At 41.2% G+C, this 144,179-nt stretch overlaps 5 protein-coding genes across 10 annotated transcripts in view; 1 reads left to right on the top strand and 4 right to left on the bottom strand.

The window, feature by feature from the left end:
* The window catches only part of LOC133633534 (high affinity choline transporter 1-like), a 16,285-nt gene extending 4,494 nt beyond the window's left edge, over positions 1-11,791 (bottom strand). The window contains exons 1-6 of one of the 2 annotated variants that reach the window (XM_062026084.1): positions 11,708-11,791; positions 9,282-9,458; positions 9,096-9,209; positions 7,655-7,810; positions 1,216-1,364; positions 552-695 (exon numbers count right to left, since the gene is read on the bottom strand). In XM_062026084.1, the coding sequence (XP_061882068.1) occupies positions 552-695; positions 1,216-1,364; positions 7,655-7,810; positions 9,096-9,209; positions 9,282-9,444 (726 nt within the window). In that variant the 5' untranslated portion in view covers positions 9,445-9,458; positions 11,708-11,791. Of the gene's footprint in view, positions 1-551; positions 696-1,215; positions 1,365-7,654; positions 7,811-9,095; positions 9,210-9,281; positions 9,459-11,707 lie in introns of those variants that run through there. The other variant, XM_062026085.1, reaches the window with a different exon arrangement.
* Positions 11,792-35,274: 23,483 nt separating this feature from the next.
* Positions 35,275-71,570, bottom strand: LOC133633533 (high affinity choline transporter 1-like). 3 transcript variants are annotated; one of them, XM_062026082.1, is made up of 11 exons: positions 71,394-71,570; positions 67,793-67,910; positions 63,850-64,002; positions 59,425-59,625; positions 59,215-59,328; positions 58,948-59,103; positions 44,393-44,541; positions 38,523-38,666; positions 36,611-36,764; positions 36,302-36,519; positions 35,275-36,126 (listed from the first exon to the last, which is right to left on the bottom strand). In XM_062026082.1, exons 4-11 carry the CDS (start codon positions 59,606-59,608, stop codon positions 35,587-35,589), a joined length of 1,659 nt encoding a protein of 552 aa, XP_061882066.1. In that variant the 5' UTR covers positions 59,609-59,625; positions 63,850-64,002; positions 67,793-67,910; positions 71,394-71,570; the 3' UTR covers positions 35,275-35,586. The 3 variants fall into 3 exon arrangements, with proteins under 3 accessions (XP_061882066.1, XP_061882065.1, XP_061882067.1); XM_062026081.1 differs by lacking the exon at positions 63,850-64,002; XM_062026083.1 differs by lacking the exons at positions 63,850-64,002; positions 67,793-67,910.
* A 2,496-nt stretch (positions 71,571-74,066) lies between these two features.
* exosc9 (exosome component 9) lies at positions 74,067-103,058 on the bottom strand. Of its 2 annotated transcripts, XM_062026742.1 has the most exons (13): positions 102,864-103,058; positions 102,704-102,798; positions 90,878-90,997; positions 90,064-90,166; positions 89,031-89,168; positions 88,401-88,483; positions 87,280-87,412; positions 80,711-80,799; positions 80,497-80,640; positions 75,725-75,879; positions 75,574-75,652; positions 75,362-75,441; positions 74,067-75,274 (listed from the first exon to the last, which is right to left on the bottom strand). In XM_062026742.1, the coding sequence occupies exons 1-12, from the start codon at positions 102,927-102,929 to the stop codon at positions 75,378-75,380; spliced, it is 1,269 nt and encodes a 422-aa protein (XP_061882726.1). In that variant the 5' UTR covers positions 102,930-103,058; the 3' UTR covers positions 74,067-75,274; positions 75,362-75,377. The 2 variants fall into 2 exon arrangements, with proteins under 2 accessions (XP_061882726.1, XP_061882725.1); XM_062026741.1 differs by having other exon boundaries at positions 74,271-75,441.
* A 10,153-nt stretch (positions 103,059-113,211) lies between these two features.
* On the bottom strand, positions 113,212-118,024 carry LOC133633924 (uncharacterized protein K02A2.6-like). Its single transcript, XM_062026738.1, has 2 exons — positions 114,983-118,024; positions 113,212-114,904 (listed from the first exon to the last, which is right to left on the bottom strand). Exons 1-2 carry the CDS (start codon positions 117,480-117,482, stop codon positions 113,496-113,498), a joined length of 3,909 nt encoding a protein of 1,302 aa, XP_061882722.1. The 5' UTR covers positions 117,483-118,024; the 3' UTR covers positions 113,212-113,495.
* A 14,534-nt stretch (positions 118,025-132,558) lies between these two features.
* The window catches only part of clgn (calmegin), a 23,120-nt gene continuing 11,499 nt past the window's right edge, over positions 132,559-144,179 (top strand). Inside the window, exons 1-10 of one of the 2 annotated variants that reach the window (XM_062026739.1) lie at positions 132,559-132,701; positions 135,363-135,596; positions 135,686-135,759; positions 137,695-137,753; positions 137,843-137,984; positions 140,567-140,648; positions 140,805-140,997; positions 142,867-143,056; positions 143,148-143,261; positions 143,593-143,749. In XM_062026739.1, the coding sequence (XP_061882723.1) occupies positions 135,363-135,596; positions 135,686-135,759; positions 137,695-137,753; positions 137,843-137,984; positions 140,567-140,648; positions 140,805-140,997; positions 142,867-143,056; positions 143,148-143,261; positions 143,593-143,749 (1,245 nt within the window). In that variant the 5' untranslated portion in view covers positions 132,559-132,701. Of the gene's footprint in view, positions 132,702-133,259; positions 133,409-135,362; positions 135,597-135,685; positions 135,760-137,694; positions 137,754-137,842; positions 137,985-140,566; positions 140,649-140,804; positions 140,998-142,866; positions 143,057-143,147; positions 143,262-143,592; positions 143,750-144,179 lie in introns of those variants that run through there. The other variant, XM_062026740.1, reaches the window with a different exon arrangement.

Raw genomic sequence — 144,179 nt, 5'->3', positions numbered from 1 at the left:
TCGGGCGGAAGGCGGGGTACATCCTGGACAAGTCGCCACCTCATCGCAGGGCCAACACAGATAGACAGACAACATTCACACTCACATACCGGTGTAATTATTATTCACCTAAGGAACTTTGGTTATTAGAGAGTTCCAGTCGGACGGTTTTTCACGGGACACATTTCCGGTGTTGTTGTTTCCGGATGAGGAGATGCTGCTCCGTTATTGATTTAAGTGAAGTCTAAATGTCATTAAATGTCCATCTTCTGACACTTCTTCCACTCCCATCCGGAAGCGACTGTCAGAAAGCGGCTTGAAGATTATCTGTAAAATATAATCTATGCAACATTTTGACCAAAGAACCACCATTACATGCTATGTAGACAACAAGGAAGTGTTTTCAATTTAGAAAAAAATTATAATAATATGACTTCTTTAATGCACCCTATAATCCTGTGCGCCTTATGTATGCAAAAAGATCAAAAATAGACCATTCATCGGCAGTGCGCCTTATAATCCGGTGCCCCCTATGGTCCGGAAAATACGGTACTTAAACACTTTGGACTCACCAGCACCATGAAGTTGTCAAACCACTTTCCGGCTTCATGAGGCTCAACCGTGCCAACCCAGGGAGCCTGAAAGATCTGGTTGTAGGCCGTCAGTGAGATGTCCAAAGAGTGAGGGTTGGTCAAGGCGAAAGGGACACACAGCCACTGTGTATACAAACACAAAAACACTTCATATGATTGAATACAAACACTTGAAATGATTGAATATGAGGGAAACCTGTATAACTAAAACAAGCTGCATATTTATACTCCATACTGACTGCACTTTGAGAAGCCGTAAAGCATGTCTGATTCGGTGGCTTTAATATATTTTTGGGTAAGTAACAATTTCAAGTTGACTTTTGTGATTATCAGCCTTCCAACATTACAATGACGTCAATTAATTAAACTAAAAGTGAAACATGAAATCCTCCAGATCGTTTTTGGTTTACCCAAACCTTTGATAGAACTACAGTAGGAATCTCCAGTAGTAGATGACCACGCGGAATCCCTCCCGGCACCATACATATAATGACTGGCTACAACTTCAAGACCACCTGCACAATCGTATCTTCTGTTGGGGCCGTATTTGATATCTCATAGACACTCATCAGAATGTTGACACAAGAAATTTTCAAGGTTCACCGACTGGATTTCTATGCGAGTTGGTGAATAGATGCTTTACCAGGCTGATAAATATGAGGATCAGCTGGATGACTTCTGTGTAAGCCACAGAGTAAAATCCTCCCAGGATCGTGTAGACAATGGCTACCACCGAAGCGATGATGATGGAGTAGACGTAAGAAATGTCCAGGATCACACTCATAGTCGCACCTGGAACAACACAGCATTGTAGTGAAAAGGATGGGACAAATGTTTTAACAGTAACTGGTAGGGAATGTCCCTATCAACATTTTTGGCCTCTGATCCCAATCCGATTTTGAGTCCCGATCAGATACTTTGACAATAAATTATAGAAGTGAATATGTTTCATAGCAAGCAACTAAAGTACACAAAATAACACATTTTTATTGAGCTCATCTAATTAAATTTAGAATGTTTTAGCATTCTTGTAAATTAGATGACATATAATGTTGTGGTATTAATACAAAATGTTATCAAAAGAAAGTGGCAAGTGGATAAAAACTAAACAAAGGTAAAAACTACTATTGGCTCCCATTTAATCATTTGGGTTTTGTCTTTAAAGCCTCCCTGTGTCTAAAGACTTACTCTCTGAGTTTGTAAACAAGAACAAAAAAGACCACAAGAATTATCAACATAAAGAAAACGATAAATATCTGTCTAATTACTTAAGTATAATTTATGCATTAATAACATATTAGGTATCAATAGTAGCGACATCTGGATCGGTCACTCCTACTTTATACACAGTATAACCGCTAAGTTTGGTTTCTTGTGTCATCCTGCTCCATGTGTGTGTAGCATGTTTAGTGAACAATTTTCCTTTGGTCCTCTAGTAAATAATGGTACATGGAAAAAACGTAGTTTATTATCACATTGGTGGCAAGGATTAGTATCATAGAAACGGCTTCTAGATGACGCGCGCTCAAATTAGAGCGGTGCTCTGGTAAGACAAACATGCACCTTCCTTAAATCCATGTACACACCTGCATTTGCACAACAAGGTATCTGGGAAATGTAACTGTGTCTCCTTTCGAAGGAAATCTTTCACCTGATTTATATTTTTAACCATGAAAATTATTTTTGTGGTTAAAACTATCACATTATTACGGTAATAATGATAACCTCATAAAGCACTAAGACTCACAGAGAAATTTTTTAACCAAGCTTTTTTTTATTAATTATGACTAAAAAGACACACACACACAATTTTTTTTATATATATATATATATATATATATATATATATATATATATATATATATATATATATATATATATATATATATATATATATATATATTAGGGCTGTTAACATTAATTCATTACGCATAAAAAAAATATCACACACACACACACACTATTTTTATAAATATATATATATATATATATATATATATATATATATATATATATATATATTAAGGCTGTTAACATTAATTCATTACGTATAAAAAAAATATCACCTTAGCATAAATAAATGAAGATTATTTACAGGCAGTAATCAAGTCATACACACACACACACACACACACGCATATGCGTGTATATTGTATAAACAAGGTGTATACAATATACTGTACTTATTTAACCAAGCTTTATTTTATTCATTATGACTAAAAAGACACACACACACACACACACACACACACACGCACGCACGCACACACACACTATTATATATATATATATATATATATATATATATATATATATATATATATATATATATATATATATATATATATATATATATATATATATATATATATATATATATATATATATATGCCCACCTCAACCAACGCACGGAGGGGGGGAGGTTTGGTGGTAGCGGGGGTGTATATTGCAGCCCGGAAGAGTTAGGGCTGCATAGGAGTCTGGGTATTTGTTTTGTTGTGTTTATGTTGTGTTACGGTGCGGATGTTCTCCCGAAATGTGTTTGTCATTCTTGTTTGGTGTGGATTCACAGTGTGGCGCATATTTCTAACAGTGTTAAAGTTATTTATACGAGCACCGTCAGTGTAACCTGTATCGCTGTTGGCCAAGTATGCTTTGCATTCATGTGTGTGTGCGTGCTGGAGCCGTACATTTATGTGACTGGGCCAGCATTCGCTGGACTGGGTGAAAAGCGGAGACGATTTTTGGGAGGGGTAGTGAATTTTGAGAGTCTCCCGGGAGGGTTGGCAAGTATGAGAATTAGCGGTGAATGCGGTGTTACCGCGGCCAGCTCTATTGTTAATTTGATATCGCCTCAAGGGCCAAGTGAAATTACACGGCGGGCCAAATTTGGCCCGCGGGCCAGAGTTTGACACCGACGCTTGTGGGAATCACAAAGGAATATCTTAAGAGAAAGCGATTGCAGCCATTTCGGATACAACACTTCTCAGACGGCAAGAGAACTTTCGAATGTCTGGCCGGGTCAGCTGTGATTCTACATAGCGAAAAACTTTGTTCATTTGTCAAAGGAGAGACAACGAGAATGCGAGCTCCCGTGGATGTGATAAAAATGGTAGCGTGTGCTTTGTATTACCTGGCCGTCAAGGAAAACGGTGAATGCATTTGGACTGGCAAAGCAGACTATCAGTTATTGTCAGCCATGTATGTCGCCGACTCAACGACTAGGTCCAGAGTATATAAAGTCACCAAAAATGAATGGACAATGAAGGTGAAGGCAAAAGAGTGAGGAGTGTCCTGACTAGATATCTAGATCCCTAGATTGATTAATGTTAAATGTTCTTTATCACATTGTTTACGTGTCTAATAAATATTTGATTAATTTATGATGGCTCAGGTGTGATTCACTACAATAGGGCCCCAAAGCACACTGGATTCCAGTTAATTGAAATACCACAACACTGGATATTGTTCAGATAAGTTACATTTAAGAACAAAGCATCACTGGAGATGACTATGACGTGTGCATTTTCCGCGCATGCGTACTAGGTGGCTTTGTGCCGGCGGACGGCAGGGAGCGGGGGTCTTAAACAGTGGCATTGTTGTGTGTGGACACTGATAAGGTTAGGTGGGATTTAGTGTAAACGGGTCCTCAGTGAGAGGCCACAAGTAGTACGTGTTGGGAACAACACCTCCAGCACCATCACCCTGAGTACGGGGGCCCCACAAGTCTGCGTGCTCAGGCTTCTGCTCTTCACCCTGCTGACACACGACTGCACACCAACTTACAGCACCAATCACCTCATAAAGTTTGCGGACGACACAACAACGATGGGTCTCATCCCCAAGAGCGACGAGACACACTACCAGAAAGAGGTGGACTTTCCGACCATGTGGTGCAGGAATAACAACCTCCTGCTAAATGTCAGCAAGACAAAGGAGATTGTTGTTGACTTTCAGAGAGGCCACACCGATCACCCACCATTAACCATTGATGGTTCTGCTGTTGAGAGAGTGAGCAACACCAAATTCCTACATCAGTGAGGACCTGTCATGGATCACAAACACTACATCACTGGCAAGGAAGGCACAGCAGTGCCTCGTCTTCCTGTGGAAACTCAAGAGAGCAAGTTATAAGTTACCGTATTTTACAGACTATAAGGCGCACTTAAAATCCTTTCATTTTCTCAAAACTCGACAGTGCGCCTAATGTAATGAATAATTTTGGTTGTGCTTACCGACCTCAAAGCTATTTTATTTGGTACATGGTGAAGTGATAAGTGTGACCAATAGATGGCAGTCACACATAAGATATACGTGTAGACTGCAATATGACTCAAGTAAACAACACCAACATTGTATATGTTCCATTGAAAATATAGAACATTACACGCAGCGCTCAAAAATCTATCAAAATGTTTTAGTACGACTTTGGTACGCTATGAAGCCGCACCGCTTGATGGATTGTACTGTGCTTCAACATACAAGTATTATTATGGTGTGTGTATAAGGTACATATTATGTGGCGTTTTGTTTGTCAATATTATGCAAAAGAGACTTTTCTTACCTTCTGGTACTTGCTGATCTGTATTTGGGATCTGCATAAGTCCTGAAAATGTGTGCGCGTCCTTTGTAGTCCGTGGTAACGCCGTAGTCGATAAGCTTCTTCTTTTTCTCTATCTTCTTGTTATTGGACATGCATCCTCCGCTGTTGCCATTTCTAATATAAAGTGTAAAGTTCTTACTTATATCTGTCAGTGAACTCACCATGAAAGCGCTAAAACATACCGGTGTAGTGAGTTCCGGTCGGACAGTTTTTCACAGGACACATTTCCGGCATTGTTATTACACTAGTGAGCCACGGATGAGTAGATGCTGCTCCGTTATTGATTTAAGTAAAGTCTGAATGTGATTAAAACAGTTAGCTCCATCTTTTGACACTTCTTCCACTCCCGTCTTTGCACGCTACACCGCTACAACAAAGATGACGGAGAAAAGACGCTGCCGAAGGTGAGCCACATAAATAAGACCGCCCACAAAACATAATTTATGCAACATGTTGACCAAAGAACCACCATTACATGTTATGTAGACCATTACATTTTTCCATTTCGAAAAAATAAAATAAAAATATGACCCCTTTTAAAGGCCTACTGAAATGAAATTGTTTTATTTAAACGGGGATAGCAGATCCATTCTATGTGTCATACTTGATTATTTCGCGATATTGCCATATTTTTGCTGAAAGGATTTAGTAGAGAACAACGACGATAAAGTTCGCAACTTTCGGTCGCTGATAAAAAAAAGCCTTGCCCCTACCGGAAGTAGCGTGACGTCACAAGAGGAACTTGAGAGGCTGCTCACATTTTCCTATTGTTTACAATGATGGCCGCCAGAAGCGAGAGCGATTCGGACCGAGAAAGCGACGATTTCCCCATTAATTTGAGCGAGGGTGAAAGATTTGTGGATGAGGAAAGTGCAAGTGAAGGACTAGTGGGGAGTGGAAGCGATTCAGATAGGGAAGAAGCTGTGAGAGGCGGGTGGGACCTGATATTCAGCTGGGAATGACTACAACAGTAAATAAACACAAGACATATATATACTCTATTAGCCACAACACAACCAGGCTTATATTTAATATGCCACAAATTAATCCCGCTAGCTAGCTCCTAGCTCCTAGCTCCTGTCCATATAACCCGCCAACACGATTCAAACACCTGCACAACACACACAATCACTCAGCCCAAAGGACCGTTCACCTAGCCCAAGGTTCATAAAGCTTATATATTTACCCAAAGTTACGTACGTGACACGCACGTACGGGCAAGCGATCAAATGTTTGGAAGCGCAGCTGCATACTCACGGTACCACGTCTACGTCTGTGTATCCAAATCAAAGTAATCCTGGTAAGAGTCTGTGTTGTCCCAGTCCTCTACAGGCGTCTGTGTATCAAAGTCAAAGTCCTCCTGGTAAGAGTCTCTGTTGTCCGAGTTCTTCGATCTTGACTGCATCTTTCGGGAATGTAAACAATGAAACACCGGCTGCGTTGTGTTGCTGACTTCCCTCGCAAAATACTCCGCTTTGCACCGACAACTTTCTAGTTTGCTTGCTCAGCTTCTTTCTCCATAATGCAATGAACAAATTGCAACAGATTCGCCAACACAGATGTCCAGAATCATGTGGAATTTTGCGATGAAAACTGACGACTTTAAGCTGGCCGCGGTGCTGGACTAAAATGTCCTCTCTAACTCGTGACGTCACATCCGCAGCGTCATCATACCAAGACGTTTTCAGCAGATATTTCGCGGGAAATTTAAAATTGCACTTTAGTAAACTAACCCGGCCGTATTGGCATGTGTTGCAATGTTAAGATTTCATCATTGATATATAAACTATCAGACTGCGTGGTCGGTAGTAGTGGGTTTCAGTAGGCCTTTAATGTGCCTTTTGTATGAAAATAGACCTGACTAGACCCGCTCAACGGCAGTGCGCCTTATAATCTTGTGCGCCCTATGGTCTGGAAAATACGATAATTTGCTACATGGTCTCCTGAAACAGCTCAGCCTTGAAAGGAGTGATCCATACGGTGGCTTGTTAAACCTTATTCATAGAACCACTGTTACCTTTGGTAAACATCCGTTTTTTGTTGTTGTTGTTGAAGGCACGTCTGTGTATGGAACTAAATAATTATCACTGTAGGTTCATTGTGTACAATTGAATTGCTTTGTTGTTCAAAATGAAATGTGTTTATATAAGTTTAGATTGGTTATGTTTTCTATCAGGGGGAAATATTTTCATGTGTATTTATATTAGTATTTAAGCATGCTAGTGTTTACTAGCACAAGCTGCCAAATAACGATTGGCGCACTAGCTGTTAGCTACCAATCAGCTGTTTCTCCAGGAAATAAGCAGTATCTCAGTGCCATGAAGCTATAGAAATGTGGGAATCGTTTCAAATTAACATTTGAAACGGTATTACTAACTTTTACTGGGGTTAACACTGGTAATTATTACATCCCTAGTAACTGGATTTGTTTATGCCTGCAAGATAGTACCAAATAGTTCTACAGTGTTAAGGAACTCACCCACGCTGACAAGTGTGCGTGCCACCCACAGCACATCAGCGATGAGTGCTGGAAAGATCAGAGCACTGGCCAGTAAGTTCCCGTACTTCTGCTGGAAAGGATCCAACATTGTCACATACTTGTTCTCTCTCATGGGCTTTGCAAAGAAAAAGCCACCTAGTAAAGGGAACAAATTGGTCTACAATAAATGCTGTTAGTTATGTAAGCATGCTTAACTTTTTTAAAGCCTATCAATGGAAAACACAAATCATTACTGTCATATTGAGTAAAAAACAAATGTTTGTGTTTGCAAACCTTACAAAAGCACATGTCTCTAGTAAAACTCAGAAAGATACATTAATACAGGCATTATTAGAAATGTTGCATGTTTGGCTTAGGAGTTATGCTTGAATACCTTTTTTATTGCTTTTTTCGCATTATCTCAGGATTCTAAGAACATTACTGTCATATTGAGTAAAAAACTATGTTTTGTGTTTGCAAACCTTACAAAAGCACATGTTTCTAGAAAAATTCACAAAGATACATTAATACAGGAAGTGGTAGACATATTGCATGTATGGTAAACACAGGCATTATTAGCCAAATATTGCATGTTTGGTTTAGGAGTTATGATTGAATACATTTGTTATTGTTTTTTTCACATTATTTCAGGATTCTAAGAACATTACTGTCATATTGACTAAAAAACTTCTTTTTTTTTGTTTGCATACCTTACAAAAGCACATGTTTCTAGTAAAACTCTCAAAGATACATTAATACAGGCATTATTAGACATATTACATGTATGGTAAACTCACAAAGATACATTAATACAGGCATTATTAAACATATTGCATGTTTGGTTTAGGAGTTATGCTTGTTTGCATTTTTTATTGCTTTTTTGCATTATCTCAGGATTCTAAGAACATTACTGTCATATTGAGTAAAAAACAAATGTTTGTGTTTGCAAAGCACATGTTTCTAGTAAAACTCACAAAGATACATTAATACAGGCATTATTAGACATATTGCATGTTTGGTTTAGGAGCTGTGCTTGATTAATTTTGTTATTGCTTTTTTTGCATTATCTCAGGATTCTAAGAACATTACTGTCATATTGAATAAAAACCTAATTTTTGTGTTTGCAAACCTTACAAAATCACATGTTTCTAGTAAAACTCACAAAGATACATTAATACAGGCATTATTAGACATATTGCATGTTTATTTTAGGAGTTATGCTTGAATAATTTGTGTATGCCTTTTTTCGCATTATCTCAGGATTCTAAGAACGTTATTGTCATATTGAGTAAAAAACAAATGTTTGTGTTTGCAAACCCTACAAAAGCACATGTTTCTAGTAAAACTCACAGAGATACATTAATTCAGGCATTATTACACATATTGCATGTTTGATTTAGGAGTTATGCTTGAATAAATGTTGTTCTTGGGTAGAACTTACCTGAGAAGAATGTAAGGGCATATGGCAAAGGCACGAGAGCCCACACTGCCCCTAATGTTGGGTTGTATGTTGCTTCAGCGATACCAAGTATGAACCCTCCTCCTACCCATGTCGCTGCAAAAAACAAAAACAATTTTTAATATTTCAGTTATCATTTGATTCCTTCTGAAAAAAGCAACTTTTTACCTGTGAGAGTGCAGATACCCACAAGCAAGTTGATGTTACGTCCAGCAAGTAGGATTCCATCTCCCACACGCTTCTTGGAGAGCCTGGACGCCCAGATGCTTGTTCCCAGGATGATCAGATAGAACGCTGCCACCACCGCCAGACCCGCCACGTTCAATGTCATAATTGATTGTTTCTCTGCAAAGGAAAAAGACAGATATATTAAAAAATAAATCGCAAGAGCAAACCATCAGTGACCTCTGACCGAGAAAAGATTGAGTAGTAACTGCATATGAAAATGTTATTTGCTGATATAGCCATAAGTTATTTAAAGCACAACTCCCTTTAATTTCCATATGAAATCTTTCGTCAGTAACTTAGTAATCAAATCAAATCAAATCAAATCAACTTTATTTATAAAGCACATTTAAAATTTACCACAGGGGTAGCCAAAGTGCTGTACAATGGGCAGGTTAAAAATAATACGAGAACCGAGCAAACACAACACAACACAAACAGAACACGATAAAAAATAAATAAATAAAATATAAAAAACATAAAAAACATAAAAACATAAAAACAGGTTCACAGCAGGTGTATTATGGGGCGCCATTGCAGGATGGGTATCACTCAGTGTTAAAAGCCATGGAATAAAAGTATGTTTTTAAGAGAGATTTAAAAACAGGAAGAGAGGAGGCTTGTCTAACACTCAGAGGTAGGTCGTTCCAGTAAGTTGTATCAGAAACAAAACAACATTCAGGGTTTTTGATTTTAAGTAACGAGTTGAGATACAAACTGTGAGCAAGGAACTTTGAAGATAACAGAATAACTGCTAGGAAGAAAAAAAACACATTCCTGTGATAAAATGAAACAAAGATTAGTACAAACACCACCAGTCACTAACACAGTTTAAAATACATTTAACGGTCTGACATATATTTTTATTTGTATTATTATTAGCTATGTTGAATTCTACGTATTGACAGTTATATTATATTGAGGAAAAAAACACACCAAACTGAACATAAAGGGAGAGTCACTAGAACAGGGGTCACCAACCTTTTTGAAACCAAGAGCTACTTCTTGGGTACTGATTAATGCGAAGGGCTACCAGTTTGATACACACTTAAATAAATTGCCAGAAATAGCCAATTTGCTCAATTTACCTTTAACTCTATGTTATTATTAATAATTAATTATATTTATCTTTGTGGAAACACTGATCATCTTAATGATTTCTCACAATAAATATATATAGAAACAGATAAATATCAATATGCAACACTTTATTTTTATATTTTCTCTAAGTGCACATTTTTCAAATTGAACATTTTCAAATGATCACTTCTAAGACAGTCTTGTGAAATCACAATATCCCATTTTAAATAGCTATTTTATATTAAACACAAAAAACACTTTACATTTTAAGTGTTTATATATATATTGTCATTTGTAAGTTACATGTAAGTGTGATTTAAACAAGAATAGCTAAATAAATAAATCTATATATATTAAAAAAATGGGTATTTCTGTCCGTCATTCCGTTGTACATTTTTTTTCCTTTTACGGAAGGTTTTTTGTAGGGAATAAATGATGAAAAAAACAATTAATTGAACGGTTTAAAAGAAGAGAAAACACGAAAAAAATGAAAATTAAATTTTGAAACATAGTTTATCTTCAATTTCGACTCTTTAAGATTAAAAATTCAACCGCAAAAAAAAGAGAACAAACTAGCTAATTTGAATCTTTTTGAAAAAATTAAAAAAAGAATTTATGGAACATCATTAGTAATTTTTCCTGATTAAGATTAATTTTAAAATTTTGATGACATGTTTTAAATAGGTTAAAATCCAATCTGCACTTTGTTAGAATATATAAAAAATTGGACCAAGCTATATTTCTAACAAAGACAAATCATTATTTCTTGTAGATTTTCCAGAACAAAAATTTTAAAAGAAATTCAAAAGACTTTGAAATAAGATTTAAATTTGATTCTACAGATTTTGTAGATTTGCCAGAATATTTTTTTTGAATTTTAATCATAATAAGTTTGAAGAAATATTTCACAAATATTCTTCGTCGAAAAAACAGAAGCTAAAATGAAGAATTAAATTAAAATTTATTTATTATTCTTTACAATAAAAAAAAAAAATTACTTGAACATTGATTTAAATTGTCAGGAAAGAAGAGGAAGGAATTTAAAAGGTAAAAAGGTATGTGTTTAAAAATCTTTAAATAATTTTTAAGGTTGTATTTTTTCTCTAAAATTGTCTTTCTGAAAGTTATAAGAAGCAAAGTAAAAAAATTAATGAATTTATTAAAAAAAAAGACTTGTAAACACATACATGCGTGTGTATAAAAGCCATTTGTACTCAGTAAAACCATCCATTATATCAGCACATTGTCAATAAATTAGGTTATTACAAAGAACACAACACACAACTTACCTAAAATGTGGAAACTTCTCACTTACTGGAAAAGTGTCACACAATGGCAGAGAGGAAGTGGCTCCCGTGTAAAAGTGTCCAAGGCTGTCCAAGTGAAGTAAAAAAGCCCAGGCAGGATACAAAGTATCAAGCTCATTTACACACCTGACGCCACTCTGTCGGACTCCACGTTACTACAAATTATGTGTTTCTTTTATTCAAAATGATCATCAGATTTGAGGATTTTTTTTTAAACATCCATATTTCAAGCCCCAAATCAAAGGATACAGGGACCACTTTGACATTGTGCATTTTGTAAATTAAGGACTCAATTAAATTAATTGCCATCCATGGCCAGGACAGAGAGCTATGCAATTGTTGCATCCTGATTGGTTGAACAAGTGCTAAACCTCCACCTTTTTCCCAAACCTTCACACACAAGTCCCCTTGGGAATTGATGCCGGTACTTAAAGGTGTTAATAAAAGTTTAATAATAAAATACCAGTGTGCTGATAATTATAACTGTGCTGTCCAGTTATGTTTTGTTTTATTACACTTAAGATTGTTATTTGCAAGGATGCATTCATTTCAGTTTGTCCTAGGTGTAGTGGCCAAGTCAGGAAGTAGTCTTTGCCATAAAGTTGAATGTGTCAGTACTCTTTTGTTGAGTACTACAAAGTGTTTGTACTGAAAGTAGTGTGCTCATTACACATCAGCTGTTTGCTTGTAACGTGCACTTTATTTATAGTTTTTATTATTACATTTGGAGGTGCTGAAATCGCCATGTAAAGTTGTGAATACAAGTCAGTAGCATGTATATGGCATATACAAACTAGCATTGAACTAGCACATTTTGAACAGTGGGGCCTTTGGAGCGCTTTCTATCAGGCATGCTTGCCTTGATGGCATGGAAAATTGGGACAGTCTACTACAAACTGTTTGCCAAGTGCTTGAGCCGGTATCAAGTATGCCACCTGGCGTGACGTCAAGCGGAACAAAGGTATCAAATTATGGTACTATTTGATTTCAGATTAATCGTTGCCCAGTAGAACCAATGGATTTCTTAATGAGGTGTGTTTTTTTCGGGGTGCAACAATTCGTCTGCATTGTCGACAAAAAAATGTGTCGCCGACAAATTAATTTGTCGACAATAGTTGTGACGTCATCGCTCATGTTTTTCTGGAAGGAAGCGAATCCGTGCGGCCGCTAGCAACAACTCAGCAGCTGAAAACATGAAAAGTTTGGGAACATTTCACCCTAATCCTGCTGAAGATGTAAATACCTTGCTCATTTTGCAAAGCGGACCTTTTTTATGGCATCTGTGATATGAGAACATTTAAAGCTGAGGCATGATGTTGGACATCTGGAGGATGCGATCTCAACTCGGTAAGATAGTTAGCTTGAAGATAACTTTTTCCTTTCTTCTCTAAAAAGCTCAGCGAGTCATTGTTAATTTTCAGATTCGCCGTCTTAGATCTATTTTACAGTATGATTGACTGAAGAAAAATATTCTTCTTCTTCTCCTTCTCCAGATTTTGGCGCGCTCTACCGTCCACATTTTTCATCAGATTCAAATCGCTCCAACTTCAAATTCTACAGCCTGTTCGGGAATCGCGGGCTTTCCATCGAAAATTCCCCGATTTCCCAGAATTCTCCGTTTTCCCGGACATTATTCCCATTCAAAATGACCAATGACAAAACGATTCAACCATTTTCAATTTTTTTTTAAATTCCAACCTTTTTTTAGTGCAATGACTCCTTTCACATTTTTCAACCCATTTCAACGGTTCCACAGTCAAAACATTCCTCTTCGTCAGGACGAAAAACCAAGTTGGTTTAAGAACTTGAAAAATTCCCGGTTTTCCTGAAATTCCGTAATACTATTTTTCAATTACTCCTCTCTGAGCTGCCACCTTATCGTGGTAGAGGTGTTTGTGTGTCCCAATGATCCTAGGAGCTATGTTGTCCGGGGGCTTTCATGCCCCCTGGTAGGGTCTCCCAAGACAAACAGGTCCTAGGTGAGGGATCAGACAAAGAGCAGCTCGAAGACTTCTATGGAAATGCAAAAACCGAGATTCCGATTTCCCTTCCCCGGACGCGGGTCACCGGGGCCCCTCTCTGGAGCCTGGAGTTGGGGCACGATGGCGAGCGCCTGGTGGCCTGTCCCAATGGGGCCCGGCCGGGCACAGCCCGAAGAGGCAACATGGGTCCCCCCTCCAATGGGCTCACAACTCATGAAAGGGGCCATAGAGGTCGGGTGCGTTGTGAGGCGGGCGGAAGCCGAAGGCAGGCCACTTGGCAGTCCGATCCTCGGCTACATAAGGTAGCTCTTGGGACGTGGAATGTCACCTCACTGGGGGGGAAAGGAGCCTGAGCTAGTGCGCGAGGTGGAGAAGTTCCGGCTGGATATAGTCGGACTCACTTCGACGCACAGCAAGGGCTCTGGAACCAGTTCTCTCGAGAGGGGCTGGACTCTCTTAGACACTGGCGTTGCACGCAGTGAGAGGCGACGGGCTGGTGTAGCAATTCTTGTTGCCCCCCGGCTCAAAGCCTGCACGTTGGAGTTCAACCCAGTGGACAAGAGGGTAGCTTCCCTCCACCTTCGGGTGGGGAACGGGTCCTGACTGTTGTTTGTGCTTACGTACAAAACAGCAGTTCAGAGTACCCACCCTTTTTGGATACACTCGAGGGAGTACTGGAAAGTGCTCCCCCGGGTGATTCCCATGTCCTACTGGGGGACTTCAACGCTCATGTTGGCAACGACAGTGAAACCTGGAGAGGCGTAATTGGGAAGAATGGCCGCCCGGATCTGAACCCGTGTGGTGTTTTGTTATTGGACTTTTGTGCTCGTCACAGATTGTCCATAACAAACACTATGTTCAAACATCAGGGTGTCCATATGTGCACTTGGCACCAGGACATCCTAGGCCACAGTTCCATGATCGACTTTGTAGTTGTGTCATCGGATTTGCGGCCTCATGTTTTGGACACTCGGGTGAAGAGAGGGGCGGAGCTTTCTACCGATCACCACCTGGTGGTGAGTTGGCTGCGATGGTGGAGGAGGATGCCGGACAGACCTGGCAGGCCCAAACTCAGTGTGAGGGTCTGCTGGGAACGTCTAGCAGAGGCTCCTGTCAGAGAGAGTTTCAATTCCTACCTCCGGAAGAACTTTGAACATGTCATGAGGGAGGTGCTGGACATTGAGTCCGAGCGGACCTTGTTCCGCACCTCTATTGTCGAGGCGGCTGCTTGGAGCTGTGACCGCAAGGTAGTTGGTGCCTGTCGTGGCGGTAATCCTAGAACCCATTGGTGGACACCGGCGGTGAGGGATGCCGTCAAGCTGAAGAAAGAGTCCTATCGGGTTCTTTTAGCTCATAGGACTCCGGAGGCAGCAGACAGGTACCGACAGGCCAAGCGGTGTGCGGATTCAGCGGTCGCGGAGGCAAAAACTCGGACATGGGAGGAGTTCGGGGAAGCCATGGAAAACGACTGCCGGACGGCTTCGAAGTGATTCTGGACCACCATCCGCCGCCTCAGGAAGGGGAAGCAGTGCACTGTCAACACAGTGTATGGTGAGGATGGTGTTCTGCTGACCTCGACTGCGGATGTTGTGGATCGGTGGAGGGAATACTTCGAAGACCTCCTCAATCTCACCAACACGTCTTCCTATGAGAAAGCAGTACCTGGGGTATCTGTGGTGGGCGCTCCTATTTCTGGGGCTGAGGTTGCTGAGGTAGTTAAAAAGCTCCCCTGTGCCAAGGCCCTGGCGGTGGATGAGATCCGCCCGGAGTTCCTTAAGGCTCTGGATGCTGTGGGGCTGTCTTGGTTGCCAAGACTCTGCAGCATCGCGTGGACATCGGGGGCTATACCTCTGGATTGGCAGACCAGGGTGGTGGTTCCTCTCTTTAAGAAGGGGAACCGGAGGGTGTGTTCCAACTATTGTGGGATCACACTCCTCAGCCTTCCCGGTAAGGTCTATTCAGGTGTACTGGAGAGGAGGCTACGCCGGATATTTGAACATCGGATTCAGGAGGAACAGTGTGGTTTTCGTCCTGGTCGTGGAACTGTGGACCAGCTCTATACTCTCGGCAGGGTCCTTGAGGGTGCATGGGAGTTTGCCCAACCAGTCTACATGTGCTTTGTGGACTTGAAGAAGGCATTCGACCATGTCCCTCGGGAAGTCCTGTGGGGAGTGCTCAGAGAGTATGGGGTATCTGACTGTCTGATTGTGGCGGTCTGCTCCCTGTACGATCAGTGTCAGAGGTTGGTCCGCATTGCCGGCAGTAAGTCGGACACATTTCCAGTGAGGGTTGGACACCGCCAAGGCTGCCCTTGGTCACCGATTCTGTTCATAACTTTTATGGACAGAGTTTCTAGGCGCAGTCAAGGCGTTGAGGGGATCCAGGTTGGTGGCTGCAGGATTAGGTCTGTGCTTTTTGCAGATGATGTGGTCCTGATGGCTTCATCTGGCCAGGATCTTCAGTTCTCACTGGATCGGTTCATAGCCGAGTTTGAAGTGACTGGAATGAGAATCAGCACCTCCAAGTCCGAGTCCATGGTTCTTGCCCGGAAAAGGGTGGAGTGCCATCTCCTGGTTGGGGAGGAGACCCTGCCCCAAGTGGAGGAGTTCAAGTACCTCGGAGTCTTCTTCACGAGTGAGGGAAGAGTGGATTGGGAGATCGACAGGCGGATCGGTGCGGCGTCTTCAGTAATGCGGACGCTGTATCGATCCGTTGTGGTGAAGAAGGAGCTGAGCCGGAAGGCAACGCTCTCAATTTACCGGTCGATCTACGTTCCCATCCTCACCTATGGTCATGAGCTTTGGGTTATGACTGAAAGGACAAGATCACGGGAGGAGCTCAAAGTAAAGCCGTTGCTCCTCCACATCAAGAGGAGCCAGATGAGGTGGTTCAGGCATCTGGTCAGGATTCCACCCGAACGCCTCCCTAGGGAGGTGTTTAGGGCACGTCCGACCGGTAGGAGGCCACGGGGAAGACCCAGGACACGTTGGGAAGACTATGTCTCCCGGCTGGCCTGGGAACGCCTCGGGATCCCCCTGGAAGAGCTGGACGAAGTGGCTGGGGAGAGGAAAGTCTGGGCTTCCCTGCTTAGGCTGCTGCCCCCGCGACCTGACCTCGGATAAGTGGAAGAAGATGGATAGATGGCATTTTTCAATTAAAAAACTGTTACTACTTCAACATTTCTTGACCGATTTAAACAATTCCAACACCAACCAATTCAGCTCATTCAACACATTCATGCTTTTATCATTTTCAAAAAAATTCCCGCTTTTCCTTAAATCCCCAAATTTCCATGGGGAAATTTGGAAAAATGTCCCATTAAGATGAATGGGACATTTTTTCAAGTTGTACAATTCCCACATTTTTTTACATATTCAAACCATTCCAACATCAACACATTCCATTCATCCTGGACATTCAAACTAACACTTTACCAAGTTCCAAACCAAAATGTTTTTTCCTGGAAATTCACGAATTCCTGAAATTCTGTAATACTATTATTCAATTATAAATTGTCACTACTAACAGATTTCGTCACCGATTCAAACCATTTCAACACCAACCAATTCAGCTCATTTAGGACATTCATGCTATTTATCGCCTTCAAGAAATTTACGCTTTTCCTGAAATTCCCAAATTACCAGGAAAATCCCACTGAAATGAGTAGGACATTTTTTAAAGATCCACAGCTCCCACATTTCTCAACCAATTTAATTAGCTCTAACACCAACGTGTTGAGCTCATGAATTTAAATAACATGGCACCATCTTAAAAGTATGCTAGCCTTTCACCTGTTAGCACGCTTACGTTTAATGCTAGTGAAGTGTATTTCTCGTCTTGTCATCCTTGTCCGGACAGAAGGATGACACAGCAGTGTGGCTGGATCAAAAGAGACGTTGGAGACGTTTACTGAACCAAAAGTTGCTTTATTACAAGCATTTCATCACACATGACTGCAGTTCCTGGGAGGATGTGAGGTCAAATATGGAGGACTCCTGAACTGGAGGTCAAACCACCAGTTATATATTCCTTCTTTCTCTGTCTGGGTGTGTTCTAAGTCAGGACAGCACAACCTGACCATGTGTCTGTAGTGATTGGAAAACAACTGCTTTTAGTCATAACTCAACTGTTGGCGTTGAGCTAGACAGGTAGTCTTTTCTCAAGGATATGGTTGTCACTTTTGCATTCCGAAGTCCCAATTAGGGCCTCTTTCCTACGAGAAGTGATCCAATCCACCAGCGAATGTCAAACTAAGGGGCCTTATCTAGGCTGACCATACGTCCTCTTTTCCCTGGACATGTCCTCTTTTGCGGGCGGGGTTTCTTAAATGCCTCAAATGTCCGGCATTTTGAGTTAGGGTTGCGTGTACCGGGTATTTTCAATGTACGTCCAGAGTTAAGAAGGGGTTAAACAAAACAAAGTGTGGAGGCGTGCGTGTAACACGGTTGGGAAATAAGCCATATTTCCTCTCATGGCATCCCCTCATATTACCTGCGCCGTTTCGACGTTTAATCTCACGAGTTTAACACACGCGCTCACGTGACCCGCTGCAGCCTATCACGTGACCCGCTGCAGCCTATCGCGGTCTATATGATCCACCGTCCCAAGATGGCTGCCAGGTGCGGTGGCTAAGCCTGGGCACATCTGAAGCCAGTATGTTTTAAAGTTGTCGTTTGCCTGCATATCGTAAAAACAACCGTCCAACATTTTACAACTAATTGTAAACTTATAGGTGCCGACCATCAGGGCCGAGTTGCGACGAGAGAGTGTTATTAAGCCGAGTTGGTAAGTGAATCTGTTTGCTAATTGCTAGCCGTACCCATGTATTGTCTATGAGCGGTTAGCATCGGCTTTTAATCCCGTTTCCTCCAATGTTTCTAATCCCATTGAATTTATATTTATTTCGAGTCTTTATTTTGGGTACTTACATATGGTGACTGAGTGTTGTGGCGTTTTAAGGCCATGTGCACTTTTTATGCTACGGTAAAGACAATGAATGAACACTGTTACACCCGTCATAGTGACGTCACTGTTATTGTTAATGTTACACCCGTCATAGTGACGTCACTGTTATTTTCTATTGTTTAATATTGTTAATGTTACACCCGTCATAGTGACGTCACTGTTATTTTCTATTGTTTAATATTGTTCCTGTTGCACCCGTCATAGTGACAACACTGTGTACTGTCGTGTTTGCTATGTTGTACATACATGGGATGGTTTAATATTGTTAATGTTAGCAGTATTATTGCTAATAATGATAATAAGTGTAACTTATTTATTGAAGGTCGAACAATACATGACTTAATGTTGATGTTTATGTGCGCACATTGATTGAACTCTGGGTCCTGTGTTTACGTAGGCCAGGTCCCTAAGTCTTGGATGGCGAGCTGTAGATAGGCCTTGAGCCTGAGCCCAAGGATCTCCACCTCTCAACCCCTGAACTTCACCTGCTCTGGTCGGGCCGGTAGGCGGCTTATAGCCGAACCCCTTGCCTCGCATTTCATTACTCTGCAGCCCTTTGCACTACCTCATACACACCCTGCCCATAAACTGAACTGTCAATACAAACTGCCATATCCACAACTCCAACCCTGGGACCCCATTTTGAAAATTCCTAGCGCCAACACTGCTGTCAACAGAGGAGAAAAATGCTTTATTTAAATAAATATATTATTTATAAAGCAAGTTTGAGTATCATTGGCAAATTTTCACCTAGTCCCCGCCTTGGCACGCATATATGTCCTCTTTTTGGGTTTTCAGAATATGGTCAGCCTACCTTATCTTATTATGTGCTCAAACTGAAATACCACTATTTACTTAAACTTGGTGGTTTGCTTTCTCCAAGATGAATATGAAAATTCACCATATGTAGAACATAATATAAGTTAATTAATTCACCTCAATAGCTACTATACATGCTTCTGTACTCACATGTGAAGTTTGATCTGCTTCCATTTATAATGAAATGTTTTCTATAAGGTTTACAATCCAGGTATTATTTAGCCACCCACAAGGAGAAAAAGCATTTTTAAAAAGTATGCATGAAAGTGCCATAGTTAACATACCTGTATGCTTTTGAAGTGGTGACATTTGTTTAACTGTTATCAAGAGAGTTCATTGATTGGTTTTCTAAATCATACAGTAGTCTTCAGGTATTGTAACAAGACAGCTGCTATAAAAGGAATGACCTCTTCATTCCCAGCTGTAAAGGCGCACCAAACATAAAAACTGAGGGGACCCTTTCATGTAATTCAAGTTCCTATGCAGTCAAAATGTGTACATGCTGCGGTCTCATGCTCCAGCACTTTTTTCTGTGCTTATACAGTCATAACTGCACCGGTCCATCCTGGTCATGTCCTGTTATTCTTTTTAGTGTAATGTAGATTTCTGTTGCCAGCACTCCTAGTCCTTCTCTGTTTACGCCCTTGTTAGTAGTAGCGCTTGGGCTCACGCATCTGTTTCTATTTGTTAGTGTCTCCGCCTGCTACCGCCTTTAATGCCCCCCCCCCCCTTACATGTCCATCTCACCTTGCCAGAATTTGTGGGATTTTTGTTAGCCACGCGCGACAGTTGCATTTTCGCTTTGTGCCACTCTGGAGACCGTCTAGCTGTTCGATTTACGCTACTGTTCGCGGTTCATGTTAGCTTTACGCCATTGGCGTTGTTAGGCCTATTTTAGGGGGGGCTCAAGCCCCCCTAAAATATTCTTAAGCCCCCCTAAATAATTTGGGGAATTTTTTTTTTTTTTTTTTTTTTTTTTTTTTTACAAATACGTGCCGAAATATTCATTATAAAGTGGCCCGAATATGAGTTTAAATAAATAATCATATAACCTGTCATTATTCACTCAGTTTCTCCTCACTTCATAGCGTAAGGTAGAGAGCCCCTTTAGTGCGTCGGTATCCAATACATTCCACTTGTTCAAATAGAAAATGCCCACATCACTCAAAATCCAGTCCCCATTTTCTTTGCGACCTTGCTTGCGGTCCTTGGACTTGTTCATATAGAAAATGCCCACATCACTCAAAATCCAGTCCGCATTTTCTCTGTGACCTTGCTTGCGGTCCTGCAGGTGTACGAAGCACATTAGCACACAGTACTGCAGAACAAGAACGTGAACGGATGCAAAATGGACATGAGAAACGTTTTCAAGAAAGTAAGTATTAATCCCTGCTTGTAGTAAAATGTATTAGCTCCACTTTACACCAGGTCTGTGTTTGACAAAAAGTTACATTCCCGCTCTAAAACAATGCTGCTACTTAGTTAGCTAGTTAGCCTGAAATGCATCATGAAGGTCCTGATTATTTATAAAGTTAAATGTGCACTCTTTTTTACCATTTGCTATCTTTGGGGTTACTTCCTTCTGGAGCATCAGCTGTGTTTCTCACTTTACATATGGAGGAGAACAGGAGCTGAGTTCATTCACGTATGACTATCATCAGTAGATAATAATAATAATCACTCCACAACCCCTATTGATCTGTAGGACCCGGGCTTGTGCTTGTTGCTTTTATTTGTTTTTTAAGTGTGTTTTTAAGTGTTCGTACCATCATGTTCGTTTTGTTTATTCGTTTTTAAAAACATGCTTTGGTGCTTGTGACTTTACGTGAAGCTGATCACGACATAAATTGACATTCGACATACAAAGAACTCGGCCGTCTGAACTACCAATTGTTTGTAGCCCGAGCCCTAACAATGGAAGCAAGTTTTTATATCGCACTGCTGATCCTCTTTTTTTATCAGCGAACGCGTAATTTTTTGTCTTGCAACGAACGTGCAGTGGGAACATGGATGTCGCGTCTACTCCAGAGATGCCTTACTGTCCCTCCGACCCACACCATGCCAATCCACACCACGGGAACATCTACCGGCAGTCATCCGAGCGACGCACACCGGCACACGGCCACAACGCAAGCGAGGCAGACGGGGAGGTGTCCGAGAACGCCTCCGCCGGCGAATCAACAGACCACCGCTGCCGTCAATAATACTCAGCAACGTGCGATCGCTGACACCAAAGCTGGATGAGCTTCGGGTCAACCTAAAGAGCTGCTTTGAATACCGGGAAACCAACATCATGGTGTTCACCGAGACGTGGTTTCACCAAGGCGTCCCGGATTCTCTGCTTGACCTGGATGGATTCTCACTCGTACGAGCTGACCGCTCTGACGCTTCCGGGAAGAGAAAAGGGGGTGGAGTCGGCGTGTACGTGAGTGACAAGTGGTGTAAACAGCTCACTGTGAAAAAAAACATATGCAGGGGCGACGGGACTATGTTAATCTCAAGCCCTGGAAGTTACATTTTATTGTTTGCATTATTTGTTTCAGCATTGCACTTTGAAGATGGTCCCTCAGCTCTTTGACAGCTCTGGCTCTTTTTCAGATCAGCAGACTAAGACTTCCTTATTTACAGTATATATAAATGTTTCTCATTTCTATTCAGACTTCCATATATATTTAATTTCCTTAACAGCTTGCCATAATATATATATATATATATATATATATATATATATATATATATATATATATATATATATATATATATATATATATATATATATATATATATATATATATATTATTTATTTATTTTATTAAAATAAAATAAATACTTGAATTTCAGTGTTCCGGAGGCTATCCAGTAGATGGCAGTATTGTCCTGTTTAAGAGTGTCACAACATTGCTGTTTACGGCAGACGAACTGCTTTACGGTAGACGAAAACGTGACTGCTGTCGTTGTGTGTTGTTACCGCGCTGGGAGGACGTTAATGAAACTGCCTAACAATAAACCCACATAAGAAACCAAGAACTCGCCCTCGATCATTCTACAGTTATAACCTGAGTGGGCAGGCACGCTGTTTATATTGTGGGAAAGCGGACGTGAAAACAGACTGTCGCCGCTGTCCCCACTCAGGTCCGCATGGAGCTGGAGGGGGCGTGGCCTCCAGCTCCGGCTGAATTCCGGGAGATTTTCGGGAGAAAATTTCTTCCGGGAGGTTTTCGGGAGAGGCGCTGAATTCCGGGAGTCTCCCGGAAAATCCGGGAGGGTTGGCAAGTATGGTTTGGAGTGTTTTCTTTAGCTCGCTTTTCATGTTTATGTACTCACTGTCCACTGTGTCCAGGAGCTTGGAAAATGTTTTTGTGCCATTTGCTATATTTATGGGCTTGCCTCTTTGTGATGTTAAATTCCTGTTATAAGCTGTTATATGGTACAGTATATGCCTTGAGCTCTTATTTTGAAGGCGCTAAGAGCGGAAGTGGTGACATGTAGTGGAGCGGAGGTTTTAAAAAGAAAGGATATAAAGTGGTCCTCGTGTAAAACTGGAGCCTCCGTGTTTGTTATTTTTTAGTTTTATACAGTATAGGCCAGGGATCGGCAACCTTTACCACTCAAAGAGCCATTTTGACAAGTTTCACAAATTAAAGAAAACAATGGGAGCCACAAAACTCTTTTGAAATTTTAAAATGAAATAACACTGCATACAAAGCTTTTTTTGCTTTGTGCTATGTTTTAACCAGGGGTCTCAGACACACGCCCCGGCCCGCACCTTAATATGAAAATGTAATAGTAGTGCGGCCCGCGAGTTGTAAATGAATGCCGCTTGATAGCGTCATACTTGCCAACCCTCCCAATTTTTCCGGGAAACTCCCGAATTTCAGGGCGTGGTGGCACTGTTTTTAGCGCCCTCTACAGCCTGCTCAAACAGCATTCCTGCTCGGCCACATGTTGAATGCAGCTTCACACGTAAGTGACAGCAAGGCATACTTGGTCAACAGCCACACAGTTTACACTGACGGTGGCCGTATAAAACAACTTTAACACTGTTACGTTACAAATATGCGCCACACTGTGAACCCACACCAAAAAAGAATGACAAACACATTTCTGGAGAACATCCGCACTGTAACACAACATAAACACAACAAAACAAATACCTAGAATCCCATGCAGCCCTAACTCTTCCGGTCTACATTATACACCCCCTACCACCAAACCCCGCCCACCTCAACCGACGCACGGAGGGGGGTTTATGTGATCTTCTGTTTCTAGCCGATACTACAAATAAAAAATAACGTAAAACAACGCAGTAACGCATCATGTAGCGCGTTAGATTACTAGTTACCGCCGAAACTAACGGCGTTACACTAACGCGTTACTTTGTAACGCGTTTGTCCCAACACTGATTACAAGTAATAAGAAAACATAAATGCCTTAATTACCTATCAAGGAAGAAATTAGCAAGTTTGGCGTCAGATGAAAAAAATCTTCTCCACCTTCAATCATCTCCATCTTTCAAAGGCATCCCTGATGCAAATCCTCATTTTGTTCCTGGCTTTGTCATGAATAGGATGAAAATCGTGACGAGGCCTTTTAAATTTACTAAGGTCTGACATGTTTAGTAACTTTACCAGTGGCAGTAGCCAGACGAAGAAGGCGGACTTTCTAACTGATCAAACGGTGCAGGGCGGGGCATCGAAATGAAAACAATAACAACATTTTGGGGCTGTAAATCTAATTTTGAAATGAGCATATCCCGGCTGAACAACTGTTATCAGTTATAGAGGCATTGGAAAAGAACATGATTTATTAATGCCTTTTGACATATCAGGGACATTTAATGATGACTTGACATGAAATGATTACATACGGCTCCCTTAATGCACCTACCTTAGATTAGTGGTCGGGAATCTCACCTGGTCCTGATCACTAATCAGAGAGCTATTTATACCTCAGCCTGGCAGTCTTGTGTTGCCCCCTTATGTTTGTTCCTAGTCTTGCTATCGATTGAAGATTGTTTGTCCGAATAAAGCGGAAGTCAAAGTCAATTAAATACTAAGAGTCGAAGCAAACAGCCGTTGCCCCTTTGATTGGCTACTCAAAATCAGGTGATTAGCTGCTGGCAGCAAGAAACTACCTGTTGGAGACCCTTGCTCTATATATTCAAATGCAAAGAATGCAGGAGCAATGTTGTCAACTATCAGGTGTGCTTACTGGAAAAAAGGACGGTGTGCTGAAACATTGTCACAGGTTCAAATGTATTTCACTGACAGATCTGTTGGTTTGTTTTACTCCCTAAAACATGAATTGCTACAAAAGAGCATGTCCTGTGCCAAAGCAAGTTTTTGAAGTCTGTAATCCACCAGGACAAAGGGAATGTAACTTTATGACATTTACAACAACCCATGTACATTTAAATACATTTTTTAGACCAGTATGTGTATTTATTGTCAATGTGCTGTCAGATCCTGTTTTGTTTTGTTTTGTGTTTTGTTGTACGTAGTTCTCCTATCTCTAAGGTCTATTTTTGTTTCAGTGCTCATTTCTTTGTTTACTTTGAGCACTGATTATTCTCACCTGCCATTGATGAGTGACCAGGAGGTTCACCTGCTTCTGATCGCTAATCAGAGAGTCTTATATATCTGCAAGCAACCTTGTTCTTCACGCTATGCCGGGGGTGTCCAAATGTCCAAACTACAACCTGTCTAAGGTCTTGTCTTCAGTCTGGCCCGCATCACAAGTTTAATAAGAAGTTCTGCTAAGAAGTGTGCTGCATTGATAGTATCATAGCACAGCACACACAAAGATGTGTTGTCTTTGTGTGGGGTCAAAAATATATATTAAAGATTAATAAAATGCACTATATTGCCAAAAGTATTTGACCACCAGCTTTGACTCACATATGAACTTGAAGTGCCATCCCATTCCTAACCCATAGGCTTCAATATGATGTTGGTCCACCTTTTGCAGCTATTACAGCTTCAACTCTTCTGGGAAGGCTGGCCACAAGGTTGCTGAGTGTGTTTATAGGAATTTTCCACCATTCTTCCAAAAGTGCATTGGTGAGGTCACACACTGATGTTGGTCGAGAAGGCCTGGCTCTCAGTCTCCGTTCTAATTCATCCTAAAGGTGTTCTATCGGGTTCAGGTCAGGACTCTGTGCAGGCTAGTCAAGTTCATCCACACCAGACTCTGTCATCCATGTCTTTATGGACCTTGCATTGTGCACGGATGCACGGTCATGTTGGAAGAGGAAGGGGCCCGCTCCAAACTGTTCCCACAAGGTTGGGAGCATGGAATGGTCCAAAATGTTTTGGTATCCTCGAGCATTCAAAGTTCCTTTCACTGGCACTAAAGGGCCAAGCCCAGCTCCTGAAAAACATCCCCACACCATAATTCCTCCTCCACCAAATGTCACACTCGGCACAATGCAGTCCGAAATGTACCGTGGCCTACCACTTTGTGGCTGAGTTGCTGTTGTTCCCAAACTCTTCCATTTTCTTATAATAAAACCGACAGTTGACTTTGGAATGTTTAGGAGCGAGGAAATTTCACGACTAGATTTGTTGCACAGCTGGATCCTATGACAGTTCCACGCTGGAAATCACTGAGAGCGGCCCATTCTTTCACAAATGTTTGTAGAAACAGTCTCAATGCCTAAGTGCTTGATTTTATACACCTGTGGCCTGGCCAAGTGCTTAGGACACCTGATTCTCATCATTTGGATGGGTGGCCAAATACTTTTGGCAATATAGTGTACATATTACACACATATATGTACACTTTGGCTATCATAACACTTTATACTTTTATAAATTGTTCTTAATTTTTTGCTCCTTCTTTCTATATAATCTAATTTTTAATCTAGTAAGTGTATTTCTCCATATAAATTGGTAGTAATGATGATAATAAAGGTAAAATATTATTCTTTATCATAATGGTAGAACACCACGGGGAAGACCCAGGACACGGTGGATAGACTATGTCTCCCAGCTGAACTGGTAACACCTTGGGAAGAGCAGGAAGAAGTAGCTGGGGAGAGGGAAGTCTCGGCTTCTCTGCTTGGGCTGCTGCCCCCGCGACCCGACTTGGGAAAAGCGGCGGAAGATGGATGGATGGTATTGTTATTAATACATTTGAGATGATAGTAATGGAGATAATAGACATACATATGATTCTTAGTTGTTAACTTTGTTATTACTAGTATTATTGTTATAATAATACCATATATATTGTATAATAATATTAATTAATTATGGTGTAATAATGACCAATGTCAGTACTGTATTATTACTGTTTACTTCACTAATTAGTTTTTTGAAATATTTAATATACAGTATTTACAAAAATATGAATATTTTCATTTTTTTCACATGTCTTTTTTCTTCTTAACATGTATTCATGTTAAACAAATAATGCGGTCCTGGACGGCAGGTACCTTGGCGTGATGACGTCAGGGTGAAGGTGCGAATACGTGACACCACCGTGGCGCCGATCGACATCATCACGCTGGTGGCGGGCCGCAGGAGGAGGAGCCTGCAAGGGTGTGACCTCCATTGCCCGAGTGGCCTCAGAGTCATTCAGAGGACCTGGAAGAAGACGACAGATTCATTTTGCTTTTGTAAAAGAGTCTAATATCTTTTAAAGTTGCACCGACATCATGAATTTCTTGTTTTTCGTCCTTCTGGCCGTGCAAATGCAGAGCGTGTCTCCCGGTGAGTTGTTTTTATTTACAGCTTGGTCAACTTCTTTGTAACATCTTAAGTAGACTGAAGTTGTTCCGTATTCTTGTCTTGAATTGTATTATTTTTATTCTTTATTCTTCTGTTGTTGTAGTCTTACTTTATCTCATTATTATTTTTGTCAACACTTTTTTCTTGTCTATACTTCGTCATTAAATAAGTTATCTAGCTACACAATGTCTGTGACTTCCACTCCCTGTTATAAAATGTTATTTCAACACACTTTTTAATGCCAACATAATATAAATGAGCGTGTATTCATATTAACCACATAAATAAAGTATATTATATAGATAGATAGATAGATAGATAGTACTTTATTGATTCCTTCAGGAGAGTTCCCTCAGAGAAATAAAAATTCCAGCAGCAGTGTACAGAATTGATATCGAATTTAAAAAGTAAAAAGTAAATAATGCAGGTATAAATAGAAATAAAATAAAAAATCTAACAATAAAAATAAAAAGCAACAATAAGAATAAATATATAACAGTAAAAATAAGTATATAACAGGAGAAACTAGGCAGTAGTGACCATGTTATGAAAATGTATTGCACTGTTTTTAATTGCTTTTTAGTATATGTTGATGATATGAAACAGAGCTCAAAAACACTCTTTGTTGCTGTCGGTGTTTCATCCACCAAAGCGGTTGTCTGGTATCTTATCATAAATTTGCTCTTCACTGTCTTTTGACATGTGAATTCAAAAAGTATGGTAGATGGAGTCATAGAAGGGTGGCGAACGAAGTTAAGGGAGGTGCTCCAGCTTGGCTGTATTAAGATGCTGGTTATTGTATTAGCCATGGCCCTCACCAGACCCCTTTAACCGGGGTACGTGCCCCAGGATAAATGAGCTGCAGGCCAGTATTGGGGGCTGACTGAACACCGCCCGCAGAAAACAAAAATTCTAAACCAAATGAAACATTACTGCATGAATTGATACCATGAATTGATTTACTTGGCCCCCGACTTAAACAAGTTGAAAAACGTATTCGGGTGTTACCATTTAGAGGTCAGTTGTATGGAATATGTACTGTACTGTGCAATCCACGAATAAAAGTTTCAATCAAAATCAATCAATCAATCAAAAAAGACTGCTGTTGAAGTCACGTAATAATGAAACAGCGACAGGGTGGCAGGAGCAGGAGATAAGAAAGAGGGAGTTAAGGTCTGTAGCCTTTTAAGCTTACTAACAAGTTGTTATCAAGTCTGTTAAAAAATGCTCTTATGAATTTACATTTGTGTTTTGTTTTTTTTGCTGCTGCAGAGAAGGCAAGTCAGGGTGCTGGAGGATGGAGAGTGGGGGGGGGCGGGGTGTTGATGAGAAAAGTGGGAGTACGGAAACTGAAACAAGTCAGGAGAGACGACACCCACACTGTAAAAAAATGACCATCGGCAAGCAATTGTTAAATAGCAACAGTGAAACACCTTAAAATCTAAAATAGCTTATCACAGCAGTGGATTCCTGCAAAGAAAGAGCAACCAAATGACACTGAAAAAAAAGACTCTGCAGTTTACGCTATTGCTTTTGTTTCACATTTTACATGTTTGGACATTTCTAGTTTTGCTTTGGGCTTCACGTGTTTAAACGGCACTTTCTTTTTGTATTTTGCCTCGTGGAATAAAAGCTCATTTTACCTGCATGCCGCTTCCTTGTCCTTCCGCATCGTGAGAACACAACCATCCCAACCATGCAACCCTGAAGTGAATTAATTAACTCATATTATGTTTTGCATATGGTGAATGTTTATATTCATCTGGGAGAAAGCAAACCACCAGTTTAAATAGTAGGTATTTCAGGTTGGGAAAATAATAACATAGGGCCCTTTAGATTGGCATGAAATTGGCGGCGCATGGTATGCTGCGGCTATGCTAACGCTCTTGGGAGTGTAGAGCGATTTGGCAAAAAACACCCGTCATTTCTGTCAATTTCATGGCTGGCTCAAAGCGTGAACACTCTGTGATCACATACGACCGACAGACAATTCTGGATGTGGATGGATCGGGTCGTTATAGACTGAAAGATGCATGTACGGTGGACCTCCTCGCTAGTATGGGAATACTTTGTGGGCTACATCGAGCGGCCTTTGTAGCAGCGGAGTCAAGTGCTAGCGGTGACCGCCAATGGAGACGACATAAGCGGTGCGAGCGGAAGCAGAAGCGGGGATGCCGAGCTGGGCTAACAACAAAGAGAAAAGCTAACCAAAGAAGCGTGGAGTCTCCGGGTAAGAAGCCATTTAAACTAGAACTAGCCGGCGTCAGGCTGGATAATCCCTGCACACATAGCAATTCTCTTAGAATAAAACACAACTCACATAATGTTTTTTCTTTTGTGACCGTGTCAGAGGCAGACATACATTGTACTGAGGTAGCTAACTATGATGCGTTCAGTTTATCGCAACATCAAGCAAACAATCTGAATATCCCCGTCGTATCAATTCCTAGATATGGTCGAAACTATTTAAAGTGCAATACGCATAATAAACGCAACATTATTAATATTGCTACTTCGGATAATTTCAACAAACAATCCTCAAAACAGCCCACTACCTATAATATGGGCTTTTTAAACATAAGATCATTATCTTCCCAAACGTTATTAGTTAATGAAGTCATTAGAGACAACAAACTTGACGTCGTTGGTCTCGCCGAGACCTGGCTCAAACCAGACGATTTTTTTGCGCTAAATGAGGCATCTCCTCCTAACTATACCAATACACATGTTGCCCGACCTCTTAAAAGGGGAGGGGGTGTCGCACTAATATACAATGAAAACTATAATCTTACACCTAATCTAAATAATAAATATAACTCGTTTGAGGTGCTCACTTTGAGGTTTGTCACACCGCTGCCTCTCCACCTGGCTATTATCTACCGCCCCCCTGGGTCCTATTCGGACTTCATCAGTGAATTCTCAGAGTTTGTTGCTGATCTAGTGACGCACGCCGACAATATAATCATAATGGGGGACTTTAATATCCATATGAATACCCTATCGGACCCTCCATGCGTGGCGCTCCAGACTATAATTTATAGCTGTGGTCTTACACAAATAATAAATGAACCCACGCATCGCAACGGTAATACGATAGATCTAGTGCTTGTCAGGGGTGTCACCACCTCTAAAGTTACGATACTCCCGTACACTAAAGTAATGTCCGATCATTACCTTATAAAATTCGAAGTTCTGACTCATTGTCAACAAACTAATAATAATAATAATAACTACTATAGCAGCCGCAACATTAATGCTGCCACAACGACGACTCTTACTGACCTACTGCCTTCGGTAATGGCACCATTCCCAAATTATGTGGGCTCTATTGATAACCTCACTAACAACTTTAATGACGCCCTGCACGACACCATTGATATTGTAGCACCGCTAAAGCTAAAAAGGGCCCCTGAAAGGCGTACCCCATGGTTTACAGAAGAAACTAAAGCCCAGAAATTATCATGTAGAAAGCTGGAACGCAAGTGGCGTGCGACTAAACTTGAGGTTTTCCATCAAGCATGGTGTGATAGTTTAATAACTTATAAACGCATGCTTACCTCAGCTAAAGCTAAATATTACTCAAATCTCATCCACCTCAACAAAAATGATCCTAAATTTCTGTTTAGTACAGTAGCATCGCTAACCCAACAAGGGACTCCTCCCAGTAGCTCCACCCACTCAGCAGATGACTTTATGAATTTCTTTAATAAGAAAATTGAAGTCATTAGAAAAGAGATTAAAGACAATGCATCTCAGCTACAACTGGGTTTTATTAACACAGATACGACTGTATATACGACGGATACCGCCCTCCAAAATAGTTTCTCTCTCTTTGATGAAATAACATTGGAGGAATTGTCAAAATGTGTAAATGGGACAAAACAAACAACATGTTTACTTGACCCAATTCCTGGGAAACTTATCAAGGAGCTTTTTGTATTACTAGGTCCATCAGTGTTAAATATTATAAACTTATCACTTTCCTCTGGCACTGTTCCCCTAGCATTCAAAAAAGCGGTTATTCATCCTCTACTCAAAAGACCTAACCTCGATCCTGATCTCCTGGTAAACTACCGGCCGGTGTCCCACCTTCCGTTTATCTCGAAAATCCTCGAAAAAATTGTAGCACTGCAGCTAAATGAACACTTAGCGTCTAACAATCTCTGTGAACCTTTTCAATCCGGTTTTAGGGCAAATCACTCTACGGAGACAGCCCTCGCAAAAATGACTAATGATATATTGCTAACGATGGATTCTGATGCTTCATCTATGTTGCTGCTTCTTGATCTTAGCGCCGCTTTCGATACTGTTGATCATAATATTTTATTAGAGCGTATCAAAACGCGTATTGGTATGTCAGACTTAGCCTTGTCTTGGTTTAACTCTTATCTTACTGACAGGATGCAGTGTGTCTTCCATAACAATGTGACCTCGGACTATGTTAAGGTAACGTGCGGAGTTCCCCAGGGTTCGGTTCTTGGCCCTGCACTCTTTAGTATTTACATGCTGCCGCTAGGTGACATCATACGCAAATACGGTGTTAGCTTTCACTGTTATGCTGATGACACCCAACTCTACATGCCCCTAAAGCTGACCAACACGCCGGATTGTAGTCAGCTGGAGGCGTGTCTTAATGAAATTAAACAATGGATGTCCGCTAACTTTTTGCCACTCAACGCTAAGAAAACGGAAATGCTGATTATCGATCCTGCTCAACACTGACATCTATTTAATAATACCACCTTAACATTTGACAACCAAACAATTAAACAAGGCGACTCGGTAAAGAATCTGGGTATTATCTTCGACCCAACTCTCTCGTTTGAGTCGCACATTAAGAGTGTTACTAAAACGGCCTTCTTTCATCTCCGTAATATCGCTAAAATTCGTCCCATTTTGTCTACAAGCGATGCTGAGATCATTATCCATGCGTTCGTTACATCTCGTCTCGATTACTGTAACGTTTTATTTTCGGGCCTCCCTATGTCTAGCATTAAAAGATTACAGATGGTACAAAATGCGGCTGCTAGACTTTTGACAAAAACAAGAAAGTTTGATCATATTACGCCTATACTGGCTCACTTGCACTGGCTTCCTGTGCACCTAAGATGCGACTTTAAGGTTTTACTACTTACGTATAAAATACTACACGGTCAAGCTCCTGCCTATCTTGCCGATTGTATTGTACCATATGTCCCGGCAAGAAATCTGCGTTCAAAGAACTCCGGCTTATTAGTGATTCCCAGAGCCCAAAAAAAGTCTGCAGGCTATAGAGCGTTTTCTATTCGGGCTCCAATACTATGGAATGCCCTCCCGGTAAAAGTTAGAGATGCTACCTCAGTAGAAGCATTTAAGTCTCATCTTAAAACTCATTTGTATACTCTAGCCTTTAAATAGACTCCCTTTTTAGACCAGTTGATCTGCCGTTTCTTTTCTTTTCTTTTTCTACTCTGCTCCCAACCCGGGGTGGACCGCTAGCCTGTCCATCAGATGGGGACATCTCTACGCTGCTGACCCGTCTCCACTCGGGATGGTTCCTGCTGGCCCCACTATGGACTGGACTTTCGCTGATGTGTTGGACTTTCACAATATCATGTCAGACCCACTCGACATCCATTGCTTTCGGTCTCCCCTAGAGGGGGGGGGTTACCCACATATGCGGTCCTCTCCAAGGTTTCTCATAGTCATTCACATTGACGTCCCACTGGGGTAGGTTTTCCTTGCCCGTATGTGGGCTCTGTACCGAGGATGTCGTTGTGGCTTGTACAGCCCTTTGAGACACTTGTGATTTAGGGCTATATAAATAAACATTGATTGATTGATTGATTGATTTATTTAGTGCTGACATTTGTGTGTGGATTGGATTAGTTCTCGCGGAAGAAAAGGCAGTACAATTGGACCTTGGTATACAAAGGTGATGGCCCTATCCGTGAGAAGAGACTACATGTTTGGATTGATGTCAACATCTAAGATCCAACTGCACTCCAACTCTTTTGCCTGTCCGCCCAGGAGAGGGCGACAAGACCAAAAATACACATCAACCCAAAAGTTAAGTTAAAGGCCTACTGAAATGAATTGTTTTATTTAAACAGGGATAGCAGATCCATTCTATGTGTCATACTTGATCATTTCGCGATATTGCCATATTTTTGCTGAAAGGATTTAGTAGAGAACATCGACGATAAAGTTTTGGTCGCTGATAAAAAAGCCTTGCCTGTACCGGAAGTAGCGTGACGTCACAGGTTGAAGGGCTCCTCACATTTCCCCATTGTTTACACCAGCAGCGAGAGCGATTCGGACCGAGAAACCGACGATTACCCCATTAATTTGAGCGAGGATGAAAGATTTGTGGATGAGGAACGTGAGAGTGAAGGACTAGAGTGCAGTGCAGGACGTATCTTTTTTCGCTCTGACCGTAACTTAGGTACAAGGTTTCATTGGATTCCTCACTTTCTCCTTTTTCTATTGTGTATCACGGATTTGTATTTTAAACCACCTCGGATACTATATCCTCTTGAAAATGAGTCGAGAACGCGAAATGGACATTCAGTTACTTTTATCTCCACGACAATACATCGGCGAAGCTCTTTAGCTACGGAGCTAAAGTGATAGCATCGGGCTTAAATACAGATAGAAACAAAATAAATAAACCCCTGACTGGAAGGATAGACAGAAAATCAATACTATTAAACCATGGACCTGTACCTACACGGTTAATGCTTTCCAGCCTGGCGAAGCTTAACAATGCTGTTGCTAATGACGCCATTGAAGCTAACTTAGCTACGGGACCTCAGAGCTATGCTAAAAACATTAGCTATCCATCTACGCCAGCCAGCCCTCATCTGCTCATCAACACCCATGCTCACCTGCGTTCCAGCGATCGACGAAGGACTTCACCCGATCATAGATGCGGTCGGCGGCTAGCGTCGGATAGCGCGTCTGCTATCCATCTCAAAGTCCTCCTGGTTGTGTTGCTGTAGTCCGCCGCTAATACACCGATCCCACCTACAGCTTTCTTCTTTGCAGTCTTCATTGTTCATTAACAAATTGCAAAAGATTCACCAACACAGATGTTCAGAATACTGTGGAATTTTGCGAGTAAAACAAAGCTTTTTGTACTGGATACAATGGGTCCGAATACTTCCGTTTCAACCATTGACGTCACGCGCATACGTCATCATACATAGACGTTTTCAACCGGAAGTTTCGCAGGAAATTTAAAATTGCACTTTATAAGTTAACCCGGCCGTATTGGCATGTGTTGCAATGTTAAGATTTCATCATTGATGTATAAACTATCAGACTGCGTGGTCGGTAGTAGTGGGTTTCAACCTGTAGAAGTAGATTGCACACTGTCCGGCCTCTACCTTCAGACCTGCACAACTTGGGTGTCCCGCCTGAAGAATTCAACCAACACCACATTTATTTTAACAGGATGGCCTAATTCTTAACTGAAATTTAACCTGAAGTAGGACTTCACACACTAGTCAATATTTACAAAACTGAAAAGTACAGTAGTCTAAAATTATTCTCAAACTGGTTAATCAAAACACAAAAAAATATACAGCTGAATTCTCTTTTTTTCTTTTATCAGCAACTTTAAAAACTTAAAAATCTCCTTTGTCCACCCTCTCATTTCTCTTATTCCTGTATTTTTACAAATTGGTGCATATCTCCATTAACAAACTCCTTTAATTTCATGGATCAATACTTACGCAAAATGGAGACTCAAAGGCTGGATCCTCATGTGGCAAAACACAAGTCCCTCTTAACAAGTGGGAGTCCAGGAGCAAAAAAAAAAAGCTAGATAGGACAGCACCAAATTGACAGGAAGGACAGCTGAAGAATACAATACTTGGAAAACGACTTGATGAGAGTTGTGATGTCGTCAATGAACGGAATTAAGTTTTGTCCTCTTCCTGCAGCAGCTGTGTTAAAATATGCTTAGTAATGAGCTACAGGCTTTTTTACCTAGATTAACTGGACTATCGCTGTGACTTTTAGTGCTGTTTTACACAAGATACCAGGGTGTCTAACTTGAGAAATACACCAATATTTATTCACGCAAGGAAAACTGGAACATGACCAAAGCAGGAACATGAAACAAGAAGATAACACTTTCGTTCCCAAATGGAAAGGAATTTAAATGGCTGAGCCAAGTCTGTGTGATACGGATTATAACAAGGCTCATCATTTTTTCAGTGTTCTAAATCAGTCACATAACATTTTGTGTTCATGGATAGTTCAAATACAAAGACATTGACGACTTTGATCATTATTTTTTCTAGGAGTTAACTGATGTTAGGGTGCTCTTGTTGGGCAGATGAGCATGTCTGCCTCCTGTCCGGACCCATTTATTTACTTCTTAGGCCCGTCTGCCGCTGGTGGTGTCCAGTAGCTGCTTGAACATGGATACCTTTACTTTGTTTCCACGGGTCCTCTTGTCTTCGGAGATGTTCTGCTGGCTTTTGATCTTATAAAAATCCCACTTCTCAGACAACAGGCCTTTGTCAAAAATGACACTCATCAGCCAGGAGATCAGCAGGATGGACAGCAGCGAGGTGACCATGATAGTAGTGCGGAAGGGGAAGTATTGGGTAAGTGTGCCCTCTGCATTTTTCCGGATGCCGGGGTAGAAGATGACAGGTGGCAAGCCGATGAGTGGCTCTCCACTTAGACCTCTCATAATGATTCCCACTAAGAAGCCCAAACTAGCACCGTAGCCATTGGACACCTTGAAGAAAAGGATGCAAACCAGCTGAGGGAACATGATGGTGAAGGACATGTCCACACCCACAAGCCAGAAGACCAGAACACTGCTGTCCAGGAAGGTGAGGCCAGTACCAGCCAGACCCACAGCCACCACCGAGATACGAATAACCCACTGCATCTCACGGTCTGATGCCTGACACAAGAGTGAGAGAGAACTTTAAAATGTGGTTTATATAGTCTTGGGATCATAAGAAAACACAATGACCAAAAGCTATTTGTCATAAAGTCCCTAATGTTTGTACATTTAGGGACTTTATGAAACATTTAAAAATGTTAGTGTGAAAGTGCATTCTAGCTCAAGTTTTCACCTGCTTTCTGAGAATGTTCTTGTAGATGTTGGAGGAGAACAACGACGCAGCGGACAGCAGGGCAGAGTCCATGGAGGACATGACAGCAGCAGCTACAGCTCCAATACCAATGATGGACACATAGTTGGGAGTGAGGTACTGCAGGGCAATGGGGAGGATGGAACCTGCCTCGCCACGCTGATATGGAGTTGGTAGTCCATAGCTTGTTGCGTTCCAGTCTATGGAATTATTTTATAGAGAACCAAAAATAAGAACACGTTTAAGTCAAACCTTGCTTCCAGAACTGAAGTTAAAACATTTAATGTATACCAGTAGACGCGGCAACCGCTCCGAACAATATAGAGGGGACACCCAGCACCAGGCAAAAGGCAGCTGAAATAAAGCAGGTCATTTGAGCCTGGGTGTAAGATGAGGCGGCCAGTATCCTTTGGTAGAACGCTTGGTAAGCCAAACCACCACAAGCCTGGTAGAAACAAATTTAGCGTTAAGATGACAGGAGGCAGCACAAGACGGAACAATCCTAACTTAATTTGCTGGTGACTTGACCACTGGGATCATGGTACTTTTTCAGACCAAATAACTAAAGTTCTGTTTCAATTCAAAGGGTCATATTATGATTTTTTTTCTACATTTAAAACATTTTCTTGTGGTCTACATAACGTGATGATGGGTCTTTTGGTCGAAATGTGACATAGATTGTCTTACAGACAATCTTCAAGCTCCTTTCTGACTGGCTCTTCAGGATGCGCCGTTTTGTGGACGTTCTTATTTACATGTTCGACTGCGTCTTCTCCCCATCAGCCAAGGCAGATATAAGTTAAAACTGTATTTCTGTTGGCAGACTTTCATAGAATGCCTCTACCTATCTCCTGTTCAAGTGGTCAACATTTTTTACATGCGATCTATCCTGGTCAGCCAGTTCCCTCTAGCGGTGTCTCTGTCTCCTCTCCCCCTGATGCATGGTCAGCCAGTTCTCACTGTGAGGACCATTTTCACATTGAAGACCATTTTGGACTCCAAATGGAAAAGGTAAGGGTGTTTTAAAAGTTGTTCGACAAAGAAAGAGTTTTTTTGGGTCTCCCGTTACTGTATCCTGGACCTGTCACTCATTCGCAACTTCCATTTGCTTAATCTAGGTGAACCAGAGGAACCAGGTGCACCATGTCCTTCAAGAGGGGGGGGGGGGGGGGGCGGCTATCCTTCTTCCACACTTGTCATACCTTCCCTTTGTGCCACGTCTGTGTTGCAGTTGCCATGTTTGGGTTCTGTGCACAGCTGTTACCAGTCTCCATTTACCCTGTCTTGTTGTTTTTTGCTACGGTTTCTATAACTCCTCGTTACCTGCATGTTTCCAAAGCCAGCTAGTCCTTGTTACTTATTCATCTTCTGTGTTTTTGCGTATTTGTGGGTACCTATATTTTGTGCCTCAAACTACCTGGATAACATTGTCTTAACCAGCTTGCTCAGTTATTTTGTTTGTTGTGGCTTCGCTCTGTTCAGTTGTTGTTTTTAAAGATTTTCTTTGCCACTTTCACAGGGGCAGCAGTCTCAACAATAAACCCAGACATCCTTATCCCCGGCTACTTCGTCCAGCTCCTCCCAAGGGATGCCAAGGCGTTCCCAGGCTTGCTGAAAGACTTAAGTCTCTCCAACATGTCCTGGGTCTTCCCCATTGCCTCCTACCTTGTACCCGTGATCTTGTCCTTTTGGTCACAACCCAAAACTCAAGTCCATAGGTGAAGCAAAGAATGTTGATTGACCGGCAAATTGAGGGATTTGCCATTTGGCTCAGCTCCTTCACCACGCCAGACCCATGAAGAATCCTCATTACTGCAGATGCTGATCTGCCGGTTTATTTTACAATCCATTCTTCCCTCACTTGTGAACAATACCCCAAGGTACTTCAACTCCTCCACTTGGGGGAGGATCATGTCCTCAACCCAGAGATGGCACATCCTTTTCCAGGCAAGCTAACACCGGACTTGCACGATAGCACTTCCACTAGGACTTTCCGAGGGAGACGGTCGAAAATCTTCTCCAATTCCACAAAACACATGTAGACTGGTTAGGCAAACTCCCATGCACCCTTGAGGACCCTGCTGAGAGTATAGAGCTGGTCCACAGTTCCACGACCAGGTCGAAAACTACTCTGCTCCTAATAAATCCAAGGTTTGAATGTTCGGCAAGACAACAAATATAATTAGAAACACTTTCGACTCACCAGCACCATGAAGTCGTCAAACCACTTGCCGGCTTCATTATACTCCACCTTGCCAATCCAAGGAGCCTGGAAGCCCTGATTGTAGGCGGTCAGTGAAATGTCCAAAGAGTGCGGGGTGGCCAATAGGAAAGGGACACACACCCACTGTGTACACAAACACAAAAACACTTAGCTGATTTGATTTTATCTATTAAACAGAAATAGAAAAACACAAAACAGGCCTCTCAGTAGACGCCAATTTCCCATCAGGTTCCTGCCCTGCATCCATAAAGAAAAATAAACGTACCTACAAAACCCAAAACCACTGAAATTGGCACGTTGTGTAAATCGTAAATAAAAACAGAATACAATCATTTGCAAATCCTTTACAACTTATATTCAATTGAATAGACTGCAAAGACAAGATATTTAATGTTCGAATTGGTAAACTTTGTTATTTTTTGCAAATATTAGCTCATTTGGAATTTGGAATGCTCATCAAACACTTATTTGGAGCCCACAGGTGAACAGGCTAATTGGGAACAGGTGGGTGCCATGATTGGGTATAAAAGCAGCTTCCATGAAATGCTCAGTCATTCACAAAAAAGGATGGGGTGAGGGTCACCACTTTGCGAACAAATGCGTGAGCAAATTGTCTTAACAGTTTAAGAACAACATTTCTCAACGAGCCCATGTGGTGTATCGTTTACACACTGATGTCGTTTTTTGATGCAGTACCGCATGAGGGATCGAAGGTCACGGGCATTCAATGGTGGTTTTCAGCCTTGCCGCTTATGTGCATTGATTTCTCTAGATTCTCTGAACCTTTTGATGATATTATGGATCGTAGATGGTGAAATCCCTAATTTCCTTGCAATAGCTCGTTGAGAAATGTGGTTCGTAAACTGTTCGACAATTTGCTCACGCATTTGTTCACATAGTGGTGACCCTCGCCCCATCCTTGTTTGTGAATGACAAAGTATTTTATTGAAGCTGCTTATAAGTAGAGTGTTATGTCATTTTTAAAGGGGCGCTGTTATGCAAAACCAACTTTTCTTACCTGTTGGCACTTGTTTTTGTGTATTAAGTATCCTCATAGGTCATTGCGGAGATATTTATAAAACAATCTTGCCTTGCCTTGTACGGTAGCGTAATCGTTGCTCGTGCCTCACAGCGAGAAAGTCCTGCGTTCGATGTGCAGTTTGCAAATTCTGTCCGGGTACTCAGACTTCCTCCCAGGCTGATTGGCAACACCAAATAAGCCGTAGTGTGTGAATGTGTGAATGCTTGTCTGTCTATCTGTGTTGGCCCTACAATGAGGTGATGGTATAGGATATGGTATAGGTATAGGTCCCCGCCCCTCCGACCCCTTCATACTTGCTCCAAACGAGCAATTTGGAAATCGAAGAGTTGGTGACGTATTTGTCGCTAATTAAGTTAGAGGATATCTCTAAGAGCTTTGTGCGAATCCGCCATTGTCCAGTCTAAGATTTAAGTCACTAAGTTGGGACGACATTCATGTCTCTCGTTTTTGTGTTAGCATTTAAGCTAGTCATTAGCATACTAGCTATTTTTTTTTAAGTAAATGAGCAGTATCACCACCCTTGAGTTTACTGAATTGGAGTTAGCTTTACAACAACTTTATTTTAAAATGGTGATACTGAGTTGTACAGCAGTTTGTCAATAATACTGTTTATCTTTACATCCCTAATGACACCTATCACAGAATTTCCTGAACTGTGAAATTCAATTCAGACACATACATTTCCAGAAAAAAATACTCATACGTTCAAGTCAATTTCACACCGTCAGCTGATAATGATCAATAGATGTCATAATAAAGTCATTAACAAACGACAAAACTACAAAAAAATATTTCAATAATAGCAATAACTGCTTTTACTACATGTACAAACAATACAGCAACAACATAACATTTTATAATAATTCATTAATTATACACCACAGTAGTAAAAACTAGGGTTGTATCGGTACTAGTAAAGTACTGCGATACCAATTAATCATAATCGGTACTATACCGCCTCTAAAAAGTATAGTTTCTCTTTTTTTTTTAACGGGCATGAAGGTGCACCGTCGTCACTTCGTGACTTTGCTGGTTCTACGAGCAGAGGAGCAATGTTCGGCAACACTGAACGCCCTCAGCAAGAGGTGCCTTAAGACATGGCTAGCTAGCTAGCGGCTAACGTCCATCCGCAGTGTTTTCTACTTCTAAATCACTAATCCTTGCCTCCATGGCGACAAATAAAGTAAGTTTCTTGCGTATCATCCCTGCAGGACGAGGAATAGCTAAACATGCTTCACTACACACTGAAGGTGGGTACAACAGCTCACTGGTGCCACCGCTAACAACCTGGCGCACTTGAATGTAAACAAATGGATGGCTCTACACCTGACATCCACTTTAATGATACCAAGTACAAGAGTCTAGTCGATACTATAATGATGACATCGATATTTTACTTTTCTTTTAAAAAAAATTCATATTATGTTTATAAACTCAGGAAATATGACCCTGGACACACGAGAACTTAAATTATGACCAATGTATGATCCTGTAACTACTTGGTATCGGATCGATAACCACATTTGTGGTATCATCCAAAACTAATGTAAAGTATCCAAACAACAGAAGAATATGTCTTTATTACATTTTAACACAAGCATAGATAGAAAATGTTAATACAGAAAATAACCAGATATTAACAGTAAATGAACAAATAGATTAATAATTCATTTTCTACAGCTTGTCCTTCATAATGTTGGCAAAATAATAGAATGAGAAATGACACAATATGTTATTGCATATGTCAGCAGACAATTTAGGAGCCTTTGTTTGCTTAGACAAGTTGTCTAGTATGTTCACTGTTTGATTCAAGGACACAAATTGTTCTTGGATTGTAATAAGAAACATGTTTAATGTACTTGTAAGATTTTTTGTTAAAGTAAAGCCAATAATGCGATTTTTTTGTGGTCCACTTTTTTTTAGAAAATTATCGAAAAGTATCTAAATACATTTTGGTACCGGTATCAAAATATTGGTATTGGGACAACCCTAATAAAAACATTCACGATATCAGCACGTTTAACTGCATGTACTAGAGATGGTCTGATCTAGTATTATAATCGGCATCAGTTTTGATACTGGCCAAATCTACTGGATCGAATATGGTAACAAAAATATATACCTGCTCAAACCTAATCCAAAAGCCCAAACTATCATGTGATCAGACAACAAATTCACTAAGTTGCACCAACCTCGACAGCATTCCAAAACTTACATTTCTCTGTGCACTTTTAAAGGAGAACTGCACTTTTTGGGTAATGTTGCGTATCATTCACAAACATTAAGAAAAGACGGCGGATGTATTTTTATTTATGCATTCAAAATATTAAATAAATGCGATCAAAACTCCTCTTACAACAGAGCCTATGGGAACTGCTCTATTCTGCTTATAAAGTGCTTAAAAAAACATCCAAACACCTCCATTAAGGGTTCATATACATGATGTAAGTATATATGTAATGTAGTAACAGGACATTAAATCTTTACGTATTTTGCTAATTTTAAGCATACAGTGTCAGTAACTACAGTTTGTCACTACATCTGTAAGTGCAAGTTAAAACTCTACTAAGCAAAGTGAAAGCCATTTATCAACAACACCCAGAAACGCCTTTAAAAACGCATCACAACGTTCGCTTTTTATTACTACTGATTACTACTCACTGCAGACTTTGGGATAGCCAACAAACATAATAAAACATTACTTACTGTGCAAGGTCTGCTGGCATTAGGATGCCTATTGCTAGGATGTTCATATATTCTCATTTAGATGAAGAATGACTTCACGAACAAAAAATGTGGGTGGAACCAAGCGTCTTTACGTGTTGTTCTCGCCATTTCTGGTTCTAATCTAATTACTGTTTCCATCGTTGACATGCTGTTGCCGTTATTGGAATGTGAAATGGCTTGTTACTACAGTTTGGTTGAATTAAGCACACAGTTTCTGTTTTTGGCCACACATCAGCTGCCTGGAGAGAGATGATGATGTCATTGTAAATACGCTGATGATGATTGACTGGGTGGGCGGATCATGCCCTACTCACGCTGTCTCACTGCACGCTCTGACTGACACACAACAAGACCCCCGATAATTGTGACAAGCCACAGCCAGGGAAATTTAAAGGTAGCGTTCTCAAACTGCAAGTACTGGCACTACTTTTCGCTCATTGAAATTAAAGGCAAGAATGTTTATGCAATGCGCACGCAATGTCCAGGAATAAAGCGTTTATCCACGTCTGCCTCAAGCAACTCGAATTACACCTCACATCAACACGTCAACACGACAATTATTGCTGCTGCTAACCCAACCCCAAGCTCAAATGCAGCCATTTTTTAAAATCAGATTCATCACATTTTGGAATTCAGATTAATCATGTTTAATCACAGGTGATTACTCGCTTGCATTATTAAAATTAGCTTAAGAAAATACCCTATTTTTGTCCACAAATGCATTTATTGTCAGACTGTCATTCAGGAACGTTATGAAATGTTTTACTTGAATGCATGTAATTTATTTGCCCAAAACTTTCGAACAGTTTTACCTTAAGTTCTTTCAGGCTGTATTTTGGTTTACAGGTGCAAAGGATTGCACTATTTAAAGGATAAATGTTCCTTTGTGTCGTTTTAACCTTGATTCACATTTTTGGTACTGTATTGAGTTTTGTCATTTCAATGTTTATTGTTGTTATTTTACATCAGACCTGGTGAAAAGGCCCGGGGGCCGCATGCGGCCCGTTAAGTTTTTCAATCTGGCCCGCCGGACATTCCCAAATAATTTGTTTAGGTCTTTAAAATCAAAACTGTAGCCGCCATTATGATGTGCAGTGATGTTTTCAAATGATCGTAAGTCTTGAACTATATAAAGTATTTCAATGGTTGGAATCTGCGCTTTTACATGATATACTAGTTACTATGGTAATCTAATTAGTTACTGTGCTAATGTAAGTCACAGCAGCTCAGACGAGGCATCAAGCAGTGTGGGTGGGGTGCGTTTCCACAGAGTGTCTGCCTGAAATGCGGGTCAGGGACAGACGTGGAAGGAGATTACAACAAAGTTCTAAAACTTAGTGATATGTCAGATATATCAGATGGTGGGTTTTTTTTTTACCCTTCGCGTTCATATTTCGCTGTGTTTGTTGCATTTTTGTTGCGTTTCGCTTGATTGTAAAATATGTCGCCCGAGGGGGGGTGTGACGTGTCAATATTCAGTGTTTTATCATTCATAGTTAATATTGTAAATCCCACATTCTGTATTTTCATGTACATTCTGGGTGTTTTATTCAGTAAAAAAGTTTCAAATTCCATTCCGTTTTTTAAGGCGGTCTGTCATAACGTTATTAGCATTCAAACATTATTGTGAGGTTTTGTATTAGTGTTCCTAAAAATAGATGTACCAGCCCTCTGACCCATTTTGATGATCCATATCATATGGCACACTGCAATCTATTGAGTTCAGATAAATGCCAAATGTTCTAAAATACTGTAGTTTTCATTCTTCGTTCAGATAATATAAACATATTTGATGTTAAAGATGTTATTGAGCGTAATAGCGTATTAAATAACAAAATTTAAAATAATGTCAGTTACTTTGCTGAGTACTAAATACTCTGACAATGAGGAAACTGTGTTACTAACTCAGATGATGCACATTTACTAACTCGGTTACTTTTTGGCAGAAGAATTTTTTAACTACAACTAATCACTCTAAGGTAAGATGACCAACACTGGTAGTGAGTGATTTTTCTGTACATTAACTCATAATCATCAGAATGTTGAGAAAATTAACTGTGTGTGAATAGATGCTACATACCAGGCTGACAAATATGAGGGTGAGCTGGATGACATCCGTGTAAGCCACAGAGTAGAGCCCCCCCAGGAGCGTGTAGACAATGGCCACCAATGAGGAGATGATGATGGAGTAGATGTAAGAAAGGTCCAGGATCACACTCATAGTTCCACCTGCAACAACATTGCATAGCTGAGCACCGGTAAGTTGTCCAATGCATAGAGATAATTATTGCATGCAACATTTTACTATCACAGGTTTAGGTGATTATTATTAGGTTCTCAATCTCTAATTTGCTTTTAAATCTATTTTTCTCACACACACACATATACATGCATCCACTTTTAAAGGCCTACTGAAACCCACTACTACCGACCATGCAGTCTGATAGTTTATATATCAATGATGAAATCTTAACATTGCAACACATGCCAATACGGCCGGGTTAGATTAGTAAAGTGCAACTTTAAATTTCCCGCGGAATATTCTGCTGAAAACGTCTTGGTATGATGACGTTTGCGCGTGACGTCACGGATTGTAGCAGACATATTGGTACACCATTGTGGCCAGCTATTAAGTCGTCTGTTTTCATCGCAAAATTCCAAAGTATTCTGGACATCTGTGTTGGTGAATCTTTTGCAATTTGTTTAATGAACAATGAAGACAGCAAAGAAGAAAGCTGTAGGTGGGATCGGTGTATTAGCGGCTGGCTGCAGCAACACAACCAGGAGGACTTTGTGTTGGATAGCAGACGCGCTACCGTGAGTACAGCTTTGGCTTCCAAACATTTGATCGCTTGCCCGTACGTGCGTGCCGCTATGTGCATGTCACGTACGTAACTTTGGGGAAATATATGTGCTGTATGAACTTTACGGAGGTGAACGGTAATTTGGGCTGTGGGATTGAGTGTGTTGTGCAGGTGTTTGAGTTGTATTGGTGGGTTGTATGGATGGGAGGGGGGAGGTGTTTGTTATGTGGATTAATTTGTGGCATATTAAATATAAGCCTGGTTGTGTTGTGGCTAATAGAGTATATATATGTCTTGTGTTTATTTACTGTTTTAGTCATTCCCAGCTGAATATCAGGTCCCACCCGCCTCTCACAGCATCTTCCCTATCTGAATCGCTTCCACTGCCCTCTAATCCTTCACTCTCACTTTCCTCACCCACAAATCTTTCATCCTCGCTCAAATTAATGGGGTAATCGTCGCTTTCTCGATCCAAATCCCTCTCGCTGCTGGTGGCCATGATTGTAAACAATGTGCAGATGTGAGGCGCTCCACAACCTGTGACGTCACGCTACTTCCGATACAGGCAAGACTTTTTTTATCAGCGACCAAAAGTTGCGAACTTTATCGTTGATGTTCTCTACTAAATCCTTTCAGCAAAAATATGGCAATATCGCGAAATGATCAAGTATGACACATAGAATGGACCTGCTATCCCCGTTTAAATAAGAAAATGTATTTTCAGTAGGCCTTTAGGAGCCGCGAAAAAAGCTAAGTATTATCTTTCTTACAAACAACAAACACAGCTTTCTTTATTCCTTCCCAAGCTTATTAAGTAGTCTTATCAAACTTGCAAACTACCCACTCTCTGTCTCACCGGACTTCTCTAAGTTGCGGCCCCTTCTCCGAACACAGCAAGAACTCAACTCGGTGAAAGAAACAAAGTGAGTATAGCTCCCTGCTCTTCGTGCCCCGTTCTCATGGATAGGTTGGCCCTACTAGAGGACCAACTAGAGCAGAATAATCTCGTAACTTTAGATGTTTTAGAAATGATGTCCATAAAAGTGTATAAACAGAAGCGGTGACAAAAGGCAGCCCTGGTGGAGTCCAACTCTCACTAGAAATGGCTCCGACTTACTGCCGGCAATGCGGACCAAGCTCTGACACCGATCATACAGGGATACATACTCTCTCAGTACTCCCCACGGTCGCAGGCCTTCTCAAAGTCCATAGAGCACACGTAGATTGGTTGGCCAAACTCCCATGCACCCTCAAACCCTGCCGAGTATAGAGCTAGTCCACAGTTCCACGACCAGGACGAAAACTGCACTGCTTCTCCCGAATTCGAGGTTCGACTATCCGGCGTAGCCTCCTTTCCAGTACCCCTGAATAGACTTTACCGGGAAAGCTGAGGAGTTCCTGTTTCCCTTTTTACAGTGAGGAACCCCCACCCGTCTGCCAATCCAGAGGCACCGCCCCCGATGTACACACAATACTGCAGAGTCCTGTCGACCACAACAACCCCACAGCATCCAGAGCCTTAAGGAACTCCGGGCGGATCTCATCCACCCCCGGGGCCCTACAACCAAGGAGCTTTTTAACTACCTGTGCAACCTCAGCTTCAGAAATAGGAGAGCCCACCACAGATTACCCAGACACTGCTTCCTCATAGGAAGACCTATAGATGAAATTGAGGTGGTCTTCGAAGTATTCCCTCTACCGTTCCACAACGCCCTGGGTCGAGGTCAGCAGCACACCATCTCCACCTAACACGGTGTTGACTGTGCACTGCTTCCTCCTCCTAAGGGCAGCAGATGGTGGTCCAAAATCGCCTCGAAGCCATTTAGAAGTTGTTTTTATGGCTTCGCCGAACTCCTCCCATGTCCGAATTTGTGCCTCTGCGACCCCCAAAGCTGTGCCCCACTTGGCCTGTCGGTACCTGTTCGCTGCCTCTGTGGTCCCATGAGCCAAAAGGACCCGATAGAATTCCTTCAGCTTGACGGCATCATTATAACTTGACGGGTTCTGGGATTACCGCCATGACAGACACCTCACATTGCGGCCACAACTCCGATCGGCCGCCTCGACAATATAGGTACGAAGCATGGCCCACTCGGACTCATGGCCCACTCGGACTCATGTCCTGCGCCTTATTCGTGACATGTTCAAGGGTCTTCCGGAGGTGGGAATTGAAACTTTTTCTGATAGGAGACCCTGCTAGACGTTCCCAGGAGACCCTCACAATGTGTTTGGGCCAACCAGGTCTGAGCGGCATCTTCCCCCACCCTCTGAGTCAATTCACCACCGGGTGGTGATCGGTAGAAAGCGCCGCCCTTCACTTCACCCAAGTGATTTTAGCAAGAGACTGATTATAGTGGAGTTCATATTTGGAGGAAGATGAGTTTCCTTTAATCTCTAAATCTATTTTTGTAAATATTGGAGTCAGCAGTGACCAGAATGTTTTGTAGAACTCCACAGGGAACCCATGTGGCCTTGGTGCTGTTGAGGAGCATCATGAATTTCAGTTACTGAAATAGCGAGATCTAAATTTGATACCTGCTTTGTATTTAATTTTGGTAAGTCTATATTATTAAGAAATGTCTCAATATCTGTAAGAGATGGGTCAATCTGGGGTGTATATAAGTTTCTGTAAAAGTCTATACAGATGGAATTCATTTCCTCAGGAATGTGCGTAATGTTCCCAGCTGAATCCTTAATCAATGGTATACAGCTTTTTTCTTTATTTAGTTTAATTGGGTCAGCCAAATATTTTCTTGGTTCATTGTCATGCTCAAACTCCCCCAAGCGTAACCTCTGCAGCATCGAGTTTTCTTATCAATTTTTTCTCTTAAGTCTAATATGGGTTTTGTCTAATTGTTCAAAATGTATTTGTTTTGTGATTTAGCATATGCTTTTAGCATATGCTATTTCTAATGGTTTGATTTCATTTTCAATTTCCTGCTCTAATAAACATTCCTTTTTTTGCTTGTATGATGAATAAGAAATAATTTTCCCTCATATAACTACTTTCGCGGTCTCCCAGAGAATGCACTCTGCGGTTTCTGGTTGGTCCTTAAAATCTAAACAAATCTGTCCATTCTTTCTCAAAATAGTTGAGAAAGTCTGGGTCCTTTAGTAATGATGTATTAAGTCTCCATTGTTTTGTAGGGACAGTGACAGTTGTGTTAGTGAGGGAGAGTGAGATAGGTGCATTGTCACTGATGATGATAGGGTGGATGTGAATTTTTGTGAGGTCAGATAAAATTGAGCTACTTGTTAAAAAGTAGTCAATGCGAGAGAACGAGTGGTGAATTGGAGAAAAATAAGTGTATTCCCCAAGAGTGCGGTGATAAGAACCCCAGGCATCGCAAAGACCGTAATCGTTCATATATTGCTTAAGTATTCCCACTGATTGAGACTCACGGTGACTCCAAGTCACGCTGGACCAATCTATATTTGGAGTAAATTCTAAGTTAAGGTCCTCTCCTAGAATCAAGGACAAGTTTGAGTGAGTGGAGAGTGAAGAGAAGAACGTGTGGAAAAAGGAGGGGTCGTCAACATTTGGACCATAAATGTTGGCAATACAAAGGTTTATCCCGTCAACAGAAATATTAAGAATTATGTATCTGCCCTCTATGTCAGTAATGGAGTTATGGAGTGTAAAATTAACCTTTCTAATAATGAGAACGGCTACGCCTCTCTGTTTGGAGTTGTGGGTATGCGTGTGGGTATTGTGGTGATTGCAGTTTTGAGGTATCGGACTTGGAGAGGTGAGTCTCTTGTAATAAAGCAATGTCTGCTTGCATGTTCTTCAAATTATTAAGAATTCAAAAATGTTTGTCCCTGGACCGACTCCATGCACATTCAATGTGACACGCTGTATAGTGGACATAATAAACTAGATTGTGGCTAAGTGTATGGGTATATGTGTATACTTTATGTGTAAGTATATGTATATATATATATATATATATATATATATATATATATATATATATATATATATATATATATATATATATATATATATATATATATATATTTATATATATGTATCTAAATGTAAGCCTATCATGCATATACAGTATTTATGTGTGCAAAGGTAGTAAATGTTTATAGTTGTGCATGTATTAGTAGATAATTGTGAGTGTGTGTAAATTAATTATGGTAAATGCTGATGACGACAAGGGGAAGGTGGAGAAATAGAAAGGGAAAAACAAAAAACATTAAATAAACAGGAAATGAAATAAGTGAGATAAAAGGAAAACAAGAAAGAAAAACAATAAACAGTTAATGCTTCTCCGAAAGAGAGAGCGGTTGGTGTTTACGTTGGTGTATTAGAGAAAGCAATTTAAAAAGAAAGAGGGAATGAAGCATAATGACATTTTTTTTACAGCATTTACTGTGCTTCAGATGTTAATACAGCCACGGCGTGGCTTCCGGATAGCGGTAAAGTTGACCGTTGATAAAAAGTTTATCCACCATGATGATAGCGCGGCATCCTTCGGCAATATACTTCTTACGAAGCGGAAACAGATGGTGCCGTCTGTTGAGGATCTCTTTGGGGATGCTCGTTAATGCTTTTCAATGACATCTATTTTTATGCTAGTAAAATATATGTATGCGGCTTTGAAGAAGATTTGTTTTGTAGTTTAAAACTTTAAAGTGTAAAAATGAAGATATCCCTACCTCGCCGGTTATGCTTTTAAAGGGAGCTCTGATTAAGTTTAGATAAGTAATGGTAGGACAACATACACAAAAGTGTTTCAAGATAGCTAAATATACTGCTAGTTTAATAAACCATTAAAATTATATTTTAGTCTAAAAAATAACATAGCTTGGTTACAATGCACATTAATTTTGTAAATGAATATTCAAATAACATCTAGTTGTTTAAATAATTATAGTGTGACCTTTTTTTTTTAATATATGAAGTAGCGAAAAAACTAATTAGGAAATAAAGACTATAAAAATGGGACCCATAACCTCCCTGCTTGGCACTCAGCAACACGGGTTGGAGTTGGGGGTTAAGTCACCAAAATGATTCCCGGGCACGGCGCCGCTGCTGCCCACTGCTCCCCAAGGGGATGGGTCAAATGCAGAGGACAAATTTCACCACATCTAGTGTGTGTGTGATAATCATTGGTATCTTTAATCTTTAATCATATTTGTGTTATATGTAGTATTATTTGCAGTATTTATAAAAATACTGTTTGTTAAAACTAGTGTTGAAAAAATATTACATATACTATTGTTGGTAAAATGAATGTGTGTAGTGTTTAATAACAGGACAATGTTTACAAGAAAAGAAAAGCTTACTTCTACAGTAACTTTTTTCCTTCTTTATTACACTTTTAAAGTCCTTTCTGATGTAAATTCATACACGTTGGTAGATACTGAAGATAGTTTGTAGTAGTTAAAATAGGAACAGAGAGGAACGTTTACTGTCATTAATAGGTGTAATTATTCATTCATTCAATGATACAATGTACAAAACAGACTTATAGCATATTGATACCAAAGAATAAGAATAACTTGAAATTGTAAAATAAATTTGCATAGTCTGAAATAAGAAACATCTTAAACTGTCCAAGTGTATTTAAGTACAAATAAAGTTTGTAATATTGTTGTTTTAGGTAAACATTAAAACCATGAACATACTGAAAATAGTGAGTGAATGAATGACAAAGTACATAAAGCACATATTGTTTGTAGAAGTAAAAAGTACTCATTAATCAAATTACTTTCTGAAAGTAAGTGTGGCAACACTCCCTGGGGTTGATAACGAAGGCTCTCAATTTGGAATAAGCCTCGTCATCTGATTGAACCGGTTCATACACAACTCGCATTGAGCAATTCAGACACGTGGGCCTTGTTGTGACGTCTTTCTTATCATTCGCTCTCTGCTTTGTCATCCACAAGTTGCAGTCGTTCCGCGTATTTTACGGTTGTCGATCAGAAACTTTTGTTTATGTTCCAACACATTGTACGTAGTTTATGCCCGCTTTGGTTAAAAACCTTGTGGAACTGTTGAGTTAGATCAGGGGTCGGAAACCCAAAACATTGAAAAAGCCATATTGGACCAAAAATACAAAAACTAATCTGCCTGGAGCCGCAAAAAAAGAAAAGCCGTATATAACATTCTTATAATGAAGGCAACACATGACGTAAGTGTCTGTATTAGCTATAATAGCCTACTATCAAAATGACTGTGTCACAGGCTGAAGCAAATCTTCGTTGACAGAAATGTTGAAAATTAATATTTATTCTACACATTTTCACAACATTAGAAACCATTAGTAAATCAGAGGCTACTCAGAAGGTGAGATAACTCCTGTAAATTACTGGCTTTTAATGGCCAAAGGTATAGATGTGTGTGTCCAAGTTAGAGGAAACGGCAGGGTGTCTTCTTCTAATAGATTTACTACAATCTTTGGCAAGCTAGGTAATGTTTGCTATGGTCTGGAACAACATGGTACACAAACAACTATCTTGAAATGCAGCCAATATTACATACAGATAATGTGTCATGAGACATGCAAAACTAAATTACATACAAAGAGGATACAAGTAAAGGATACTAAATGAGCTCAAATATACCTACAAATGAGGCATAATGATGCAATGTGTACATACAGCTAGCCTAAATAGCATGTTAGCATTGATTAGCTTGCAGTGATGCACTGACCAAATATGTCTGATTAGCACTCCAACAAGTCAATAACATCCACTAACATCACCTTTGTGCATTCACACACAGCATAAAACTTTTGATGGACAAAATGAGACAAAAGAAGGAGTGGAGGATTTTACATTTAAACAAACTGTTGCATCACAGTCCACACTATGGTGAGTTCAAGAACCACCAAAATTAGTCGGACAAAACGATGTTCACCAAATACTCTCGTCAGTGAAGCATACACAAAATCATATTAAACAGTGGGCTTTCTAACAATTGTGAAGGTTTGTGTCATGTTTGTTCTCAAACAAAAAACTAAAACAAAAAAAAATGTTCCCCTATCTTTTTCCATTTTGAATCCTCTTTTAAAAAAGGCTCCAGGGAGCCACTAGGGCCACTGAAGAGTCACATGCAGCTCGAGAGCCATGAGTTGTTGACCCCCGAGTTAGATCTATAGCTTTTTGTTGGTCAATGAAAGCTGATGAAAGATGACATCACATGTCCACCCTGGAATTGATGTGTGTTTGAGCGCTGCCCTGGAACAACCTGATAAAAATTATGATACAAACCCCGTTTCCACATTAGTTGGGAAATTGTGTTAGATGTAAATATAAACAGAATACAATGATTTGCAAATCATTTTCAACCCATATTCAGTCGAATATGCTACAAAGACAACATATTTGATGTTCAAACTGATAAACATTTTTTTTTTTGCAAATAATCAGTAACTTTAGAATTTGATGCCAGCAACACGTGACAAAGAAGTTGGGAAAGGTGGCAATAAATACTGATAAAGTTGAGGAATGCTCATCAAACACTTATTTGGAACATCCCACAGGTGTGCAGGCTAATTGGGAACAGGTGGGTGCCATGATTGGGTATAAAAACAGCTTCCCAAAAAATGCTCAGTCTTTCACAAGAAAGGATGGGGCGAGGTACACCCCTTTGTCCACAACTGTGTGAGCAAATAGTCACAGTTTAAGAACGTTTCTCAAAGTGCAATTGCAAGAAATTTAGGGATTTCAACATCTACGGTCCATAATATCGTCAAAAGGTTCAGAGAATCTGGAGAAATCACTCCACGTAAGCGGCATGGCCGGAAACCAACATTGAATGACCGTGACCTTCAATCCCTCAGACGGCACTGTATCAAAAACTGACATCAATCTCTAAAGGATATCACCACATGGGCTCAGGAACACTTCAGAAAACCACTGTCACTAAATACAGTTGGTCGCTACATCTGTAAGTGCAAGTTAAAGCTCTACTATGCAAAGCGAAAGCCATTTATCAACAACATCCAGAAACGCCGCCGGCTTCTCTGGCCCCGAGATCATCTAAGATGTACTGATGCAAAGTGGAAAAGTGTTCTGTGGTCTTGACGAGTCCACATTTCAAATTGTTTTTGGAAATATTCGACATTGTGTCATCCGGACCAAAGGGGAAGCGAACCATCCGGACTGTTATCGACGCAAAGTTCAAAAGCCAGCATCTGTGATGGTATGGGGGTGCATTAGTGCCCAAGGCATGGGTAGCTTACACATCTGTGAAGGCACCATTAATGCTGAAAGGTACATACAGGTTTTGGAACAACATATGCTGCCATCTAAGCACCGTCTTTTTCATGGACGCCCCTGCTTATTTCAGCAAGACAATGCCAAGCCACATTCAGCACGTGTTACAACAGCGTGGCTTCGTAAAAAAAGAGTGCGGGTACTTTCCTGGCCCGCCTGCAGTCAAGACCTGTCTCCCATCGAAAATGTGTGGCGCATTATGAAGCGTAAAATACGACAGCGGAGACCCCGGACTGTTGAACGACTGAAGCTCTACATAAAACAAGAATTGGAAAGAATTCCACTTTCAAAGCTTTAACAATTAGTTTCCTCAGTTCCCAATCGTTTATTGAGTGTTGTTAAAAGAAAAAGTGATGTAACACAGTGGTGAACATGCCCTTTCCCAACTACTTTGGCACATGTTGCAGCCATGAAATTCTAAGTTAATTATCCATCTCAGTGGCCTAGTGGTTAGAGTGTCCCTGAGATCGGTAGGTTGGAGTTCAAATCCCAGCCGAGTCATACCAAAGACTATAAAAATGGGACCCATAACCTCCCTGCTTGGCACTCAGCAACAAAGAGTTGGAGTTGGGGGTTAAATCACCAAAATGATTCCCGGGCGCGGCGCCGCTGCTGCCCACTGCTCCCCAAGGGGATGGGACAAATGCAGAGGACAAATTTCACCACATCTAGTGTGTGTGTGACAATCATTGGTACTTTAATATTTAATTTTAATCTTAATTATTTGCAAAAAAAAAATAGAGTTTATGAGTTTGAACATCAAATATCTTGTCTTTGTAGTGCATTCAACTGAATATGGGTTGAAAAAGATTTGCAAATCATTGTATTCCGTTTATTTACATCTAACACAATTTCCCAAGTCATATGGAAACAGGGTTTGTATAAGGCACAATAGAAACTCACTGCACTGGAGGTGACGCTAGCATAGCGACATGGCATAGAAATTACAAAACTTGGGTAGAAAGAAGCCAAAAGTAACTTGTTGCGCAGCACGAACAGGACTGCCAGACAGGAATAAATAGCTCTCTGATTCGTGATCAGGAGCATGTGATCATTTTGGCTACTAATCAAAGCGAGGTGCAGGAAATCAGCATCCCTGGCAACTAGGAGGTGCTAAAACAGAAAATTAATTATAAACTAACAATAATCACAAAACATGACATGACCTGGCGTGACAGGTCATAACATATACCGTCTTTTTCAGACTATAATAGGAGGTGATAAAACAGAAAATTAATTATAAACTAACAATAATCACAAAACATGACATGACCTGCCGTGACAGGTCATAACATATACCGTATTTTTCAGACTATAAGGCGCACTTAAAATCCTTTCATTTTCTCAAAAATCGACAGTGCGCCTTATAACCCGGTGCGCCTAATGTACGGAATAGTTCTGGTTGTGCTTACCGACGTCGAAGCAATTTTATTTGGTACCAGTAGATGGTAGTCACACATAACAGATATGTAGACTGCAATATGACGCCAGCAAACACCAAAGCTTTAAATGTTCCATTGAAAATAAAGAACATTACACACGGCACTCAAAAATCTGTCAAAAAGTTTTAGTACGACTTTGAATCCGCACCGCTTGATGGATTGTCGGCCCATTACGGCTACCGTAGTCATAGATTCAAGTATTACTATGGTGTGTGTATAAGGACCGCAAAATGGCACCCATTAGCAGACTTATTATCTGGCGTTGTTTCACACTATTATGCAAAACCAACTTTTCTTACCTTCTGGTACTTGCTGATGTGTATTTGAGATCTACATAAGTCCTGAAAATTTGCGCACGTCCGCCACTGTAGTCCGTGCCGACACCGTAGTCGATAAGCTTCTTCTTTTTCACTATCTTCTTGTTATGGGGCATTCATCCTCCGCTGTTGCCATTTCTAATATAAAATAGTTCTAATATAAAGTAGTGTAAAGTTCTAACTAATATCTCACTATGGAAGTACTAAAAACTACCGGTGTTGTGAGTTTACATTATTCACTCACAGAACTTTAGGTATTAGAGAGTTCCGGTCGGATGGTTTTTCACAGGACACATTTCCGGCGTTGTTGTTGCACTAGTGAGACGCGGATGATTTAAGTAAAGTCTGAATGTCATTAAAACAGTTAGCTCCATCTTTTGACACGTCTTCCACTCGCGCCCTTGCACGCTACACCGCTACAACAAAGATGACAGGGAAAAGACGCTGTCGAAGGTGAGCAACGTCAGTAAGACCACCCACAAAATGGCGCATCATGAAGCGACTGTCAGAAAGCGGCTTGAAGATGGTCTGTAAAACATAATCTATGCAACATTTTGACCAAAGAACCACCATTACATGTTATGTAGACCACAAGGAAGTGTTTTCAATTCAGAAAAAAATCGATAATATGACCCCTTTAATGTGCCCTATAATCTGGTGCGCCTTTTATATGAAAAAAGACCTGAATAGACCCCAAATAAGTGTTTGATGAGCATTCCTCAACTTTTTTGCCACTTGTGCCAGCATTTTTTAAACATGTTGCAGGCATCAAATTACAAATGAGCTAATATTTGCAAAAAATAACAAAGTTGACCAGTTCGAACATTAAGTATATTGTCTTTGCAGTCTATTCAATTGAATATAGGTTGAAAAAGACTTGCAAATCATTGTATTCTGCTTTTATTTCCGATTCACACAACGTGCCAACTTCACTGGTTTTGGGTTTTGTACTTCGTGTTCAAGGCGGATAGTATTTTACACCTTTTACATCCTAATGGGGAGGGGACGGACCTGAAGTTAACTGAAGTTACCCTGTTGACACGATGGATGGGGACATGCTGTGTCAGGCTAACTAAATCTGATGCTGGGCCGTGGGAAGCATGGGAGTGGTTAGTAGGAGTTGAATGAGAAGTGTGTGTACAAAGGGATGTACACACACTTCTCATCAGTAACAACATGTACCCGCTGGTGAGTATAGACGGAGGGCAAAGCTTAGAGACGTACTGCAGTGTTGCCGTTTAGCAGCCTTGAGAGAATCTGGGGTCGTGGCCCATGTCTGTGTCGTCTTATTGACAAACACTGGAGCCTACAGGAGATTCTCTCAAAAATGAGGCAGAATCGCTGGTTGTACTTCAATAATAGTTATTGTTTGTTCAACTTTCTCCATCATTTTGGTATAAAATATATGTGCATGACTTAAATCAGCTATCACGTGGGGTCCAAAAAAGTGCCACCCGTGAATACAACCCAAGCGGGATGATAACAACACTGGGATGAAACCTATTTTAGGCATGTCCAATGTTTGCAACCTCATACGTGTGTGTGTGCGTGTGCGTGTGCGTGTGCGTGTGCGTGTGCGTGTGTGTGTGTGTGTGTGTGTGTGTGTGTGTGTGTGTTTGTGTGTGTGTATGTGTTTATACCCTTCTTAAGACATCAAGGAAAAGTACCTTAAAGTTAGGACCGAAATCATGGTCCAGTTCAGAAAACCGTTGCATCTAATAGAGAATGTCTCATTTGCACCCCTGGTGGTGAAATCTATCAAAATTAGGATGGTCCCAAAAAGGAGGGATGTTTCAAATTGACGGTGTGTCGGTTATAAAAGTTCTCCCCCTCTGGTCAACATATGAAAGGACAAGTGTGTGTGTAAACCGGCTCAGTGGCCTTGTTGTTAGAGTGTCCGCCCTGAGATCAGTAGGTTATGAGTTCAAACCCCGGCTGAGTCATACCAAAGACTACAAAAAATGGGACCCATTGCCTCCCTGCTTGGCACTCAGCATAAGGGTTGGAATTGGGGTTAAATCGCCAAATGATTCCCGAGTGCGGCCCACGCTGCTGCTCACTGCTCCCCTCACCTCCCAGGGGGTGACCAAGGGGATGGGTCAAATGCAGAGGACAAATTTCACACAGGTGTGTGTGTGACAATCATTGGGACTTTAACTTTTGACTTTAACATTTGAAGTGCTCCCCCTCTGGCCAACATATGTAATAACACGTGTGTGTAAGAAATTGAAATGTGCCACCTTTGGCACATTAAAAAAACTAAATAAATAGGTATATAGAGACATACTGTAATAACTTGAAGTAAATAATGAAGATTACAAACAAATTACAAACAAAAAAATAAAACAATTTAATTTACTAAAAGCTTACCTTTTTCATATTTGCATAGTATGTATATATTATTAATGTTGTAAATACAAATGTTTATATATCGAGAAAGGGTGGTCCTAAAGAGGTAGGCATTTTTCGGAATGTGTGTGTGTGTGTGTGTGTGTGTGTGTGTGTGTGTGTGTGTGTGTGTGTGTGTGTGTGTGTGTGTGTGTGTGTGTGTGTGTGTGTGTGTGTGTGTGTGTGTGTGTGTGTGTGTGTGTGTGTGTGTGTGTGTGTGTGTGTGTGTGTGCGTGTATGTGCGCGCATCTTATATTGATCTCTACGTGAGTGCTACATTAACTGGCCAAGTACGTATGTTATTTCCGTATACAAGCGTCGACATTGAGCTCAGATAAATAGGAGAGATACAGAAGTTTGCATTGTCCCTTACAGCTTTTGTTTGTGTATTTCCAATTTCCAATCACTTCTTTGAATCTTTTTATAAGCTAGATTTGTTTTAACATAACCAGTTTTAATATTAGTATTTCTCAGCTGTTTGTCTATTCCAGAATATATGTATTTTTTTAAATACTAAAAGAGTATTGTCTGAGAATTTGGAATCAGTTTGAATCGAGAATCGATTCTGAATTGAATTGTCTCCCCAAGAATTGGAATGGTATTGTTGTTTGTTGAACGATTCACATCCTCAGTCTAGCTTTTTTTGTCTATTCTGGAATATATGTATTTTGTTAAATACCAAAAGAGTAATTGTCTGAGAATTTGGTATAAGTTTGAATCGAGAATCGATTCTGAGTGGAATAGTCTCCCCAAGAAGGCGGATAGTATTTTACACCTTAAAATACTATCACAGTAACCGTAGGCACGGTTGGGAGAGTGGCCGTGCCAGCAATCTGAGGGTTCCTGGTTTGATCCCCAGCTTCTACCAAGCTCGTCACGTCCGTCACGTCCGTCACGTCCGTCGTGTCCTTGAGCAAGACACTTCACCCTTGCTCCTGATGGGTCGTGGTTAGGGCCTTGCATGGCAGCTTGTGCCATCAGTGTGTGAATGTGTGTGTGAATGGGTGAATGTGGAAATAGTGTCAAAGTGCTATGAGTACCTTGAAAGTAGAAAAGCGCTATGCAAGTATAACCCATTTACCATTTTGTTGAACGATTCACATCCTCAGTCTAGCTTTGTTCAAGCTCACGTTCCTTTGTAAACAAAGCCCCACTCTACTTTGTATCAAAGCCTAGTCTACCCAGAGCTGTGTTGACAAAAGTCTCTTGGATTACAGTAATGACCCACAAATCACTGAAAAATGCATATCCTCCAGTTTCTGAAACTGTCAACAGCGGGAAAAGTATTGAAAATGCTGCCACCGGAGACAGCGGCGGTGTTGAACGGTTTTAATAAAATACATTTAGAGACTTAATAACTTAACTTAACTTAACTTAACTTAACTTAACTTAATAGGCCGTTTTTGCCCATGCCTGTTATCAACAGTTCTACAGAGTAAATAAACTCACCCAGGCTGACGAGTGTGCGTGCCACCCATAGCACATCAGCGATTAGTGCCGGAAAAATCAGAGCAGTGGCCAGCACGTTCCCGTACTTCTGCTGAAAAGGATCCATCATTGTCACATACTTGTTTTTTCTCATGGGCTTTGCAAAGAAAAAGCCACCTGGGAAGAGGGAGTGTAGGTATGAAAAAAAAATGGTTTTGGAAAATAGTCATGCAGCTATCAATGAAAAGCACAAACAAAAGACAGGAAAGAGCTACAGGTTTCAAGTACCTAAGAAGAACGTAAGGACATACGGCACTGGCATGAGAGCCCACACGGCTCCTAATGTCGGGTTGTATGTTGCTTCAGCGATACCAAGGATAAAGCCTCCTCCTACCCACGTGGCTGCAAAAACATAACAACCAAGTTGTTTTTCGTAATACAAATCAATTATTACATGTTATTTTTCTGATGGCTTGCTGTCAAAAGAAAGCTTTATACCTGTAAGAGTGAAGACGCCCACTAGCAAGTTGAGTTTACGTCCAGCCAGTAGCGTGATCTCTATTCCGTCTCCCGACCACTTTTTTTCCTCCTTCCTGGAGCGCACGGATGCGTAGATGCCCGTTCCCAAGATTAGCAGATAGAACGCCGCCATCACCACCAGACCGAGCACGTTCAATGTCATTGTTATTTATTGTGTCTCTGTTGAACAGAAAAGGTGTATGAATACACAAAACAGGAACAAGTTGCAGAAGACAACAGCTAGATAACATGCAGTCTTGGTTAAAAAAAAATTGTGGGGTTTACTTTGAGAAAATACTAAGACCATGCTAAAAAACAATTATGATGTTGAAGAAGCCGGTGGGTATGAATAAATAAACATTGAAGAAGCCGGTGGGTAGAAACAAATAAACAGAGTTGGAGATGAGCGAGGTAGAAAAAAAACTCTAAAGGTCTTCTTATAAAGTGGAAAGACAAATGGGAGAAAATTGGGTTAGCAGCAGCATGATCCAGTTTTATTTTAATGGCAGACTGCAGTTTTGGTTGAGGAGAAGTTGAAAGTAGGGGATGGAAAAAAAAACAAGGTCAAACGTGTAGGTGACGAACGGACAAGGGTAAAGACTGAGATAATAATAATAATAATAATAATGGATTATAATTATATAGCGCTTTTCTAGACACTCAAAGCGCTTCACAGAGAAGTGAGAACCCATCATTCATTTTTACAACTCATTCATTCATCATTCATTCTCCGTTGTGAGCGGCACCGGGGGCAAGGGTGAAGTGTCCTGCCTAAGGACACAAGGGCAGCGATTTTGGATGGTAAGAGGCGGGGAGCGAACCTGCAACCCTCAGGTTTCTGGCACGGCCGCTCTACCCACTACGCCATTCCATTTTTTAAGGCGGTCTGCCATAACGTTTTTAGCATTCAGACATTATTGTGAGGTTTTGTATGAGTGTTCCTAATACAAACCCTGTTTCCATATGAGTTGGGAAATTGTGTTAGATGTAAATATAAACGGAACACAATGATTTGCAAATCATTTTCAACCCATATTCAGTCGAATATGCTACAAAGACAACTTTTTTTTATGTTCAAACTGATAAACATTTTTTTTTGTGCAAATAATCAGTAACTTTAGAATTTGATGCCAGCAACACGTGACAAAGAAGTTGGGAAAGGTGGCAATAAATACTGATAAAGTTGAGGAATGCTCATCAAACACTTATTTGGAACATCCCACAGGTGTGCAGGCTAATTGGGAACAGGTGGGTGCCATGATTGGGTATAAAAACAGCTACCCAAAAAATGCTCAGTCTTTCACAAGAAATGCTGGGGCGAGGTACACCCCTTTGTCCACAACTGCGTGAGCAAATAGACAGTTTAAGAACAACGTTTCTCAAAGTGCAATTGCAAGAAATTTAGGGATTTCAACATCTACGGTCCATAATATCATCAAAAGGTTTAGAGAATCTGGAGAAATCCCTCCAGGTAAGCGGCATGGCCGGAAACCAACATTGAATGACCGTGACCTTCGATCCCTCAGATGGCACTGTATCAAAAACCGACATCAATCTCTAAAGGATATCACCACATGGGCTCAGGAACACTTCAGAAAACCACTGTCACTAAATACAGTTTGTCGCTACATCTGTATGTGCAAGCTAAAGCTCTACTATGCAAAGCGAAAGCCATTTATCAACAACATCCAGAAATGCCGCCGGCTTCTCTGGGCCCGAGAGCATCTAAGATGTACTGATGCAAAGTGGAAAAGTGTTCTGTGGTCTGACGAGTCCACATTTCAAATTGTTTTTGGAACTATTCGATATTGTGTCATCCGGACCAAAGGGGAAGCGAACCATCCAGACTGTTATCGACGCAAAGTTCAAAAGCCAACATCTGTGATGGTATGGGGGTGCATTAGTGCCCAAGGCATGGGTAACTTACACATCTGTGAAGGCACCATTAATGCTGAAAGGTACATACAGGTTTTGGAACAACATATGCTGCCATCTAAGCACCGTCTTTTTCATGGACGCCCCTGCTTATTTCAGCAAGACAATGCCAAGCCAAGGGGCGGCATGGCGTAGTGGGTAGAGCAACCGTGCCAGAAACCTGAGGGTTGCAGGTTCGCTCCCTGCCTCTTACCATCCAAAAATCGCTGCCGTTGAGTCCTTGGGCGGGACACTTCACCCTTGCCCCCGGTGCCACTCACACCGGTGAATTGAATGATGAATGATAGGTGGTGGTCGGAGGGGCCGTTGGCGCAAATTGCAGCCACGCTTCCGTCAGTCTACCCCAGGGCAGCTGTGGCTATGAAAGTAGCTTACCACCACCAGGTGTGAATGAATGATGGGTTCTACATGTAAAGCGACTTTGGGTACTTAGAAAAGCGCTATATAAATCCCAGGTATTATTATTAGGTATTAAGCCACATTCAGCATGTGTTACAACATCGTGGCTTCGTAAAAAAAGAGTGCGGGTACTTTCCTGGCCCGCCTGCATTTCAGACCTGTCTCCCATCGAAAATGTGTGGCGCACTATGAAGCGTAAAATACGACAGCGGAGACCCCGGACTGTTGAACGACTGAAGCTCTACATAAAACAAGAATGGGAAAGAATTCCACTTTCAAAGCTTCAACAATTAGTTTCTTCAGTTCCCAATCGTTTATTGAGTGTTGTTAAAAGAAAAGGTGATGTAACACAGTGGTGAACATGCCCTTTCCCAACTACTTTGGCACGTGTTGCAGCCATGAAATTCTAAGTTAATTATTATTTGCAAAAAAAAAAAAAGTTTATGAGTTTGAACATCAAATATCTTGTCTTTGTAGTGCATTCAATTGAATATGGGTTGAAAATTATTTGCAAATCATTGTATTCCTTTTATATTTACATCTAACACAATTTCCCAACTCATATGAAACGGGGTTTGTAGATATACAGGCCCCAGACACATTTTTTTCTCTAAATTTGTCCCCCCGAGGCAAAATAATTGCCCAGGCCTGTATTAATGTGTAATGAGTGGGAACTAGTTATAGGTCTACCAAAGAATTTACCCATTTAAGAGCTTGCATTTTTAATGTTCTTGATTATTCTAATATGTGATTGGTTAAATCCTTATCATGGTGGCTTTGATTGAGTACCCGAGTGATCCTAGGACAGGGGTCGGCAACCTTTACCACTCAAAGAGCCATTTTGGCAAGTTTCACAAATTAAAGAAAGTGATGGGAGCCGCAAAAAAATTTACAATTTAAAATGAAAAACACTGCATACAGAGCTTAAATGCTTTGTGCTATATTAACCAGGGGTCTCCGACACACGCACCGGCACGCACTTTAGTGTGGACATTTAATGTTAGTGCAGCCCGCGAGGTTTGAATGAATGGCGCTTGATAGCGTCATACTTGCCAATCCTCTCATTTTTCCCCGGGAGACTCCCGAATATCAGAGCGTGATGACACCGCCCTCTACAGTCTGCCCTAACAGTGTACCTGCTTGACCACACGTAAGTGACAGCAAGGCGTACTACCTCAGCAACCACACATCTTACACTGACGGTGCCAATACCCAGAATCCCATGCAGCACTAACTCTTCCGTACTAGTTCAGCAACCACACATCTTACACTGACGGTACCAATACACATCTGACACTGACGGTACCAATACACATCTTACACTGACGGTACCAATACCCAGAATCCCACGCAGCACTAACTCTTCCGCTCAACCAACGCAAGGAGAGGGGGGGGGGGGGTTGATGTGTGGGGGGGTTGTGGTAGCGGGGTGTATAATCTGGACCGGAAGAGTTAGGACTGCATGGGATTCTGGGTAATGGTTGTGTTGTGTTTATGTTGTGTTACAGTGCAGATGTTCTCCAGAAATGTGTTTTTCATTCTTTTTTGGTGTGGGTTCACAGTGTGGCGCATATTTGTAACGTAACAATGTTAAAGTTGTTTGATACGGCTACCGTCAGTGTAAGATGTGTGGCTGATGAGTAAGTATGCTTTGCTGTCACTTGTGTGTGCGATTAATAACAACATGCAACATGCGGCTGGACTGGCACGCTGTATGTAAATGCTATAGAGGACAATTACTGCAGTGCAATCAGGGCACGCCCTTTATCTAGTATTTATAGTCTAAATAGGATTATTTTTTCCCTGGGAGTTATTTATGAGAGACACTGAGATCCATAAATCTCCTGGGAAAATCGGGGGGTCGGCAAGTATGTAGCTGAGCCGCATCAGAGTGGTCAAAGAGCCGCATGCGGCTCCGGAGCCGCGGGTTGCCGACCCCTGTCCTAGGAGTTATGTTTCCCAGGGCTAATGCCCCTGGTTGGGTGTCCGAAGGCAAACAGGTCCTAGGTGATGGACCAGACAAAGAGCGATTCAGAAAAGTCTATGGAAATGAACTTAAGGAGACCGCACCTCACCAGAATGTGGCAACGTGGCCTCACGCTGTAGCCAACCCCAGGTAAATGGGCTCTCAGGCAAGCACCTGGTGGCTGGGCTGTCACCTGTGGGGACTGGTCGGGCCCATAGCAAAAATGCCACGTGGATATTCCCTCGTAGACCCACCACCTGCAGGTAAACATGGCCGTCAAGCTAAATAAGGAGTCGTACCGAGCCTGGATGGCTTGTGGGACTCCAGAAGCAGCTGACAGGTGCCAGCAGGCCAACCGGCTTGCAACTTTGGTCGGCTGGTAAGAGGTTACCCCAAACTACTGGACTACTGGTGGATATATTGGTCTGAAAGCGAGGCATTAACTCTGACAACTTGGTAGAAATTCTATTGACTTTGATGGCTGAGTTTGGCAGCAAAAATAAATTCATGAAGGGCTGAAATATCTGTTCATGAAATAATTAGATAAATCACGAAAAAAAATATTCAATCATGTAATAATTAAATCAATGATTTTTAAAATCCATCCATCCATCCATCCATCCATTTCTACCGCTTATTCCCTTCGGGGTCGCAGGGGGCGCTGAAGCCTATCTCAGCTACAATCTATTATATTAAATTAATAAATACCCTTTGAATAGGCTCACCACTCATAGGAGGGGGCATAGAATTCGGGAGCATTTTGAGCAGGGCAGCAGCCGAAGGCAGGGCCATTGACGGTCCAATTCATGGACGTGAAACATCACCTCGCTGGTGGGAAAGGAGCTGGTGCGCGAGGTGGGGCAGTTCCGGTTGGACACACAGCAAGGGCTCTGGAACTAGGGGCTGGACTCTTTCACTCTGGCGAGAGAGAGGTATTGGCTATTTGTCTGACACCAGTGCCCTGACCACACCGTTTACAGTTGGGACAGAGGCCTGCTGACCTCAATTAAGGATATTCTTGCGCGGGTAAAAAGAATAGTTTGAGGCCTTTCTCAATCACACTGATGGATCTTTCATCAAGGAAGTCTGGCCATCACCGTGACTAGTTGTCAGAAAAACTCAGTGGCAAAGCTCATCCTACGTCATAGATTGAGGAGCTCGGTCATCCAAGAGGAGCCAGTTGAAGTGGTTCACGCATCAAGTCTGCATGCCTTCCGGATGTATCGCATCCGATGTATCGCAGCTGGCCTGAGAACCGGTGGAACTGAAGAGGTGGCAGCAAACTAGCAAGTTTGGGCTTCCTTACCAAAACTGGTACCCCTGCAACTCCAAAATGCGTATACAAATAGACGGATGGCTTAGTTGAGTTTTTAGCTGATGTTCATCTCATTACACAGATGCATATTGTGTATATAGTGCTAGAAGTGTGGCAGTTACCATAGCAATACAAATGCAACCAGACTGCCTTGTGTACTGGCATTCTGCGGTTTTTAAGTTACCAGTACAATAGTACCTCAGTTTTTGTTAATACGTTCCCAAATATCTGATGATGACCGAATGGTACAACCCCCAAAACCAGTGAAGTTGGCACGTTGTGTGGTAAATAAATACAGAATACAATGATTTGCAAATTCTTTTCAACTTATATTCAATTGAATAGACTGCAAAGACAAGATACTTAATGTTCAAACTGAGAAACGTGTTGTTGTTTTTTCGCAAATAATCATTAACTTGGAATTTATTGGCAGCAACACATTGCAAAAAAGTTGGCACAGGGGCATTTTTACCACTGTGTTACATGGCCTTTCCTTTTAACAACAGCCAGTAAACGTTAGGGACCTGAGGAGACACATTTTTGAATGTTTTCAGGTGGAATTCCTTCCCATTTTGGGAAGGAATTTTGGTAACACCCAAATAAGTTGTTCAACTTGTTTAAGTCGGGGTCCATGGTAAGTTGTTCAACTTAGAATACTCCGTTGTGGTATTTTAGGCTTCATAATACGCCACACATTTTCAATGGGAGACAAGTCTGAACTACAGGCAGGCCAGTCTGGTACCCGCACTCTTTTACTACGAAGCCACGCTGTTATAACACGTGGCTTGGCATTGTCTTGCTGAAATAAGCAGGGACTTATTCCCAATTAGCCTGTTCACCTGTGGGATGTTCCAAATAAGTGTTTGATGAGCATTCCTCAACTTTCTCAGTCTTTTTTGCCACTTGTGCCAGCTTTTTTTAAACATGTTGCAGTCATTAAATTACAAATGAGCTCATCCATCCATCCATTTTCTACCGCTTATCCCTTACACTTGCAAAAAATAAGTTTTCCAGTTTGAATGTTAAGTATCTTGTCTTTTCAGTGTATTTAATTGAATATGGGTTGAAAAGGATTAGCAAATCATTGTATTCTGTTTTTATTTACGATTTACACAATGTGTCAACTTCACTGGTTTTGGGTTTTGTACAAAAATGTCTCATAAGAGACATGTATTACATTACATCAAAACATAATTCATAGAAATAGTTAGTTTTAAATGCAGTAATCAATGTGAAATAAATATAAATGAAAAATTAAATGTATAAATGAACCCTTAACATCACTTTTACTTTTATTAAAGACGCTTATTGTAAACACGCCGATGAGAGAGGAGTAGAGAGCCACCTGGATGCCACCTTCGTACTTTGATAGCATTCTTTCTTGAATTCAATCGTGTTTCTCCCCTTATTCATCAAAATGCTCGGCCCAAAGTAAAAGCTGCAAGTACAATTAAAGTCCCAACGATAGTCACACTCACACACACACTAGGTGTGGTGAAATGATCCTCTGCATTTGACCCATCCCCATGTTCACACCCTGGGAGGTGAGGGGAGCAGTGAGCAGCAGCGGTGGCCGCACTCGGGATGTGATCTGAAGTCCACATACACCCATTACGGGTGCTTATTTTCTTTGGATTATTTTGCAGCCGTATCCGAAAAGACAGACTTGTAATGTAACTTGGTAAGTAATCAAAAAACTACAGAATCTATCAGTGATGATGTCACAGATGGGCAACAGAGCTGAACCCAAGGTACCACTGTATATGCAAATGTATGCAAATGATATGCTAAAATCACCTTAAATCACGCCTAATGGTTTTTATGGTCAAGGCTCTTTCTAATGCACCCTGTGTTTTAGTTTAGGGTATTCTAAATTATGATTTTTTTTTTTTACAGTGGAAAATGAATTAGGAGTGCCAAAACACTAACTGTGCACTATTAAGACTCACTAGAACCAACGTGGCTTTGACACACCACTCAAGGATTTGGAGCATTTATTGTGCCCTGTCTATGGTTGGGCATTGAGGATCGATGGGAACTGGAATCAACATTCCAATTATCCCTGAACCGTTAAAATGTTTATTTTCGATGCCTGCCTAAAGAGAGTCTGACCGGCGCCGGCCTTTTTCCTCCAACCAGTCAGCATCAGGTAAATAATAAAATTACATCTTTTATGCCAACATTGAGGCGGTAAACAAATGATACTGGTGCGACTGCCATTAAACACATAAACATCAGAATGTGCAAATGTTTTTTATAATTTTTATAAATTTTATAATTGCAATAAGTACACAAAACACTTTAAAAAAAAGAAAAGGTAAACATATCAATGAATGAAAGAAGATTGTTTAATCTCTTTCTAATTTTAGTTTCAGATATTTTTATAAATCAGACAAGTCTGTGAATATTAAATAATTCATATATTTATATTTGGTGTATTATTTCTAATGGGGACATTTGTGTCTGGTTAATAAAGGGGACACTTTTGTTAGCGCCCACATTTAGACCATACAAACTTTTGATGACCCGGCCTATTTAAGAATCAAGAATCGATAGGAACCGGAATCGAAACGAGGAACAAGAATTCTTGAAGTTCAGTCGATGCCCAACACTACTCCTGTGCCAACTTGAAAATAAATGTAAAGCACACATGCATGCATAGTGTTGCAATATGTACTCATTAAAATCATCTCATAATTTAGCACACAAATCAACACATTTAAGATACTTACCTAAAACGTGCAATAACGTCTTAGTGATGATGTGCAGATGGAAGAGATACACTAGATGATTTACTCCGTCAAGGCGGTGAAAAAAAACTATGCAGAACTTCACTAAGAGTGTCACACACTGCAAAAATAAGCAAATACATAATAGTTATTAAATGAATTTAAATGTGTTTAGTTTATTATTAAACTAACTATTTTAATGTATAATTATTTCAATAATTGTTGAAAGCTATTCAATGTTCAGTATGAGCGCAGGCCTGCGGGAGTTTGGAGACAGACGGGCGACTCGCGACCAAATCGAGCCTGCTAGAATGTGACCCCATCCTTCTGCTCAGTATGGGAAAAACATATTAGATTAATTGTATGTTTGACTTTCATACACTTAGCCAAATCTCCCATTTTATGCTCAAGTGTTTTTCTAGGCGCTTGGAGTTAAGTACACTTCCCTCACTCCCATCCAGCCTCAACACACCCAGCCCCAAAAGAGGACACAAGTAGTAAATTGTAAAATTAGCGGCCCTATTATGCAAAAAAACTTTTCTTACCTATTGTTACCTGTTTGATTTCTTTACAGTTGGAATCCCTATAAGTCCCAAAATTGTGAAATTTAAAAATGGACATGGCGGAGATATTTTTTTAAATAATTCAGTCTTCCAAACCTGCTCCAAATGAGCCAGTTGAAATTAGAGACTTTATTGGCATATTTCCTTAGTGATGTTATCGGATATCTCCATATATGCTAATGTTTTACCCGAAGAGCTTTGCAGGAGTTCGCCATGGTAGTTCGACGTTATAATCAATAAGTTCCTTATATTTCTCTTTCCTCTTGTTGTAAGGCAGACTGGCTTGTACATGCACATGCATGTTAAAGTCCTCTGCTGTTGCCAAGTTTGACCAAAGAAGCACCATTACACCATATGTAGACCATAAGAAACTGGTATAAATGTAAAAAAATAATAATAATATGACCTTTTTAAGTAAGCAGGCGGACATTGATATGATATTATTTTTGGAGGGCTGTGTGAAAATCTGGGAAGAGTTTGTAACACCTATGATAACACCTTAAATTTAAAAGTACCAAACCCATCTAGATTGCGCATTTAGTGTGTGTGTTGTCACAGTGATGTAGTGTGTGTATGCATGCTAAAACAGCATCTTCTTCATGGCTGCATGTAACTATGATAAAAACCTTGTTTCACTTGTTATTTACTATAACCTGTAACAGATCTGGGCAAATTAAGGCCCGGGGGCCGCATGTGGCCCATTAAGCTTTTCAATCTGGCCCGCCGGACATTCCCAAATATTTTTTCAGATCTTTACGATTGAAACTGTAGCTGCCATTATGATGTGAAGTGATGTTTTCAAATTACCATAAGTCTTAATCTTTTCAATCTGGCCCGCCGGACATTCCCAAATATTTTTTTACATCTTTACGATTGAAACTGTAGCTGCCATTATGATGTGCAGTGATGTTTTCAAATTACCGTAAATCTTGAACTATACAAAATACTTTTATAGTTGTAATCTGCGTTTTTGCATTATATACGAGTTACTATGGTAATCGACGTCACAGATTTTTACAACAAAGTTCTAAATGTTAGTGATCTCAGATATATCAGATTAGGTGGGGTTTATTTTTACCCTTCGCGTTCATCTTTCGCTGTTTGTTGCATTTTTGTTGCGTTTCGCTTGATTGTAAAATACGTCGATCGAGAGGGGGTGTGACGTTCATATGTTGTCAATATTCTGTGTTTTATCTTTCATAGTTAATATTGTAAATCCCACATTTTTTATTTTCATGTATTCAGTAAAAAAAATTTTTTAAAAATTCCATTCCGTTTTTTCAGGCGGTCTGTCATAACGTTTTTAGCATTCAATCAGACATTATTGTGAGGTTTTGTATTAGTGTTCCTAAAAATCCGATATACCGGCCCCAGACACATTTTTTTCTCTAAATTTGGCCCCTTCTCGAGTCAAAATAATTGCCCAGGCCTGACCTATGAACTAAAACCTATTATCTGTTTTGTATAAAAGTTTGTGAAGCTGTGACCGCGCCACAAGGGTCTTGGAGAGGTGTGTGTTTGTGTGCGTACAAGGAGAAGACTGACAGTTAACAGTTTAAAATTAACTGTCAAAAAATTAATCAAATCAACTGATTAAGATTGACAAAATGTTTCTGTCATTTTTGCTAATCACACGGGTTCCATTTAACGATTGATGATGATCATCTCGTCGTTTTTTATAGCATCTGATGGAGTGATAGACGCTACTTACATACAGTATACACTATATTGCCAAGTATTTGGCCACCCATCCAAATGATGAGAATCAGGTGTCCTAATCACTTGGCCCGGCCACAGGTGTATAAAATCAAGCACTTAGGCATAGAGACTGTTTCTACAAAAATTTGTGAAAGAATGGGCCGCTCTCAGGAGCTCAGTGATTTCCAGCGTGGAACTGTCATAGGATGCCACCTGTGCAACAAATCCAGTCAGGAAATTCCCTCGCTCCTAAATATTCCAAAGTCAACTGTCGGCTTTATTGTAAGAAAATGGAAGAGTTTGGGAACAACAGCAACTCAGTCACCAAGTGGTAGGCCACGTAAACTGACAGAGGGGTCAGCGGATGCTGAAGCGCATAGTGCAAATACTTTCTGCACATTCAGTTGCTACAGAGCTCCAAACTTCATGTGACTTTCCAATTAGCCCACGTTCAGTATGCAGAAAGTTTCATGGAATGGGTTTCCATGGCCGGGCAGCTGCATCTAAGCCATACATCACCAAGTCCAACGCAAAGCGTCGGATGCAGTGGTGTAAAACACGTCGCCACTGGACTCTAGAGCAGTGGAGACACCTTCTCTGGAGTGATGAAACACGCTTTTCCATCTGGAAATCTGATGGACGAGTTTGGGTTTGGAGGTTGCTATATATATATATATATATATATATATATATATATATATATATATATATATATATATATATATATATATATATATATATATATATTTGGGGACTCCTGCACTAATGTATCAACATTTACAATGTTGTTGTTACATTATGTCTTTTTGCTGTTTCAACATTTTTGGTCGTTTGTATTTCTATAATGTTCCACAGGCTCTTAAAAAAAAATCAACCGGTGGTCCCCAAATGGCCCCCAGGTTTACCGGGAAGGCAATGCAAGAGTGTCTCTCAGCTCTACTTAGTAGTACACATCTCAACTTTCACAAGCAATTATCATTTTCATTATACATTTTTCTCCTAACTGAAGTTAATGTTTTGGCTCTAATTAATTTGTGGTAATGTTTTGCTGAAGGCCATAGTTATTTTCTAAAAATAAAAAATAAAAAATAAGTTTAAGTCAGCTGGAATACTGATGGTTGGATGGAGCAGAAACTGTCATTGTTAAAAACCTATTTGTAGTTGTCTTTTTAAGGTCGTTATTTCCTGTTCTTGAAGATTGCTTGGCGATGACAGTGCCGCTTTTATTTTGGTACTTCCGCTCGTCAAACACAAAACATTTAGTTTTACAGCAACGTCACTCTGTAATCTTTACAATGCGATATTTAGCACAATTCCATTGTATTTTTTTCAGCCATACTCACATTTCAGTCGAGTTCAGGATATATTTATGAAACATGTTGCCGACGAGAGCAACCCTGCTATACCACTTCGTTTACGTGAGGCTAATTGACGATCACGTATTTCTAACGTATGATTTGACGCTTGCTTGTGCGGTCATGTTTTTATGACGAATTTTCTTTTGTCATAAACTTAAACTGAATGTGCGCGCTGCTTTTTTCGTTTGTGCATAAGAACGTTTATGTTCATTCGAAACAGCTGTTCCGGTCCGGCAGTGACGTCAGGCGAGTCAACGGAAGCGTCATGGGAAGTATAAAAATCATAACCATGAAAATACTAAATGGTCTGTGCAATGAAATACTTTGCATTTTTAATATGTACATTTCAGGTTCAAACTCCGCACATAATAGTGTTAAGAATTATTTGGGATGGGTCGAAACCATTTAGTATGCATAGCATTGTCAAATTGATAGTTGCGTGATGAGATTGATGTATTTCAGCTTAGTTTTTTTTTAGAAGGAAAAGTTCAAAAAAAGCAAATTAGGTTAATTACCCAAAAGATAACATTCCCGAGTAAAAAGTAGAAATATAGATATTGCATACAATTATTGATGGCACCACTTTGATATATATTGCGCAATAAAGATGTTCAAAGTACTGTAGGTTGATATATTCTATTTAGTGGTGGTCCAAGTTTCAATGGCGATCGTTAACAAACCTTTGCACAAATAAATATGCATTATTCCCCCTAAATATGAATTATTCCCCCTAAAGAATGTCCATGTGACCCTATTTAAAACCGAAATTAAAATCTACTGAATTGAAGTTTCTGCATGAAATGTTCCTGTCAATGATTTCACATTTCGGTTAGCACCACCATATCACAATCTATTATATTTTTCTATTTATGATATATTCATATTCATTTTACAACCTGCTCTATTCATATCCAATTAAATTAAAATGAGTATGTGGCACAGGGGTTAGTAGTGCATGTGCCTCACAATACGAAGGTCGTGAGTTCAATCCCAGGCTCGGGATCTTTGAGGAGTTTGCATTTTCTCCCCGTGACTGCGTGGGTTCCCTCCAGGTACTCCGGCTTCCTCCCACCTCCAAAGACATGCACCTGGGTATAGGTTGATTGGCAACACTAAATTGGCCCTAGTGTGTGAAAGTGAGTGTGAATGTTGTCTGTCTATCTGTGTTGGCCCTGCGATAAGGTGGTGACTTGTGTGTACCCTGCCTTCCGCCCGAATGCAGCTGAGATAGGCTCCAGCGCCCCCCGCCACCCCGAAAGGGACAAGCGGTAGAAATGGATGTTTATCGTTTTTGTGGTACTCGTTGGGATAAAACCGAGATCTCTGGTTCTAAATTTCGTGTGTCTCATGCTGCAATTAAAATAAGAATGTGTTAATTATATCATTGGAAAAATTAACAGAGAAAAGACGTGCTCCATTATGAATTGAACCTCTAAATCTGCGCATTCTAATGATTTCAAGTAATGCAGTAACGCAATTATTTGCACTTACTTACTCTCTACGTGAGTACAATCGTTACACTAATTAACGCTAAATTGTTTGTATTTTGTAATTTAAGGTACATGTTTTGTACTACAAACAATTAACCGATGTAATGTAAACATTTATTACGTTATGGAGGCTCAAAATAAACTTAAACCATAAGCATAACCATGATTTTATGTGAAGATTACAAAAAGGTAAAAAAAACAAACGTGAAAGTAATTCAATGCGCAATTACGTTTTCGCATTGCCTGGATTTATCCGCATGCGCAGGTGGATGAATTTCACCTGACCTCCAGCCAACTTTTTCAAGGAAACACAAGTTAACCATGTCTCCTTAGTAACTCCATTGACGGATATACAAGCGTTATGTAATGTATAATTGTTTTAAAAATATATAAATGTATTATTTTGAGCAATTGAATTTTTACTCATTTTGCAGACAATATGCACAAGTTTCCATGGTTAGCACTCTCGACTCTGAATCCAAGTTTAAAATCTCAGTGGAACCCTAATTGTATCGTTTTTTTATAATTACGTCACATTTAATTTGTTCAGTGTTTACTTGAGTCTTGAAATGTGATTGACCTATTTTTTCATTTTTGACTTTTTTTGATTAAACCTTCACACTCCTTATAAACAAGTTAATTTATTTAGAAAGTTGTCAGGTGTTTTAATAACAGGAATTAATGTTTCATTCAGCATCCATGACCAACATCAGTGTGGTAAATGGATGTACCGTCTGTACTTAAAGACACTAACGGGACAGATGGCAGTACTGAACATTTTCAGGAATAGAAATAAGTTAGGATGTTCGATCAACATTTTCAGCCTCAGATAGGCCATCTAAATAGGATTATTGAACTGAAAATGTTTTATATCAACATGCTTATAAAGTTTAGCTCATTAAATTATACATTCGCTAGTATTGTTGTAAATCATCCATCCATCCATCTTCAACCGCTTATCCGGAATCGGGTCGCGGGGACAACAGCTCCAGCAGAGACCCCCAGACTTCCCTCTCCAGAGCAACATTAGTGACTTCCTCCTGGGGAATCCCGAAGCGTTCCCAGGCCAGAGAGGAGATATAATCCCATCTGGTCCTTGGCCTGCCGCGGGGCCTCCTCCCAGTGGGACGTGCAACGAGGACCTCCCTAGGGAGACGCTCGTGAGGCATCCGCACGAGATGCCCGAACCACCTAAGCTGGCTCCTTTCCAAGCGAAAGAGCAGCGGCTCTACTCCGAGTCTCTCTCGGGTGACTGAACTTCTCACCCTATCTCTAAGGGAGATGCCAGCCACCCTTCTGAGAAAACTCATTTTGGCCGCTTGTATCCGCGATCTTATTCTTTCGGTCATGACCCACACTTCATGACCATAGGTGAGAGTAGGAATGTAGATAGCTCGGTAGACCGAGAGCTTTGCCTTCTGGCTCAGCTCAGCTGTTGTAAATCAGATGTATTAAATGTGTGGTATTGCTACATACATTTTAAAAATAAAATAAACGGTCTAGTGCACTAAACAAAAGCAACTACTATTGACTTCCATTTATATTTTGGCCTCAGTCTTTTATCCAGAGACTTACTCCCTTTGTGTAAAAACTACCTTTATTTGTCATGTCAGCGATGTACAGGTTAATGAGGCAGTAACAAATAATATTCCAGTAGATGGAAATCAACCCGTGTTGCCACAAGATAAGAAATCATTACACCATTTTTGATGTAAAATATCCTTTAGGTTGAATAAAGGTTGGGAAACAGCTCAAAATCACCATCATAAGTCAATTCAAAAGCATTATAAGAGACAATTCAAATTAATTATTACCAGATAGGCAATATGAGAGGTCTAGACATTTGAAGTCAAATTCAATAAATATGCTTTGTATCCTGTAGATGTTCAATTCGAAGATTTGATGCTTAGTCCACCCACAGACCAGCAAAATTCTCCAGTTGCTCCATATGCAGTCATGTCATGTGTGACCAAGCTAATGCAACATGGAAAAAGTCATTGACGTTTGTATTTGAGATAGCAATATATGGCTGCTTGGCACTCCGCATCAAGGGTTGGAATTGGGGGTTAAATCACCAAAAATGATTCCCGGGTGTGGCCACCGCTGCTGCCCACTGCTCCCCTCACCTCCCAGGGGGTGAAATAGGGGATGGGTCAAATGCAGAGGACAAATTTCACCACACCTAGTGTGTGTGACAATCATTGGTACTTTAACTTAAAGTGGCCACAGTGGCAAAATCCTTATGTAGGATCTTCACTGCTTCAAAGTGTTGTTTTGTCCAAATCCACTTTCATTTCTGCTTTCAAGTTCAGATACTGTAGCTTTTTTCAGATTTTGCTTTGCTTTCTGAGTGCTTGTGGTTTCTATACTGTACATCTGGATTGCAAATAGGGATATTTTCAAATGTTACTTTAAATCAATTTAAAGAGAAGATAAACAAGAAATACATTTGGTTTGAATTACATTGCTGGGAATAGTTTCATTTTCTGAGCTTTTTCTTTGACCCTGCTGACCCCTTCTGGTGGGAACTTGAACTTGTATTCCTGCAAGTGAAAAAAACATCACTTTAATTGTATTGCAACATCTCGTTTTATAAACTTTATCATAAAAAAATTTCCCATGTGGTCAGAAAAAGTCCTATGGTCGTGAAATGTGACGGTTTACGCTCGTCTTACTTATAGTTTCGGTCTGCTGTTTCTGGATGAAGTATAACCACGTCCTCCTCCTCACTGTCCGATAATTCGACCACATCTCCTAAGAACAAATACTCAGTTCAGTATATTTCCTTTAGAGGCAGATACAAATCAATTCAATAACCGTTTCTACCTTGCTCCACTTGTTTCTGTTCCATTTCCATCTTTACTTCGTCGCTGCTGCTGACTTCTTTCTCATCCTGTTCATCTTCGTCAATCCCCCAGCTGTTCTGCACCCCATGTCCCACCAGACCCACACCTGGCACAGGCGTCGCCAGCTGCTGAATGCTAGTAGTGCTGAGTCAGGGGTGAAAACTATGGGAAATATCCGTGTCAGTCATCAATGACTTTAAACACTTTCAAGTAAACTATCGGTATCAGTTAGAGGTGTCCTGATCTGATATCCATTTTGGCCTGATATCAGTAAAGACAACATGCATCAGATTATCTCAAGCATATACAAGCAGCCCTACTTGTGCATAGCTGGACAGCTAGTTAACAACTAAATGTGCACCAAAAAGCACAAGATTGGTCTTTTCTTGTATTTTAGTCAAGTCATTTAAACACATTAGGTTATATGCTGCTACAACAGCTAAAAACACAATAGTACACAAGCTAGACATACGTAATAAGTATCCTGAAATGAACAATATTGCAATCAAAACAGCGCATTTGTCAATAAACAAGAATTAAATAATAGTTGCATAATACTTACACATACAAAGTCTCCAAAGCAAAAGCTTATTAGAAAGTATCTAGTAACAAAAGGTGTCCACATCATTCAATTTACTGCATCATGGGCTTAACTTGATGAATTACTGTGGTCAATAGGTGTCGCCAAAAACAATTACCACTGCACCTCAACTTAAAGTCAACAGAAATTAATTCCAGACGGTTAATAATAAATATGTTAGGGATTTTCATACCTACCATTGTTCTGTTTAACTTGATCAAATATTTTCTAACATTCCACACTACAGAATTATAAAAGTAGAAATGAGTCCTTCTGATATCGTATTGGATCAAGATTGGTATTTGGGGGCCGTATGGCGTAGTGGGTAGAGCGGCCGTGCCAGAAACTTGAGGGTTGCAAGTTCGCTCCCCGCCTCTTGACATCCAAATCGCTGCTGTTGTGTCCTTGGGCAGGACACTTCACCCTTGCCCCCGGTGCCACTCACACTGGTTAATGAATGATAGGTGGTTGTCGGAGGGGCCGTAGGCGCAAACTGGCAGCTTCGCTTCTGTCAGTCTACCCCAGGGCAGCTGTGGCTACAAATGTAGCTTACCACCACCAGGTGTGAATGAATGATGGGTTCCCACCTCTCTGTGAGCGCTTTGAGTATTTAAAGGCCTACTGAAATGACATTTTTTTATTTAAACAGTGATAGCAGATCTATTCTATGTGTCATACTTGATCATTTCGCGATATTGCCATATTTTTGCTGATAGGATTTAGTATAGAACAACGACGATAAAGATCGCAAGTTTTGGTATCTGATAAAAAAAAAAAAGGCTTGCCCCTACCGGAAGTAGCGTGACGTAGTCAATTGAACATATACGCAAAGTTCCCTATTGTTTACAATGATGGCCGCATGAAGTGAGAGAGATTCGGACCGAGAAAGCGACAATTTCCCCATTAATTTGAGCGAGGATGAAAGATTTGTGGATGAGTAAAGTGCAAGTGAAGGACTAGTGGGGAGTGGAAGCAATTCAGATAGGGAAGATACTGTGAGAGCCGGGGGTGACCTGATATTCAGCTGCGAATGACTACAACAGTAAATAAACACGAGACATATATGTACTCTATTAGCCACAACACAACCAGGCTTATATTTAATATGCCACAAATTAATCCTGCGTAAAAACACCTCAGTGTTGTTATGCTAGCTCAGCGTTTCTCAAAGTGTGGGGCGCGCCCCACTGGTGGGGAATAGAGACATGACAGGTGGGGCGCGAGGAACGGGAGGAAATTTCACTTTGATTTTTTAAATTTTTTTATTATTATATTCTTTGATTTTTTTTTTACTATGCTTTCATTTTCTATACACACTGGAAATCACTTTGTGATTCTGTCTGTGAAATCCGCTATATAGATAAATGTAAATTACTTATTTTTCCTGTATGCTTTACATTTCTAGGTAGGAGTGAAAGTTTGACAGACAGCAACAGTAACTAATGGGGGCGGGGCTAAGCGGAAGCTTTGTGAATGGCGAGTCACTGTGCGAGGATTTGCTGTTTTGCAAATACATAAAAAATAGAGCCACTGCTGATGAGCTGTTCAAGATAATGGACAGTTTCCTCAAAGAACACGACCTTAAATGGGAAAACTGTGTGGGCTTTTGCTCTGATGGCGCGCATGGCAAAGTCAAGAAACGGGCTGCAGGCTCTTATAAAGAGGGTTGCGCCAAATGCGCATTGGACACAATGTGTCATTCACCGGGAAACACTCGCGTCAAGGCAGCTCAGCCCCGAATTCAATGAGGTTTTAACAGTGGCAGTGTCAAGCCTGCAACCCCGATTTGAAAAGCTGTGCAGTGCAAAACAGGCTCATTGCAGCCACTAATGCTGGAGTATTGTAAAACTCATGTTCACTTGCCCTGTCCTCCTTTTTTTGGCAAAGATTGCAAAGTGGCACTTTTATTTTCATTTATTATTCAACTTGATGCAAGTTATTTGATTTATTATTGAACTTGATGCAAGTTATAACACTTTTATTTTATTTATTATTGAACTTGATGCAAGTTATAACACTTTTTTTGATTTATTTTTTAACTTGATGCAAGTTATAACACTTTTGTTTTATTTATTATTGAACTTGATGCAAGTTATAACACTTTTATTTGATTTATTATTGAACTTGATGCAAGTTATAACACTTTTTTTTTTTTATTATTGAACTTGATGCAAGTTATAACACTTTTGTTTTATTTATTATTGGACTTGATGCAAGTTATAACACTTTTGTTTTATTTATTATTGAACTTGATGCAAGTTATAACACTTTTATTTGATTTATTATTGAACTTGATGCAAGTTATAACACTTTTATTTGATTTATTATTGAACTTGATGCAAGTTATAACACTTTTGTTTTATTTATTATTGAACTTGATGCAAGTTATTTGATTTATTATTGAACTTGATGCAAGTTATAACACTTTTATTTGATTTATTATTGAACTTGATGCAAGTTATAACACTTTTTTTTATTTATTATTGAACTTGATGCAAGTTATAACACTTTTTTTGATTTATTATTGAACTTGATGCAAGTTATAACACTTTTGTTTTATTTATTATTGAATTGATGCAAGTTATTTTATTTGATATTGAACTTGATGAAAGTTATACCACAGCTGCACAGTTATTTTATTTATTATTGAACTTGATTTTATTTTATGTTATTGAGTTTGAATGTATAAAACTTGATGTTACTTGATGTTCGATAAATTTGAAAATGTTAAGCTTGGCATTAGCGTTCTGTTGGGGCGATGTGGGCAGGTGGGGCTTGAAAACTCCCCCTTGTCCAAAGTGGGGGTTGACAAAAAAAGTTTGAGAACAACTGTGCTAGCTCCTAGCTCCTATGCTAGCTCCTAGCTCCATATAAGCCGCCAATCCAATTCAAACACCTGCACAACACACACAATCACTCAGCCCAAAAGACCGTTCACCTAACCCAAGGTTCATAAAGCTTATATATTTAAACAAAGTAACGTACGTGACGCGCACGTACTGGCAAGCGATCAAATGTTTGGAAGCGCAGCTGCTACTCACGGTACCTGATATTCAGCTGGGAATGACTAAAACAGTAAATAAACACAAGACATATATATACTCTATTAGCCACAACACAACCAGGCTTATATTTAATATGCCACAAATTAATCCTGCATAAAAACACCTACGTGTTTGTTATGCTAGCTCCTAGCTCCTCTGCTAGCTCCTAGCTCCATAGAACACGCCAATACAATTCAAACACCTGATCAACACACACAATCACTCAGCCCAAAAGACCGTTCACCTAACCCAAGGTTCATAAAGCTTATATATTTAAACAAAGTTACGTACCTGACGCGCACGTACGGTCAAGCGATCAAATGTTTGGAAGCCAAAGCTGCATACTCACGGTAGCACGTCTGCGTCTTTGTCATCCAAATCAAAGTAATCCTGGTAAGAGTCTGTGTTGTCCCAGTTCTCTACAGGCGTCTGTGTATCGAAGTCAAAAGTCCTCCTGGTTAGAGTCTCTGTTATCCGAGTTCTTCGATCTTGACTGCATCTTTCGGGAATGTAAACAATGAAACACCGGCTGTGTTGTGTTGCTGCTGACTTCCTTCGCAAAATACGTCCGCTTTGCACCGAGAACTTTCTTCTTTGCTTGCTCAGCTTCTTTCTCCATAATGCAATGAACATAATTGCAACAGATTCACCAACACAGATGTCCAGAATACATCCAGAATGAGATGAAAACAGCTATTTCGTATTGGCTTCAATGTGGAAGCCATACCCGTGTTCTACTGGCTACGTCACACGCATACGTCATCCTCAGAGGCGTTTCGAACCGGAAGTTTAGCGGCAAATTTAAAATTGCACTTTATAAGTTAACCCGGCCGTATTGGCATGTGTTGCAATGTTAAGATTTCATCATTGATATATAAACTATCAGACTGCGTGGTCGGTAGTAGTGGGTTTCAGTAGGCCTTTAATAATAGAAAAGCGCGATATAAAAAATCTAATCCATTATTATTATTATTATCAGCCAATACTAAAGGCCCCAATGTCGGTATCGTATCAAAAGTGTAAAGGTTGTATCGGAACACCCTTAGTGTCAGTATTTGTAATACTGGTATGTACTTGGTATCGTCCACCCCTAGTAAACGTCACAGAATGGAATATAGTGCAGGATACGTGGAAGGAGGAGCCTCGGCCTTCTGGATGATGTCAGTGGCTTTTTCCGACACGTCCGTCATTTCTACTGCAGTCTCGTCTTTTTTCAAGGCGGTGATGCGCTGTTGAGGCATCGACTCTGCGAAACCACACCTGCCTGCTTTCCTGTAAAACATCCATGCAGAGTTCTTCTTACGACTCGCTGAACAACGCTCAAGTGTGACAATCAACTCACCGAGCGGTTTTGTCGTTCTCCAGGGCTTTACTGATGAGCTCTGTGATTTCTGACACTTTGACGCTGGCTATTTTGCTGCATCTCATTACCTTCAACAGAACGGAAATTACAATTTAGGGAAAACATTTTCACACACCGAATTCCCTCAGTACTACTGTGTATTGATTGACAAAATTTTAACGGTGCCATATTTTGAAACCTTTGTTGCAAGTGACGTTACGTCCGGTTGCAGACTTGGCACAGGCTAACACACTCAAGCATTCAGAGCGGACTCAACCAGACTGTCCCCAGGTAATGTTACAATTGTCCATGCCATAAAAGCAAGTATATATACCGGTATATATAAATATATACACAGATAGCACTCAAAGGTACAGCAGGCTCGATGCTAATTTACACTGGATATGCCATACACTTGCTGCTGATTAGTGATTTTACAAGGCGATTTCAAAGTGATGAAAACTAAGATACACATTACAGTCAAACAGCTAGTGTGCAAGTACAATACTTACAGTATAAACACTTTGTAGGACTCAACAAAAGACAAAAATGGCACATTCACCTTAATGGCAAATACTACAGCAACACCATAATCTATATTATACTGCCATCTTGGAATTGCTACCCCATGGAAAGTCTACTTTATAATACTTGATGATACTCAGATGTGTAAGAAAATATATAACAACTGGACTGCACAGGTATTAATCAGCTGCACAATTTATTGATTTTTGAGAAAAAGGATTTTATGTGCGCTGAAAAATATGTTAATTTATTTTTGATATTTTTTGGGTAAAACTACAAAAGACAGAGGAGTTGGGTTGCTGACATGTTTTATTTGTAATGAAATTGGATAATACAAAGGTTAAAGAAACATGATACATATATTTAAAGAAAAATATTTGTGTCTTTATTAATCATTTGCATGAACATTTCAGTTTCCTCTTGATAAATGATGCCTTTTTGGTCCAATTTTATATTTTTGATGGGCTTCTTGTTCATATTATTATTACAATGTGCTACACGGTCCAAAAACAAGATGCAACACAAATGGATTCTCGCCATACTTTGAACACCACTTATTTAAAAATTTCACCAAGAGGTCAAAGTGTAACCAAATGATAAAGGAGTGTCTCAGCTGTGTTTTCTAATGACTTGAATCAGGTAATGTTTGTTTCATACATGTTTAACAAATTTCATTAGGAACATAATGTGGTTACATTTGCACATTTCAACATATCTGAAAATGAGTCGGAAGAAGCAGATCTTATAGTTTAATCCTACCCCTTTTCCATGGCTTATGTTGATAGTTCATTCAAACAATTTTTACACGTTGAAGTTAAGTTCTCTTCTTGTGTGAAAGAAATGAAGGTGTTGTAGAAAAAAGTTGATAAGTAACTTATTGGCACTAGTCAATGAATGTTATGTATTATTTAATATTGTATAATCTATTGTAATCTGTTGTAATTCTCAGCATTTATACAAGTGATACAAATTGGGTTGCTTCTGGAGGTTTTCTGTATGTTGGCACTTGTAAAGTAGGGACAAGAATCGGAAATTAGCATTAGATATAAACTACAGTACATCAGTTTTATTCATTGTTTTGGAACTACCGGTACGTTGAACTGTATCATCCCGATTAAAACACAATTATATTCTAACTACATTACCCAGAAGTTTTAGTGGTAGAGTTGAACGAGAAGTAAAGAGGGCTTCGCGTTTTTCTACATTTACCACAATGCATTGCTGGTAGCCATTATGGTAGGCTTTGTAAACACGCTCATTGATGATCATCAAGAGATACTGATGATGATCAATAGCTGCAATCGAAGTGGGAGATAAAACTAATTTACATCGCATTCCTAAGCTTTTTTTTTTGGACAGAAGGAAGCGGCTGAACAGAAGAGTGAAGGCGAGCATAAATTGCTGCAATCAACCGATCCGATATGACGTGCTATAAACGTCATGTTTCTTCAGACTATTTCCTTTCAGGTAATTAAAAAAATTGTAAGTGGAAATTAATATAAAATAAATGACAGCCCCTTTTTGCATTAACTTGATGTGCTTAATCGGAGAAGTTTGATCGTAGTTGTATTGATAAAAATAGTACCCACTTCTCTCATTTGGGCTGCTGCTTCCACATAAAACAAAACTGAAGCGACATGAGAACAGCATTCTTCTAATGCTGCCTTACAGTCAGTGTGCTGAAATGACCTGAGATTGGTTATTCGGGTTATCAAAACCTGGGTCGGATCATTTCTGAAAGTGCATGACTCTAGCCTTGACAACACAATGTCCACTGGGTTTATACAGAAACACAAACGTCACAAACCCATCCACAAACAAAGCAGTCATAGCTTTCTACACATTTTTAAACTCTTTAAAAATGTAAAATGGGTTGCGTTAAAAAATGAAGTACGGTATGTCAATAAATGTTCTCATTCATCCAGGTCAGTGTAATTTCAGGGCATTTAATCGATTGCAACTGGACTATGTGGTTTGTCTTAGAAGACGTTTCTCCTTTCATCTGAGTAGGCTTCATCAGTTCATGCTCATAGACTTAGATTGGTCAGATCTAGTCCAGCGGCTGGTGCTAGAACCCCAAATATTTATACTCAAACATTGGGGAAGATGATGTGATCTCTTCTCCTCTCAACCTTGTCGATCTAGTAAGGATCCTTGCATCCAATTACGACCGTTTTCTCCTTATAACGACAAAGGGACTTCCCATCTAGTGACCAGTAGTATTTCTCCATCAAACCAAATCTGCTGCAATGTTATTTACCACTAAATACTACAGAAATGTAGGGCAGCATGGTGGAACAGGGGTTAGTGCTGGTGCATCACAAGAAGGTCCTGGGTTTGATCCCAGGGCCCGTGGTTTCTCTGTGTGGAGTTTGCCTGTTCTCTCCGTGACTGCGGCTTCCTCCCATCTCCAAAGACATGCACAAAAGTGCACTTTATTTGTTTTAAACTATTGTAGTGGCGTTCTGTACAAAAAGTGCACTTTAATTTAGTGTTGTTTTGATATGTCATCTTAGTGACATCATGCACAAAAGTTCACTCATAGCTTGTTTTAAAATGTCTCTGACAATCTTGCACTTTCTGTTTTGAAATGACATGAATGTTTGTGCCACTGCGTAATAACTTTAATAAATACAGTTTTGGTCAATTGACTTACACTACCGTTCAAAAGTTTGGGGTCACCCAAACAATTTTGTGGAATAGCCTTCATTTCTAAGAACAAGAATAGACTGTCGAGTTTCAGATGAAAGTTCTCTTTGTCTGGCCATTTTGAGCGTTTAATTGACCCCACAAATGTGATGCTCCAGAAACTCAATCTGCTCAAAGGAAGGTCAGTTTTGTAGCTTCTGTAACGAGCTAAACTGTTTTCAGATGTGTGAACATGATTGCACAAGGGTTTTCTAATCATCAATTAGCCTTCTGAGCCAATGAGCAAACACATTGTATCAATAGAACACTGGAGTGATAGCTGCTGGAAATGGGCCTCTATACACCTATGTAGATATTGCACAAAAAAACAGACATTTGCAGCTAGAATAGTCATTTACCACATTAGCAATGTATAGAGTGTATTTCTTTAAAGTTAAGACTAGTTTAAAGTTATCTTCATTGAAAAGTACAGTGCTTTTCCTTCAAAAATAAGGACATTTCAATGTGACCCCAAACTTTTGAACGGTAGTGTTGTGATTTCCCTCTCTGCATGAAAGTTTAAAATTAGCACATACTAATGCAGTATGAACAAGAATGTTTTAATGTAGACCATGGGTGTCAAACTCTGGCCCGTGTAATTTCACTTGGCCCGTGAGGTGATATCAAATTAACACTAGAGCTGGCCCGCTGATTACATACAGCTGCGGTGCCGCGGTACTCCTACTTGCCAAACCTCCCGGTAGACTCCCAAATTTCAGAGCCCCTCCCGAGAATTGTAACGTCTCCTTTTCATCCAGTCCAACAGTTACATAATATGTGCGGCTTTGGCACGCTCACAGAAGTGAATGCAACGCATACTTGGTCTTCAGCGATACAGGTTACACTGAGGGTGCCAGTGTAAAAACCTTTAACATTGTTAGAAATACACTACACTGTGAATCCACACCAAACAAGAATGACAAACACATTTTGGGAGAACATCCGCACAGTAACACAACATAACAAATACCCAGAACCCTTTGCAGCACTAACTCTTCCGGGACGCTACAAGGTGTGTGTGTGTGTGTGGGGGGGGGGGGGGGGCTGCGGGGTTTGGAGGTAGCGGGGGTGTATATTGTTTATTGTTTACTGAATGGATCCCCATTAGCTCACGCCAAGGCGACTGCTTGTCTTCCTGGGGTCCATATAGGAACATACAGATTAAAATACAAAGAATACATGCATTACCAGACATTATACAATGGAAAAATACAACATAAGATAAAACGCTAGTTAAAACCGGTATTAAAAATTATTAATTAATTATATTGTAGCGTCCCGGAAGAGTTAGTGCAGCAAAGGGTTCTGGGTATTTGTTCTGTTGTGTTTATGTTGTGTTACTGTGCTGATGTTCTCCCAAAATGTGTTTGTCATTCTTGTTTGGTGTTGATTCACAGTGTGGCGTATATTTCTAACAATGTTAAAGTTGCTTATACGGCGACTCTCAGTGTAAACTGTATCGCTGTTGATGAAGTATGCTTTGCATTTACGAGTGTGTGCGTACAGGAGCCGCTCATATCTTGTGACTGGGCGGGCACGTTGTTAGAGGTATGAAAAGCGGACGTGACGTCAGCTCGTAGAGGACGTTAAAAGACTGTGGAATACGAGATATAATGACAGATGAACACCTTCGTTCGATAATGAGGGATGCCTCAGCTCAAAGCCTGAGCCCCGACATTAATAAACTAGCATCCAAGAAAAGATGGCAGGTATCTGGCTTGGGCACATCAGATTAGATCAGTGTGTTGCAAACTGAGCAGTTTAAAGTCCTGAAGGGTTGGTTTATTCATTATTTTATTTTCAAATTTATTAGCCTGTGGAAAAAGTTAATGTTGATATTTACCTCAGAAGGCTGCAAATAAAAAGAGGCATTACATTTTTATTTAAATTGTATTTGATATGCCATTGATTTTTTTAATTATTATTATTATTATTTGAAACTCGATTTTGCATGTCACTATAAAGTTATATAAGCCTTGCTTGTTCAATATTTAATGCAAAACTTGTTTGGGTCCCTATCAAAAAGGTTAATTTGTTCAACCTTGGCCCGCGGCTTTGTTCAGTTTTAAATTTTGGCCCACTCTGTATTCGAGTTTGACACCCCTGATGTAGACACACAGAATCATCATACTGGTGTGATTATATGCATCAAGTGTTCATTCAAGGCTAAGGCAAAATATCAAGATATACAGTATATCGTGTATCGTGATATGGCCTAAAAATATCGAGATATTAAAAAAAGGCCATATCGCCCAGCCCTACTTCCATTATAATTTGTTTATCAACATGGGAAAACCTGGAAGCACCAAATATGCATCTGTGAGTTTATTTGTAGGCACAAATTAGCTAATAAATGGGAAACATTGATGTGTGTGTGGGGGGAAAGCGCTGTACTGTATGTCTAAACAGACTGGAGTGGAGCGAGCTCTCGCAGAAAGGAGAAGCCTATCTTAGAAGTGCAAGACATGATAGAAAGGAACATCAATTTAACAATGTTCTTTTTATTAACATTGTCATAATTATTTAATCGGATCACAATATAAAATCGAACAATCACGCAGCCCTAGCTTAGTGTTAAATGTAAACATTTAAAAAATTATATTATATTATTAAATTATAATTATAACAATGAGCATTTATTATCACATGAACACACACCATCCATCCATCCATCCATCCATCCATCCATTTTCTACCGCTTGTCCCTTTTGGGGTTACGGGGGGTGGTGGAGCCTATCTCAGCTGCATTCGGGCGGAAGGCAGTGTACACTCCGGACAAGTCGCCACCTCATTGCAGGGCCAACACAGATAGACAACATTCACACTCACATTCACACACTAGGGCCAATTTAGTGTTGCCAACCAACCTATTTCCCGGTGCATGTATGTGGAGGTGGGAGGAACCCGGAGGGAACCCAAGCAGTCACGGGGAGAACATGCAAACTCCACACAAAAAGTGTGGAGTTTGTGAGGCACATGCACTAACCCCAGTTACACCGTGCTGCCCATGAACACACACAAAAGTACCAAAAATTGGTACCTTGTTGGTTCAACTGTGAAAGGTATCCACCATTAGCTGCTTCAAAACTTTTCTGCCTGCATAGTGCGCAAGCGTACTTAGTTTTAGTTCACTGCACCGAGTCTCGAGTACACTGTACGAATACATAGTAGAAACTAGACGAGGCAGTGGTGAGTATTTTCTTTCTTTTTCAATGTGATTTGAGTGGCCTCAGCAGTCAGCACTTAACGGCACTGGCTGTTTGTCAGCATGCCGCCAATATACTGTAACGTTGGTAGAAACGTTTTACTCCATAACTTTGTACACTGTAGAAGGCCAATAATAAAAGTCTATTAACCTGCTCTTTTAGCAACATGATGCCTCCGCTGGATTGAATTGAGCAGATTTCTCTGTGTTTGTTCATGGCAATCATCAGCAAGCCATCCATCACGCGCTCCTCTCGTTCGCATGGATCTACAAGCAGATAAGTCCTGAAAAAGAGGGGGGTAATAAATACACAACCATATTTCTGGATATTGGCACAGCAAAAAATCCAGACCCACTGTAGGAGAAATTATCATTTGCAGATTTTGCAAGTTCACCCTTCTTACAAATATATGAAGACTTCATAACTTTTAAAGTAGAAAAACTTGGGGTGTCCAGATTTGTCCATTTCAAATATGATACAGATATTGGATCACTATCAAATCACCAATCAATTATTAAGTGTGGAATGTATTCATACTGTCTTTAAGTTGAAGTGGAATACTACTTGTTTGTTGGCAACACCCAGATGTCACAAAAATTCATTAAGTTAAGATGACGCAGTAAATTGATTGATGCGGACACGTTTGTTATTGCATACTTTCCAATAAGCTTCTGCCTTGGAGACTTTGTATGTGTAAGTAATATGCAATTATAAATTATTTCATACTAGTTTATTTTGACAAATGTGCAGTTTTAGACTGCAATAGGGTTAAGAATACTTAATTTGTATGTTTAGCTCGTGTGCTATTGTGTGTTTAGCTGTTGGGTCGTTGCTCCTAGTAACCTATAGCCTACTCCCTTTACCTTTTGTAAATGACTTGGCTAAAATACAAGAAAACACCAACATTATATGCTTATTGGGGAACATTTAGATGTTAACTGGCTGTCCAGCTTTGCACAAGTAAACATGTGACAGGATTGCTTGTATCAGAAATTTAAGATGTACGTTGATTTAATCTCATACTTGTTTTTTGTTTGGGACCGATATCAATTTCGAATGCGGACACCCCTCAAGGAAACCCCTCAAGGAAACTTTAGCAGTCATTTTACAAGACACAATAAAATAAATATTTTATGGAAATCATTATTAACCCAACATTGCAGAGGCATCAAATATGTGTTAATAAAAACGGTAGTCAGAAAGTATAGTAATAAAATAATTTCTTGAGCAGTTATTCAAACATATAATTAGGTTTTAAATTGGCGTATTACCCTTTTTGAAAGAAGGCGAAGCTGACACTGATGGGCAAGTGGTAGATACTAAGAGGAATGAAATCCCTTTCTTCTGGACTGTACTGAGGGGGAAGAGACAAGTCAGTTGCAGGAGAGTGTTCCCAACATTTCAAATGGTAACAATGCACTACCATAAATTATTAAATTAAAAGAAAGACAAATAGAACTAGGTCAAACTAACTTTTATACATACTTCATGTGTTCTGTGTACAGTGTGAGTGACTTAGGAGTTCATTCAGCTATCATTTGGACTTACACTAAAACATCATACTCTTGATTACTTAATGGTAACTACATAGTTCAAACCCCAGCCGAGTCATACCAAAGACTATAAAAATGGGACCCAGTTTGGCACTCAGCATCAAGGGTTGGAAGGGGGTTAATTTACCAAAAATGATTCCCGGGCGCGGCCAATGCTGCTGCCCACTGCTCCCCTCACCTCTCAGGGGGTGATCAAGGGTGATGGGTCAAATGCAGAGAATAATTTTACCACACCTAGTGTTTGTGTGACAATCATTGGTACTTTAACTTTTTAACTTAATAGGAGAGTAGAAAAGTATGTCTGACCGTGCAATATACTGTCTAATCAGTAAAGTATTAAGTACTCACCACAGTGACTTCATCTCCCTGAATGCCAACATCGGGTCTTTTGAAGTGGCACAAAGCGGCAATAGCAGCGATGCTGGCAGTGTCCATTAGGTTCCCATCATGATTCAGCATGTGAACATCTACTCGAATTTGCCACACCTTACGACACAAAATGTAACAAGCACTGTCATCGTCCCAGCAGAAAAGAGTGTTTTGACTAGGGGCGTCCCTATCCAACATTTGTATTGGATATCGATCGGATTTTATAGGCTTGCATCTAAAATGAGTCATGAGCTCCGATACAAGCGCGTTCCAGGGCGCGTTTACTTGTGCAAAGCTGGACAGCTACAAGCATACACAGTGACAGCCCTCAAAGTCCTACTATGTCAAGGGACTAATTTTCTGAGACTGTAAACAATAACAAAAACAACTTTTTTTTTTTTATCTGATACCTGTCCTGATGCTATGCTTGGCATCAATACTGTCGATATATGTATCAATTGACCCTTTCTTTACATTAAAGCACTTTAGCTTAGCATATACTTCTATGGTTTGTATTGTAGCATATTAAGCTATTAATCGTCCTGCAGTGATAATGGTACTTGTAATTAAGCAGACTTAAAGAATGATATTTAATTGGCGCCATGGGGGAAAGGATTAGTGATTTAGAAGAAGCTTCACATTGTGGAGAGATGTTAGCCATTACCTAGCAAGCGAGGACTCTGCAGTGCATTGAGGACGTATTTGTTCGCTTGTCACCGTTAAATTTGCAGGACACAACTACAATGTTTCATTAACATGCGTTATCCCGATATGACGATAGTATTAAAAACTTTATCGTTGGCCAAATTTATAATGTATATCAGTTATGCCTCGCAACCCTAATTCCACACTACAAAATAATAAACGTATGTCTGATTTCTGCTGATATCGCATCAAATCAATCTCGGTATTGGCCAATACTCAAGGCTAAAATATCGGCGTCGTATCAAAAGTTAAAAAGTTGTATCGGGACACACCTAGTCTTGACTTCACTGGACGTGCTGGTTTGTACCTTTTCTCCTGACACCACACACAAAGATTCAATATCAATGCACTTGGAGTTCCGTAAGCATCTCTCCAGCTGTCGGTTTAGCTTCACTAACAGCTCTGATTGCCTTCAGAGAAAGAAGATGGTACAGCATGTGTACCGCCCTTGGTTGAATGCCATGCTGACGTGTAAACTAGTACCGTATTTTTCGGAGTATAAGTCGCTCCGGAGTATAAGTCACACCGGCCGAAAATGCATAATAAAGGAGGAAAAAAACATATATAAGTCGCACTGGAGTATAAGCTGCATTTTTGGGGAAATTTAAAACCCAACACCAAGAATAGACATTTGAAAGGCAATTTAAAATAAATAAAGAATAGTGAACAACAGGCTGAATAAGTGTACGTTATATGACGCATAAATAACCAACTGAAAACGTGCCTGGTATGTTAACGTAACACATTCAAGTAACTATAACATATAGAACATGCTATACGTTTACCAAACAATCTGTCACTCCTAATCGCTAAATCTGATGAAATCTTATACGTCAAGTCTCTTACGTGAATGAGCTAAATAATATTATTTTATATTTTACGGTAGGTAATGTGTTAATAATTTCACACATAAGTCGCTCATGAGTATAAATCGCACCCCCGGCCAAACTATGAAAAAAACTGCGGCTTATAGTCCGAAAAATACGGTACATGAATTGTTTAACAAAAGGGAAAAGTAAAAACCAGTTCCAAAGGAAAGGTATCCTTACATGGCCTAAACTCTGGCACTGTATAGAATTAAACTAAACTTCAAAATCAAATCAACTAGGGTAAACGCTGACCTGCCCTGTTCAAATGCTGGTGATGCCATTGGTGACAGCTCTATATTAAAAAGCATGAACCCCTCATTTGGCCGGTTCTCCTTGGGGGCCACCAGCTCACAGGACACCTGGGCCATGACTCTGTATAAAAAAACACACTTTACTCAGTTTAACCACTTTGGGCCATAAAAACAGATGAGAAATATGTTTGTTATGTTTCCTGTGAAAACATATGTAGGGCAATGATTTGATTATTCACAAAAATGTTTTAATGCCGTCAGGTAGGACAATCAGCTAATGACAGAAACCTGGTGGTTTGTTCTTCGCTATATACTGTATGCACTAAAGCAGTCATTCACACACACGATCCTAGCGTGCCAATTAAGTTTATCTTTCCTAAAACCCCTATAACTCATTTTTGATCTTCTGGTCTGGGCATTTCTAGTATTGCTCTTATTTTTCTGTGTCTGGTTCAACTCCAGCAGCTGTGAGCTTGTCTTCAAGGAACGTGATTGCTGTGACACAAACTGACACTTTGCTTTATTGACCTTCAAATCCATACGTGTAACTTTGCAATACTTTTAACAGTCTTTCATTATGTTGATCAAGTGTAGAGCCCCAGACCACAATGGCATCCACATAAACTCAGATGCCTTTGATTCCCTCTATGCTCCATGGCTCTATCAAAGACCTCTGGTGCAGAGTAGATTTCAAAAGGTCATCCATCCATCCATTTTCTACCGTTTGTCCCTTACGGGGTCGCAGGGGTGCTGGAGCCTATCCCAGCTGCACACGGGCGGAAGACGGGGTACACCCTGGACAAGTCGCCACCTCATCGCAGGGCCAACACAAATCTCCCTCTGCATTCTTCAGGGCAGGGGTCGTAAAAGCACACTGCACACACTCACCCAAAATGCGTACTGCTTTTCTGTCTCCCTCTTTATTATTATTTTTTTCCCATGTCATGATAAAATTCTTGTTCTTATACAAATTATTATTTTAACAAACAATCCTAAATCAAAGTATTGTAAGGCCAAATCAGCCTATTGTAATTCATGTGTTCTGTAGGCTTCTGATTATCATTTACCTTTTTGTTATTTAAAGATGGGCCCAATGTAAATAAATGAGAGCGTCCCCTCAGTATTTAATTTGGCGTGTCTGCAAATGAAATACATTGTTTTTGTTATCATTGATGTCCCGTTACAATATCTGTTATAAATAAGTTTAAAATCCCAACATTAATTGTTCTTAATAAACGTTAAATCAATATTTCTAATTCAAAAGGTTATACGTATTACTTCGTTTAATTTACCTGCACCTTTAAAAGCATATGCTTCTAATCTTATGCCACAATCCTCTTATTTTCCTCCATATCTAGGATTTTAAGTAAAGATTTAAACCAACTAAACACTGTCTGTAAGCGAATTAAACATTTATGTGACAACTTAGAAGAGTCATTCCTGCAACTCTTTATATTTTAATTTGCATTCATTAGAAGGCATCCTCAAAAAACAATAATGTTCAAAAGGAGTATTAAATGTGTAGTATCTTGTGCTTTCTTCATATGGTTTCATTTGCCAAAATCCTTGAGATGCATCCAGTTTAGTGAAGAATCTAGCACCTGCCATTTAACGTATAATTTCCTCTCTTGTAGGAATCTGATAATGCTCTCTTTTTATGTTGGCATTTAAGTCTTTAGGATCCATGCACACACAAAGATCACCATTTAGTTCACCCATTATGTGGGTTCTGTTGGTTTTATAACTCCTAATGATGTCATTCGATCTAGTTCCTGTATCAGCTTTTCTCATGAACGGTACTGGAACTTGCAGTGGCGCATGAATAACAGGTTGCATATTTTCCTTTAGCTGAACCTTATAGGTAAACTGTAACACACCGAACCCTTTAAATACGCCAGGGTACCGGTTAACAATCCATTTAGCGCTGTCCTAGTAAAGATTCATGTCCCTCTCAAACTACTGCAAACTTGAGATATTGCACCTTCCCTTTTACTTCGATTTTGAGCTTGCTTCTCCCCAGAGTGTTTTGGGTTGACCATTGTAAGCCTCCCGGGGGATCCCGAGGCGTTCCGAGGCCAGCCGGGAGAGATAGTCTTCCCAACGTGTCTTGGGTCTTCCCCGTGGCCTCCTACCGGTCGGAAATGCCCGACACACCTCCCTAGGAAGGCGTTCGGGTGGCATCCTGACTAGATGCCCGAACCACCTCATCTGGCTCCTCTCGATGTGGAGGAGCGGCGGCTTTACTTTGAGCTCCTCCCTGATGGCAGAGCTTCTCACCCTATCTCTGAAGGGAGAGCCCCGTCACCCGGCGGAGGAAGCTCATTTGGGCCGCTTGTACCTGTGATCTTGTCCTTTTGGTCATAACCCAAAGCTCATGACCATAGGTGAGAATGGGAACAAAGATCGACCGGTAAATTGAGAGCTTTGCCTTCCGGCTCAGCTCCTTCACCACAACGGATCGATACAGCGTCCGCATTAGGGATGTCCAGATCCGATATTTTGATCGGATCGGCCGCCGATATTTGCCAAAAAATGGGTATCGGGAAGGCATGGGAAAATGTCGATTCAGATCCAGTTTTTAAAAAAACTCTGGTCCGTGTTTTACAACGCACCGATTTAAATAATACATTCCCCTTTTCAGCTGCTCCCTAATTTCCGTTCCGCATTTTCCAGCACACCTTCAACACATCCACAGGTCTGTGGATTCTCACGCAGTTTCTTTTAGCTGCTGGCATTACACGACAGGCTCTTCTCACTCTTTTCTGTGTCTCCCTCTCACAGACAGCAAGCGCACCTTACACACGTCACATACGTATACGCCCTCCCCGAGCAGAGAGGTAGCAGCATGGCTAACGTTAGCTGTGATGCTAGTGCAGCCGTGCGAGCAACGTTCCCTCTATGGTGCGCGCCTGTGCAATTGCGCACTGCTCAAGCGTCATCTGCGCATAGCAATTATATGCCACGCACAAAATCAAATAAAAAAAATAACAATTTTCGACACACGGACACGACAGAGAAAACAGTTTTCGTCATCATTGTTCAAATATTGTAACGTCTGTCGAGACGCTTATCTCCATTCGGTGCCAACACGCCCACACCATCAAAATGCAGAGGCAAAAATGTCCACATCAACACCGTATGAAAAAATTAGTGATTTTTTTAGTTGTGATTTCCTTCTCTGCATGAAAGTTTAAAAGTAGCATATATTAATGCAGTATGAAGAAGAATGTTTTAATGTAGACATGCAAGCCTTGAAAGAAAATTTTGAAAATCAAGACTACATTTCCTGCAAATGGGTGCATTTCTACCCTATATTTTAACTTTAGATTTATTCTCATATCAAACTCTTTTGGCTGTCTTTTTGACACTTAGATCCGGCGCCCCCCTCCACACCCCGGATTATAAATAATGTAAATAATTCAATGTGATTATCTTGTGTGATGACTGTATTATGATGATAGTACCGGTATATATCTGATAGTATATATCTGTATCATGAATCAATTTAAGTGGACCCCGACTTAAACAACTTGAAAAACTTATTCGGGTGTTACCATTTAGTGGTCAATTGTACGGAATACGTACTTCACTGTGCAACCTACTAATAAAAGTCTCAATCAATCAATCAAAACACATAGAATCATCATACTGCTGTAATTATATGCATCAAGTGTTCATTCAAGGCTAAGGCAAAATATTGAGATATACTGTATATCGTGTATCGCAATATGGCCTTAAAATATCACAATATTAAAAAAAGGCCATATCGCCCAGCCCTAGTTCAATGATGCCATTTTTGCTTGTCATGTATAATTGTCTATTTTGTGTTTATCCTTGAATAAACAGGTCAGTTTCTTGTTACCAACCATTGTGTATTATTCAAACTCCCTTAATTCAGCTGGCTAGTTGTTATCAAGAGTACTAAAACCATTTTCAACATGATTCTGACAACTAAGTAGGCTAAATAACTTTAAACTTTAATACATGCTCGGATAGGCCAGTATCGGTCAGTATCGGTATCGTCAGTATCAGTATCGGTATCGGATCGGAAGTGAAAAAACCTGGATCGGGACATCCCTAGTCCGCATTACTGAAGACGCCGCACCGATCCGCCTGTTGATCTCACGATCCACTCTTCCCTCACTCGTGAATAAGACTCAGAGGTACTTTAACTCCTCCACTTGGGGCAAGATCTCCTCCCCAACCCGGAAATGGCACTTTACCCTTTTCCAGGCGAGAACCATGGACTCTGACTTGGAGGTGCTGATTCCCATCCCAGTCGCTTCACACTCGGCTGCGAACCGATCCAGTGAGAGCTGAAGATCTTGGCCAGATGAAGCCATCAGGACCACATCATCTGCAAAAAGCAGAGATCTAATCCTGCAGCGACCAAACCAGATACCCTCAACGCCCTGACTGCGCCTAGAAATTATATCCATAAAAGTTATGAACAGAATCTGTGACAAAGGGCAGCCTTGCCGGAGTCCAACCCTCACTGGAAACGGGTCTGACTTCCTGTCGGCAATGCGGACCAAGCTCTGACACTGATCATACAGGGAGCGGACCGCCACAATCCGTTACCCCATACTCTCTGAGCACTCCCCACAGGATGCGGTCGAATGCCTTCTCCAAGTCCACAAAGCACATGTACACTGGTTGGGCAAACTCCCATGCACCCTCAAGGACCCTGCCGAGAGTATAGAGCTGGTCCACAGTTCCACGACCAGGACGAAAACCACACTGTTCCTCCTGAATCCGAGGTTCGACTATCCGGCGTAGCCTCCTCTCCAGTACACCTGAATAGACCTTACCGGGAAGGCTGAGGAGTGTGATCCCACGGTAGTTGGAACACACCCTCCGATTCCCCTTCTTAAAGAGAAGAACCACCACCCAGGTCTGCCAATCCAGAGGTACTGCCCCCGATGTCCACGCGATGTTGCAGAGTCTTGTCAACCAAGACAGTCCCACAGCCTTAAGGAACTCCGGGCAAATCTCATCCACCCCCGGGGCCTTGCCACGGAGGAGCTTTTTAACTACCTCGGCAACCTCAGCCCCAGAAATAGGAGAGTCCACCACAGATTCCTCAGGCACTGCTTCCTCATAGGAAGACGTGTTGGTAGGATTGAGGAGGTCTTCGAAGTATTCCCTCCACAGATCCACAGCATCCGCAGTCGAGGTCAGCTGAACACCATCCACTCCATACACGGTGTTGACATCGCACTGCTTCCCCTTCCTGAGACAGCGGATGGTGGTCCAGAATCGCTTCGAAGCTGTCTGGAAGTCGTTTTCCATGGCTTCCCCGAACTCCTCCTATGTCCGAGTTTTTGCCTCCGCGACCGCTAAGGCCGCACACCACTTGGCCTATCGATATTGTCTGATGCCTCCGAAGTCCTATGAGCCAAAATAGCCCGATAGGACTCTTTCTTCAGCTTGACGGGTTCTAGGATTACCGCCACGACAGGCACCAACCACCTTGTGGCCACAGCTCCAATCGGCCGCCTCGACAATAGAGGTACGGAACATCGTCCACTCGGACTCAATGTTCAGCGCCTCCCTCGTGACATGTTCAAGGCGGGAATTGAAACTCTCTCTGACAGGAGACTCTGCTAGGCGTTCCGAGCAAACCCTCACAATGCATTTGGGCCTGCCAGGTCTGTCCGGCATCCTCCCCCACCATCGCAGCCAACTCACCACCAGGTGGTGATCGGTAGAAAGCTCCACCCCTCTCTTCACCCGAGTGTCCAAAACATGAGACCGCAAATCCGATGACACAACTACAAAGTCGATCATGGAACTGCGGCCTAGGGTGTCCTGGTGCCAAGTGCACATATGGACACCCTTATTGAACATGGTGTTTGTTATGGACAATCTGTGACTAGCACAAAAGTCCAATAACAAAACACCACTTGGGTTCAGATCCGGGCGCCCATTCTTCCCAATCACGCCTCTCCAGGGTTCACTGTCGTTTCCAATATGAGCGTTGAAGTCCCCAGTAGAACGAGGGAATCACCCGGGGGAGCACTCTCCAGTACTCCCTCGAGTAAATCCAAGAAGGGTGGGTACTCTGAGCTGCTGTTTGGCGGAGGGAAACTACCCTCTCCTCCACTGGATTGAACTCCAACGTGCAGGCTTTGAGCCGGGAAGTCCAGCCCCTCTCGAGAAAACTGGTTCCAGAGCCCTTGTTGTGCGTCGAAGTGAGTCCGACTATATCTAGCCTGAACTTCTCCACCTCGCGCACTAGCTCAAGCTCCTTCCCCCCCCAGCGAGGTGACGTTCCACGTCCCAAGAGCTAGTTATGTAGCCGAGGATCGGACCGCCAAGTGTCCTGCCTTCGGCTGCCGCCCAGCTCACATTGCACCCGACCTCTATGGCCCCTGCTATGGGTGGTGAGCCTATTGGAGGGGAGACCCACATTGCCCCTTCGAGCTGTGTCATGGGGACAGACCCGGCCACCAGGCGCTCGCCCTCACGCCCCACCTCCAGCCCTGGCTCCAGACGGGGGCCCCGGTGACCCGCGTCCGGGCGAGGGAAATCTGGGTCCTTTATTTGTATTTTTCATAGAAGTCTTCGTGTTGTCTTGTTTTATTCCCAGAATGAACTTCTGTCACCATACCCACAAAGAATGTCAGGGCGGTCTCTTCCACTGCTCGTACACATTAGCCTGCCATTTTCACCTTGGAAAAACATTGTTTTGCAAAATGATTTTGTCCTTTACACTTTTTGCAGATTTTTCCATAGGCTGCCTCTAAAAATATATTTTGGTATTTCATCTTGTTTTGCTTTATTGTGCACCTAGACACCGCTGCAACTGCTGCACTGTATTTATCCAGGTAATTTAATAGCCTGGCAAATTGGGACTGCTTCCTGCAGCAGCCTCTTCCTCCCCTTATTGTCCTAAACTCCAAAAACAATCTGGTCACAGATCATCAAGTCTTGCGGCTCTCCAAAATGACTGGTTATAGCTTTCAGTTTTAAATTTGTCACTAAAGTGTCAAAACTTGCAGGTGCTTGCTGCATACGTGAGGGAAACACATATCTTTCAAAACTTTCATTCTTCTTTGGTGAGCTATGTTCATAAAAATTTTTGGATGATGGTGTCAAATGCATTCCTACCTTCGCCGTCAGCAAATATAAAGGTATTGTATACCTCTACAGCCTGAGGTCCAGCAGTGCTATTTTCATTGCCTAGGGTTTGTCATCCAGTCCTGCATTAAGAGCTGTTTAAAGGTGCGGCACTCACAGTCAACATCCCCGGTCCAATTTGCAGCGTTAGGCGGCTTTACACTTTTCATGACTTCAAGTAGTTAACTCCTGGTACCATGTTTCCCGTAAAAATATATGTAGGACATCAATTTGATTAAATCACAAAAATGTCTTTAATACCGTCAGGTAGGACATCAGCTAATGACAGACACCTGGTGGTTTGTTCTTCGCTATACAGTACAGGCAAAAAGTTTGGACACACCTTCTCATTCAATGCGTTTTCTTTATTTTCATGACTATTTACATTGTAGATTGTCACTGAAGGCATCAAAATTATGAATGAACACACGTGGAGTTATGTTTAAAAAAAAAATTAAAAAAAATGAATATATGTTTTATATTCTAGTTTCTTCAAAATAGTCACCCATTGCTCTGATTACTTTTTTGCACACTCTTGGCATTCTCTCGATGAGCTTCAAAAGGTAGTCACCTGAAATGGTTTTCACTTCACAGGTGCGCTTGAAGCTCAGTTATTTTCAGTTATTTCACCTTTTTTGTCAAGTACATACCGTATTTTTCGGAGTATAAGTCGCTCCGGAGTATAAGTCGCACCGGCCGAAAATGCACAATAAAGAAGGAAAAAAACATATATACGTCGCACTGGAGTATAAGTCGCATTTTTTGGGGAAATTTATTTGATAAAATCCAACACCAAGAATAGACATTTGAAAGGCAATTTAAAATAAATAAAGAATAGTGAACAACAGGCTGAATAAGTGTATGTTATATGACGCATTAATAACCAACTGAGAACGTGCCTGGTATGTTAACGTAACATATTATGGTAAGAGTCATTCAAATAACTATAACATATAGAACATGCCTTTTACCAAACAATCTGTCACTCCCGATCTTTAAATCCCATGAAATCTTCTTCCTCTGTGTCGCCTCTGGTATGCGCCCCACTAGCGTCCTTTCTTTCTGCTGCTCGATTGCCGTTCTCTGCTGCATATTTCACTACGTCCAGCTTGTAATCTGCAGTATATGATTTCCTTTTCGGTGCCATTTTAGTTCAGTCCTTCTCAGTTTTTATAAATTACCGCCAATGTTGATGTGACCCATTTTAATAGCTCCGGTAGTAGCGTATAGCATATAGCAGTTAGCATCCCAGGACCCACAATGCACTTCTGCCATGACCCGCCCCCGCCAAATTCTTATCGGTTGACGTGTGAGTGACGATTGCTGCCATTTTCTTCGTCGCTCACGCGATTGAGATAAATAATATTATTTGATATTTTACGGTAATGTTTTAATAATTTCACACATAAGTTGCTTCGGAGTATAAGTCGCACCCACGGCCAAACTATGAAAAAAACGTCGACTTATAGTCCGAAAAATACGGTAACTCCACATGTGTTCATTCATAGTCTTGATGCCTTTAGTGATAATCTACAATGTAAATAGTCATGAAAATAAAGAAAATGCATTGAATGAGGAGACGGTGTGTCCAAACTTTTGGCCTGTACTGTATGTAGGACAACGATTTGATTAATCACATTGCTGAGATAGGCTCCAGCCCCCCCGCGACCCTGAAAGGGACAAAATGGATGGATGGACATCTTTAATGCCGTCAGGTAGGACATCAGCTAAAGATAGACACCTGGTGGTTTGTTCTTCGCTATACATGTACTGAAGCTGTCACCCACACATGAGCCTAGCGCGCCATCCAGTGGGTCCATTGTGTACACTATCACCACAACCATTCCTTATTATTTATTTACAGCATTAGAATCGTAGCATTTATACCAATTGCTTTTCAGTCTAAACTCAACATTAGATACACTTAGTCTGTGGCCCACAAGGCAAACATGCAGCAACAACTGAAACATCCGTATGGGTGAGGGCGGACCTACGTCACTTCCGCCTACCAATCCCCTAGCAACCGGAAATTTGTTGAAAACAAACCAGCTCACAGCGAACACAGCATTGACAGAAAAAGCATTTAACGAGCGTTGTGGCTTGGAAGTTGGCGTTAAATCCTTCATTTACGCATTTTTACTTATTCGCATATCGTGTGAAAAAACGAAAATGTATTATTTGCGTCAGACTCGTCTCAGTGAACTTTAAAGCTTCTCAGGCTTAGCTAGCTTGCTAGTTAGCTTAGCCTGCGCGCTACTAAGAAAGAGACGCGGAAGTTATCAACAACAAGATCAAGTGTTAGTGTATAACGAAACCGGTTTTCAAAAATAGCTAGCTAGGCTATAGACTGTATAGTATATTACTTACTTAACTTAATCCTCTTCTTCCCGGATGGGAAATAAGGCTTCGACGACTCGACGCCATTCATCTCGTTGCTGTGCTCGTCCCTGTGCCTCGCCACATGTAAGCTTCATCTCTTTCAGCTCCCCTTCAACTGTTCTTCGCCAGGTGTTCTTTGGCCGCCCTGGCTTACGTTTTCCCGGTGGTGTCCATCTTCACGCTGCCTTTGGTATCCTCTCGTTGTCCGGTTTTCGAAAATAGCTAGCTAGGCTATAGACTATATAGCAGGGGTGGGCAATTAATTTTCACCGGGGGCCGCATAAGCAACCCGAGCACTGCTGGAGGGCCACACGACAATATTTCAATTAAATTTTGCTCAATATTATTTTTTATATACCGTAAGATAAATAATAATGATGATAATAATAATAATAATTAATAATAATAATAATAATTTAATTTAACCTCACTTAACTTTATACAAAAGCAGATTGCTTTTGATGGTCACTTTATCCTGCATTGTCCAACATTTTTCCCCATCAGATTTGGACAACCATCTGTTGTTAAAAATAGTTTTTAATCATATTTATTTTATATTGTTTTTTATATTGGTTTTATATGTAATTGTTTTTTCTTTTTATTCAGTCATTGGTGGAGCTAAGGATAATATTTGAATATTGTTTTTAATATTGTTGTGCAGCACTTTGGAAACATTTTGTTGTTTAAATGTGCTATATAAATAAAGTGGATTGGATTGGATTGTCACACCTGCCAGCTTGTCCCATTTCAGTCCTAACATGTCCAAACACGCATTTACCTATGTGAACAAGTCATTACCTGTGGTTGTCTCTTTAATTGACTGCATGGCTGCCACCTACTCCGTGATTTGAAAGTCTGCAGTTATCCCACGTAAGAAGAAGAGCAGCTGGAGGTGTCACGTACATCACAGATCTCATCCAAAGTTAGCGAAAAACAGTCTAAGTCTCCGGGCATACAGCGCAACAGAGTCCAATAATCACTCCTTAATAAACTCTCCGTCAGAAAACGCCTTACTTTTTCTGGCGCTTTTGTGAGAAATGACGAAACTTGTCCTGACGGCTGCATCTCTGGGGGTGTGAAATATGGCACAAAGTCCTTGTTGGCTTTGCAGTTTTACCATCAACGCATCAGCCTCCCTTGCGCGCGCTTCATCAGACACATTCCGGTATTTTCCCTCGTGTTTCTTCGTGTAGTGGCGATTAAAATGATATTCTTTAAACACAGCAAGCTGTGTACCACAAATTAAGCACACGGCTTTACCATTAATTTATGTAAAGAAATACTTGCCAGTCCAAAACACGCCATTCGTCATCAACTTTTCTTTTTTTAGCATCTCATCACTTGTCGCTGTGCACCTGCACTCACAGGTTCCCCCCGGACATACGGCATAAATAACACATTTCAAAATAAAAGCAGCACAGTTGTATTGCGCGCACGACATAGATGTTTTTTAAACTTTATTTTGTAATTTGTTATTGCGCCGTTCAATTCACTCACAATCGCACACGCGCATACGTCCACACGGAAGTAATACAAATAACGCTTTTCAAAACAAAAGCAGCACCGTTGTATTGCACACTCGACATAGATACTTTTTGAAATTTATTTTGAAATTTTTGATTGGCCTCACGCGGGCCGGACAGGGATGCGCAAAGGGCCGGATGCGGCCCGCGGGCCGTACAATGCCCAGGTCTGCTATATAGTATATACCGCATGTTATTTTTATACAACAACTTCAGCTGTCGAATGTTATAAGGTACAAATTCAACAAGTACAACATTAGCACGGACGGTATAGCCAAGTTGTGGTTAAGAAGGTGGATTTTTGTTCCTTATATTTACCAGAAACGAAGTGATCCGAACACACGACCCGGGACTTTGGGGGACTCCAGTGAGAACCTTCCTTGTTTTCCTGGTGTAAAGCTGCGAGCCATTTGTCTCGTCTCTGTGGGCTTTTATCACGCTTTGGCAGAACAAAATACAACCTTTGTTTTCCCTGTTTCCAGTTGTGGTTAGCACAACCAAAAACAACACAGTTTTTCGGCACTTTGGAGGCAGAATGACGGGTTTAACCAGCGTAGGTCGACAGGTTAAAGAGCAATGGCAACGGTTTGTTTTCAACGCCAGTCTGGTTGCTATGGCTCGAAGAACCCGTATGTAGCTCAGTTGCCCGGATGTCGGCCCTCACCCATTAGAGAAACGCTGCAACTTCAGTACAGACTGTCATTTGAATGGGTACAACTAAAAATGTTAATAAAAATAAAAGAAATGTTTTTTGAAAAAAGGATATACATATGCCAATAACTTTTCGTGTCCTTTTAGTTCACCTCGTTTTCCCCAGTTCCACGAAGCAGCATCCAAAGTCTGTCCCAAACACAATCTTTGTTTTTCTGTAGTCATATGTCTGCCGTCCATCGAGGCGCTACAACAGAAGAACGGAGAATCATTTTTTTTTAAACTGTCATCACACACCAGCCAAATGTTTACCTTTTTTTCTTCGATGGCTTTGAGCAAGAAATCCCGTTCACAATTAGACAAAGGTGTCTCCTTCATACTGCAGGCTTTTAAGCGTTTGTGTGTTCAAACTACTACAACACGCTTACACCGAGCATGCGACCGCCATTATTGTTTCGTGAACTCTAACCCGGAAACGCAACGTACGTCACACCAAGAAATGGGAAGGATCCGGCTGCAGACGGCAGAAATTTAGAGACACGCCCCTCAAAGACACGCCCGCAGTGACGGTGAGTTATTTTTTTCTTATTTTGGTTTATTGGTGCTTCAGCAGAGTTGTGTTGAAAGAGAGTATGGCCAACTAAACAACAGGCGCCATTACTGCTACCAAGGACGTGCGTGGCTTTGCCGTGATGCACTCAATTGCTGTCGTTTTGACGTTAGTTTTTCTGGCGAAATAAACCGAATTAATACGTCTATGTATAGTCCTAAACATACAACAGCTCATAAACCTTCAACAAAACATGCTTTTATTTCGTGAAAGTATAATCTTGCGACGCACTCTGCTGCTACATTCCTGCAGTATTTCGTGACGAGCCGGCGTCTTGTTTGCTTTATACATTTTATGGAGAACTGTGGCATTTTGTTAACTATGAAAACATTTATGAAAAGTATCAATGTTGTTGCTAAAAAAATCAGTTTCAGAAGATCACCAAAGCAATACCTCTAACCTTAAAATATATGATGACTCAAAGCTTAATGTTAATTTCTGTGATGAAAAATGTTCCAACAAATACATGAGGGTAGTTTTAGTGAAATAATATTTTCCAGGCACAATTCTTAGACAATATATCCTAAAAGGGTTTAAAAAAGTAAAGCTAAGAAAAATAAGGACAATATATATTACATACCTAATTCTTCCCAAAATTAAAGAAATACAATTTAAAATTATTAATGGAAAATTTAACATGGCGGTTGACGGTTGTTATATCTGTGGAGCTTTAGAGGATGTGACTTATTTGTTTGTGGAACGTGACACTGTACATTTGTTTTTGGAGGAGATCAGAAATTGGCTGACAGACAAGGGTGTGGAGATATACCCATCCCCAAAAGAAGAGATCAAATGTGGCATATTCATAAATGATGGTAACATACAAATGACTGTCAATATTATTATGCTGTATTTTTATACATAAATGTCGATTTCTGAAAGTAAAACCTACATTTTAACATTGGCTTAAAGTTTTCAAATTATTAATTACATTTTAGAATGTGGTTAGAAGTACAGAAGCTCTTAAATTGGTATCTTTATTGTAGAAATGAAAAGTGATTTAGATTACGGTAACCTTATTTTTGTATTTTGATTTTTTTTAATCCAATTTGTTATATTTGTTTATATTCTATTTGTATTGTCTTTTGTTGACATGTTTTGTTAAAGACAATAATTGCTCAACCTGGTGGATGTTTAAAATTGTTGAGGTATGTTGAAAAAATATACAGTACAGGCCAAAAGTTTGGACACACCTACTCATTCAATGAATTTTCTTTTTTTTCATGACTATTTACATTGTAGATTGTCACTGAAAGAATCACAACTATGAATTAACACATGTGGAGTTATGTACTTAACAAAAAAAGGTGAAATAACTGAAAACATGTTTTATATTCTAGTTTCTTCAAAATAGCCACCCTTTGCTCTGATTACTGTTTTGCACACTCTTGGCATTCTCTCGATGAGCTTCAAGAGGTAGTTACCTGAAAGGGTTTTTACTTCCCAGGTGCGCTTGAAGATCAGTTATATTCAGTTATTCCAGCCCAGCAGAGGATGTACTTCCTGCGGCAGCTGAGGAAACTTAAGGTGTCGACCGAGATGCTGGTGCAGTTTTACTCAGCCATCATTGAGTCCATCCTCACCTCCTCCATCACCGTGTGGTTCCCCGGTGCCACAGTCCAGGATAAGCATCGACTGCAGCGCATCGTACGTGCTGCCGAGAAGGTGATTGGCTGCAACTCCCATCCCTCCAGGACTTGTTCTCCTCCAGGACCAGGAGGCGTGTGGGTCGGATCACAGCTGACTCTTCTCACCCTGGACACAAACTATTCTCCCCTCTCCCCTCAGGCAGGAGACTATGGTCCATCCAGACCCACACCTCCCGCCACCTGAACATTGTTTTCCCCTCTGCCATCAGGCACATGAACAATAACTCCTACCAGTAGCTCCTTTGAATTCCTTCTAAGTCTATAACAAGATCTGATAGCTCAGTTACAGCTCTTGTTATTACCAAATCTGTGTTATATGTGTTTTATGTTGCACGATTGCACCAAGAAAAATTCCTAGTAGACGGTGAGCTGACATGAGAAAAAGTGCCTAGAAAATGAATTTCGCTCCCACGTCTAAGCACAACTTGTTCAATGCATTTTTGCATAGATAATACCCTTCTGGACTTTGGGTTAAAAGTTCAGAACATGATACCTAGCCAAATTTTGTCACAAGCCAGAAATGTATATAGAGGTAAATCACAAAAAACGAAAATCTTGTGCTGCAGTTTTGGCTTGTAAAATATGTCTTATTCATTTTGGCAACACAAAATCTTTCTCAAATATCATAAATACATATACCTAACATCTGAAACAAATATTGGTGCCTTAGTATACTCATATGTGAATTTAGATCATGAAATGTAGCAAATTTCTTAAAAAACGATTCAACTGAAGTGATTTGCCCCAGCACAATGAAGCACACACTTATTAAATTTAGCTAAAAGCTTATGTATCATACATTAAAAAAATGTCACAACCTTCTATGTAATCAAAGGTACAAAAGAAGTAACACACCGTGGCCAAAAGTGGCTTAAAATCTAGCAAAATATTACCATGCACCCCAAAACTGGAATAAGGCAAAAATGGACAAGATTAAAATAGATGCAGTAAAGGCCCAAATTGGTATAAAATATGATAAATATTTATTAAAGTAGCAAATTGTTTCACAGCATGTGTCATTTATACCCCCCCCCCCCCACACACACACACAAACACACACAAAAGACCAAAACAAATTTGAAAAAAAAGGTAATACAGACATTATTTAAGCTTTACCGTTAAAATGGCAGTGTGGCATCTCGATAATCAAACATCTTGATAAAGAAACAAAAGTGGCAAATTTTACATGGTGACATGGTGCGTAATTACTCATCAATATCACTTTCATCTGTGTCATCATCCCATGCACCTCTTTCTTCTGTTTCCTTTGAAACATTTCCACAGTTCTGGCAGTGACATAAATCAGTACAAGACATTTTTGCAGACATACATGAACATCTTTCTGTTTCACATTTGCTTGTCTTGCAACCACAGTGGACTACCTGCAGCACACTATCTGGGGCAGGATTTCTAGTCATCCATCTTACTGTTAACTCCCCATCCTCAATGTACCATCCATTGCCAATGGGTGAAGGGGCACACATCATACCAGTCAGGGAATGTCGCATTACTGCTGCTTGGTAGTTTGCCCTTTTGCAGTGTTGGTGGAGGGCATCACTTGTTGGGGGAATGGACAGTTCTGGCAAAGCTGACGATGCCATACAGAATTCTTTGTATCTTGCATCGTTCACGTCTTTGGCAGATGCCTGTCCATACAGGTGGCACACATATTTGCTCAGTGTTTTGAACGTAGACTGGTCAAGGTTAAAACTGCTGCCCAGATTTGAGAACGCAGTCAGGTATTCGTCTTTCTGACAAGCAAGAGAAAATGTCTTCCTTTTGCCCTTGCCATGAAAGGCACTGGTCGAGTCACAACCTGTGAAGGTATGGATGCCAATGAGTGCAGAACAAACACTGTTGCCAAGAGCTGCTGCCACCTTAGCCACATCTATGATCCTCGTTCTGTTGCCTACTCCCGTGAAAAAATACAAGCTACACTGTAAAGCTATTTGAAGACTTACAGCAATCACTGCCACATCAGTGTCAGGGCTTTTGATGACAACAGTTTGATGTTCTTGTGCAGCATGCTGTGCATGTAAAAACACCCTAGTGTCACATTCCTCATGGTCACATGTCAGTTCGTGAACAGCACTGACAGTTTGTGAACCCTCTTTCACAGTAACACAGTGACACAGTTCTCCATGTGCTATGTACAAGCTGAAGTCCCTGCCCAAAATGGTGAGATCAGCATCTCGCCATGCAACAAAGAGGAATTCTGCCAGTGCTGCTTTGTTGGTCCCATTAGATAGAAACTTTTTCCACTGTGTGGGTGCCTTCTGATCCCGTCCATAGATCTGCACCTGTTGTGTACCACCCTCAGCTCTCCGTGACCGCTCTAGGTTTTTAATACTGATTTCTGGATACTGGTCAATGACAAAGTCTATCCTTGTACACTTGTGCTGCAGAGCTATCTTGACCACGTACTGGAGTAAGTTGTCAGCCAACTCTCCAAAGGTAGCTGGTTTGGAATGCATGGCTTGAATGACTGCCATGCCATCGAAGAGAATAGCTCCATCTGACGGAACTTGCTGAACTAAGCAGTCTTTGTCTTTGTTCTCCAATATATTCATCAAGGCAGATTTGTCTGTTTTAGCAAGTGACCCATCAGTACTGGCTAAGGGATATGAAACCGTTCCCAAGGAGTAGGACAGAATTTGCCTCAGGTCTACCTTTCTACTTTGACCAATAATGAGTAGCCTGGAGAAAAGTTTCTTGTCTGCACGCAGAATGACATCTTTGGCTGCTGCAGATTTTGTCTTTGTTTTTGCCTGGTCACTAAAGGTCTTCAGTTTTTGAGCCTTGATGGGGGCAAAAATGTCGACTGATTTTGTTAACAGTCTTTGGTCAATAAAGACTTTGACAGCTTCTTCCCCCCTTTCTGGTGCTGCAAGCAAATCCTTCTTGACCCCTTCAGATGCTACTGTCCCTGAGCTAAGACAAACAATGCCATCTTGGTGTAAGTCAAATGGGTTCAGCATGGAATCAATGGTGGAACTTATTCTGGTCACAGCTTCTTCATCGGCATGAATCCGTGAGCGGTCTAGATCTTTTCGCCTTCGTGTTTCTGGGGATTTTCCAGACATTGACTCACATTGTCTAGCTATGGCAGCTCGTTCATGTTGTGACAATATCCAGCGAGACACTGCAGCCCTATTTAGAGTTATTCCTGTCCAGCCACCCTTTGTCTTTGAATCTCTGTTGCATGTTTGCTCAATAGCCTGGTCACAAGCAATGGAGGCAAATCCATGGGCACTTTGACGTTGAACAGTCCACTGACCTTTCACACTGAGGTCTTTGTGACAAGAAGGGTGTGTTATAGGCAAGTTGACCATTTCCATCCAGTATGTAGGCAAATACCTAGCATAGTTTACACGATCATAAGCAAAAAACCATGCCATCATCAAGCGCACTGTTGACAGGTGAAGCTGCCAGTCTGATTCTCGTGTAGCTCTCACAAACAGAAGGAGTATTTGCACCATGTCAATGTAAGAACTCCAGAAAGCAAACGTTGGGTTTTCGGCAGTTCTCTTTTCCACAAAGAGAGCATACTTTGAACACATTTGGTCAAATTTCTGGTTTGCACACAAAACATCCACTGTTCTGTCTGGGAATGTGTCTTTGATTTCACTGATGACAGCCATGCACTCATCTCTCCCCGCTGGTGTCAAAGAGTCTAAGAATGTGCTGAATCTGGCACGTTGCAGGCTCTCATACATAAGTTTCTGTGCCCTCATGCTGCGGTTGTAATGATGACCACTGATCACACCATTGATGGAACCTGGGGCAACAACTTCAGACTCAATGAGTATGTCTTGCAGTCCTGCATCACCAAACCTTTTTCCTATAATCCCTAGGAAAGACATGCAAGTATGAAACTCACCAAGTCTAATCACAAGGCGTTTTGTCAATTCCTGGTCCTTCCAGCGGATTTGCTGAGCTTTGGCATATATAGCCTGGTCAAAAACTACCACTACATGGTCCAGTGCTAGCTGATCAGCAATTTCAACACTTCGCTTCAAAATCGTGTTAACTGTTGACATCTCCGTCTGTGAAGCCTCAATGACTGGAAGATAATACAGTGCTGACTTTGGCAGAGTGGCCCCACTTTGGAGCAGTGTATGGAAACCTGTCCAGCTTGGCACTGTGCATGCTTCAGCATCTGTGTACTTTACTGAAACATATGCCAGTTCAGTTTTGGCAGCAGATACAGTGTTCAACCTGTATGTTTCTGCATCCAATGGAACACTTCCATGGTGACTCAAGTTCTGTGGCCCGTGTCTTTTAGACTGTTGGTAGTGTTCTACGGGGTAGCTAGGAGGTGGTTTGAATGATTTAACTGCCTTCTGTAGTGGCTGTCTCTCTGTTCTCGACACAGTTTCAGTGACAGAACTTTGGAGCATAATGCCATTTGTGTGGTGAGTAGTTCCATGACCTGACAGTGTCTCCTCCCCAAAATCAATGTTGTCCCACACCAGTATTGTGGGTGCCTTCTGTGCGAATCCCTTGGGTATTTTGTTTCTACCCTCTAAAAGTTGTAGCTGAGCAAGGCTAGTGTCAAGACTGACAACTGTGTCCCGTGAAGCACAATGTCCTAACCTATTCAGCAGTGACAGAACATTTGATGAACCTGTTAAATGGCGAACAGTTAGACCAAGACACAATGACTTGGGTGTCTGCTTTCGACCTTTAGATGCCAGATACACAATGTCTTGACAAAGAGAGATAACCTTTAGATTCACATCATCAGGAACATCAACATAACAGGCTAGTGTTGGCTCTTCTGTTGCACCTATAATCCAGGCAATGAAGTTGTACAGTTCAACAGGCACAACAGATTTAGCTTCAGATACATTTAAATCCTCTGCTGTGGGAGGCCACGGGCATTTCATACCGGGAGAGTCACTTAGAAGGCGCTTCAATATCAGCCCTGCACTGTAAAGTGTCCTTGTGTTCTCCGTGGTATTCTGACCAGCTGTTGTACTAGCCGTGTGTTCACTGTCACTTTCAGCTTGGCTTTCAGCTTGGCTCACCTCAGTTGACTCGGTAGTTGATGGTGATGTGCCTGATGGCAGAGGTACCCTGTCTGCTAACGATAATGTCTCAACAAAAACCATTTCAGAGACGTTGCGCTGGGGAGGGCAGTGGAAAACCAGCTGGGGGAAATCACGGACCAACCTTCTTTTCAGTTTATCCCTCCTGAAACATAAAGTTAAAGGGAAATATGAGCACATTACACACAGACACACAGACACAGACACAGACACACACACACACACACACACACACACACACACACACACACACACACACACACACACACACACACACACACACACACACACACACACACACACATCAATGATAATCAAATTACTTTAAACATACTCTCATAGCCTTTATGGGGAGAGACTAAATCTATAAATAATAAACTTTTCAGTATGAATATTTTATTATTTTTGTTTCAGTTACCTGTAGCCTGAAGCATCAAGATCTTCGTGCTTCTTAACGGTGTCCACGAACAACTTCCTTAGCTTGTCCATTCTCAGCACCTCTTTGTCAATTATAATCCTTTGACGGATCACTTGGTCACAGAAGAGGTTGTAGCTGTCAGCAAAGGGTTGTCTGAAAACACACACACACACACACACTTAACATGTGCAAAGAGTCATGCTTTCAAAGCTGTATCTTAAGCAAAACTAAATATAAGCTGCATGTTGTTGAATTTTTTTTTACTTTTTAAATGTGAGCAAAATGACAGTACAGTGTAATTACTCACATTTCTTCATCTCTGGTTGCAGTGTGCGTTGCTGTAGACAGTGACAAGAACCTGGTGTACTGTCTGTAACAGGTCCTATGGTACCGGACCTCTATAGCAACACAGTCTTTGTCGTTGATGTGCAGAAGAATGGCAGCATCTTTCTTAATCTCAGCTGCCTTCAGCAACTGGCCTTTAAAAGAGAAATAATTAGAATAAGCTTTATTGGCAAAATCAGAGATTTACAAGTAAAAAAGTGTGTGTGTGTGTGTCTTGAGTGGGGGGTTGGAGAGGTATTTATGACCCTGTGATTTACGACTCTGTGATGTGAGCTGCTGAACTCCCAGCTAAACATTCCAAGATTCAAGATATCTATTGTCATATGCACAGATAAACAGACAGTCACACTGCACAATGAAAAGCTTATTTTGCTGGTCCCCCTTGCAAATTCACAAAATATAAATATAAATATAAACTTAAGCTAAATAAAGAATCACAGAATATAAAAATTAAACAAGAATAAACTTAAACTATATTGCACACTTACAATACACTTACTAAAAATGTAAATGCTAAGGATGTTTAATACTAATAAATATAATAAAATAAAATAAGAAACAAAAATAAAGAAATAAGATAAAGTAAATTAAAGTGTGGATCTTACAACAGATCTATAGTGGGCATGAGTAGACAGAAGCAGTATTGCACATTCAGTTCACAGTGAAGATGATAATGGATGATATGACAATGATGATGTATAAAGTGCACTATGCATTCTTCAATTATTGTAGCAGCAGTGGAGGTGACATGAAGTCACAGCAGGGATGTGGGTAGTGGTCACAGTTCAGTCAGTTCAGGGATGAGGGGTGAGGTGTGAAGGTGTGCGGGGGGAGGGGTGGGGGTTGTGATGTGTAAATCAGTCCAGGGGTGTGTGTGTGTGTGTGTGTGTGTGGGGGGGGGAGAGAGAGATTGGGGCTGTGGTGTGAAGGTATATGGGGGGATGGGTGGGGCTTCCTTTCCTAGGCCAGTGGTTCTCAAACTTTTAAATTCCAAGGTCTCCCCTTAACTCTGACAGTGTATAAATGGTCCATTTGGTTATTACAAAGTAACAACACATTCTTTCAATCCTACGCTATGTACTGTAACATTATTACTATAGATTCACACACGTGTGTGTGTGTGTGTGTGTGTGTGTGTGTGTGTGTGTGTGTGTGTGTGTGTGTGTGTGTGTGTCACATACCTGCCGACACGGTTTCTGCTTGTGTGAGTTGATCCCTCTGGCGTTTTCCTCCCACACGAGTGTACTTTTCCACTTTTTGACAAATTATACAGATGGCTGGCAGGACGGGGCCGGCAGAAGCAACGGGCAAACCTGAACGAGATCGAAGTTTCTTTCGGGGAGTTTCAGACGTGCCTGCTGACTGACCTGCGGCTGCAGATGGTTCTCCCACCGCCCGTGCGGTCCTTTTCTCGGCATAAAACAATGCAGATTTATCTGTAAAACGTCGGTAGCATGTTGCGTGAAACCCAGCGTCGTCAGGAATAGCGTCAAAATCTACATCCGAGCAATGTTTATAGATTTCTGCCAGATGCTTGTTCTGGTCTTGCAGACAAAGCCACTGTTTTAAATAGTTTCTGTATGTGTCCCACCGTGTCCGAGTGAAGTGCTGGACGTCCTCATTGTTCACAGATGAAAGATGCATATAGCATCTTTTATTTTCCTCTTTACGCACTTTTTTTCTAACTTTTGAGGTCTTTCGTTCCTCTTCACTCTCGGATGTTGTCGTCGCCATAGCAGGTATGTTGTTAGAATAAAGCTGCTACCTGATTGGTCCATGTGACCAAAACCGCGCCACTCCCCACTAGATATCACTGCGCCTCACTGAAAAATAGTACCGGCTTTCAACACCGATTACACAAAATGGGCTAGGTGTCAATTTCCGAACTTTTGGTATCTTACTTACTACCAGTAAATCTATTTTATGAAGTAAAAATGATGTTGTGCCGTTGGTGTGGGAGCGAAACTGAACGATATGAGCCTTGACCACAGGCACTATAGTTTGTGAACCCGTTCTCAAACAATGGCAATAAAACTATTCTGATTCTGATTCTGATTCTTCACAGGTGTCATAGTTGTGATGACTTCAGTGACAATCTACAATGTAAATAGTCATGAAAATCAAGAAAATGCGATGAAATGAAAAGGTGTGTCCAAACTTTTGGCCTTTACTGTATATAAAGTTATTCCAGACTTGCAGTTCTCTTCCAAACCCTAAGGGGCAGTGTCTCCAGAAGGAGAAACTGTAGCTTTTGTTGACTAGTGCAGGTTTTTCAACCTTTTTTGAGCCAAGGCACATTTTTTGTGTTGAAAAAATGCGGAGGCACACCACCAGCAGAAATAATTAAAAAACGAAACTCAGTTGACAGTAAAGAGTCGTCTTCGCAATTGTTGGATATGACTTTTGTGGTAACTTGTGCTCTTTTTCAAGGACCACTGGAAAAGGTTCTTAGCCGAAATACACTTTATTAAAGTACTGCAGAGTTACTATTAATACAGACACGGAGCCGACGTAACATTGCTGTCTATCGGAGGATCACATACACAACCCAGAAGTCCTAGGGACATCACATAGTAAACAGCACATGCGAAAATCATCCATTCCTTATCCTACAGCGACACCAAGTGGGCACTTGGCTATATTGCCGTTGTTCTAATGAGTGCAACTTAATAATGCTTTCATGAATGTTCACATTATAACACTTCTCCCCCTTTAGATTCCAACATTCCCAAAAATATAAATGGACTTTGAGAAAACCCAAAACGGTGGTTATCATTAGCTGGCGTACACATAAACTTAAAGTACTGTCTCAGCAACTGTTTAGCAATATAAACCTGAAAACATGAAAACATGGCAGATTTAAACTTTCAGTCACACATTCAGTCTGTCTGGAGGTTTGCGAGTGCGATGCGACCTTCGCACTACCTCTGGTGACCCAGCAGACACCGCTGGTGTGGGTGACTTCGGTGGATCTGGTGTAGGGAGACTGGGAGAGGTCTGGATGTCAGTGTGAGAGTGTCCATCCTCTCCAGAGGAAACAGAAGCCTCTGTCCTTGTCTCAGACTCTGGCGAACCCACCCCTACTGCTGTTGGTCCAGCCCCTGGAAACTCAGTGGAACTGTCTGTCTCTGAGCCTGTATCCTGCCGCAGGCGCACATGGTCCTGATGTCTGCGGAAGATACGTCCATCAGTCAGCTTAACAACGTAGGAAACTGGCCCACTCCTCTTGAGAATAATCCCAGGTAGCCACTGCTGGTTGTTGTTGCTGCTGAAGTTTCTCACATAGACACAGTCATCTGGTTTCAACTGTCTCTCACGTGCATGTTGATCATGTCTTTCTTTCTGTTTTTCCTGCTTTCCCTGCACTTTTGCCTTCATGTCCGGACGCAGCAGGTCCAGTCTTGACTTGGGCCGACGCCCCATCAGCATCTCTGCTGGCGTGCGCCCCGTTGTAGTCTGTGGCGTGAGGCGGTATTTAAACAGGAATCGTGAAAGCTGAGTGCTGAGTGAGTCACCTGTCATTCGCTTCAGGCCCTCCTTCACTGTCTGAACAGCCCGCTCCGCCAGTCCATTTGAGGCTGGGTGGAAAGGAGCTGTTCTTATGTGATGAATGCCGTTCTGTTGCATGAACTCACTGAACAACTCGCTGGTGAAAGTCGGACCATTATCAGTGACTAGTGTGTCAGGCAAGCCGTGTACTGCAAACACTTGCCTGAGTTTGTCGATGGTTGTGGGGGCTGTGATGTTGCTCATGATGTGGGCCTCAATCCATTTAGAATGCGCATCCACCATTAGGAGAAACATCTGCCCCTTAAAAGGGCCCGCAAAGTCCATATGTAGCCTAGACCAGGGACGGTCTGGCCACTCCCATGGGTGCAAAGGAGCAGGTGGAGGCATGTTCTGATTAATCTGACACTGCGTGCATCCTTTCACTTTGTCCTCCAGATCCTTATCCAGTCCTGGCCACCAGACATAGGATCTTGCGAGGCTTTTCATCCGCGATGCACCTGGATGAGTCTCATGTATTTCCTCCACAATCTGTGAACGGCCTGGGGGAGGTACAATGACCCTCGCACCCCAAAAGATGCAGCCATCTTGCAGACTCAGTTCAGTTTTACGTTTAGTATAAGGCCTCAACTCCTCTCCTTCTATCACACTGGGCCAGCCTTGTAAAAGGAAAGTTTTTACTTGGGACATGACTGGGTCCCTCTCTGTCCACTGTTTGATCCGGGATGCTTTCACAGGTGTCTCTTCCAGCTTTTCCAGTGAGAAAACAGTCTCTGGAGGCACATAAGTAACAGCAGGCGTGTCAGGTAAAGGCAGCCGACTCAGTGCATCGGCATTTGCGTTATCCTTACCTGCTCTGTACTCTATGGCGTACTGGTAGGCTGACAGTGTGAGCGCCCAACGTTGTATCCTGGCTGAGGCCAGCGGTGGGATACATTTGGTCTCACTGAACAGGCTCATCAGTGGCTTATGGTCTGTGTAGATCTTGAATGCGCGACCATAGAGATACTGATGAAAGCGCTTGACAGCGAACACGATGGCCAGACCTTCTTTGTCTAGCTGTGAGTATCCCTGCTCCGCTTTTGTCAGGGTACGTGAAGCAAAGCCAACCGGCTTCTCTGATCCGTCCTCCATTACATGCGAAAGAACTGCCCCGACTCCATAGGGCGAGGCGTCGCATGAAAGTGTTATCTGTTTATCCGGGTCATAGTGAACCAGGAGCGTTGCTGAATGGAGGAGCTCTTTCACTTCCTTGAAAGCTGCCTCCTGCTCCTCACACCACTGCCATTTCGTGTCATTGTGAAGCAACTTGTACAGTGGGGCCAAAACTTTTGAGAGGTCGGGCAGAAACTTGCCATAATAGTTCACCATGCCTAAGAACGATCTGAGTTCAGTGATGCATTTGGGGTTTGGAGCTTCCTTAATAGCTCTCACTTTGTCTTCCACTGGGCAGAGTCCCTGTGCTGTGATCCTGTGTCCCAGATAGGTCACACTTGGTGCTAGAAACACACATTTGCTGCGCTTTAATCGCAGCCCTGCTTCTGAGAGTCTCTTCAGCACCTCTTCCAAGTTAGCCAGATGCTCCACCTCCGTGGCCCTTGTGACCAAAATATCATCTAAGTACACTGCTACATGCGGAATCCCCTGCAGCAGAGTGTCCATTGTTCTTTGGAAAATGGCAGGACTGGATGCCACTCCAAACACCAGGCGATTGTATTTGAATAAACCTTTGTGTGTGTTGATCGTGACGTACTCTTTTGAATCCTCGTCGAGCAGTAGCTGTTGGTAGGCCTGGCTCATGTCCAGCTTTGTGAACAGCTTACCCCCTGCCAGGGTCGCAAACAGGTCGTCTATGCGTGGCAATGGATACTCCTCCAGCTTAGAGACCTGATTCACTGTGACTTTGTAGTCCCCGCATATCCGTGCAGTTTTGTCCTCCTTTAACACTGGAACAATGGGTGCTGCCCACCTTGAAAACTGGACGGGCTTGATGATGCCCAGCTTCTGTAATCGTTCCAGTTCCTCTTCAACTTTGCCTTTCATGGCATAGGGCACTGCTCTGGGCTTGAAAAACCTAGGTGTGGCTTCAGGGTCAACATGGAGCTTTACTGTCATGCCCTTAAGTGTTCCCAGCTCATCCTTGAACACATCACTGTATCGCTGCAGAGTGACCTCTGTTGTGCTTGCATATTTTATTTCATGCCAGTTGAGTCGGATTTTTCTAAGCACATCGCGGCCCAAAAGACTGGGCCCTCTGCCTTTAGCGATCACCAGCCTGCCTTTAGCTTTTTGACCCTCTGCTAAAATGTCCACATAAACCACTCCCAAATGAGGAATGGGCTGCCCTGTATAGGTCCTAAGTTTGAGCTTTGATGGGCGGATGGGAGGCTGGTTAAACCCCCACGTCCTCCTGTAAGTGTCTTCACTGATAACGGAGGCTGTAGCTCCTGAATCAATCTCAAACTTAATGTCCTGCCCTCCTACAGTGACTGTTGCATAGTAAGGCTCAGGTGGTTCTTCATCCGTTTCCACACCAAACATGTTAAAAGAACACACAGCCTCTTTATCTTCTTCATCTAGGTGATGTGTGGCTGCCTGAGCCTGCTGCATTTTTCCCAGCCCCGGCTTGCCCTTCCCCTTTGAGCTTCTGCACTTTTTGGCTAAATGTCCCTTTTTGTTACAAGCATGACAAACAACGTCTTTAAATTTACAGTCATTTGCATAGTGTCCCCCTCCACAACGAAAACACTCCACTTTTCTTTCATGCTTACCAGTCTCTCTCCTGACATGGTGCACTGCTGCTGTTTGTGCTCCTCCATGTCCTTTCTGGATATCCTTGGCATTATTAGCAGCCATCTCCATGCCTTGGGAGATTTCCAGAGCTTTCTTGAACGTCAGTGGTGGAGTTTCCCCCAGCAGGCGGCGTTGTGTGGCGTCATTATTAATGCCGCACACTAATCTGTCACGTAGCATATCATCTAACACTGCCCCGAAATCACAATGTTCTGACAGCTGCCGTAACTCGGCTACAAAGTTAGCCACAGACTGACCTTGCCTCCTGAAGTAGCTGTGAAACTTGAATCTTTGGACTATCACAGAAGGTTTTGGATTGTGGTGGTTTCCCACGAGCGTGACAAGATCATCATATGGGATCTCTCCCGGTTTCCGCGGTGTGGCCAAGTTCCTTATCAACTTATAAGTCTTTGCTCCACACGCACTCAGGAGAATAGAGCGCTTTTTATCCTCTTCTGTAATCCCATTAGCAGAGAAAAAGTGTCCCAACCTTTCTTCATACTCCGTCCAGTCCTCGTGTCCCTCCACAAATTCACCGACAGTCCCATATGTAGCCATCCTAGCTTGAGGCTCCCTCTCCACGCAGCTCTTCTGTAGCTCCGGGTGCCTTTTTTATTTCCTCTTCAAGCTGCTCCTCTGCAGCCGCCGACACACACTGCCGTCCTCCGTTCTGCTTCACTGCTGCGAACTGCGTCTCTCCTCTGTGTTTTTCCTCGGCGCCGTCGGTCACGCACGGCCGCCTAGCTTACTTAGCACACTTAGCTTAGCTTACAAAACAACAAACCGGAGACACACGAAAAAAACAAAAACCAGTTCACCTCGTCGCCAAAAATATGTGGTAACTTGTGCTCTTTTTCAAGGACCACTGGAAAAGGTTCTTAGCCGAAATACACTTTATTAAAGTACTGCAGAGTTACTATTAATACAGACACGGAGCCGACGTAACATTGCTGTCTATCGGAGGATCACGTACACAACCCAGAAGTCCTAGGGACATCACATAGTAAACAGCACATGCGAAAATCATCCATTCCTTATCCTACAGCGACACCAAGTGGGCACTTGGCTATATTGCCGTTGTTCTAATGAGTGCAACTTAATAATGCTTTCATGAATGTTCACATTATAACAACTTTAAACTAGGGCTGGGCGATATGGCCTTTTTTTAATATCCCAATATTTTTAGGCCATATCGCGATACACGATATATATCTCGATATTTTGCCTTAGTCTTGAATGAACACTTGATACTGTCATGTCTGTGTTCATGTTTTTGTTTGGCCATGTGCTGTTTTGTTTTTTGGACACTTCTTTAGTTCCTGGTTTCACTTCCTGGTTTTGTTGTTTCCATGGTTACTCATTAGTTTCACCTGTTCCACGTTTGGACTCACACATTCATGCCATGTTCACAGTTTCTTGTCACGTAAGTTTTTGTTTAATGTTCATAGTTCTCCGCCATTGTGCGCGCCTTTTGTTTTGTCTAGTCAAGTTTTTTACCTCCGCTGTGAGCGCCTTTTGTTTGTACCTTTGTTTGAGTTTATAGTAATTAAACTATGTCTTTACCTGCACGCCACGTCCGTTCCAATTATTTTGCACCTCGGGAGAGCAAACCACGCCAAAGACCGAGTCTTGACAGATGTCGCCAGCATAAGAGCTCTCCCGCAAAAAATTTGGACCATTTTGACGAGGCAACGTGGGAGGTCCTCCGCGCGATGGAGGAAGAGACACTCCGCCATTCCCCCATGGAGCGCAGGGATCTCATGTGGGGTCCGGCCGGCAAACTGGTGCCGATCAGCTCCCTTTGGCCCGGGGACGTTGGCACGTCATCCCTGTCCCGGAAGCGGCGCTCCAGACCGAGGATGTCAGGGAAGGTGAGCGGACAGCACGCTGCGCTCCTGCAGGCTCCTCCCCCTCCGGGCGGAAATGGAAATCAGCCAGCCTGGCAGCTCAAGGAGCACTCCACAGACCTGGAGATTGTTTTCCCAAATTCTTTACCGGTTCAATCCAAGCCACCCAAATTCCATGCCCCGCCCCCCAGGACTCATGCCACGCCCAAGTCAGAAATTTTTTTTTCACCCACAAAAGCCCAGGTGGGGGGGAAAGAAAGACATTTTGGACAATTTAGAGGGGAGGATTCTGCCCTCCTCCTGAACCCCCTCCGCCCACCCCAAAAGACGGTTCCAGACCGCGGGGAGCGCGTCTGGTATCCGCTCCTTGAGGGGGGGGCTAGGGCTGGGAATTGTTCAGGTGGGGTGGCTCAGCATCGTCACGCCAAGCCACAGCCTCCAGCACGACCACCACCACCTGTCTTTCGACCTGCCAAGCCACAGCCACCAGCACGACCCCCACCACCAGTCTTTCGTCACGCCAAGCCACAGCCTCCAGCACGACCACAACCACCTGTCTTTCGACCTGCCAAGCCACAGCCACCAGCACGACCCCCACCACCAGTCTTTCGTCACGCCAAGCCACAGCCTCCAGCACGACCACAACCACCTGTCTTTCGACCTGCCAAGCCACAGCCACCAGCACGACCACCACCACCAGTTTTTCGACCATGCCAAGATCCACCTGCTCCACGCCCAGCTCCACGCCAAGCGCCACCAGTACCTGCTCCACGCCAAGCGCCACCAGTACCTGCTCCACGCCAAGCGCCACCAGTACCTGCTCCACGCCAAGCGCCGCCAGTACCTGCTCCACGCCAAGCGCCACCAGTACCTGCTCCACGCCAAGCGCCACCAGTACCTGCTCCACGCCAAGCGCCACCAGTACCTGCTCCACGCCAAGCGCCACCAGTACCTGCTCCACGCCAAGCGCCACCAGTACCTGCTCTACGCCAAGCGCCGCCAGTCGCAGCCCCACGCCGCCAAGCGCCGCCAGTCGCAGCCCCACGCCGCCAAGTGCCGCCCGTGGCTGCCCCACGCCGCCAAGTGCCGCCCGTGGCTGCCCCACGCCGCCAAGTGCCGCCCGTGGCTGCCCCACGCCGCCAAGTGCCGCCCGTGGCTGCCCCACGCCAAGACCCGCCAAGTGACCAAGACCCGCCAAGTGACCAAGACCCACCAAGTGACCAAGACCAAGAACCGCCAAGTGACCAAGAACCGCCAAGTGACCAAGACCAAGAACCGCCAAGTGACCAAGACCCGCCAAGTGACCAAGACCAAGACCCGCCAAGTGACCAAGACCAAGACCCGCCAAGTGACCAAGACCAAGTCCAAGCACCGCCACGCCAAGTCCAAGACCAAGACCAACCACACCAAGACCAACCACGCCAAGTCCAAGACCAACCATGTCAACACCAAGACCAAGTCCAAGACCAACCATGCCAAGACCAAGACCCAGACCCTCGCCAAGACCAAGACCCTCGCCAAGACCAAGACCCTCGCCAAGACCAAGACCCTCGCCAAGACCAAGACCCACGCCAAGACCAAGACCCGCCACGCCAAGCTTCGCCGCCTGACGTACCAAGCCAAGCTTCGCCGCCTGACGCACCAAGCCAAGCTTCGCCGCCTGACGCACCAAGCCAAGCTTCGCCGCCTGACGCACCACGCCAAGCTTCGCCGCCTGACGCACCACGCCAAGCTTCGCCGCCTGACGCACCACGCCAAGCTTCGCCGCCTGCCACGACAACGCGCCCACCTCCTCGTCGGCCAAGGATGTGGCCATTCCATGGGCGTCCGCCACGCCAGGTGCGCCGACCTCATCGTCTGCCACGAATGTGGCCATTCCCAGGTCGCCCACCTCGTCAGGTTCAGCGGCGGTCTACCCGCCGCCGCCACCTGACTCTGCCCCGGTGGATTCGGGGACACCTGGTCTGGCGACCCACCGCCATGTCCCCCTCCCTCCCTCCCATGACTCTTGATCCTGTTTTTTGTTTTTGGCCATCTGGGATCTGTCCGTAAGGGGGGGGTTCTGTCATGTCTGTGTTCATGTTTTTGTTTGGCCATGTGCTGTTTTGTTTTTTGGACACTTCTTTAGTTCCTGGTTTCACTTCCTGGTTTTGTTGTTTCCATGGTTACTCATTAGTTTCACCTGTTCCACGTTTGGACTCACACATTCATGCCATGTTCACAGTTTCTTGTCACGTAAGTTTTTGTTTAATGTTCATAGTTCTCCGCCATTGTGCGCGCCTTTTGTTTTGTCTAGTCAAGTTTTTTACCTCCGCTGTGAGCGCCTTTTGTTTGTACCTTTGTTTGAGTTTATAGTAATTAAACTATGTCTTTACCTGCACGCCACGTCCGTTCCAATTATTTTGCACCTCGGGAGAGCAAACCACGCCAAAGACCGAGTCTTGACAGATACATGTAATCACAGCAGTATGATGATTCTATGTGTCTACATTAAAACATTCTTCTTCATACTACATTAATATATGCTCATTTTAAACTTTCATGCAGAGAGGGAAATCACAACTAAGTAAATTTAGCAAAACTGTATTTATTAAACAGTTATTAAGCAGTGGCACAAACATTCATGTCATTTCCAAAACAGAAAGTGCAAGATTGTCAGAGACATTTTAAAACAAGCTATAAGTGCATTTTTGTGCACGATGACACACAATATATTTCAATAAGTGTCACATAAAAATGAGCTGCATATCAAATAGTATATGTCCTACAGTGTTGATGTGGAAATAGTTGCTTCGGCATTTAGTTGGTGTGGCACCGAACGGAGATGTTGACATGATGTAAAGACATATTTCCGCTTGAAGCCAACCCACCGTCAGACGATGGACTCTGTGCTGTTTTTCTTGGGAATTAATTATCCCTCCATTTGTTACCAGATTCGCACCTTCTTTCTCTCGTATTACAACTCAAACCACACCGTTAGCTGTTAGCATCACAGCTAACGTTACCATGTCGCTACCTCTCTACCTTAAACCGCAATAAAAGTACACCTCCAGGCAACTTCAACCCTAAACTAACACCCTCTCCGGATTGTAAATAATCAAATAATCAAATGTAAATAATCAAATGTAGATACTTTTTCTTATGCTTTCTGATCTCTCTCTCTCTCTATGTCCACTACTTGCTGTACATATCCTACCAAGTAAGACCTACACTGTTTCAATGTCCATTTTTTCTGATGATGCAATTGTTGATGCTGATTGTTGATGACAGAAGTGTTGATACCAACCAAACCTACCCCCCCCCCCTCCCTCCATATCCCACACCCCGGATTGTAAATAATGTAAATAATTCAATGTATATTCTCTGATGATTATCTTGTGTGATGACTGTATTATGATGTTAGTATATATCTGTATCATGAATCAATTTAAGTGGACCCCGACTTAAACAAGTTGAAAAACTTAGGTTTACCATTTAGTGGTCAATTGTACGGAATATGTACTTCACTGTGCAATCTACTAATAAAAGTTTCAATCAATCAATCAAAAAATCTTGCTCCGTGTGAGCGTGTGACGTTGCTCACGTGACAGTATGTGACATATGTAAGAAGGTGCGCTTGTTTTAAAGTCTCTGTGAGAAGGAGAGACAGGAAAGAGTGAGAAACGCATGCAGTTTAATGCCCCGCAGCTAAAAGCAACTGCGTGAGAACGTATACTCGAATATCACAATATAGTCATTTTCTATATCGCACAGAAACAAACCCGCGATATATCGAGTATATCGATATATCGCCCAGCCCTACTTTAAACCATAACCAAGCATGCATCAATATAGCTCTTGTCTCAAAGTAGGTGTACTGTCACATCACCCTGTGACTTATTTGGAGTTTTTTGCTGTTTTCCTGTGTGTAGTGTTTTAGTTATTGTCTTGCGCTCCTACTTTGGTGGCTTTTTCTCTTGTTTTGGTATTTTCCTGTAGCAGCTTCATGTCTTCCTTTGAGCGATATTTCCCGCATCTACTTTGTTTTAGCAATCAAGAATATTTCAGTTGTTTTTATCCTTCTTTGTGGGGACATTGTTGATTGTCATGTCATGTTCGGATGTACATTGTCTTTGCTCCACAGTAAGTCTTTGCTGTCGTCCAGCATTCTGTTTTTAATTTGTAGCCAATTCAATTTTAGTTTTGTTCTGCATAGTCTTCCCTAAGCTTCAGTGCCTTTTCTTAGGGGCACTCACCTTTTGTTTATTTTTGGTTTAAGCATTAGACACTTTTTTACCTGCACGCTGCCTCCCACTCTTTTCGACATCGACAAAGCAATTATCGGCTGCCACCTACTGATATGGAAGAGTATTACACGGTTACTCTGCCGAGCTCTAGACAGCACCGACACTCAACAACAACACATAATTTGCAGACTATAATTACTGGTTTGCAAAAAATATTTTTAACCCAAATTGGTGAAATTAGATAATCTCCCACGGCACACCAGACTGTATCCCACGGCACAGTGGTTGAAAAACACTGGACTAATGAAGTGACAACATTGACATTTGTGTCTACACTGGAACTATCCATCCATCCATTTTCTACCCCTTGTCCCTTTTGGATCTCGGGGGGGTGCGGGAGCCTATCTCAGTTACATTTGAACTAATCATTCCCAATCATCAGATTACTTTTGATGGACGTTTTACTTATAAACCAGAGGATATTACATTCGAAAAGACGGACCGTGCAACTTCTGAACAAGTCGTGGCAGAGAACGCTATTATTATTTGCAGCGATATTCGGCCATTTAGGGCATGGGACAAGAGAGAGCTACCATGTACCGTATTTTCCGGACTATAAGGCGCAATTAAAATCATTTTTTTCTCCTTAAAACTCGACAGTGCGCCTTATAACCCTGTGCGCTTAACATACGGAATAATCCTGTTTTTGCCTACCGACGTCGAAGCAATTTTATTTGGTACATGGTGTAATGATAAGTGTGACCAGTAGATGCCAGTCAAACATAAGAGATACGTGTAGACTGCAATATGATGGCAATATGACTCAAGTAAACAACATCAACGTTCCATTGAAAATATAGAACATTACACACGGCGCTCAAAAATCTATCAAAATGTTTTAGTACGACTTTGGTAAGCTATGAAGCCGCACCGCTTGATGGATTGGACTGTGCTTCAACATATGAGTATTATTATGGTTTGTGTATAATGTAAGACATATTATCTGGCGTTTTGTTTCGCATTATGCAAAAGCAACTTTTCTTACCTTCTGGTACCAGCTGATCTGTATTTGGGATCTGCATAAATCCTGAAAAATTGTGCGGGGGTCCGCCTTTACACCGTAGTCGATAAGCTTCTTCTTTTTCTCTATCTTCTTGTTATGCGACATTCATCCTCCGCTGTTGCCATTTTTAATATAAAGTAGTGTAAAGTTCTTACTTATATCTGTCAGTAAACTCGTCACGAAAGCGCTAATACATACCGATGTAGTGAGTTTACATTATTAACCCATGGAACTTTAGTTATTAGAGAGTTGCGGTCCGACGGTTTTTCACGGGACACATTTCCAGCGTTGTTATTTCTAGATGAGGAGATGCTGCTCCCTTATTGATTTAAGTAAAGTCTGAATGTCATTAAAACAGTTAGCTCCATCTTTTGACACTTCTTCCACTCCCGTCCTTGCACGCTACACCGCTACAACAAAGATGACAAGGAGAAGACGCTGTCGAAGATGAACCACGTAAATAAGACCGCCCACAAAACGGTGCATCCTGAAGCGACTGTCAGAAAGAGGCTTAAAGATGATCTGTAAAACATAATCCATGCAGCATTTTGACCAAAGAACCACCATTGCATGTTATGCAGACCACAAGGAAGTGTTTTCAATTTAGAAAAAATTAATAATAATATGACTCCTTTAATGCACCCTATAATCCGGTGCGCCTTATATATGAAAAAAGATCAAAAATAGAACATTAATCGGCAGTGCGCCTTATAATCCGGTGCGCCCTATGGTCCGGAAAATACGGTAAATAAAACTGTTAAATAAGTATTCATAGTAAACAGAATGCTGGTGTTTATCTGTATGGTCATGTTCAGAGTTCACAAATGTTTGTAAATATTTCGGGCCTGAAAGATTATTGACGGAGAATGAGAAGTGTTGTGTGTGCATGAGAGAGACTATGTGTCTGAATTACATCTGTTAGCACAAGATTAACAAATAAAAAGTTGAAAAGAGTGCCATGCTTTGTGCCATTTTCTGGACACAACAACAGCACAATACACTGAAAAACAACACATTCGGGAATAATGTTTTAGAGCGCATCGAGATATTATGCACACAATATCAGTTTTCATGCAAATGTTTGAACACAGTTGTTTTATTTAATACGATCATTTGTGCATTTTAAGCACAGAGTCTGTTTGCCTGTGTTCAGGGATCCTCTTCGGCAAAAACTGACCAATCACAGCTCTGCGTTCTGCATCGCACACAAGGACTGTACCAGCGTATCTAATGTTTACTATGTTCTGGCCTCCTACTTTCAAGCCTTGTCCTTCTGTTTGTGCTTCTCTCATGACCCTTTCCTTATATATTTTAAAAAGATGCATCCTTGCCGTACTCCTTTCTTTATGAGAAATGACTCGCAGTGTTGGTTGTTCCATCTGATTGTTGACAGTTGGTTGGTGTATAATGTTTGCAGTAAGACATCCAAGTGCTTGGGAAAGCCCATTTGTTCCATGGTGTATGGAGTAGGTGTTCATATCGGACATTGTCAAAAGCTTTGCAGTAATCTATAAACGTTAGGAAGGCTTCTTATCCGACCTCTTTCACGTTTTCTATTAATATCTGAACAGTGAAGAGCATATCAGAGGTGCTTCTGTTGCTTTGAAATCCTGCTTGATATTCAGACAGCCCCTGTTCAATTTTTGCTTTTAGTCTGTTGAGATATATGATGAGCATGACTTTACAAGTATGGCAGATTAGGGCAAATTAAATATTTATAGGCAAACCTTTTTGATGAGACTTTTTCCCATGATAAATATTTTCTATATAAGAACTTTGCCGCCGCTTTAACTATTATTTCATTTCTTTCTGTCTTGTTTTTTTGCTTACTTTGTGCAGTTGATGATGTATGTCAGAAAAATTAAAACAAGTATGCGTACTTATTCCTGAAATTACTGACTGTCCTGTGTTATGTATGGGGTGCCGAATGTAAAAGTTCAGTTACACTTTTCTAGCAGATAGTGTATATTTCTCACATTTAGCTCACTTTTTTCACATTTAGTTCATCACATTTAAAGGGGAAATTAATTTATTTTGGAATGTTGCCTATTGTTCACAATCATTATGAGAGACAAGAACACATATTTCTGGACCCTCTTACCTCTTTTGACAGAGGGTCTGGATTGCTCGCTGTTTCGGCCCAGGCTCGCCGTCGTCGAGGTCGGCCCCCAAGGGCAACATTGTCTGTGTTTGAGAGAAGAACTAAGCGTAAAGATTAAAGGACAATGTGTTCTTTTACGTTAGTTTGTAGAAGCTCTGCCTAAATATAACAACGAAAACCTGATTGTAGACATAAACTAACATGTTAAGTTCTAGTGATAAATATTGTGGTTGTTGGTCCAATCCACCGTGATTTAATTGTCGATTTTCATAGCAGGAACTTAAAGCTAAGTTGTTGTTGTGCTGGAACCCCAAGTGCTTTATTCAATGTGAACGACCACATTATAGTGTCTTTGGAGATATTGTTACCAGAAAGAAAATGTTCTTAATAGTATTAATTAACTAGATTATTATATCAGTGGAGGTTCTTGATACTACTAAATATTGTTGGAACTAAACATTGCTGAACAACATGGAAATCGAACTAAGCAATGAGACAAAATATGAACTTTACACCATTAAAACTGCTGACATGAATTGTAGATGACAGATAAATATTTGTCCCAAGAAATCAACTGCAAAAACAAAACGTTTTGTCCTTTTTCTCATTACGTCATGATCACAGTAGCACGACCCTTTTTAATGTCAATTAAATACCGCACTTACCAATGCACAAATAAGTCCAACATTGTCTGGGTGGGGGCGCGTCTGTGTTTACTAACAAGACATCATGGCGGAGCCGAAGCAGAGTTTCTTAACATGGAGATATTCTCACAACTTTTCTTTTGTCGAGACTCGAGCACAATGAAAATAACATTTTAGTTAAATGTAAGTTGTGTCTTGGATCAAAGATCCTATCTACTGCCCAAAACAGCAATTCAAATATGCTGAAACAGCTACAAAAGCAACATGCTTGGACAAAGCTAGTAAAGAGAGACACAGACTCCGATGCCACTTCACCTTCACCTAAGGATTTTAACGGAGGGACTGCTAGCCAGGACAACATTGATAGAGCCATTGCAGCGTATGTGCTAGAAGACATGCAGGCTATGTCTACAATGGAGTCACCCGCTTTCAGGCAGCTAATTAGCATGATACCAGTGTCAAACAGCAAATGGCACGGAAAACATTTTCCACATATCTGGACAGTGAGGACATAAACATTGAAAGCGAGCTAAAGAAAACACTCCAAACTCTGCCTCTGCTCATCATTCAGCACTGAAGATGAATGTATGGACTATAAAGTTCACAAACATAAAGAGGGATCCTAGTGGGCCAGGCCAATCTTTCCTTTTCTCTAAACTAAAAGTGGGGGAATGCGTAGAGTGTTCTGGTATTCAGTACAGTGTTGATCGAACACATGATTTTGTTTCACAATTCCTTGAGAGAAAAAAAGGCCTGGTTAGGCGTGTGTATAGCAGTATGTGTGCTGTATATAGTGACATGACATATAATCATGTCATGTGTGCCTTCCTTGGGTGAAGGCAGGTTTACAGCTATGTTGTTATTATGCATAGGGATGATACTCGAAACCGGTTTTCCCGGTTGTTCGATAAGAAAAGAACCGAGTCCTCGGACTCGAATCCCTTTTTGAGAACCGGTACCCGTTATCGAGACCACTATAGTAAAGAAAAAGAGTTGGTTCTTTATTCGAATCCCTGGGACCAATCCCGTCCCGACCAGAAATGTCCCGTGTGACATCACAAGAAAGGGCGTCATGTAGCTCAGTCATTAGGCGCAGATAGGGAAAGCAGGAAAAACAATGCACCGGAAAAAGCGCTCCAAGGTGTAATAAAGTTCAAAACAAAAGGTATAATCCAATGAATAACTTTACTGAGAGATGACGAACATTTTTACGACCAACCGGAAACATAGCAACAAGGCTAGCAACGCACCTCCTTTACGGCAGCTGTCGCAACGTTCTTAAAGCAACCGCAGCACATACATACAGTATATGACATCTCCCTTTTTTAACTTTTGTTTTTCTTTCCTTGTAAACAAAACAAAATCACACCGTATATGTCAGAGGTCGGCAACCCGCGGCTCCGGAGCCGCATGCGGCTCAGCTGCATACTTGCCGACCCTCCCGATTTTCCCAGGAGACTTACGGATCTCAGTGCCTCTTTTAGAAATCTCCCAGGTTAAATATTCTCCAGTTATCACCTTAACAACTTAATCAAGGGCGTGCCAAAATAGCATTGCTTTTTCTGATCCTCTATAGCCTGTATAAACACCGTGCCAGCCCGCCCACATGGTGTATGTAGCTTTTACTTACACATGTAAGAGACAGCAAGGCATACTTGGTCAACAGCCACACAGCTTACACTGACGGTGACCGTATAAAACAACTTTAACACTGTTACGTTACAAATATGCGCCACACTGTGAACCCACACCAAAAAAGAATGACAAACACATTTCTGGAGAACATCCGCACCGTTAAACAACATAAATACAACAGAACGAATACCCAGAATCCCATGCAGCCCTAACTCTTCCAGTCTACATTGTACACCCCCGCTACCACCACCACCCCCCCCCCCCCACACACACACACATCAACCCCCCTCCCCACCCCCCTTCGTGCGTCGGTTGAGGTGGGCGGGGTTTGGTGGTAGCGGGGGTGTACAATGTAGACCGAAAGAGTTAGGGCTGCATGGGATTCTGGGTATTCGATGTGTTGTGTTTATGTTGTGTTACGGTGCAGATGTTCTCCAGAAATGTGTTAGTCATTCTTTTTTGGTGTGGGTTCACAGTGTGGCGTATATTTGTAACGTAACAGTGTTAAAGGCCTACTGAAAGCCACCACTACCGACCACGCAGTCTGATAGTTTATATATCAATGATGAAATCTTAACATTGCAACACATGCCAATACGGCCGGGTTAACTCATAAAGTGACTTTTAAAACTTCCCGGGAAATATCCGGCTGAAACATCGCGGTATGATGACGTATGCGCGTGACGAAGTCCGAGTAACAGAAGTTATGGTACCCCGTAGAATCCTATACAAAAAGCTCTGTTTTCATTTCATAATTCCACAGTATTCTGGAAAATATTTTGCAATTTTTTTTAATGAACAATGAAGGCTGCAAAGAAGACAGTTGTAGGTGGGATCAGTGTATTAGCAGCGGACTACAGCAACACAACCAGGAGGACTTTGTTGGAGCGCTAGCCGCGCTAGCCGCCGACCTCACCTTGACTTCCTACGTCTCCGGGCCGCCAAACGCATCGGGTGAAGTCCTTCGTCCTTCTGCCGATCGCTGGAACGCAGGTGAGCACGGGTGTTGATGAGCAAATGAGGGCTGGCTGACGTAGGTGGAGAGCTAATGTTTTTAGCATAGCTCTGTGCAGTCCGGTTGCTAAGTTAGCTTCAATGGCGTCGTTAGCACAGCATTGTTAACCTTCGCCAGCCTGGAAAGCATTAACCGTGTATTTACATGTCCACGGTTTAATAGTATTGTTGATTTTCTATCTATCCTTCCAGTCAGGGGTTTATTTCTTTTGTTTCTATATGCAGTTAAAGCAAGATGCTATCACGTTAGCTCGTAGCTAAAGCATTTCGCCGATGTATTGTCGTGGAGATAAAAGGCACTGAATGTCCATTTCGCGTTCTCGACTCTCATTTTCAAGAGGATATAGTATCCGAGGTGGTTTAAAATACAAATCTGTGATCTACAATAGAAAAAGGAGAGTGTGGAATCCAATGAGCCAGCTTGTACCTAAGTTACGGTCAGAGCGAAAAAAGATACGTCCATCGCTGCCTCTCAAGTCATTCACTGTAACGTTCCTCATCTACGAATCTTTCATCCTCGCTCAATTTAATGGGGTAATCATCACTTTCTCGGTCCGAATCTCTCTCGCTCCATTGTAAACAACGGGGAATTGTGAGGAATCCTAGCTCCTGTGACGTCACGCTACTTCCGGTACAGGCAAGGCTTTTTTTTATCAGCGAGCAAAAGTTGCAAACTTTATCGTCGATTTTCTCTACTAAATCCTTTCAGCAAAAATATGGCAATATCGCGAAATGATCAAGTATGACACATAGAATGGATCTGCTATTCCCGTTTAAATTAAAAAAAATCATTTCAGTAGGCCTTTAAAGTTGTGTTAAAGTAGTTTTATACGGTCACCGTCAGTGTAAGCTGTGTGACTGTTGACTAAGTATGCCTTGCTGTCACTTACGTGTGCAAGCAGAAGCTGCATTCAACATGTGGCCGATCAGGTACGCTGTTTGCAAAGACTGTAGAGGGCGCTAAAAGCAGCACCAACACGCCCTACATTTCGGGTGTCTCCCGGAAAGACTGTGAGAGTTGGCAAGTATGACGCTGTCAAGCGCCACTAAAGTAAAACTTGCGGGCCGTACTAACATTAAATTGTCTTAATAAGGTGCGGGCCGGAGCGTGTGTCTGAGACCCTTGGTTTTAAACATAGCCCAAAAGTTTAAAAAAAGCTTTGTATGCAGTGTTATTTCATTTTAAATTTCAAAAGAGTTTTGTGGCTCCCATTATTATCTTTAATTTGTGAAAGTCGTCAAAATGGCTCTTTGAGTGGTAAAGGTTGCCGACCCCTGGTATATGTGTTGTCTGTCTAATTATAAATAATGCAGACGAGGCGTGTTGGCTGAGTTCTTGACATTTACTTTCACAGCGTGCTCATAACCTCATTCTTAGCTGCCGGGTGGTGACATGCAACAACACTTTTTGGGCTACCGCACATGCTCGTCACTCCCGTTGCATGCTGGGTAGTGTAGTTGTTATATTCCTAGCTCATAACATCACATCTTTCCCCCTATAAAGAAATAATGTTAACTCAATAAAGTGTATTTCTTTTTTTAGCTTTAACTTTTCATTTTTTTAGCATTGTAACCACATTTGCAAACAACTTTTCTCTTCATAGAATTATCTTTCAATAAAGAAATAAAGTGCAAAAATGTCAAAACATCATAACAAACAGTTATGTCAAATAGCTGCAGAAATGCACTTTTTGGAGAGCTGTATTATTTTCAGTTTTGTGCCCAAGGGACTGATTTTATTTAACACTATATTATTATTTATACACCTATAGTGATCACAGAGACAGGTTGTTTTTTGTGCTATTGTATGTATTTGTTTTTCTGAAAAATCCCACTTAATATACATTGGGTAACAACAGTCAATATTTATTTATTTTATTTTATTTTTTTAGGGTGGTAACAGTCAATATTTATTTATTTATTAGATTTTATTTTTTTCTTATATAATAAAAGTGAGCTTTTGTTAAACCAAATATTGTGTGTTTTTTTCCATATACAACAACCTATCTGGACTCGATAAGAGAATCGATAAGGAATCGGTTCGATAAGAGGATTCGATAATAGGCTCAAACTCGATAATTTCTTATCAAATATCATCCCTAATTAGGCGGTTTGTTACTTATATATGTTATGTTGCAGCTATTTAAAATAGTTTTGTCAATTTGTTCTGGCCCAAAATAAATTGTTCCTCTGAAACATATCTTTGTCTTTGTGTGTTGTATGTAGACCACATTGCTTAGCAGAGTTCAGTGATGCAAATGCATGTCAAGTTGATCAACAGATTGTATTATTCTCCAGTGCAAAACAGTACTGAAATGAAGGCTAAAAGGGCATTAATGGGGGCCTTAAAAAAAAAGAAAAAGAAGTAACTAAATAGTTACTTTTCACAGTAACGCATTACTTTTTGGTGTAAGTAACTGAGTTAGTAACTGAGTTACTTTTGAAATTAAGTAACTAGTAACTGTAACTAGTTACTGGTTTTCAGTAACTAACCCAACACTGTGTATAACACTCAAATGAATGAGTAAGGCTCGGAAGTGTGTTGATCATAAAACCTGAAATTTCGGTGACACATAAAGGCACCATTTGTTCTGACAATTGGGGGGTGGGGCGGTTGATCCACACAACGGCTAGTCAATTCAAGTCAAGTCAACTTTATTTATATAGCACGTTTTCAACAACTTTTAGATTGAACCAAAGTGCTTTACAGGTTAAAAAAAACATGGAGCAAAAAAAAAAAAACTAAGCAAAACAAAAAACAAACAAAGAACATAAACAATGAATGTGCTAAACAAGATAGTGCAAATGCAATACGGTAAAAGGGGTCGAATAAAAAGTTGAAAAAATTTGCAGAATAAAAATAATAATAATAAAAGTGCGGCTAAAACGATACACAAAGATTGGCATGGTATCCATCCATCCATTTTCTACCGCTTGTTTGTTTCGGGGTCGCGGGGGGTGCTGGAACCTATCTCAGCTGCATTCGGGCAGAAGGCGGCGTACACCCTGGACAAGTCGCCACCTCATCACAGATAGACAGACAACATTCACACTCACATTCACACACTAGGGTCAATTTAGTCTTGCCAATCAACCTATCCCCAGGTGCATGTTTTTTGGCGGTGGGAGGAAGCCGGAGTACCCGAAGAGAACCCACGCAGTCACGGGGAGAACATGCAAACTCCACACAGAAATATCCCGAGCCCGGGATTGAACCCAGGACTACTCAGGACCTTCGTATTGTGAGGTACATGCACTAACCCCTGTGGTATCAACATTTTTTAATTCTCTTCAATGTTTATTTTAACCAATATCTGCGTTTTTTTGTTGTGTTGTCCATTTTTTACATTGTTGGTAATATCATATTTACATATTGCTATATTGCAATGAATACATTGTTGAACGCAGGAAGGCTTTGGGGTCAAAAAGTCAAATTATTTGAATGGGCGTCAATAGTAGTTTTTGCTATTTTTTAGGTAATGGTTGTAATTATGCCAGCCATCCATCCATTTCCTCCCGCTTGTCCCGTTCGGGGTCGCGGGGGTGCTGGAGCCTATCTCAGCTGCATTCGGGCGGAAGGCGGTGTACATCCTGGACAAGTCGGTTGTAATTATGAAACATTAAAAAGTAATGGTATCGGCAATAACGGTACTTTTTTGACGTGGTATCGGAACGACACCAAAACGTGCAGTACATCCCCACCACTGAGCATCGACGCTTGTGCGCATGCGCAGCTTTAAAGCGCCGCTGTCCTGCTGGAACTCTTATGAACGTCATATTCGGACCGAACTGTCATCTTAGGCCAGCAGACTGTCGTGGTGTTACGAAGTAAACACTCTCCGCTGCCTCTTTAAACCAAACGTGTTAAATAATAAAGCGAGCTCGTCTCTCGTTACCTTTGCGAAGAAGCAGTTTGGCATCGGAAGATTTTCCTCTGCGCCAACTCAACGCAAGGTTTGTGCGCGCTCATTCATTCTCCATCTCTGCTTCGACATGCTAATGTAGCAAGCTAACCCTTCTGTTCATCCATCTTGTTTAAAAGCCTTTGCTGCCGCTTCACATGACGTGTTGCTTCGTTTGAACAACAATAATTGTTCCGCCAGTACCAATACTATTTTGTTTTTAAGCAAATCTTCTATTTATAGATACTAATATACATTATGTGTTAATCGTTTGAGGAGCGAATTCCCCATGCTAGTATTCGCTAACGGGGGCAGGTGCTGTGGCTCGAGTCCATTCATTTTCTTGACGTTGTCAGCCATGTTGGCTCCAAGGAGCTGTCTCATGACCATTCTTTGCCCTACAATGGCTAACCCATCGGCGTTAAGACATGTGCACCCAGCTTATTACAGGGCTAATCATCTTTGCTGTGCACTGATGCACATCCGTTGCACTGTTTTTGTTGAAGACTTCCTAACTAGTGTTGCCAGTTAAAAGATGACAAATTCATCTTACCAGAAGCTTAAAAAATATTGTATTTTGTGGACAATTGCCGTACGTTTATGGTTTTACGTTCCCCGGGCCCGCATCTGCTACAGTAAAATAGTTATAAACATTTCCACACACCGTGTATAGTATCATAATGCAGTTTTACTTTATTGAAAATAAGCTGCCATTCGCAGAACAGCGTCTCCACATGGCTGTTAAAAGGCTCACGAGTGCGTTTGGTAATTATCGTACATTATGAGGATTTTGGAATTATTGGTCGTACATCATACAGAGAGTGAAATAATCATGGGAAAATTCCCGTACGTCTGGGAACGCGACTTCTTTCAAACATCACATAAAATACTCTTTAAGGGAAACGCTTAAAGTCCAGCATTCACACTAACTGTGCGACTTCTTACAAACATCACATAAAATACTCTTTAAGGGAAATGCTCAAAGTCAAGCATTCACACTAACTGTTTTCCAAATGTTAATTTAGTTTTTAGGATTTAAAAATGTTAATGGGCTGCTCTTGGCGCCTCCAGTTGTCCAAATGCTCTGACTCATTTACAAAGTGTGTGTTGCTTCTCAGGTTGACTGAGCATCTGTGTTGTTTCCTGCAGATCTTGTGTCGCATTGTGTTTATGATTGACAAGTTGTCACTGACCGAACTCCATTTCGGCCTTTGTCATATGTTAGTACACACTACCTTTCGTGCAGACAGTGCAGGTTCAATTCCTGATGTCCAGGGGTGCTTCCACTAAATTGGAGTGTTCCAGCAAGCGTGAAAACTTTGTGAACTCAAAATCTAATAATGATATACATCCGTAGCCTTTTTCTTTCTCAAGAAATAATAGGTCGATAAATGTTGAACTCAGATTATTAACTGTATCCACTCGGCATCCATTGCACCGGTCACCCAGAGGGTGGGTCCCCACATCTGCTGTCCCTTCCAAGTGTTGGCATTGTTCCCATTGGGTTGAGTTTTTTTCTTGCCCTGATGTAGGATCTGAGCCGAGGATGTCGTTGTGGCTTGTGCAACCCTTTGAGACACTTGTGATTAAGGGCTACATAAATAAACTGATTGATTGATGGAAGAAATGAAGAAACTATAATTGCTTTGACCTCTGTTAAACACTTGCAAATGCTTTTTAATTATTTAAACTTGTTCAAATGCAATTTTAAGACATTGAATTGTTTGCTATTGATTTCGAGAAACACATTGTCTATGCAATGTCCTTAAAAGTCATTTCATTTTATTAGAAGTATGCTCACCCTAATGGATACATCATGATAAAGTTCACTCATTTTCAAGGAAATGTGTGATATAAGAGAACAAAGGTCGCTTTATTTGTTCATGTGATGTCACACCGCTTTTTTTGTGTGACCATTCTCCCATACCGCCATCATTTTCTGCACCTTTGCTATTTAAATTGTTTATGCCCGCACAGCTCTATAAAAATAAACACTTTCTTTGAAGATGCATATCAGGCGCTCAATGTGGCGGATGCTGCTCCTCTATTTCCTGGCTGTGGCAGTAGTAACAGCCCATGAGCAGGCCAACGGTGAACAATCAGATGTCAGTGAAAAAATTGGCTTAGACGAGGAGGACATGGAGGCTTTAATCACTGATGATGAGGAGGAGGAAGAGGATAAAGCAACTGATTTTGATGAAGTAGAACAGAAAAGTCCAGCTAATGACAAAGTATTTCAAGTGAGTACAGTACAATACTTGGGAGAGAGTTCAATTTACTACACTCAAGGAAGGAAATTTGCTGTTAAATACTTTTTTTTGCTTCACAGGTAACGTACAAGACACCTGTGCCCACTGGAGACGTTTACTTTGCAGAGACCTTCGACGATGGCTCACTTGGCAGGTACGTTTGTGACTTGAATGCAAAACAGAGGATCACATTTTTGTTTTGCTACCCTAGGACGACTTAATCAGAATTAGCCATTTCTTCAACAAATGATCGTTTTAATACTGATCAATTAATTACAGTGATTTTTTTAGCGTGTTATGTTTTTTTAAATTGTGTTAATCTATTATTTCATCTCTGTTACTGTGTCTCGCCGTTTTCTTGTGCTTGACTGAGAGCAATAACTGTACCGCCATTCGGCACAAGATGGTTTGTAGCACAGTTAAAAAGAGGTCTTACTCTCTCAGGAAAATTGGCCAATGATGTTAGCGACTTTAAATAGTGTCAAGGAGGATGAATTATATTTAACATTTAGTGTAAAATATTCATAAAGAAATTAAAGATGTATCAGAAGTGTGTTTATGGTTTGTACTAGTTTGAATTGTTTCTTGTTTTTAGCATAGAGTAGACAATGCTTTTTTTTATAGAGCAACATCGCTCTAAAAGTTATGGATGAATGACGCTATTTCTGGGTGTGTTTTGACACACATTAAGCTGCCTTTCTACTATCTGTGCATCAACATTGGTGCATTACATCTTCAATGATGTGTGTGTTATATTGTAAATCAATAAAATTATATATTACATGTATAATGATGGCTACATTATATAAAAAATCAGAGCCACATGGAGGATAATTAGATAATGGTGCAAGGTAGAAATGGCACCGCTGAAGTAGCAGCTGGTTGTATTCGCTCTGTGCCCTTTGATGTTTTTTATGCCCTTTGATGTTTTGTAATGTTTCCCTCGTTCATGTGTTTCTACCTTATCTTATGTGTCCTTTTTGTATCTGAACTGCAACCACATAATTTCCCCATTGTGGGATAAACTAAGTCTTTCCTATTGACAGTCAAGAAAGCCAATACGTTAATACAAAGTTTAACATGTAATTGTGACAATTGGGAGGCTCTAGCCCCCGCGCAACTTATTTATTTTAGTGCATTCGGAAAGTATTCACAGCGCCACACATTTTCCACTTTTTTTATTTTACAGCCTAAATCCAAAATGGTTTTGTGGAAAAAATTTTCTTTGAGCTTTTTGCTAATTTATTACAAATAAAAAAACAATTAAAAAAAATCACATGTACATTAGTATGCACATACTTTGCTCAATACTATGTTAATGTACCTTTGGCAGAAATTACAATTTTATGCATATAAAAGTGTTTTTACTAACAAATCCCAAATAAAACAATAGTGTAAAATAATTCCACATTCCTTACTTATAATTGTTACAGAATGTAGTTCCTAGTGCAAAATAAAAAGTACAACAATTAAACAAAAATGGCAACAGAACAATAAATACAACTTCCATAACATGTAGATATTTTTTGGGGAAAAAAAGTCAGAGCAGAAAGGGGGAAGAGGTGTAAAGGGAGCGAGACATGCGCGCTGCGGTTGAAAAAGTTCTGAGGAAAATCTAGAAATTTGATGGACTCAATCAACAAAAGTGTAGCCCCCATCATGCTAGTACCAATACCCACCTTGGTATGGAAATTTAGCTCAATATGCCTACCCTAATAAGAGGATGTAGCAGGGATGGATCAGTATTGTCAACTTAACAATATATTTACAGACTATTCAGACCACAAAGTTTCTTTCTCAAAATCAGAAACTTTCGGTTCCAATTGGACGCTTTTGAAGACATTAACATTAAATAATTTTACAAGAAATAAGTAATTATAAAATCCAATCAATCACAATTTATATTGCCCTCAATCACAAGTGCCTCAAAGGGCTGCACAAACCACAACAACATCCCCTGATCTGAACCCACATCTGGTCAAGGAAAAACTTCTAAAACCAGAGCTGGGAAAAAGAAGAAACATTGGGAAAGTTTACAGTGTAATTAATTAAAACAAAGGGGTAAAGTGTGTGTTAATTCTCTCCTTAGATGGCAGCTGTCAAAAACAGTGAAGGGAGATGCAGACGATGACATCGCCAAATATGATGGTTTGTTTGTTTCTTCTACAAATAAAGATGTGTTGGAGCCATTGTGCGTTGAAGATGACCTGTAGATTTTATCTGTGCGCTTCATGTAGGTAAATGGGCAGTGGAGCAGCTGAAGGTGAACAAGGTTCCAGGAGACCAAGGCCTCGTGCTTAAGTCCCGGGCCAAGCATCACGCCATTTCTGCCATGCTAGACATGCCCTTCATCTTTGCAAATGAACCTCTCGTTGTACAGTGAGTACACACCTGCACGCATGTTGACACGAATGATAATTTCTTCGGTTTTCATATAAGTAAACGTGTATCTCCACACAGCCAAATTCATGAGAAATGGAGATGTAACATTATCACATCACGGTACAGTAACATTGTGGTATTGTGAAAACAATTAAAGGCTTGCTAAAAATGTCTGTGTGTAAAATAAAGTGGCAGGAAAGTTAAGGATAAACACACTTACTGTAATTGAACACAACCATAATGCTCAAATGTGTAAATCACATTTATTTCTACAAACAAGTATTTTTAAGTGCAAAAAATACTGCAGGAGCACAAAGTGTTTTAAGTAACTTTATTTAAGTGTCTTTAAAGTTACAATGTAAACATCCCGTTTAACAAGTTTAAAACAATCTTCAGTTTACTATCTTTCAACTTTTTACTTCCTCAGAAACATTTTTATATTAGTTAAAAGAATGCTGATTATTAGGCGGTTAAGTGACAAGTTTACTTTTACTAATGGAAATACCTCACAAATTGATGTTTGACCTCACTGGCTTCTTGGTTCACATCAAAGATATTTTCCAGGTGACGGTTCATCAAGTGGCTTATCACTTGCAATTCTCGTCGTACAATCCCCGTTTCCATATGAGTTGGGAAATTGTGTTAGATGTAAATATAAACGGAATACAATGATTTGCAAATCATTTTCAACCCATCTTCAATTGAATATGCTACAAAGACAACATATTTGATGTTCAAACTGATAAACATTTTTTTTTTGCAAATAATCATTAACTTTAGAATTTGATGCCAGCAACATGTGACAAAGAAGTTGGGAAAGGTGGCAATAAATACTGATAAAGTTGAGGAATGCTCATCAAACACTTATTTGGAACATCCCACAGGTGAACAGGCAAATTGGGAACAGGTGGGTGCCATGATTGGGTATAAAAGTAGATTCCATGAAATGCTCAGTCATTCACAAACAAGGATGGGGCGAGGGTCACCACTTTGTCAACAAATGTGTGAGCAAATTGTTGAACAGTTTAAAACCTTTCTCAACCAGCTATTGCAAGGAATTTAGGGATTTCACCATCTACGGTCCGTAATATCATCAAAGGGTTCAGAGAATCTGGAGAAATCACTGCACGTAAGCAGCTAAGCCCGTGACCTTTGATCCCTCAGGCTGTACTGCATCAACAAGCGACAACAGTGTGTAAAGGATATCACCATATAGGCTCAGGAACACTTCAGAAACCCACTGTCAGTAACTGCAGTTGGTCGCTACATCTGTAAGTGCAAGTTAAAACTCTCCTATGCAAGGCGAAAACCGTTTATCAACAACACCCAGAAACGCCGTCGGCTTCGCTGGGCCTGAGCTCATCTAAGATGGACTGATACAAAGTGGAAAAGTGTTCTGTGGTCTGACGAGTCCACATTTCAAATTGTTTTTGGAAACTGTGGACGTCGTGTCCTCCGGACCAAAGAGGAAAAGAACCATCCGGATTGTTATAGGCGCAAAGTTGAAAAGCCAGCATCTGTGATGGTATGGTGGTGTATTAGTGCCCAAGACATGGGTAACTTACACATCTGTGAAGGCGCCATTAATGCTGAAAGGTACATACAGGTTTTGGAGCAACATATGTTGCCATCCAAGCAACGTTACCATGGACGCCCCTGCTTATTTCAGCAAGACAATGCCAAGCCACGTGTTACATCAACGTGGCTTCATTGTAAAAGAGTGCGGGTACTAGACTGGCCTGCCTGTAGTCCAGACCTGTCTCAAATTGAAAATGTGTGGCGCATTATGAAGCCTAAAATACCACAACGGAGACCCCCGGACTGTTGAACAACGTAAGCTGTACATCAAGCAAGAATGGGAAAGAATTCCACCTGAGAAGCTTAAAAAATGTGTCTCCTCAGTTCCCAAACGTTTACTGAGTGTTGTTAAAAGGAAAGGCCATGTAACACAGTGGTGAACATGCCCTCTCCCAACCACTTTGGCACGTGTTGCAGCCCTGAAATTCTAAGTTAATTATTATTTGCAAAAAAAAATAAAGTTTGAAAATCAAATATCTTGTCTTTGTAGTGCATTCAATTGAATATGGGTTGAAAAAGGATTTGCAAATCATTGTATTCCGTTTATATTTACATCTAACACAATTTCCCAACTCATATGGGAACGGGGTTTGTAGAAGTTGCAGTGTGCCGTGTTATTTGCATGTCTGTGCTCCCACATGATGATTTATGCAAACAGGAAATAACTGTCTGCTCATTCATCAGACTGACGAGAGTTTCCAACATCAGGTTTTCTCTATGGTTTTTGTGTTAACCGTAAAACCAAAATGTCATTTTCTCAAATGTAAACTTTGCAGGAAGTTCTTCGCTCTGCTAGTTGGCACTGCGCAAGCAATCATGAGAAATGTAGTTTACTTCTCAGACCAGCCCATTTAATAGCGCCAGAAAAATACTACTTAAAAGTTCTTGTTTGATACCATCACTTACCACGGCATTATTGCTAGCATTTTGAAACCGAAATACCGCAATATTTACAATATCGTTACCTCCCTAAGTGGAAGTGATACATTTGTGTCTTACAGATATGAAGTTAATTTCCAGGATGGGATTGACTGTGGCGGTGCCTATGTTAAACTGCTGTCAGACACTGGGGATGTCAATCTGGTATGTATATTTACTTAGTTGTCAGGTTTCATATGTATGGTGTGAAATGTTGCATGCATCAGACAAGAATTGTTGTACATCCTGGCTAATATTGACATGGTGATTACCGGTAATCCTACATTTTACCAATACAGATTTTTCCTTATGGCCTTGTAGGAACAATTCCATGATCGTACACCCTACACCATCATGTTTGGACCTGACAAGTGTGGGGAGGACTACAAGCTGCACTTTATATTCAATCATCAGAATCCCTTAAATAAAGATTTGGAGGAAAAGCATGCCAAGCGACCTGATGTGGACCTCAAGAAGTTCTACACAGACAAGAAGACTCACCTCTACACTTTAGGTTTGACCATAGTCAAATATTTTGCAAATGTGGTACCATTGTATGTAAAAAATACATTGCGCTTTTGAAAATACAACAAAAAACGGGTAGGGGATGCTGCAAAGTTAGGTATTATTTTGAGACCAAGTCAAAACTAATGCTTAAATATGGATTAATCTATCACTTATTAATCTGTTATTTATTTACATAATTAGATCATCTTCAGCGCAGAATGACTCAAAATCCCATAGCGCTTTCAAATGGATTAAGCTTGCCTAGCGCTTTTCTACCTTGAAGGTAGTCAAAGCACTTTAACACTATTTCCACATTCACCCATTCGTACACACATTCACACACTAATGACGGGAGCTGCCATTCAAGGCCCTAACCACGATGCCATCAGGAGCAAGGGTGAAGTGTCTTGCCCAAGGAGGACACAACGGATATGACTCAGCTGGTGGAAGCTGGGATCGAACCTAGAACCCTCAAGTTGCTGGCACGGCCGCTCTACCAGCCGAGCCACGCTGTCCCCATTTTGGCATTTTGTTCAAGTAGCGTCAATATGGAAGACACCAAAAAGCATGTTGGTCCTCTCGTTGGGAGTTTAGAGTACAAAAACTGTCTCTGGCATAAGTATTACATACACTCTTAAGGAAGTTCCTTTACATTTTAAAATATTACAATACCAAAACCTTAATGTTTTTATAAAAAAGACTACTTTTTATTAGATGTGGGGGGCTATTATTTTTTTGTTTTTTTTTGTTTTTTTGTCATAAAAAAATACAATCATGTGTGCTTACGGATTGTATCCCTGCAGACTGTATTGATCTATATTGATATATAATGTAGGAACCAGAAATATTAATAACAGAAAGAAACAACCCTTTTGTGCGAATGAGTGTAAAATGGGGGAGGGAGGTTTTTTTGGCTGGTGCACTAATTGTAAGTGTATCTTGTGTTTTTTATGTTTTAATTTTAAAAAATAAAAAATAATAATTATTTTTTATTTATTTTTTTAAATTTCTTGTGCGGCCCGGTACCAATCGATCCACAGACCGGTGGTTGGGGACCACTGCTTTAAATAATATGATTAAAAATTTTAATTGTTTGACAAGACTTAGAAATATAAAATTAACTTTTTTCCGTTGCTGCTTTTGTTTTTTTTTACGTCAAGACGAAGCCACCTGTGAGTGCTTGGGAGGGGCACACAACAGCACACACTGCTTGTTGAGAAGAGCAATATGTGTTTTCTTGTCTCCAATAAGACAAAAAGTTAAGATTTGGGGTGTTTATTTTTTTGAGAATTCAGAGTGGCCTGAATACTCAATAATTAATGAAGTCACCAAGTTGGTGACACTGATACCTGCTATGTCTTATTCACCGGCAGATCAGGTGGGTATGAGGTGTGTTATGAAGCAGATTTCATTGCCATTTACTGTACGAATTTGGAAAGACAAGCTACATTCATGCACAGAGTTATGTGTTTATGAGTGAGGGCGAACATGTAGTGCCAAATTTATGTGGGGATCTAAATTTAATCAAAATAATAATCACAAAGGCGGTTGCATTTTTGCAGTTTTGAGAAGAGAACGCTAGAGTTCCGATGCATGCCGCCACCTATTGTGCGGAGTTGTAACAAGCTACATTTCCAAATGTATTTGTGGCAATCGACCACAAATAAAATGTATGGGAAACACTGCGGTATCAACAACCGTGTGAAGAACACAAAGTAATACATTTGTGAAAATAGATACAGAAACATGTTGATCCCATCACAGTTGTACAGTATTGTTCTGATACCACATTTAGTATTTGATGAATCCTACTAAAGGTCTGTATAGCTAATCTGCAAACACATGTGTCAATTATACTTGTTTCCACTGTGGCCAGTCCTCAAACCAGACAACAGCTATGAAATGTTCGTTGACCAATCCAGCGTGAGCAGTGGCACCCTGCTTCAAGATGTGGTCCCTCCAGTCAACCCACCCAAAGAGATTGATGATCCAAATGATACCAAGCCGCAAGACTGGGATGAGAGGGCCAAGATCCCTGATCCTGAGGCTGCCAAACCAGATGACTGGTGATTGCAACTGCCACACTTGTAGACAGGACGAGTTTTTCAAACAACTTATCTTTAAATATAGATCTGTCATGCAAAACTTTGATTTTAGGGATGAGGATGCGCCTGCCAAGATTGAAGACCCAGATGCATTGCAGCCAGATGGCTGGCTGGAAGAAGAACTTGAATTTATCTCTGATCCAAATGCTGAGAAACCAGAAGACTGGTAAATAAATCATGGGCACATTTCCAACACAACCTGTCTAATATGTCAATGGATGTTCTCCTTCATCCAGGTCATTGTATTCTCAGAGCATTCAATCGATTGCAACTGGACTGTTTGGTTTGTCTGAGAAGCGTTTCAAACGCCTCTCATCCAAGTAGACTTCATCAGTTCATGCTCATAGACTGATTGGTCTGGTCTGACTAATCTAGGGCGAAACGTCTTCTCAGACTAACCAAACAGTCCAGTTGCAATCAACTGAATGCCCCGAGAAATCTAGTCTAATATTTATACAGATGAACAGTTAAGCCTGAAAACTCTCCTGTATGTGCAGGGATGTGGAGATGGATGGGGAATGGGAGGCTCCACAGATACCCAACCCCGCCTGTGAGGCTACGCCAGGCTGTGGGCCATGGAAGCGACCTATGATCAATAACCCTCGATACAAGGGCAAGTGGAAAGCCCCACTGGTGGACAACCTCAACTATCAGGTATCCAAAACCTTCGACCTGATTTTATTTTTTCTGTAGATATTACATCTGTCTACGACACATCTGTCGACAACAGGTCTACAGTATGGTGACATTTGTACACGTTTACTGTATGTCGGCAACACGTCTACAATATGTCGGCTACAGGTCTACAGTATTGCGACACTTACTGCATGTTGACTACACATCGACTTCACGTTTACCCTATGTTGGCCACACGTCTTCAGTATGGTTATATGTTGACCGTACACCGACAACACGTCTACCGTATGTCGACTACAGGTCTACAGTATTGCGACACGTCTACCGCATGTTGACTACACATCGTCATGTCAGCAACACGTCCAGCGCACGTCGGCTAAACATATAGCGCACGTCGGCAACACGTCTAACGTGCGTCGGCAACACGTCAACTGTATATCGACTACCG

Source organism: Entelurus aequoreus, linkage group LG18 (genome assembly GCF_033978785.1).
Source record: "Entelurus aequoreus isolate RoL-2023_Sb linkage group LG18, RoL_Eaeq_v1.1, whole genome shotgun sequence".
Taxonomy (NCBI): domain Eukaryota; kingdom Metazoa; phylum Chordata; class Actinopteri; order Syngnathiformes; family Syngnathidae; genus Entelurus; species Entelurus aequoreus.
The sequence above is the reverse complement of the archived record's forward strand: the minus strand, read 5'-3'. Positions and strand labels throughout refer to the sequence as shown.

Coding starts and splice junctions, on each gene's coding strand:
- LOC133633533 (XM_062026082.1), bottom strand. CDS start 59,608: ATGACATTGAACGTGCTCGGTCTGGTGGTGATGGCGGCGTTCTATCTG. Junction 59,329..59,424: donor GGGCGTCTTCACTCTTACAG/GTATAAAGCTTT, acceptor ATGTTTTTGCAG/CCACGTGGGTAGGAGGAGGC. Junction 36,765..38,522: donor TTGACGACTTCATGGTGCTG/GTGAGTCGAAAG, acceptor TGTTTCTACCAG/GCTTGTGGTGGTTTGGCTTA.
- exosc9 (XM_062026742.1), bottom strand. CDS start 102,929: ATGAAGGAGACACCTTTGTCTAATTGTGAACGGGATTTCTTGCTCAAA. Junction 102,799..102,863: donor AAGCCATCGAAGAAAAAAAG/GTAAACATTTGG, acceptor CTTCTGTTGTAG/CGCCTCGATGGACGGCAGAC. Junction 90,998..102,703: donor GTGGAACTGGGGAAAACGAG/GTGAACTAAAAG, acceptor TTTTTTATACAG/AGTCATGGCCCAGGTGTCCT.
- LOC133633924 (XM_062026738.1), bottom strand. CDS start 117,482: ATGGCTACATATGGGACTGTCGGTGAATTTGTGGAGGGACACGAGGAC. Junction 114,905..114,982: donor CGCCATAGAGTACAGAGCAG/GTAAGGATAACG, acceptor ATGTGCCTCCAG/AGACTGTTTTCTCACTGGAA.